General features: G+C 41.4%; 3 protein-coding genes and 1 long non-coding RNA gene across 4 annotated transcripts; 1 reads left to right on the forward strand and 3 right to left on the reverse strand.

Moving 5' to 3' along the window:
• Positions 1-224: 224 nt before the first annotated feature.
• On the reverse strand, positions 225-34636 carry Fam151b (family with sequence similarity 151, member B). Its single transcript, NM_001163627.1, has 6 exons — positions 34533-34636; positions 28433-28558; positions 24568-24733; positions 18550-18767; positions 17582-17717; positions 225-857 (listed from the first exon to the last, which is right to left on the reverse strand). Exons 1-6 carry the CDS (start codon positions 34555-34557, stop codon positions 689-691), a joined length of 840 nt encoding a protein of 279 aa, NP_001157099.1. The 5' UTR covers positions 34558-34636; the 3' UTR covers positions 225-688.
• Positions 34637-34677: 41 nt separating this feature from the next.
• Positions 34678-45151, forward strand: Gm52060. Its single transcript, XR_003950692.1, has 3 exons — positions 34678-34741; positions 35550-35624; positions 45088-45151. It is a non-coding gene; the product is annotated as a predicted gene, 52060 (long non-coding RNA).
• On the reverse strand, positions 38354-81415 carry Zfyve16 (zinc finger, FYVE domain containing 16). Its single transcript, NM_173392.4, has 18 exons — positions 81304-81415; positions 74835-74943; positions 71721-73936; positions 70072-70168; positions 67136-67297; positions 64392-64534; positions 62083-62461; positions 60606-60728; positions 59496-59651; positions 58727-58951; positions 56265-56347; positions 55081-55185; positions 54544-54691; positions 50818-50898; positions 45540-45702; positions 44463-44568; positions 43108-43275; positions 38354-39228 (listed from the first exon to the last, which is right to left on the reverse strand). The coding sequence occupies exons 2-18, from the start codon at positions 74902-74904 to the stop codon at positions 39067-39069; spliced, it is 4587 nt and encodes a 1528-aa protein (NP_775568.1). The 5' UTR covers positions 74905-74943; positions 81304-81415; the 3' UTR covers positions 38354-39066.
• Positions 81416-125235: 43820 nt separating this feature from the next.
• Positions 125236-126837, reverse strand: Spz1 (spermatogenic leucine zipper 1). The gene has a single exon (NM_030237.3). The coding sequence runs from the start codon at positions 126569-126571 to the stop codon at positions 125435-125437; it is 1137 nt and encodes a 378-aa protein (NP_084513.3). The 5' UTR covers positions 126572-126837; the 3' UTR covers positions 125236-125434.
• Positions 126838-144179: the final 17342 nt, after the last annotated feature.

Raw genomic sequence — 144179 nt, forward strand, 5'->3', positions numbered from 1 at the left:
CAGAAAGCTAGCTCAGCAGGAAAGCTGCTTGCTGCTGCCGAGCTCAGGATGCACATGGCAGAAGGAGAGAACCACTTCTCCACGTTGTCCTCTGACCTCCACACACTCACCACAACATATATACACATAGACATAACAAACAAATGCAGAAACACTTCTCAACAAAGGTGCTAAGGGTTAGATAGAGAGAACCTCATTTTGGACAAATATACTGTACATCTAACTTCATCAAAAAGTAGTTCATTTATTAATTCAAACCTTTTTACAAAATTAATGTGTGAGGATTATAGAGACGTTATAAAACATTTGCTTTTGAGACAGGGCATCACAATATAGCCCAGGCTAGTCTTGAATTCTTGATCTTCCTGTTTTAGTCCCAGAAGTCCTGGGGTTTTATAAGCACATGCTACCATACCCAGCTTGAACACTGTTACTATAATTTTTAAACAATTTTATTACAGTTGGCAAAGTACAGATATGTTCTGCCATGAGACATTATAAAATCAGAGGAAACACACAATAAACATTTCTGATTAGATACATTTAGCATAAGTCAATAATTACAATTAATACAGCCATTGATTGAGACCAAAGCAGCAAAAAGCAAAGGAAACCAAAGAGAACATGATTTAGAAGAAATTATATATATATATATATATATATATATATATATATATAAAATTAAGAACTATATTCTTAGAGAATGGCCTCGAATTCCAATGGCTTGTTTAAATTCATGGTTTTGTGGTTCTGAAATATCATAGAAAACTTGGGTTTTATTAAAGTAGTCTCGAATGTAAAGTAAATCCTCAGTGGAATAAATGTCATCTTTTCCAGTCCAAACAGTTAAGCTGTACCTGCATAAAAACAGAAGTGAACAGGTAAAATGGAGAGATAAGAAACGGATGGAGAATCCCCCAAAGCCCACAGTCTAACCACACTGCCCTGCTCCCGTCCCGTCCTTCAGCAACATCAAAGCGATCAGCAATGAAACAGATCCCCACTGCCACCGTATAAATTATGTAATTTCTATATTTCAATTGTGAGATGCTCGGTGGCTTAGGGACCCACGCTGTAGCACTGGAAATGACTCAGGGTTTGTAAAAGGAGCTGATGAAAACTTTTGCTGCTGATCAAAGACTCAGTCCTCCACATAAAATTACAACTATAAACCAGAGTTTTCTCAATAGCCTGGTCAGACTGAAACAAAATGCATGATGGGAAGAGACTGTGAAGTGATCAAGAGTCACTGTCATTCCCAAGATGCAGCCACTAGTGACAGTGCCACTATGCCTTTGAGGTTTTCTCATGAAGTGACTGAATGCCAAGAGATATCATTGACAAGCGCGAGAGGGTTGGTGAGCAGACTTGTCAGTTAAAGCACCAATGCCAAGCCTGGTGACCTGAGCTCACTCCTGGGGACCCACTGCTGAATCCTGGGGACCCACTGCTGAATCCTGGGGACCCACTGCTGAATCCTGGGGACCCACTGGTGGGGAGAGATAGAGAACCAGCTCCCGTAAGTTGTCCTCAACCTCTGCATGCACACTGTGAGGCACATGCGACCCTCACCACACAGAAAATGCAAAAAGAAGATGAAAACAAGGAAGAAGACAATTTTTAAAATAAGAGTACCTGTTAAGTTTCACATGCGTACAAACATACCCCAGTCTGGGCAGTATCTGCTTTGCTTTCCTTTTTCCTGTGGAGCCCGGCCTGGAAATGGCACTCTCCAGGAGTCATTACCCTAGTTTCCCATAAACCTGTGAGAATCCAGGGGACAGCCCTAGGCATTTCTGCTACTAATGGTGACACAGGGTGAGTCGGGGGCATGACTTTGCTAAGCTCCTGTCCTGAGGAGATTTGAGCAGAAAGAAATACAACAGAGGGAAATGTTTCAGACTTTGTTCCCAGAAGTGACACGTGACACACTGAGAAGAATTTTAAACTATGGTACAGGTCATAGAAAAGAAAGGAGTGAACATTCGCTTTTAAGTCTATGTATTTTTTTCTCAGATAGAATCTATTAATTTATCTGGGTTCCATGGTAACGAACCTTATAACAAGACACAGATATGATCATTTAGGTTAAGAAAAGAATTTTCCAGGTCATTTCTGCCTCATTAAATAGCTCTCCATTTTATTAAAACTGAAATAAGATAAATAAAATTGCTAAAGGATATCTTAAACTGGATTCATTTAAATCAATTCTCAGGATATATTTTTAAAATTTTTTTATATTGTGAAAAAATCACAGATGGTATTTAAATCAGAAGTGTAGATTTTTTTAAACCAATTATTATAAAGTGAATGTTAAGGTAACCAAAACACAAAGCAAGAAACTGTGGGTGGCCAGAACTCTGGGGCATCTGTGTGTCCCTGCTTCATCACATCCTACCCTTGGATCCTCTCCTCTCACCTGTTCTACATGTGCATAACACTGCAGAACGGGCCCCAGCCTCATCACAGGAGATGGAGAAGCATGCTACATGTTCATAAAGGAACAACCCACAGAGAAGGCAGAAAGCAAGGAGAAGTATTTATACACTGAATTTTAGGACTCTCAGCTTTAGACAACAAACATTAAAGGGCATGCAAGGTCAGATAGGTCTTGACTGCAATAGTGGGGGACCTCAGTACCCTACTCTGTTCCCTGGGGGGTGTCTTCCAGACCCTCCCCCAAATATCAAAAAAGCATTAGCTCTAACTTGTGCCACAGAGCAAGAGAGAGCTGTGGGATGCCTCTCCCGACTGACAGGGAATAAGGACTTTGTGGTGGCAGATGAAATCTTCTCTAAAATCAATTAAATTATAGGCCACAAAGCCAGCCTTAATGACATTGGAATACTTCCTAATATGTATGCTCAACTAGAACTATAAAGCAGTAGCCAGGGACACCACAGACCTAAGCCGACACTCAGACTGGATGATGCACTTCTGTCACTTATTTACTTCTGAGGATCAAATCCATGACTTCTGTATCCTAGGCAAGCACTCCACCAACATCCACAACCCCTAAAACACACACTTTTGAATGCACAGGGAGACACTAAATAAGGCAGAGGGGGGATTTTAAAAGCTTCTGGTCACGAGTGAAAACAACAGCACAATTCACTAGAACTCTGGATGACAGCTAAGATAGTTCTGACGGAAAGCTGCCTCTGAAACTGGCAGAGGAAAACATAGGGAAGAAGGTAGAGGCAAGGACCTTCTGAAATGAGCTCTCAATGTACAGGAAACAACTCCAAGAATTGACAAGAGAATTGCATCCAATTAGAAAGTTTCTGCACAGCAGAAGAAACCACCAACAGGGTGAGCACACAGCCTACCGAAGAGAAGGAAGCCTGTGCCCGCAGCGCTCATAGCTAACATTTAGAAAACAGAAAGAACTGAGAAAATTAAACATCCAAGCCCCAAATCTTATAATCAATAATGAGCTAATGAATCGAATAGAAATTTCTCAAAAGGACACAAACAGCCAATAATATTTTTTAAACTCTCCATTTATTAGCCACCAAAGAAAAGAAAACAAAAGTTTTGAGGTTCTATATTAGCACTAAAAAACAATAAGTTCTGGAGAGAGTGCAAGAAAAGAGAAACCACTGGACATCAGATGGCAGGGATAGTGAGGACAGTGGTGGAATACTAGACTGCATAGTGAGGATACTGGTGGACATCAGACTGCAGGACAGTGAGGAGATTTCTGTAGAGGTTGCTCAAAATACTGAAGATAAAACTATCAAAAGACCTAGGTAAGGCACTCCCAGACATACATGCAAAGCATCCCACATCCTATCAGATGCTTGCACATTCATGTCTACTGTCCACTATTCACAACAGTAAGGAATGAGATCATCCTAAACTTCCATCAACAGATGACTAAAGAACATGTGGTACATATATATACAGTGGGTTTTTATTCAGCCATAAACAAAAATGATATCACATTTGTTGGAAAATATAGCTGAAAATAATTTTAAATAAAGTATCTCAAGCTCAGAAAGACAATTTTCTCTGAATTAAGATTCCATCCTCAAGACAACTCCTTAAGACCTAGGAAGTACTAAGGAAGATGACTTAACATTCAGGAAGTAAACAACTCACAAGTCTCAGGAAGTTCCTAAAATTTACCAGACTCAGAAGACCACCACCACCAATTCCTCCTCCTCCCCTTCTTCCTCCCCCTCCTTGCCCTCCCCCTCCTATTCCTCCTCCTTCCCCTCCCCCCCTCCTATTCCTCCTCCACCTTCTCCTCCTTCTCTAAGCAGTAAGGCCTGCTGAGGAGAGGAGACTTTGATCTGTAAAGTTGCTGGCCAGTTAAGTAGATAGTTCTGGGACTCTATAATCATCATTTCGTAATCATCATTGTGTTGGGGTGAACGTTTTGTGATGCAGACGCCTCTGAGTCATTCATGCTACTGTAAGTAAACTTTTACCTACAATCTTGGAAATAACCCAAATAAACTCAAGGGTTTACCAAGTTAGACTTTGGTGATATCAATACTTCGGTTTGTCATCAATTCTCTATCTGGGGTAAGCAGATATTTGTGCATGTCTTCCAGAGATAATCCTGTGCAACAGACAAATACCATATATTTTTTTCCCGTTTGAGGACCATAGATTTTAGTTACTATATGTGAAGGGAGCAGAGTCAATAAAAGTAAAAAGGTGACCTTTAAGGAGAGTAAGAAGTTTAGAAGGAAGGGGTAAGATGGTAAATGAATACATGTGATATAAAGGCAGAATAAGGGCCACTTGGGGCAGAAAAGGACTGGAAGGAGCTAGTGAGAGGTGAAGGGCGGTAGGAGAAGGAGCCAACAAAAAGAATGCACAAAACAGCATAATGGAATCTATAATAATATGTGCTAATTCAAACAAACAAAGCTGTCAAAGCAATACATTTAATAAATGTGGTGGTTTAAATAAGAATAGACCCCAGAGGCTCAGATATTTGAATGCTTGGTTCCCAGTCGGCTTAGGAAAGATTAGGTGTGGCCTTATTGGGAGAGTGGGCTTTGAGGTTCCAAAAACCCATGCTGGGTCCAATTTCTCTCTCAAAGATCTCAGCTACTTCCATGGGTGTTTTGTTCCCAAATCTAAGGAGGGGCATAGTGTCCACACTTCAGTCTTCATTCTTCTTGAGTTTCATGTGTTTAGCAAATTATATCTTATATCTTGGGTATCCTAGGTTTGGGGCTAATATCCACTTATCAGTGAGTACATATTGTGTGAGTTTCTTTGTGAATGTGTTACCTCACTCAGGATGATGCCCTCCAGGTCCATCCATTTGGCTAGGAATTTCATAAATTCATTCTTTTTAATAGCTGAGTAGTACTCCATTGTGTAGATGTACCACATTTTCTGTATCCATTCCTCTGTTGAGGGGCATCTAGGTTCTTTCCAGCTTCTGGCTATTATAAATAAGGCTGCTATGAACATAGTGGAGCATGTGTCCTTCTTACCAGTTGGGGCATCTTCTGGATATATGCCCAGGAGAGGTATTGCTGGATCCTCCGGTAGTACTATGTCCAATTTTCTGAGGAACCAGACTGAACACCCATGGAAGGAGTTACAGAGACAAAGTTTGGAGCTGAGATGAAAGGATGGACCATGTAGAGACTGCCATATCCAGGGATCCACCCCATAATCAGCATCCAAACCCTGACACCATTGCATACACTAGCAAGATTTTATCGAAAGGACCCAGATGTAGCTGTCTCTTGTGAGACTATGCCGGGGCCTAGCAAACACAGAAGTGGATGCTCACAGTCAGCTAATGGATGGATCATAGGGCTCCCAATGGAGGAGCTAGAGAAAGTAGCCAAGGAGCTAAAGGGATCTGCAACCCTATAGGTGGAACAACATTATGAAATAACCAGTACCCCGGAGCTCTTGACTCTAGCTGCATATATATCAAAAGATGGCCTAGATGGCAGGCCCATTGGACTTGCAAACTTTATATGCCCCAGTACAGGGGAACACCAGGGCCAAAAAGGGGGAGTGGGTGGGCAGGGGAGTGGGGGTGGGTGGATATGGGGGACTTTTGGTATAGCATTGGAAATGTAAATGAGCTAAATACCTAATAAAAATGGAAAAAAAAAAAAAGAAAACACATAGTAGGGCCTTTTCAGAAAAAAAAAAAAAAAAGATCTCAGCTACTGCTACAGTACCATGCTTGCTTGTCTTCTTCCTGTCGTGATGGTCATGGACTCACCCTCTAAAACTGCATAAGCAAGCTCCCAATTAAATGCTTTCTTTTATATGTTGCCTTGGTCATGGTGTCTCTTCAAGCAATCGAATACTAAGATGGTAAAGGTGCATAATGAAATAACATGAAAATCTGTGCATTTCTGTATACTAACAATAAATAAGAAAAAAGAAAATATGAAAACAATTCCAATTCAAGAGCATCACAGAGAATTAAATCAAAATAAATTTAACACATGCAGTGTGATATCTGTAGATTGAAGATGATGAGTATAAATTAACACTGTTTATCCATCCATCCTATTTAAAGCAAACAATGAGGTTTAATTAAAGTACCTGTAATAGTTACTGTTCTGTTGTTGGGATACAACACCATGACCAAAAGTGGTGAGCTTTGGCTTATGGTCCAGAAGGACAAGAGCCCATCATGGTGGGGAGGGATGGCAGCAGGCAGCAGGCATGTCAGTGGGACCAGGAAGTTAAGAGCTCACATTTCAATCACAAGCACAGAGCATAAATTGAAAGCAAGGCGAGGATTCATAATCTCAAAGCCCTCCCCAAGTGACGGATGAACTACCTCTAGCAACTGTGTACCACCAAACCTCCCCTAAAGGCAGCACTAACAGGGGGCCAAGTGTTCAAATGCCTGAAACTACCAGGGACATTTCTCATTCAAACCGCTACATCCCACTCCCCAACCTCCACAGGCTCATGGGCATATATCATCTAGTCCACCTTCAAAAGCTCCCATTGTCTTTAACGTTTTTAACACTAATAAAATTCCAAAGTCTCTTCTGAAATTCGAGGCAATCTGTTGACTGTAACCCTCTATTTTAAAAAAAATCACATATTCCAACATACAATGGAGCAGTATATGGATTACAACTGTTAAGGAGAGGAATGAGAGCACAGTGAAGAAATACCAGGCCTAAGAAAGTTCAAAGTCTATCAGGGTCACAACACCAGGCCTGTAGCTCTGTGTCTGACATTTGGGCTTAAGGAGCTTAGATGCCTCTTTCCCTGCAACATGCACCTATCTTTTGGGCTAGTCCCACTCCCAGTGTGTAGCTCTTCTTGGTAGCTGTCTCAGGGGTCTAGCATTGCTAACACCTTTTAGTTTCTTCCTGCAGATCAGGCCCCACTTTCACAGCTTCGAGTCCTCTCATAGCCTCTTGGCCTCTGTGGGCCTTCATGCACGGACTCCAACACACATGCGGCCTGACCTCAGCAGCAATTAGAAACCTCGGAGGAAGAATCCATGAATCCCTTGTTGTCTTGCCTCTAAAGGCAGCACCATGGGGATGAGTCTGACAAATCAGGCTTTCAGTTTGAGATGGACTCTGGTCCCTTGAATCACACCAGCAGCATCTCTTATACTCAGTTGCTTTCTAGGAGCAGAAAATGCCTTAGGCTTTCTTACATAAGTTGGAGCTTGCAGGGTCTTTCCTCGAGGTTTGTTCCAGGGCAGAGCAGGACATCTCTCCATAACAGTTACAGTCTGTCTTTGGGATACACCTGGGCTAGAACACTAAATTTGCATTTTTTCTTTTCTGGTGGTACATTTGTGTTCCTTTTGCCCCAGCTTGCTCTTTTCACTGTAAACTTGCAGAAGTGTCATCAACAACAACCATACCACAGAAGCAACATGCAGTCTTGAAATGTCTTCCACTAAAGAAATTCTCCTTTACTTTTTAATTTAGCCTCAAGCAAGTTCTTATAGCAAAGACAGAAAGCAGCCAGAACCACTGCTGAGCATCACAGGAACGGCCTGCAGCCTGGCTGCTGTAAAGTCCTCGCTTTCCTCTGGAGTCTTGAGCCAGGCCTTCCTCAGAGTCTGCACTGCTCTCTACACAGCTCTTTTCCAGGCTCTACTTGCTGCTGTTAGCTCTGTTTACTGCACTCAGCCACTTTTCTGCCCAAAGTTCCAAAACGATCAGGTTCCTCACAGCAACAGTCCACTCTTAGCACCAACTTATGAATGAGTCGCTTCTCTGTTGCCATGATAAAACAGCATGGCCAGAAGCAATTCATGGAAAGTCAGTTTTTGTTGGCTTACAGTAGCAGAGGAACAAGAGTCCTTGGTGGGGACACATGGCAGTGAACGGCAGGCATGGTGATAGGAACAGGAAGCTAAGAGATCATATCGTAACCATAAGCGCGAAACAGAAAACAAATGGGCAGAGCTCTATGATCTCAATGCCCATCTCCAGGGACACACGCTGGCAAGGCTGCACCACCCAGACTTCTCCCCAAGCAATACCACCAACTGGAGACCCAGTGTTCAACTACCTGAGCCTGTGAGGGATACTTCTCATTCAAACCACTAGAGTACCTATGACATTTTTATAGAAATAAGTCAACCTAAAGCTTATATGGAACCATAGAAGACTTGAACATCCAAAGACTCTTGAGCAAGAAGAAAAATATTAGAAGTATCACATTCTTGATTTAAAGCCACATTACAAAACCACAGTAATCAAAACCACATGCTAATGGCATAAAAGACACATAGAACCATGAAACAGAGCAAGCCACTTAGAAATAGGTCAACAGATTCACCACCAAATATTCTTCTTTAAAAAAAGTAGGAATACAGACATTATCTCCTTACATGACAGTAAAGGCAGAAAGTATTTTAAAAAAGTGAGACTGATAGAAGTTATCATTTAGATGGCTAAAATTTTTCTTTCAAATAATGTTTGAGACTAAAAGAGAAAGAGCCACGGCTGCAGCATAGTTCAAATCAGCAATGCTGGAAGCTCCAGAAGACCGAGAGGATACAGCTCAAGCACGGGGCAGAGGAAGACAGCGGTTGTCTACATCCATCTTAACATAAGTAATTCAGAGCGTTATCCTAACAAATGTAAAGATGACAACCAACAGTGTGAGCCTCCAACAGGAAGTGAAAAGAACTATGTTTCAAGGAAGAAAAGGAAGGAATTACTAAGTCATAAGCCAGAAAAATAAATCCAACCAAAGATCCCACTTAAAGAATTAGTCTAGGAACGAGGAGGTAAGATAGCCCAGTGGGTAAAACTTGTTCGTTTGTTTGTTTGAGAAAGGGTTTCTCTAGGCAGTCCTGGCTGTCCCAGAAGTAGGACCTGAGTGGGGATGGCCAGCACGCACGTAGAGGAAGGGTGTGGTGGTTGGAGCACAGATCTGCAACCTCAGCATGGGGGTGGGGGGACAAACTCCTACAGCAGGGTGGCTAGCCAGCCTCACCCATCCTCACCAGGTTCAGTGAGAAACACTGTCTCAGAAAATATGGTGGAAAATGCCTGAGGAATACATGACACCACTCTCTGGCCTGTGAGTGTGTCTGTACGCACACGGGCACACGTATGAAGATGTACACATGCATATACCATACATGCAAACTATCCAGCCTAAACAAGAAACTAGTGGGAAAGTTCAGCTACATTAAGGAATTAAAGACTTGTAAGAAACTAAGAGAGTAGCAGATTATTTCAGTCAGCTGTAGCTGAATAATTTTAAAAACATTGACAAAATGAACAATTTTCTACAAGAATATGATTTATGAAACTTATCTTCTAAAACAGAAACAAATCATTTTCTAATCAGTAAATAGAAAGCTATTCAAGTCCAGCATTCCCCAAAGCCTCGGGTGTAGAACATTTCACACATAGGCCATTTTAATGTTATTTTGGATATCTCTGAATATGTAAGAAAGTACAGGACATTTTATGACATGCACAGGATCCTCATATCTAAAACTGGGGAAGAAAATCATGCAGGTGAACACAGAATTGGCACTGAAACACACACACACAGGACTGGTATGCCATACACACACGGGGAAGTGATGGGATGGCAAAACACTGCAAAATAGCACAAAACATATTCTATTAGTAAGCACAGATAGAGAAGAAGATATTCTGTGGAGGGAGGTAGCCTCGATAGAGCTTGCTATACAGACTGGCCTGGCCTCAACCACAGTGATCCACCTGCCTCTGTTGGCTGCTGGGATTAAAGTTGTGTGCCACCCCACCTGGCCATGACTGCTTTCATAGGAACTGAAAAGGCATTTGGGAAGACTGAACACCCACTGGAATTTTGATGCTTGTTTAGACTGGCATCTTTGCAGGATTTGGAAAGCATCTGCATGCCCACGATCACTAATAATTGGACTCTTTTCTCAAATTCTCCATATGGGCATTATGTCATCATGTGAGACACTTTTCCTCCTGGGGGTGTCCAGTGCAGTACAGAACACAGTCAAGACTTGTGTCACAAGATGAATCCTAGAATCCCTGCCACACACAGAAGGTTGGGGAACCAAGCTGTCCTCAGGCATTATCTGCTGCAGAGCTACCTTTCCCCTAGCTGTGAACCCTTGTTCTGGAAACACTAAGCAGCATGCCTTTAAAAGGGAAAAGAAATGATAGCTAAAAAGGAAGAGAAAATATTGTTTAAAGAGATTATACTTTTTTTTTTTGCTTTGAAAACTTGAAAATCAACTGAAAGGCATTTAAAATGATAAAAGTATTGGAAGATTTGTATATAAGCATGTAGAAAAAGACCTTCCTTCCTATACACAGTAAATGAACATTACATATATGTTATATATATGCAGGGCATGAGGGCAGCAAAAGACTAATACAAAACAGTAACTCTAGCGACTGAAGGATTGCTCAGGGGTTAGGAGCATGGATTGCTCTGGCAGAGGACCCAGGTCCACATGGGGGTTGCTCACAGCCACTTATAAATCCAGCTCTAAGGGATCCCAACACCTTTGTCTGCACTCTGCAGCTACCAGTGTTCATGTGGGCATGTTCCCATGTTCTCTTGTGTGGACACACACAGACACACACACACAGTTTTTAAAAAGATCTTTTAAAACACCAATTCATTAGTAATACAGACCATAGACAAAATGCAATAGAGGGTTTGTTATTGTTTGTTTGGAGGTGTGAGGTGTGCTAAGGGCCTCACCTATGCAAGGCACACTAGCCACCGACGAGGGTGGTCCCAGCACCTAACCTTCAGTCTTTTAGGTAGAATTACAATCAGATTTTGTGGTTTTTATCAACTTAGATAAACATCTCAAAGCTTTTGCTTTAACTTAAAATAAACAATAAATTTGCTACTTCTTCTCATCTCGAGCTGTATAAGGCCATCAGAGCTGTAGCAATGACAAGATTTTATAACCTCTACAATTAGAAGTTCTGGGATGAAAACTGCTCACTGAGCCGGTACAATGACAGTCACTGCATGCTATCCAAAGCAGCGGCTCTCAAGCTGTGGGTCGAGTCCCCTTGGGAGTCAAATGATCCTTTCACTGGGGTCAAATGTAAGATATCCTGCATATCTGATAGTCACATCATAACTCATAACAGGGGCAAAATTACAGTTATAAGGTAGCAACAAAATAATCTTATGGCTGCATGTTATCACAACACGAGGAACTGTATTAAAGGGCTGCAGCATTAGGAAGGTTGAGAAACACTGGTGTATAGTTTAATTTTACTTATTTTGTATCTAGAACAGTGATACTTATGGCATACCTTTAAAGAGTAATTGTACTTATTTTGTGTTAGACTTTTTTATGGCTATTGAAGAAAATATGCCCTTCCATAAGCTATACACTTTTCATAAGAGAAAAATCTAAGGTCTGAGAATGTAGTTCATTGGAGAAGTGCTTTGCCTGGCAGGAATGAAATACCCAGCACCCTCCCCCATACACACACACACACACACACACACACACACAGAGCGTGTGAAGTATATTTTAATGCCGACTGAAGATAGGTAAAATATTAAAATAAAAACATATTTGTCTTTATTCACTAATAAAATGAGGCCGAAAGAAATTCTAAATTGTCTTTTCATTGGTAATGATTAGTGTTCTTTTAGTTACTTGTTTTCAACTACTTCCTGAGACAAATACTTAGGGGATAAATTGAAGGAGAAAATTATATCATATCACTAAAAAAAGGCTTAGCTTCCACAGTCTTCTAAGCCTCAGGCAACTTTTTACACCATACTTGCATTAGGGTAAAGGTTTTCCATACACATGTGTGCATCACATACACATACATGCATCACACACATAAATACACACATGTGCATCACACATACATATACATGTATGTATCTGCATACATACATACATACACACTCATGCATCACACATACATACATGAGTGCGTATCACACGCACATACACACATGCAAAGGCTAAAAGAACTTGATAAAAATGACACGCTGAAAACAGCATGTAGTCCATTAAGGAGAACAGATAATGAAATACAATGCAATGTAGCACCCAGGAGACTTGGTGTCAAAACGACTGATATTTCCAATGACAACCTAAGGTTTACCATTGTCCTGACTTTTCCTGATCATTTTTAAAAGACTGTTTATGGGATGGATCCCAATCCCATAATCAGCCTCCAAACGCTGACACCATTGCATACACTAGCAAGATTTTGCTGAAAGGACCCTGATATAGCTGTCTCTTGTGAGACTATGCCAGGGCCTAGCAAACACAGAAGTGGATGATCACAGTCAGCTATTGGATGGGTCACACGGCCCCCAATGGAGGAGCTAGAGAAAGTACCCAAGGAGCTAAAGGGATCTGCAACCCTATAGGTGGAACAACAGTATGAACTAACCAGTACCCCGGAGCTCTTGACTCTAGCTGCATATGTATCAAAAGATGGCCTAGTCGGCCATCACTGGAAAGAGAGGCCCATTGGACTTGCAAACTTTATATGCCCCAGTACAGGGGAATGCCAGGGCCAAGAAGTGGGAGTGGGTGTGTAGAGGAGTGGGGGGGAGGGTTTGGGGGACTTTTGGGGTAGCATTGGAAATGTAAATGAAGAAGTACCTAATTAAAAAAATGAAAAAAAAAGACTGTTTAAATACAAACAACTACTTGAGAACAACATTTTAAATGTTGGTAATTTATGCTGTTTATGTAACTAGAAGTCATTACTTTACAAACTATTTATCAAACATTATCTTTATTGTGAGAAGACGGGTCATGGGTTAACTAACTATTGATGTTCTCTAATGCTTTATATAGCTTCAGAATGAAGGATGAAAATAATCACTCACTGTTCTTAAAAATATTATCTCTATATATTTTTGTGAGACAATTTACTATGGAAAAAAGACCCAAGCTTTATAAATTACTGTTAACTTACTGTATACGGTTGTCTAGGTCATTGAAATGGCTTTTGGTAATGACCAACTGCCATGTTTAAAACCACAGGGGAAAAAAGGTTTATATATAATCCACCACTTTCAGTTTGAAAGCCTTAATGCTAGATATTTAAGAAATCTGCAGTTTCTGCTTAAGAGAAAACAAAAAACATTCTAAAAGTTCTTAGACTCCAGAACACTGAGAGCCCAGCCATGTCTGTTGGTGCTTGCTCGTCTGCACTTCAAGGCCCACCAGGACTGTTTGGAAGGCTTATTTCTGATTGTTGGCTCTCAGATTAGCAGGTGCCTCTGTGAATTGCAAATTTTTCAGGAGATCAGTCATGGCCTTTCATAACCCTCATGACAAATCAGTGGGAATACTGAAAACTGCACAGGAACGAAGCGCAGCCTTGGCCAGGCTTCCCCACAGCTGTGGCTCCAACCTCACGGCGCCCCTGTACGATTGCTAGGTCCGCCGTATCCACATAAAGAACCTGTTTATGTGTAAATGCTTCTCAAGTGGGGGCCTAAGAAGATATTCTCAAAAGCTAGAGTTCTGTATAAGAATCCAATTTTTACAATTTAATTTAGAGCCATAATTTAAATAATAATCTTTCAAAATTAATATACTATGCTAATTGACTTCAGAGTAATTCTTCAACACTAATTAAAACAAACAAAACTAGAAGCAGTGTTAGTGATAATAATGAGTTAATAATGATGACATGCCTGCCCAAGACAATGTCTAAAGCATTGCACACTATAAAAATAACCATCTCCTTTCCGGCCTGCACCTTCTGCTGAGGCAGATCACCAGCTTATCTGCTCCTCTGAAGAGCCCACAGTTTGAAGGCCTCCCAGGAGTTCAGCTGCATGCAGGGCAAAAGACAGGAGCCTAGCATGGCTGCCCACTGAGAGGTCCAACAAGCAGCTAAAAGAGTCAGATGTAGATACTTACACCCAACCAATGGACAGAAGCCGGGAACCACTGTGGTTAAATTAGGGAAAAGCTGGAAAAAGCTGAGAAGAAGGGTGACCCCATAGGAAGACCAGCAGTTTCAACTAACCTGGACCCCCAAGATCTCTCAGACTCTGAGCCACCAACCAGGCAGCATACAGCAGCTGATATGAGGCCCCCAACACATATACAGCAGAGGACTGCCTTGACTGGCCTCACTGTGAGAAGATGCACCAAACTCTGGAGAGACTGGAGGCCCCAGGGAGTGGGGAGGTCTAGGGGGGTGGCAGTGGGGGAATAGGGACATCCTCTTGGAGATGGGGGTTGGGGGAGGAGGTATGAGATCTGGAACAGTCAGAGGGCAGACTGGGATGGGGATAAGGACTGGACTGTAAAAAAAAGATTAAAAAATATTTTAAAAAATAATAAAATAATCTGAGGGCTGGAGAGATTGTTCAGTGGTTAAGAGCCATGTTCAATTCCCCAGCACCCAGAAAGCAGCTCACACGTGTCTCTAACTCCAGTTCCAGAGGATTTAACACCCTCACCAAGACATACATGCGCAGGCACAACACCAGTGCACATAAAATTAAAAAAAGAAAGACCTCCTTATTAGCTCAATACATCTCCTTTCTGCTTGTTGGCCAGGTTTGGTTTCAGTTGTTGGCAGTGGAGACCCTGACTCACTATGGTCTGAGACTGGCCAATGCCTCTCTTTTGCCATGATGCCAGCTACAGCTGCTCAAACAACCTGATGTTTAATTCATCTATAAATATTTTATGATTCAGTTTTCTCATGCAAGTAGAATCATAGTTACTACAAGATCATTGTGAACTTTAATGTTTTTCACTTAACAGAATTATTTTAGTGGTCTGTCCTTATTAAAGCGCCAAGCCTACAGCATGACCTATAACAAGTACTTAATCTTCCATTATGAGAGTATACCGTATATACTCAGCCAGTTTCTGAATGGAGGAGACTTGGAATGCTTTGAAACTCTGCTAGTCCTTCTCTGTGCTTACATGAACTTCTCCTAGGTAGATAAACCCTTATTGATAAAAATCTATGAACACGCCCACTGTTTCCTTAAGGAAAGAAATCAGTTTACATCTATGATGTACACAACACGCCTGCTTCCTCTACTCTCTCCAACCTGGTTAATTATTAAGCTGGGCCTTTTGCCAGATGATTGTAAAAAATATATTTTTTTGATACAGGGTTTCTCTGTGTAGCCCTGGCTGGTCCAGAACTCAGAAATACACCAGCCTCTGCCTCCCAATTCCTGGGATTAAAGGCGTGCACCACCACTGCACAGCTGTAAAAAATGTTTTATGTGTTAGAATTCTTAATCTCTCTCTGACATGTATCATAATATTATTTTACCAGAATTTCTGATTCTTATATATTCAAATATAGCAAACTTTTCTTTCATAGCTTCTGGATGTGTTACCTTTAACACCAAGAAAAAAATTTCTACTCTAAAACTACATTAAAAAGCTAGCCTCAGGGGTAGAGACACTGCTCAGTGGTTAAGAACACTTGTGGCTCTTGCAGAGGCACTGTACACACAGGTAAAGAACACCTGTACACATAAAATAAATCCTTTTTAAAACCCACCCTAGTCTGTTCTTCCTGCATTAGCAACTTAATATTCAAGTATTAAAGCAATGGAAATATATTTGCCAAAAAGAATAAGAAAAGCCGTACACATAGCTTTTTCTAGACAGTTAAATACTTCTTAAGTAGCTTTTAACCCTTTGCTTTGATAGCTGCAGTGCCAGCTTATCCCCACTCTATGCTCTGTGACATCTGGGCTTCCTACTGGCCCCAGAAAGTGCTACCCAAACTGTTTAAATATGTGTACCTTTAGAGCATACTTCAACATTTAATATATGGTACAGCTAAGTTAAATTTATTTATTTTAAGATCTTATTTTTAAGTATGTAGATGTATGTATGAGTATGTGTAGGCATGTGCAGTTGAGTACACATGCCATCAGCGGTGTGATCCCCAGAGCTGGGGCGACAGGCAGCTGAGAGTCACCTGACATGGGTGCTGGGAACTGAACTCAGGTCCTCTGCAAGAGCGATGCATGCTCTTAACTACTGGGCCATCTCTCCAGTCCTCAAAATGTATTCTTATAGTATTAGTATGAGTGTATGTATGTGTCTGTATGTGTGTGTAGTGTGTGGTGTGCGTTCATGCACACGCTCGCACACACGTGTGCATGCCATGGCTCACATATGGAGGACAGCACTGCCGGGTCAGTTCCTCTCTCCACATTTACATGGGTTGCAGGAATGATAAGGTCTTCAGCTTTCATGGCAAACACGTGTACTTGCCAAGCTACCTTCCCAACCCCAGTTAATTTCTTGTTGTATAATAAATGATTAAAAATTTGGGTGAAAAAGATTTCTGTAATGGTAGTGTTCAAAGACAAACAACCTTTTGTCTGGAACTGGAAGATGACAACATTTACTCAGAATTGCCACGTGCACAAACTGTGGAGGGCGGGGTTAACGCCATGCTCTTAAGGGCTGCTGGGAAGGGAATCTGTGCTGACCTCATCAGTCTTCATTCCTCCTTTCACCCACTGCCCTTCGATAGTTAGTATATCATGGCTTTTTTCCCCCTGTTTATGACAGAGTCTCATATAGCCCAGGCTAGACTCCAAGTCTCTGTAGCTGAGGTTGACCTTGAATTGCTAATCCTTCTGCTTCTGCTCCCCACGTGCTTAGATTGCAGGCACACACACACCAGTACACTCTGTGCAACTTTCATGCTCTCTCTACACCTTACACTGGTACGGTGATAACTGTTAGGGGTTGGCTTGGTGCTGCTATGCATTTAATGCTGAACACTGGCCCCCAAGTCAAGGAGAGCCTCATGCACACCATGCGATGGTGTGTAAACCCAGAGCCACACTTTAAAGTTAGTTGGTTAATGAATGGCTGGAGACTGTGACTGGGAAGTAGGGAGAAGAAGGCAGGACTTGAGAATGAGTGAATGGTTTGAGAAGAGACCAGAGGAAGGGGAGAGGAGGAAGAGAGGAGACCAAGAGAGGAGGGGGCTGCCATGAAAGGAGATGGACCACAAGAACATGACCAGAAGATATGGCAAGAAACAAGGGACATATGGAAGGGATATAAGTTAGAATAGCTCACAACCTGCCCAATAAAATACCAGGATTGTGTGTCTTTTATATGGGCTAGCTAGAAGAAGTACTTCTTATTACAGATAATTCATACCTGTTTGATTTTGTCAATAGCCAGAGCAACTGAGGACACGACTGCCTCACTAAAGCTGCCCTGACAGGGAACGTGACCGGCTGGGTTAGCTCGCTGCATATGTAGTCCATCTCTTTCACCATCGACCAACTGTAGCCTGAAGTGGGAAGAAAGGAATGTGCATTTGTGACTAGAGTCTTGAAAGTCAATAACTAAAACACCAAATTACCCTGGAAAAGACAACTCCATCAGTAACTTACAGATGAATTCTTAGTCTACAGAATTTCCATTGAGTTCAGAGTGAATTAAAACATGACAAGGAAAAAATTAATTGTATTTATGTATTTAATTGTTCTGCGTGGAACCCATGGTCTTGGGCACGTTAAGCATGTAGAAAAATCATTAAGCCACCTGTGGTTTGGCCCCCATAGACTCAAGTGTTTGAATGCTTGGTCCATAGGGAGTTGCACTATTAGGAGGTGTGGCTGTGGTGGAATAGGTGTGGCCTTGGTGGAGGAAGTGTGTCACTGTGGAGGCAGACTTCAAAGTCTCATATGCTCCAGCTAGGCCTAGTGTGGCAGTCCCCTGCTGCTGCCTACAGATAAAGTTGTAGAACTCTCAGCTCCTTCTCCGGCACCATGTCTGCCTGTCGGCAATGTTTCCTGCCATGACAATAATGGACTAAACCCCTGAATTGTAAGCCAGCCCCAATTAAATGTTTTCCTTTGTAAGAGTTGCTGTGGTCAGGCTGTTTCTTCACAGCAATCAAACCCTAAGACACCGCTGAGCAACAATGAAATGTCCAGGGACAGAGGTGCGCTCTACAGCCACAGTTACGCAGCTACCTCCTGCCTGAAAAGCTTCTTATGTGCTTGAGCTATCATCTGAGTTTGCTCTGTACCCGACCGAAGAAACGAGTCCAGAATATTTTACACATTCGCAAAGAGCAACTTGGTATTTGCTCAAAGCAAATTGATTGGAATTATCACCTTCATTGACTTTCTCAGGATGCCATCCTGTTGTCCAACCCAAGGAAAAGGTCACGTCCGGGAAGAAGGATGTCACGGTGTCTAGAAAGGCTTTGGCATCCACTACTTTGCTGCTCCCATTTGGCCCGGGAAGAATATCGGCATTAATCCACACGGGGCGCTGCAGGTGCTGCTTCATGTTGTCCAGGAACAGCATGGACGCTCTGACTGCTGCCAGACTGAAAAGGAGTGTGACCAGTGAGCCTCCCACACTGAGTGACCAGTGAGCCTCCCACACTGAGTGACCAGTGAGCCTCCCACACTGAGGTCTTCCTGTTCTCAAATTCAGAGTCAAATAAAAGAACTCACGTGGGACCAGAGGGAAAGACTAACATGTACCCTACCTCAAAGTACTTATACTTCATTTTCATGAAAGAAACATATAGATGATACAGGGATATGAATAATGCCAGTCCGTACCAAGCAGGGGCTTCAGACCGCCACATTTGGGTCACTAAGTGTGTGTGATGTAAGAAAAGATATAAATGTTTGCTTGCCAGCCACACCCAGGAAGCAGTAGTTGCAGGTGGCCAAGTTCTGAGAGTGGCTCCTGCCACTTCAGCCTTTGTTAAGATTGGCTCTCACAATCCTGCAGGAGAAAAAGGATTGCCTCTTTGCCTTCACGCATGATTGGGTGAATTTGGAGACATAAACACATTTCTTAAAATGTCCAGAAAGCCTAAAACAACGTATTCTTGGGGCTGGAGAGACAGCTCAGTGGTTAAGAGCACTAGCTGTTCTTCCAGGGGAACCATGTTCAATTCCCAGCACCTACACAGCAGCTCACAGGACCTGTAATTCCAGTTCCAGGGCTTCTCATACCCTCAAAAGACATCTATGCAGGTAAAATGCCAACGAACATAAAATAAAAAACAAATTTAAAAATTGTATTTCCTAAAGCTAATACAAACTCAGCTTCTTTCTGTATTGTGAACACTTCTGTGGAAATGAGAAGATATTTTAGCTCCACTTGAAAAGTGGGCTGTCTTCTCTGCCCTACAACTGTTACAGCCACAGAATTCAAAACAGTAAAGGCTTTCATTGCTGTTTTTATTTGTTTATCTGTTGGTTCTTGAGACAGGGTCTCACTGTGTACCTCTGGCTGGCCTGAAACTTGCTATGGAGTACAGGCTAGCCTCAAATTCAGAAATTATCCTGCCTTTGCCTGTCTTAAGCCTGGGAATAAAGGATGTGTCAGCATGCCCAGCTTACAAGGCAGTAAGTTTAGTATATCATTTTTACTTTGTGTGTGCATGTATGTCTTACTGTTCTCAAATATAAGCGCGTGCGTACACATACACACATGCACACACGCAAACTTAACTGGAGAACCTCGCTGCTTCAACCTTAAGGTGAATGTGCCTGACCCTTTAGGAAGGTTCACGCAGGATAACAGCTCCCTTGCTACTGTGATAGAGGCTGAGAAGCCTGGGTATGGGAAAGCCATCAGCTCTTCGGGAGGATGAGCCTGTTCATCCGTGTTTCTCTCCTGCTCTCCTACTTTAAGAGAGACATTTTATTAATTTGTGTGCTGAAACCAGAGGAATGTGACCCTTGGCCTCCATTCTCTTTACCTTGCATACTCTTCCCATTCTGTCCCTGAAATGGATGTCCTAGATTTTAGTGGATTAATAAGTAAGCCTCAGGCAGGACTTTGAATTTAGATGTTTTTATTTCTCTGTAATGCATCTGACTCCTGGTACATTGATGCCTGTTAAAACCTCAACTCTAAAATCCACAGGGAACCACAAAAGACCCTAAGTCAGTAGAACATCCAAGGAAAATAGAGCAAAGTACTCAGGATGCAGAGGCAAGTAGATGTCTGAATTCCAGGCCAGCCTGGTCTACAAAGTGAGTTCCAGGACAGCCAGGTCTACATGGAGAAGCTCTATCCCGAAAAACAAAAATAAAAACAAAACAAACAAACAAACAAAAAACAAAACAAAGAGAAAACTAGATGCACCACAATACCTGACTTCAAAGCATACAATCGGAGAGAGAGGTGGCACACGCCTGTAATCCCAATACTAGGAGCGCTGGTGGGGGTTGGGGTACTGCAATGAGGTCAAGGACTTGACTCAAAAAACAATACTACACAAACAAATGCACAACAACAACAACAAAATACTGCAAAGTTGTAGTAAATGCAACAGCATCATGCTTAAGGTCAGATTCTGAACTGTTTGAGAGACTCATTCTGAGCACGCAGGTCCCAGCCTGTGTCACTGCTTTGGAGACTAGAGAGGCTGCAAGAACTAGTTTACAGGGCAGGCCCTTGAGGGCTCCCCCTGCACTTGGTTGTAGGCTCCTCCCTTGTCAGCCGCTTGTGAACAGATTCATCTCACCAAAGCACTGCCCAGACAGCAACCACCCTCTCCAGCAAGCTGGACTGAAACTCTGAGCCAAGGTTTGATAGATAGTCTGCCAAATAGTTTGGTCATAGCAATGCAAAAGTAAACTAATACAGAACTAGTGAAGTAAGGCACCAACTAATCCTACCTTCTCCTGCATCCTTAGGAATTTCCCTTAAAATTATAAGTAACTTTAAATTGCATTTTAAGGGAAAATCATCTTTGCTAAAACCCCACAGTCAGCTAAAACTCTAGATAAAATTTAAACATCACTATGTATTAGAAAATAATGACTGTAATGCCATATAATACTCACGTATTATCATTTGTAGACCATGTGAAAGAACTAAGAAGCACAAAACAAGATCTACTAAAATTTGACTAAAATACCATTCAGCTCCACTCACAGCGGTAGTACAGTGGTTGGTTAAGAACTTAGAGTAGCTAAGGGATTCTCCTGAAGAGGACTGCTGAGCCAGTTTAGATCCCAGGACTCAGGGCCAGGGCAGCCTTCTCTGCCCATGAAATACTAATCTGCAGCACTTTAAACTTTTGGACCCCCTCCTTTTCCATATGTATAGTGTTTTGAGTGATTGCTGTGGTTTGTGATATCATGTTTCACGCCTCACAGATTAGCCTGTGCAATTGCTAATTTGGCTAGATGGTTCATCTGGTAAAGGTGCTTGCTGCTAAGTTTGATGATCTGATTGGATATCTAGGATCTGCATAGTGGAAGGAGAAAACTGACTCCAAATTGTCCTCTGACCTCCACAAGGCCTGCTGCAGTATCTGCATGCATGCACGTAAACACACACACATGCACATGCACACACACGCACATGCACACTTACTCAAAAAAAGAATGTTTACACTTTTGGTCTGAGAATGTAGCTCAGTGACAGAGCACTTACTCAGTGTGTACAAGGTCCTGTGTTTGTTCCAAGCACCACAGACAGAAAAAAGAGGTAGGGGTGAAATCTCCCTGTTCAGCGTGGTGGACAGTTCCCATCTGACCACAAGCAGGCTGTTTGTCTCCCTGGCCTCCATTTCTTCACAGTGACGGTGTGGTGGGATTGTTATGGGGGTCATATGTAAAGCACATATAAAGCTTTTAGAATTGTGTCTCTCCCCCTCTACAGAACAACACTCTCTCTTTGTCCCTGCCCTTTTCTTGACTCTGAGAATTCCCCTATGTATGTATATGCACCCATGCATACATACACATACACACTTATACATACACACCTAATTGAAAATAAAATAAAACTTAAAAGACAAGCTATGAAATAAATTTTTTTAGTGGCCTGGCTCTTCTGTGGGACACTAACATAGCCTGAATCACTAAATTAGCAGCTAGAACTTGCAATTGCACAGGCTAATCTGTGAGGCGTGAGACATGGTATCACAAACCACAGCAAACACTCAAAACACTATACACGTGGAAGAAGAGAGGGTCCAAAAGTTTAAAGTGCCACGGATTAGTATTTCGTGGGCAGAGAAGGCTGCCCTGGCCCCGAGTCCTGGGATCTGAAGCTGGCTCCTCTTAGGTGAACCCCTTAGCTACTCTGGGATTAAGGCTCTGTTAATAAAACAGATGAGCCACTCACTGTAAAAGCACCTTCTGTTCACCTGCTGTCACTGCCATCTTGGAGGCTTACTGCCTCCATCCACTCACTGCTGAATAAGCTCACCCTTCCTAACTCTCTCAACTCTGACGGGCTGGTCAGCTCAGCTGTTCTGGCTCAAACACCTTTCCACACAGAAAGGCTCAAACTGGCTTCTTTTACCTTCTAACTGAGTTGCTTTGTTCTGCCTCATACTAACTTTGGCAATATGTTCTAATCTTCTGGCATGTTCTGTCTTCCCCTGTGTCTAGCGTGTTCTCTCCTCAACCTGTCTCTGTACAACTGTTGTAGTAAACTACCCTCTCTCCTCTTCTCTCTCTGCACTGCTCTCCTAAGTAGCCTGTTTTCTCTCGGTTCTCATGAGAGGTGGGCATATCCTATTCTGTCAAATCTTTCTCTGATTTGTCATTTTGTCTGTCTCTCAATTAGATGTCACTTTCAAACATGGTGCTTCCTTCTACAAAGTGACTTTATCTTTCATTGTTTGGGCTTAATGGTTTATACTAAGGGTATGCCTTATTTCTGCCAGAGGGATTAAAGCTGCGCACTAAAGGGATGTCTGTATTTCTCAGCCAGAGAAGCCACATTGCTGGATTAAAATCCTTCTAGAACCCACCACCCACCAAACTCTCTGGTCTTCTGATGATTCTGTAACTCAGACCTTGTCAGGCTGGACATCTAGGTTCTACACAGCCACTCATCAAGGCCAAGTGACAAGGTTTGCTGGGCATTCATTCACCCACGAATGGTTAGGGTCATCTCAATAATCCTATAAGCTTTTCAAATCCTACTCACTAAAGGTTTTTATTTATGTATGGGTGCCATGTGGGTACAGGTATCCGCAGAGGCCATCAGAGGGTGCTGGGTAACTGGAGCCAGAGTTATGGACTGCTTTGAGCTACCTGACATGGCTGCTGGGAGCCAAACACGGGTCCTCTGATAACCGCTGAGCTCCTTCAGCCCTGAGATAACTTCACACTGAGGTAGGATTCAGAGATGGGGTGAAGTTGCCACCAAATCTAGGTTTGAATGGCAGTGGCCACTGGAGCTTGTGGTAATCAATTCTGCATCCAATCAATTCAAGCCATTATAGCTTCTTCATGGCCAAATGCCATAAAAAGCACATCTCCTGTGACAGACATGGGAGGGAATGACACTCACTCCTACTCACATAGTCAGTTCCTGCAAAGTAGCATTTCAAAGGATGCTTTGATTTCTGATGACTTTCAGACCAGCCTCTTTACTAATGTAAGTATAATGACATTGAACGCGCAGGTACCGCTCTGTTACGTCCTCTCCTGTCAGAGCACTGGTGGAGACAAGCACTTCCAGTTTGCCATTCTGTGTGGTCTGATAGTTACACGTGAAGCATTCCTTTATAAAAGCTGACTTTAATCTTAAAAGTCCTCAAGGAGCAATCTTAGCCATTAGCATGCTGTTGTTTTAAGTCTATTCTAGAAACACACAGAGGTCTAAATTTTCATTTCAGCTTAGAAAAGGTATAATAAGTAGTTGTGGTTGAAATAGGTACGCTCATTCCCTACAGACTCGTGTGTGAATGCTTGGCCCATGGGGAGTGGCACCATTAGGAGGTATGGCCTTGTTAGTGTGACTGTGGCCTTGTTGGAGGAAGTATGTCACCATAGGGATGGGTTTTGAGACCTCCTATGTTCAAGGGTCTTTGAAATCTCCTATGCTTAAGCTATGCTCAGTGTGGCACAGTCTCCTTTTGCTGCCTGTGGATCAAGATGTTGAACTCTCAGCTCCTCCAGCACCATTTCTGCCCGCACGCCACCATGCTTCTTGCCATGATGGTAATAGACTAAACCTCTGAAACTATAAGCCAGCTCCAACTAAATGTTTTCCTTGATAAGAGTTGGTGTGGTCATGCTGACGCTTTACAACAATAAAACCCTAACTACGACAGTCGTCACAGACAGAGACACATGTTTTAATGTTCTCCCCGAATTCTGCAGCAACACGAAGCACGTTTGTAAAAGTACCTCTTGAAATCCAACTTGATGCCCTTGTTGCTCTTCACAACCTCAGCCAGCCACTCCTGCAAAGTGTTATCACTGCTTGTCTCAGGAGGATGGGCCATGATTGGCTGGCCATGCTCTGATCCGTCACTAGGAAGAAGGACATCAGCCTCTATCATGTGGGCAGCACCTACCCAAGTAAGAGAGCTTACGTTACTGTGAACAAGGACGAAAATCGAGGAGAAGCGCCTCGGTGCCCATGTGAGAAAGAAGAGACACCGAGCAACTCTAGAATGTCAGGCACTGTACGAGGCCCGCATGCTATCCATAGATCCCAAAGCTCCTCAGCCATTATCCTGCCTACAAATCTTTTCTAGCATCTAGCAAAGTGAACACAGAAAGGAAGGGAAGTCTATTAAGCATTTGTTGGTAATAAAAATAGTATATTTGGACACAGAGTGTCCCTCAAAGGTGCTACTTGCCTAGTAAGTACTATGAGCTGACACAGGTGGTTTCGAGGAGATGCTCAAAGCGTCAATTGTGATAAGGATTGTTCGAGGAAAGGTGAACAATTCGCTGTTGGGACTTTTTAATAGCATACTAAGGAAATGTTTCCAATTTAGACCCCCAAACCTCCCTAGAGACCTCACCTTCGAGTTTGGAGAAGACAAACTTTCAAATAAAAGTACAATAAAATATAATTTCCGTGCCAACAGGGCAACTGCAAGACTCTTTATGAAAAACCTCAGAGAGATGGCTGCTCCCACATAACTATGTGAAGAGAATTTAGACTACTAAGTGTAGGTTCACAGTAACCAAACCTGTAGACCATCCAGCCCAGAGTGAAGACCATCACAAAGTAATCTAGGTTTCTGGCTTTTGGCTAAAGGAGTAGTTTATAATTTGGTAGGTAATAAACCCACAAGCTGGGGCTAGAGAGATGGCTCAGTGGTTACCTGCCCTCTTTGTTAACCACTAGCTGGATAATCTTGCAGAGGATCCAGATTCGGTTCCCAGCACCCATATGGCAGCTCACAATATAATATATATATGTGTGTGTGTGTGTGTGTGTGTGTGTGTGTGTATGTGTGTGTGTGTTTGTATGTGTGTGTGCATTTTTTCTGCCTGCATATATGCCTGCATGCCAGAAGAAGGTACCAGATCTCGTTATAAGCCACCATGCTGTTGCTGGAAACTGAACTCAGGACCTCTGGAAGAGCAGCCAGTCCTCTTAAGCCCTCTCTCCAGCCAAAGCCCACATGTTTATGGGAGATCAAACATGTACTTGGATCAAAATGAACAGAGACAGAGCTGGAGAGATGGCTCACTAGTTAAGAGCACTGACTGTTCTTCCAGAGGTCCTGAGTTCAATTCCCAGCAACCACACAGTGGCTCACAACTATCTGTAATGGTATTTGATGTCCTCTTCTGGTGTGTCTGAAGACAGCGACAGTGTACTCACATACATTAAAAAACAAAAAGAAACAAACAAAAAACAGATAGTTCAAAATAGATATCAAAACAAAAGAAGGTTGTGGATTCCCAAATTTCACAATCTGGTAATGGCCTGAGAAGGACAGTCAGGTGTCGATGTGGACACACCACCAGAGGCTCACAGGGATTTGTCTTTTAAAGAAGTTACTACAAATCTTATTTGTTTACAAGGTCACATGTATTCCATAGTGCATTGTGCAGGGCAGAGAACCCTGTATAGGAGCTGCTTTCTCCTTCCTCCAGCATGTGTGTTCCTGGGATCTCACAGTTGTCAGGCTTGGTAGCAATCACCTACACCCTTTGAGCCATTTTGCCATCCCATCAAGGGCATTTAACCTTTTAGAAAACAAATATAAATCACAATGATATGTACCAATTTGCACATACTAGGTGCTGGCTGAAGATGTAAGGAAAACCTCACTATCAATTGTAATACACAGGAGTACAATAACTTTGCAAATGCTAACATTTCCATAATATGTTCTTTAAACAGTAAAATCTGACTTGTCGTTCCTTTGCTTGCCATATAAGGGAGCTAAAAGCATGCCCCTAAAACCCTGCATATGAATGTTGATGTGCAAAGACAACAGCTCTCCAGAAAAGCTAGGTCCCCACTCTGACCATCAGGCCATGAACACTTGTAGACCAATGCCTAGTAACAGAGACATCTGGTCCTTCCACAAATGGTCAGCCTTAGAAAAACAACTTACAAAGTAAAGTTTACCCCTTAACAGCATGAGCTACAAGTACTCACGGCCTGATTGATGGTCAGAGTGCCTAAGGCATCCATCCCACAGTAAAACTGCTCACCCCACATCCTCCCTTGATTCTTGCAAAGAGGACTTTACGCCCTGCCTCTCAGGGGTGCCATTCTATCTCTGAGAATTCACCCACTGCTCTTCTTCATTTATTTCAATAAAATCTCTCCCTATCTGCTGACTTCTTTTTACCACATGCACTGCTGACCTCCTATATGCCAGTTCACAGGGCAGACAGTAAAGTAGTAGCCAAAACTGGCAACAACTCAAAGGTTTATTAGCTGATGAGTGGATAAAATGAGCTGCTTTGTGTACAAAAAGGATGCAGCAGAGATCCGTGCCACAATACAGCAACCTCAGGACCACACTCACTAAAGGAATAGCAGAAGTGAGGCAAGGAAATGCACTAGGGGTGCGGAGCAGTGTTTGATTCTGGGGTCAGGAACAGGCATTTGTCTTTAAGAAATGGCAATTTGACTGATGCCAAAGGCTTTGTGGTAGGTTACCCAGGCCTGGCATGGGATACAGCTCTGTAATTCCCACTGCATGGGAGGCTGAGGCAAAAGACAGGGTTCAATCAGCCTAAAGAGACAGTTTAATGAAAAATAAAAAGATGAGCTGGCGAGAGGGTTCAACCAAGAGCTCTGGATTCTTACAAAGAGCTAGAGTTTAATTCTAAGCACTCACATGGCAGCTCACAATTGTCCGTAATTCCAGTCCCAAAGAAGTCAATACTCTGTTCTGGCCTCTGGGCACCAGGTGCACTCATAGTGCACAGATATGCATGCAAACAAAACACTCATACACATAAAATAAAGATTAAAACTGAAAAGGGCAAAACAAGATAGACAAGTAAAAGGAACGCTGAGACGCAGCTTAGAGGTGGTGCTTGCCTGGGATGCTCCAGGCCTGCAGTCAATATCAGCACCACCAAACACATGTTCCTGGAAAGAAAGCAGCCAGTGTGAGGACAGCAGGTACCCAGCCATGCCAGAAACCGGAAAGCTGCAAAGACAGACTAGCAGAACCAGGCCAGGTGAATATCAAGACATAAGCTAGCTTGTACAGGGTTTTCTGATCACTAAGATGGCTTGAAGACTCCAAAAAAATAGCACCCATCCCTCACATGGACGCTAAGAAATAAAGCAGAGGGTTAACAGATGAGTGTCAGACTATTACTTGTGTTACCCTGATGCTAGGACAAATGGCTCAGCTTAGTAGAGAGTGAAATGAGCCTGATAATTTCTAACTGCAGCAATCATCCCTGGTCCAAATTTTGAACGAGAGTCTGTTTCCAGAGCCAAGCACCAGCAAGAACATCCACACAGCTGCTGCCCACCCTCTGGGGGAACCACACACTCACTCACGTAATCTACTGACTCTGGCAGACTGGCTCCCAATCCAGCCAAATCACAGCTCAAGACATTCTGCTTGGATTTCAAAAAATGTACTCAATTAATACCTTACCCAAGGAAAACTGAAGAAGTCAGGCATGGTAGTTCGTGTCTAGAATCCCAGCACTTGGAAGGCTGAGGCAGGAGGATCACAAGTTTGAGGCTAGCCTGGATTACATAGTGTTTTAAAAATAAAATAAAATGAAATAAAATAAGAAGACAATTTTTGTAGCAGCCACTTACTCTTCAGCGCCTCGTTCATCTGAGACTTGTGGTTGGCTGCGTGGGACCAGAGGATCTCAGCGCCGTCTTCTGCCGTGATCTGGTTGTTCCTCAGAAAATATTTCAGTATATTTTCACTCCAGGATCCTAAAACAACAATGTTTACGTTGCTTTTGATGGGAGATGTTTTTAAGGTAGATAACATGATCCTGTGAGATACAATGGCAAGACATAGTTTCTATCCTGAGGTAAATAAGCATACCCATCATCTCGTAGATAACCATTTTAAGTGTGTGTGTGTGTGTGTGTTTATGTGTGTGTGTATGTGTGTGTGCGCGCGTGTGTGTGTGTGTACATCTGCATGAAGAGCAGCTAAAATCTCATTAGCATAAGTTTTATAAACATTTTCATTACCCATCATCTTCATGGTGCACATTCCATCTCTAGATTCACTCATCCCACATATCTGCTCTGTATCCTTTGACCAACACTTCCTTGTCTCTTCGATGAATAGCCAATGCTGCTATGTCTACTTCTATATAGTCAAAAATGTTCAAGTTTTACAGGTAATGAGATAATGCAATATTTTTTTCCTGTGGCTGGCTTATTTCACTAAGCACAATAATATTAATTTAGGTTCTTATATGTAGCTACCAGCAACGGCTTTGTTAGAGTGCAATGTTATTCTACTGACAACACATAACATATCTTCTTTATCCATTAGTCTGTCATTGTAGTCTTGGGTGGCTTCCATGTCTTGGCTATTATGAATGTTTACAGACACTCATTTACAAGGTAGTGGTTTTCTTCCCATGGGTTTGTGCCCAGAAAGGGAAATGCAGGATTATAGGGTTAAAAATGTTTTTTTTATATAAAGGGGCAAAAGATATAATGAGGGAGGAAAAAAAAACCCAAGCAATTGAGCTAGAAAACATAGACTTGTGAAAGAGAACAGGTAGTATGATGTGTACGTACAACCATGCATCATGCTATAATTAGTAGCCATACAGTGTGGTCTGGAGATCAGAGAAGAAAGAGGATGAAGGAGAGTACAGAATTGCTAAAAATTAGACACTCAAGAGCAGAAATTCTAGACTGTGAACTCCAAGAACCGAGGTCCTCTGCATAGAGCCACAGTGGTATGAAAACCCTGAGGGCAGTTCCCTCTCCTCCACATTGTGTCTACCTGTGGGGAGCCGCCCTCACATTCGCCGTTACAAGATGGCGCTGACATCCTGTGTTCTAAGTGGTAAACAAATAATCTGCACATGTGCCAAGGGTAGTTCTCCACCCCATGTGCTCTGCCTTCCCCGTGATGACAACTCGGCCGATGGGCTGCAGCCAATCAGGGAGTGACACGTCCTAGGCAGAGGATAATTCTCCTTAAAAGGGACGGGTTTCGCCACTCTTGCTCTCTTGCACTCTTGCTCTTGCTCTCTTGCTCCTGAAGATGTAAGCAATAGAGCTCTTGCTCTCTTGCTCTCTGGCTCCTAAAGATGTAAGCAATAAAGCGCTTGCACTCTTGCTCTCTTGCGCTCTTGCGCTCTGGCTCCTAAAGATGTAAGCAATAGAGCTCTTGCTCTCTTGCTCTCTGGCTCCTGAAGATGTAAGCAATAAAGCTTTGCCGCAGAAGATTCCGGTTTGTTGCGTTCTTCCTGGCCGGTCGCGAACGCGTGTAAGATCTACCCTCACACCGTGACGCTCTGGGCAGCATTCACAGGCTCAGCTGGCACATACAAATACAAGCAATGCATACATCCGCCAGTGGCTTATGCCTTACCAGGTTTCTCTAGGTCTTGTTATTCAGCGCTAACCTCCTTGTGTGCCAAATATTCTGCCAACTGTTAGCTTATATCTGCCTAGCAACAGTTAAAAGCCTAAAAAAAAAATGCTATCACACATTGCCAATAAAATATTAGGAAAAGGAGGGAGTTTGAGAGATGGCTCTGTGGTTAACAGCACTGACTGCTCTTTCCGAGGACCCAGGTTTGATTCCCAGCACCATCATGGATGCTCACAACCTTCTGTGAGGTCCAGTTCCAGGGAATCAACTCCCTCTTCTAGCCTCCACAGGCACTGCATGCCTGTGACGTACAGACTGACATGAAAACAAACACTCACATGTATAAAAGTATATAAATTTTTAAATATATATTTATATATTGCAATAATTAATCTTTGGTCAGAAAATAGCACTTCTTTCATTTTGAACTACCTCAGTTCATTTTGATTCAAGTTTTATAAACATGGCATTATTTTCTGTGTCTGGGTGCTTTGTCCACCATGTCTGTGCCTATTGCCTGCAGATACCAGAATACAGCACTGGATTCTGGAACTGGAGTCACGGACAGCTGTGAGCTACTAAATGGGTGCTGGGAACTAAATTCAGGTCTTCTGCAAGTGGTTGTAAAACCACTGAGCAATCTTTCAAGTCCCAGCATGTTGGTAGTTTACATACCAAATTATAAACCATTCCTTTAGTCAGGAAATAGTGGGTCAATAAAGACAATGTCTGACATCTTTAGCAAGCACTCTCCATAAAGGAAAGAGAGATGGCTGAACACTGCCCCCAGCAGTGCCTGCTCCAGCATGAGGCCCTGTTCATGTATGCAAAAATATGCATGGCCATATTTAAATATTCAATTCAGTCATTCTAGAAGGCACATTAATTCTCAGTAGTGACAAGTACCAAGTAAGAAAACAATCAAATCATAGTATACATTCATGATTTTTTTTTTAAAATCATAATGGTTGTGGCTTTGGACACTAAAATCACACATCTCAGCGGCTCAGGATAGGTTATAAGTTCAAAACCAGCCTAGACTACACAACAGGATGTAAGTAAGATCCTACCTAAAATAAGGTTAGGAGGGACAGATAGACAGAGACCAAATGACCTAGAAAATTGGTCCTTCTTTCCTGGCACATAGGTTGTTGGAACAAACCTAGGCATTCATAAACAGTGCACGTTAGGTTTTGCCGTGGCGCCTTTCAGCTGTCTTTACACTGCATTCAGAGTGTAAAGAGTGTAAAGAGACCTTACACAAATAGTAATACACAATAATGCAGGATTTTTATGCATGCCAAATACATTTTTCTTAGGTAAACTGCTCTTCTGTACTTAGTGAATTATAATGGAGTTATGTCCAGGTAAGCTAATTGTTGGGTTAAAATAGCCTAACTCAAAATACATTCAACATACCTACAAAGCATCACAGCTCAGCTTAGTGTACTTTAAAATGTTTGGAACATATAAAGTAGGTAATTTATGGCTCATTGCAATGACCAAGGCAACTTATAAAAGGAAGCATTTAACTGGGGGCTTGCTTACAGTTTCAGAGAGTGAATTCATGGTTGTCATAGCAGGGAGAAGGTAGGCAGGCATGGGGCTAGAGACTTAGCTAAGGACTTAGATCTTATTTAAAGTTTAAGCCAAGGCAGGGGTTCGGGCCTGTCATGGGGTTTTTGAAACTTCAACGCTTGCTCCCAATGGCACACCTCCTCAAATAAGGCCAGGCCTCTCAATCCTTCCCAAAATAGTTCTACCAACTACAGACCAAGCACTCACTGGAACTTAGAAGCCCATGGGGGGCCATTCCTATTCAAACCACCACAAAGAACATCTGCCCTTTGATTGAGAAATTCTAGTTCTATGGATTTATTCCATAGACAAACTCATTTGGGAGAATATATTCCATTCAAGAAACATAATGGGGCTGGTGAGATGGCTCAGTGTGTAAGAGCACCCGACTGCTCTTCCGAAGGTCCAGAGTTCAAATCCCAGCAACCACATGGTGGCTCACAACCATCCGTAACGAGATCTGACTCCCTCTTCTGGAGTGTCTGAAGACAGCTACAGTGTACTTACATATAATAAATAAATCTTAAAAAAAAAAAAAGAGAATGTTTAAAAAAAAAAAAAAAAGAAACATAATGCATTGCCTGTAATAGCAGGAGTAAAACTTCAAATGCTTGTTAACACTACATAGGGTCCATTCTATGGCCCTTAAAATGAACAAGACAGCTCTCTAGGTACAGTAGAATTTCAGAGACAGAAGTGAAGAAAGCATTAGAGCAATGGAGCCCCTACAGAAGGAGGGGTAATGGGGACCTGTCCATGTATTACACAGGAAGGAAGAAACTAAGGCTGCTAGTCAGACGCCTTCAGCATCTTTGTGAACTTGCGTCTTTTTTTTTTTTTAAATTTCAAGAAAGCGAGGGCACAAGATATTTTACGGAACTTAAGGTTGCTAATCAGAAATAAAAGGACATTTATATGAGTGTATACATTTTAATAACAAGGTCCTTATAAGTCTACAGGGAGAAAGGCCAGTAAAAGTTGAGGTGATATAGTGAGAAGAACTCAATCAATTATTTCTGACTTGAAAGGTGCAGGAAGAGACCCTGTGAGCCAAGGGGCCAGAAAGGCAAGAACACTGTCATCCACACCTCCTGGAGAAGAGCATCCCTGTTAGCACAGTGCTCTTAGGCCTTTGAGATTTGATTCAGACGAGGGAATTGAAAACAGCTGCAGGGTGGGGCGGTGTCTCCTGTCAGAATGCCCCCTTGCGTGTTAGATGTCCTTAAGCCACAGTTATGTTGTTTCCTTTGCATAAGAAACATCTAAAGCACCAGCGCTTTTCTCTACACTTGTTCACTAAGGAAGGGCGCGCATCTTCCAAAGAGCCAGTGCCATTGTATTACAGTGTGGTATGGCTGTGTGAGCATGTGCATGAGGAGACCAGAGGACAGTCACAGATGTCATTCTTGTGTTTTGAGAGAGGGAGGCTTGCTAACCTGGAGCTTACCAAGAAGACAACTCTGAGTGGTGTGCTATCTCCTTCCATGGATCCATCTGTTCCCATCCCCCCCAGTGCCCTCCTGTACCAGGGTCCCTGGTTTTCACACAGGCTGTGTGGATGGAACTCTTGTCCTCATGCCTGCAAGGCAAGAAGCTTTGCAAATGAGCTCTTTCTCCAGCCCTGCCAATGTGATTTTGACACCTACCTCTCCCTCTTTTGTGGGCCTCGTGGGAAGAAATACCTAAGAAATTGATATTGAATTGATCTACTATGGGTTGGGAGGGGAAAAGTCTCACCTTACCCAATAAATATGCACCATAAACATTTACAGAAACTTTCTTAAAATTCACAGTACAAAACCAGAGGGAGGCCCCCAACCTTGAGAGAGTCCACTCTATTCCTTCTTTGACGTTTGATAAATATAAGAACAAATAAAAAGAGTGTGAAGTTGAAGAGAGGTTTGGTAAGATCTGGGGGAGAGGGAAAGATAAATTGATCAAAATACATTGTTTAAAATCTTCAAAGGTTTTATGCAAAATAAAGAAATATTTAATGTTTATGTGTGTGTTAAAAAGCAGAGACGGAGAGATGGCTCAGAGGTTAAGAGCACCAACTGCTCTTCAAATTTGAAGGTCCTGAGTTCAAATCCCAGCAACCACATGGTGGCTCACAACCATTCGTAATGAAATCTGATGCTCTCTTCTGGGGTGTCTGAAGACAGCTACAGTGTACTTACATTTAATAAATGAAAAATCTTAAAAAAAAATAAAATAAAGAAGGTAGAGGGCTGAAGAGATGGCCTAGCAGTTAAGGGCACTGACTGCTCTTCCAGGGGTCCTGAGGTCACTTCCCCAGCAACCACATGGTGGCTCTCAACCATCTGTAATGGAATCCGATGCCCTCTTGTGGCGTGTCTCAAGACAGCTGCAGTGTACTCATACAAATAAAACAAAACAAACAAACAAAAAGTGAAAGGTTAAAAAAAAAAGATAATGTGGTATGTATGTAAGACCTTTTTGGAAGGATCCACCCACGAATGTGTAGCAGAAATTTGAGGGGGAAATGGGCTAATGATTGGGAAGGACTAGAGACCTTACTGAACCATTTTGAACTTTTAATATCAAAAATGAATTTTCCTTTTGTATCTAAACAATCGATTTACCCTAAATTGTTTCTACCTTTGTCACACGGAGATACTCTTCGGCCTCAGTTAAATCAGCCACCACTTGAACACCCCGCAGACACTGGCATTTACAACTCAATAACAAAACAGGAAAAAGAGTAGGCGGTACCCTGCCCGCTGAACCCTCCACACTTACCCGGGCCCCCTGCACATGCTGCCATGGTGACAGACAGACGCAGCGATCTGCGCAGGTGCACAAGGTTGGCAGTCTCCTGGTTGTCTTCCTGGCGGAAGCCAGATGACCTGACCGGAACCTCTGCGCCAGTGATGTAAAAGGTGCGCATGCGCACTGGAACTGCTAGGCTTGGGGCAGGGAGAGAAGCGGGGATAGTGGGAAGAGAGGAGGTGGGTCGCGGGGAGAGGATTGCGGGGCACATTTCCCATAGTGCAGTGGTCCAGTTCTGGTGTGGAGCTACTCATTCTAGGGTACAGCGGGCTGCAAAGCTAGAATACATTACCTGACAGCACAAACGGAAGTGGTTCTCGCCCAACCCTTCAGAGAGTAAAATTTTTAAGTCACTCTGACTTGAGTGGCAATTTTGGCCTCAACCGGGTCTCCAAAGTCTCTGGATTTCCTCCAGCTCAGCCAGAAAATATAGCCCCATTGCTTTATGGTCTTTGGTTTTCTACCTGTATCTTCACATTTAAACTTACTTCTTTACAAACAGCATAAACCACACACCTCTCACCTCAAGAGTTTATTCCTGAACCAAGTATGAGTGATAATCGTTCTAGAACACGAAACCAGTTGCCCCAGACATATTGCATAGTTTAGTAGTGTTTTTCGCTGTTTAAGAAAGTTATATATCCTGGAAAATTTCAAATACTTTTGTGGAAACATCAGGCATGCAGTTTACAGCAAACTGAGTGCACGTTTCCGTTCCTATCCGACGGTTCTTGGGTTTCAGGCTGGTACTGTGTTAACACATTCCAAAAGTTTCACCTAGTCACAAGGACATGAGGTCAAGTAAGCAATGCAATTAAGGGAGCTAAACACAGCACAAGAAGATGCTGCTAGAGCTTCAACATTCCAACACCCTCACCCTGGAAGTTCTAACCACCAGCCTTGTTAGTAATGAAATTGCTATTATCAAAGTACTCCTACGAATACAGGCAAGATTTCTAATGGATTTTTGTTCCTTTCTGCAATTAGGATGCTTTTTACCAATCGCGGAGTAAAAAACGTTCAGACAGAAGCAATGGAACCTACTTACACTCCATAACCCAGGTAATTAATATAGTATGACTACACAATGCTACACTGTAAGTAAGAAATGTCACTATGAACACGGTGTGGATGACCCTGGAAAAGTTAAAAACTATGAGTCGTTGCGTATGTAAAGGAAATCACTGTCAGGTAGGCAGCTGTGCCCTGTGCTCACTGCAATGTTAACTCCTAAAAGCAAGACACAAAACCAACCTAAGATCCACCAGTAGATGAATAGATAAAATGTAGCAAGGCCCATCATGAAGTTCAGGGTTCATATAGGAGACCCTGTTATTTGCAACAAGGATGAACTGTCAGATGTTGGGTGAAGGAGGACAGGCCCAGGAAGACCAAGGCTGCATGATTTCACTTCTATCACTGACCTAAGAATGCTGACCTGGACAAAAACTGATGATGGTGGTTGCTGGTGCTGAAGGGCAGAGTTGGCAGAGGAAAGGGAGATAGTGGGGCGATGTAAGATGTCAGGACACATTTCAGGTGGGAGAAACAGATTCAAGTGTTCTCTCACACAGCACAATAATTACAGCAATTCCAATGTCTTGTGCACTTTAAGAAACAGAGAGGAATAAGATCACTGCTGCTACTACCTCCAATTCATGGGATGGCACACACGATAAAGATGACTACCTGTTGAAGATATGTGGTGGAAGAACAGGGTAGATCCGTGCAGGTGGGATCTGCACAGCATTTAGGATTATAAAGGTCCTACTGCTTCTGTCTGGACATTTTTTACTCAGCCATTGGTAAAAAGCATCTTAATTGCAGAAAGGAACAAAAAATTAACACGCTAAATTTTCATGTTTCTTTTTGCTGAACTGTACACACAAGTCAAACATTTCAAAGCCACTCAACAAAATATCAAACCTAGAATAAGTAAGCAGTTTCTGTTTTATTTCAAGAAAGTCTTTTATCACTTGAATCATATCAAAATTATTCTATTAAACTTCTAGGGGCTGGAGAGATGGCTCAGTGGTTAAGAGCACTGGCTGCTTGTTCTTCCAGAGGTCCTGAGTTCAATTCCCAGCAACCACATAGCGGCTCACAACCATGTAATGGGATCAGATGGCCTCTTCTGGTGTGTCTGAAGATGGCTACTGTGTATTCATATAAATGAAATAAATCTTTAAAAAAAAGAAAGAAAGAAACTTCCATGAAACAACACAGAAACCTAGGTTGTCAGGAACCTACACAACTGTCAAAGTAAGACTTTTATTATTCAATCATAAGCGTTCTTGGTGTTTCAGACTTGAGGCCAAATGCCCACTGTGCTACAAGCTCCTCCTGAGGCAGACACGGGCATCCTCCAGTCAGTAACCCATACTCACTCAAGAGTCATTTCTCCACTGCAGCAGTTAAAATGTCCCTGTATGTTAACTCTCTGTTCCACACATCCAAAATGAAGGAACTTACAATTCAACTGATGAAACCTGATAATGGTCCTTTTTTATATGTAGCAAACACAGGCACATGGCTTGTTCAATAGATGCATAAAGCAAGATTACAGTTCACCTCATATTTCAAAATGCAGAGAAACTGAGTTGCATTGTCTTAAGGGCTGGAGAGATGGCTCAGAGGTTAAGAGCACTGACTGTTCTTCTGAAGGTCCTGAGTTCAAATCCCAGCAACCACATAGTGGCTCACAACCACCTGTAATGAGATCTGGTGCCCTCTTCTGGTGTGTTCAAAGACAGCTACAGTGTACTTACGTGTGATATTAAATAAATCTTTAAAAAAAAAAAGTCGTCTTAAGACCATAAACAGATCATTGTAGATTGACTACAAAGAGCCAACCAATTTCTTTACTAAAATTTCAAATTAAGTCCAATGTGAAGAAAAACTATGATAAAGCAAGTGTCTGCATTCAAAAAAACCCATCTCCAAAGAATGCTGTAAAATGTGCCTCTAACATCTTAGACTAGGATTCCAATTTTTACTGTTTGTAGACACTATGAAAACAAATTCAAAGTTATTTTACCACAGAAGACCCTTCCACTATTTGGTAAGTTCAATATTCATAAACTGTACAGTTATACTTCACAGTATACAATATACTGAAAAAGAAACAAATTATGTAAACAAAATGAGCCTGATATGTAATCATCTTTATATTACATCATTTCGACGTTGCCGTTTTATTTACTACCTGTAACATTTCACATTACTTGTGGACATTCTCCTCAAATATGTGTCTGGCTGGTCCAAGTGTGATTTGGAGGAGAATCACGTGCCTGGATCTATAAGGTGCAATGCTTTATAAATAATCCTTCTTACACAGAGTTATTTAGTGTGACTTCCTGATAGATACAATGAGTGTTTTTAATACAAAAATATATTTCACATAATAAAAAGGCATCAAAACAATGATTACATTTTATATAAGTTAAATGACAGTTTTTTCTTTTCTGTTGTCTGAATTAAACTAGAAAGCTCTATCACAACCTTTAACTTTTTGTTAAGTTAAATATTCCATTATAAAAAATAACTAGCATAGAAAGAATTTAAAATATGCAAAAGTAGTAAGTTTGTTGAAATTTACACTTCATACATTGATATCAATCAAGAAATTACTAAGGACTAACATGAAAGTAAAAGAAACCTGCTTTAGGCTTCAGTTATTGCTACCTGATGACTATTTCATAGGCCATCTGGCCTGTCGTCATCTCAAGAGTGTTAAATACAGTGGTGTACTTTGTAAGGAAGGAGAAAAAGAATGCACTGTGATACAAAAATATTATCTATTTATATATTAGCAAAGATTTATAAAACACATTCCAAATCATATGTTGCTATGGAAACAACAGACTTAAATAGAGAAGCATAAAGTCCTAAAGCACCCGCAATTATTTTAATCAGAAAAAATGATATATTTATATGTGTGTATATATATATATAGATACATGAAATTTGAGAAGAAATAAAGGCAAAATTCTAAATTTAATCAAACAGTTTGTATGTAATCATGGAGGTAGGTCTTCATTCCATTTATACAAATAAGTTATCAGCTTTATTCAAAGAATTATAAGTCTAGAATCTTGAAACTGGTCTTCCTTACTGAGATACATTTTTAAACAGACTTCAAAACCAGTGTTCTCACTAGCATCCACACAACGCAGGTCTCTCCTTCATTCTCGTCATCTATGAGGAGTAGGGCTAAGCGCAGATGCTTTGGCTTAACAGTTAAGGTACACAGTAAATACTGTAAATTGTAAGTTAGAAATATTTCCTCTTAGTTCTTATAATAAGCATAAAGCTATAAAAATGATGATTCCTTAAATTTTTAGGAACTTAAATACTGTGCTAATGATTTTTAAAAATCATTCCTACCTAAAAAGCAAAATTATATATTTCAATTATCAAACATTTAGTGTTGGTGGCATTTCCGTTTTAGTGCTGGGATTCGTTTTAACCGATCAGTTTGCAAGATACAGCACAGTACACGGTTTCACTCAGAAAGGTTTTCTAGAATGAAAAATGCTAACTCTATTTCTAGTGGCAGACTAGAGTTGGAGGTCCCGCCGTGGATCACAGGGATCAGGGCACTATCCAGATCATTCAGGTAATGCTGAGGCAGAAGCTGGCCTTCACAGCCTGCCTGGAACTCAACCTGGAAAAAAAAGAAATCTTGATAAAGGTAACCCTAGAAAATTAGCCCTCTTGTGTTGCTTGGCAGCCGAATATGTAGCATTTTTTGAATATTCAGCTTAAAGCTATGAGTAAAATAAAGTTATTTTCAAAAATTTATTTTCCCATTTCTTTTATCTCTTTACTACATAAATTATAACATTATAAATATTGTCACTACTTTATATTTTAGATTTCCTTCCAACTAAACACATATGTAAATGATATCTGAAGCTTTAATATAATTAACAATGCAACTTAATTTGAATTAAAAATGAATTGAAAAATCAACATACCGTGTTTCAAATTGTTGCAGTACTATGTTCTGTGTGAGATGTATATGCAGTGTGTGTATATGTGCATGTGTGTATGCAGTTGTGTGTATATGTGCATGTGTGTATGCAGTGTGTGTATATGTGCATGTGTGTATGCAGTGTGTGTATATGTGCATGTGTGTATGCAGTGTGTGTATATGTGCATGTGTGTATGCAGTACTATATGTTCTGTGTGAGATGTATATGCAGTGTGTGTATATGTGCATGTGTGTATGCAGTGTGTGTATATGTGCATGTGTGTATGCAGTTGTGTGTATATGTGCATGTGTGTATGCAGTACTATATGTTCTGTGTGAGATGTATATGCAGTGTGTGTATATGTGCATGTGTGTATGCAGTGTGTGTATATGTGCATGTGTGTATGCAGTGTGTGTATATGTGCATGTGTGTATGCAGTGTGTGTATATGTGCATGTGTGTATGCAGTACTATATGTTCTGTGTGAGATGTATATGCAGTGTGTGTATATGTGCATGTGTGTATGCAGTGTGTGTATATGTGCATGTGTGTATGCAGTTGTGTGTATATGTGCATGTGTGTATGCAGTACTATATGTTCTGTGTGAGATGTATATGCAGTGTGTGTATATGTGCATGTGTGTATGCAGTGTGTGTATATGTGCATGTGTGTATGCAGTTGTGTGTATATGTGCATGTGTGTATGCAGTACTATATGTTCTGTGTGAGATGTATATGCAGTGTGTGTATATGTGCATGTGTGTATGCAGTGTGTGTATATGTGCATGTGTGTATGCAGTGTGTGTATATGTGCATGTGTGTATGCAGTGTGTGTATATGTGCATGTGTGTATGCAGTGTGTGTATATGTGCATGTGTGTATGCAGTACTATATGTTCTGTGTGAGATGTATATGCAGTGTGTGTATATGTGCATGTGTGTATGCAGTGTGTGTATATGTGCATGTGTGTATGCAGTACTATGTTCTGTGTGAGATGTATATGTGCATGTGTGTATGCAGTGTGTATATGTGCATGTGTGTATGCAGTGTGTGTATATGTGCATGTGTGTATGCAGTGTGTGTATATGTGCATGTGTGTATGCAGTTGTGTGTATATGTGCATGTGTGTATGCAGTGTGTGTATATGTGCATGTGTGTATGCAGTTGTGTGTATATGTGCATGTGTGTATGCAGTTGTGTATATGTGCATGTGTGTATGCAGTGTGTGTATATGTGCATGTGTGTATGCAGTGTGTGTATATGTGCATGTGTGTATGCAGTGTGTGTATATGTGCATGTGTGTATGCAGTTGTGTGCACAAGCTGAGTCCAGAGATTTGACTTTGGGTGTCACTAAGGTTTTCACTAAGGCTCCACTTTATTTATACAGTGTCCCTTTCACTGAAAACAGCAAGCCCCAGGGTCTTGTTTCTGTCCCCACAGCAGTAGGGTTACGGGCATACACTGCTACTCCCACACTTTGACACGGGTGCTGGGGATCCAAGCTCAGATCCTCACACTTGTTGTGCAGCACACACTTAGCCTACTAAGCCACCTCACAAGCCCTGCAATACTATTTAACATGAAGATTTAATATTACGGCGAAGTTGATATTTTTATACATTTAATGATAAAACAGTGCTCACTCAACCAATACTCATAACAAGTTTTCTGAGTTTCCTTGAAAGGGTCTTCCAATGAAGTAATGAAAACAAAACTCCTCTTATAAATAGGAAGCATGCGAAGAACACAACTTGCTGGAGGAGTAAACCAGTATATGAACTCCTGTTTAGAAAACCAATTTGAATGAAGGATCTGCCTTGAAAATCTATATCTGTTGTCAAATGTTACAAAATGTACCCAGCAAATATTCACTAGACATTCTGGGGAAGATAGCTTTTCCATGTAAGACGGTCACTGTTAATTAGATAAACACTGTTAAGTAGAGAAGCACTGAGCACCCTATTGTGCCAAGTCCTGCTTGGCCTGGTAAGGGATGTAATGACGTGGTTCCTGCCCCTGGAACAGAGCCAGCAGGGCATGGGCCTCCATGAATGTTGATGGCTGCTACAGGCTGAGGGCTAGCTGGATAATTATGCTGTATAATATAATTATATTTTCCAGCTTCTCCCTAGAGGAATGTCCTCTGCCAAGGTTAAGACTCCGGGAATCAGAAACAGCACAAGGCTGGGAGGCAAGGGTGTGTCTATGTCTAGGCAAAATGCTAAGTGCTGGGATTTTTAAGACAGCCCTTAAGGCTGTGGGAAAGTGCTGAAACACGATTAAAAATATATAATTTCTCAACTATGCAAAATAGAAGGATGCAATATGAATCGTATAAGGAGTTTCACAGATCTAAAAGGAACAGTGGCAGCTGCCCTATGAGCCAGATTGTCAGAAAGAGTCTAAGGAAGGAGATAAAGAGAGTTAGGGAGTGATGATCTCAAAGCAAGATTCCGCCCAGCTAAGTTTTTTGTTTATGCTTACAAAGGCAGGCAGATTCCTAAATTCAAGGTCAGCCTAGAACAGAAGGAGTTTAGATTGAGACTCAGGCATGGTAGGAATAGTAATTTCAGGGTATATTTAAAAAGTATGGCAAATAAAACATTTTGAAGATATGACACAAGTTTCATTACATATATACATTTGTTTGTACATGCATAAAAATCACAAGAAATATATAGTATCAACTATGTATTGATCATGGGGCAATATTTAAGAAGAGTCTGGAGATGAAGTTCTATTTGGGAATTAAGGGTAGCTCTTCTGGAAGCATTTCCACTGTGGTCTAGCGTCAGCATCTCCATGACCCACCAACTCCATCCTATACAGTATGACTGCTGCTTCCTGGAATGTTTAATGAAGTGGTGTGTGTGCACACACACGCGCATTTGTGTATACTTTTAGATTTTTAGTCATGTAAATCTAATTAGAATAAATTTCAAAGCCTGTCTAGCACACAGGACAGCAATGGATCAGCAAGCCATGGTCTACAGGCCACCCTGCTTTCTAGAACAGGTTCACTGGATCATAGCCACTGGATTCATGCAGTTACCCCTGTAACAGCTTCCCACGATAAAAGGCAAATTGTAGAGAAACCCCTGCAGCTTACATTGCAAAAATATTCACTCTGTGACCTTTTACAGAAAAGCCTGGCTTCAGTTAGAGATTAACAGAGGTAATAAATGTGTGCAGCAAGTTCTGGCTTGGGGATGGAAGTGCAGCTCAGTGGTTGAGTGCTTGTCTAGCACTAAGGCCTTGGGTTCCATTGTCAGCACCACAAAAACAAAAGAAAAAACAGCAGGAGGTTCCCTTTTCTCAAAGGGTTAGATAAAAATCTTGATTCCAGGAGAAGCAAGATGGCTCAGTGGAAAAGCTGGACAGATTCCTAAGCTGAGCTGAGTCCCTAGAACTCAATGACAGGAGGAGAAAACTGACTCTTGTGAGTTTTTTTGTTTTGTTTTGTTTTTTGTTTTTTTACTTCACATATGCACCATGGCACACACACCCTACATACAAATATATTTATAGCAATATAAATCTCAAAAATATATCACAAAGCTATGTCTTACCATATCAGTGTCAATGGACACTCTGAGTCCAATTTTGTTCATTCTGTTACTCTTTAGAGTTCTCAGGTGAGGGCACAGGGCAGCACTACAAGCCACAGCAATCTCCTTTGCAAACTGGTAACTACTTGATAAAATAGATATATCTTGGTCCTTTAGGAAGTAGAACACCTGAAAATCAGTCAAATTTGGAAAGAAATCATGATTGTGATTAGAAGCCACAAATAAACTGAATTAAAACAAATAAAAAAGGCACTACTGCTTTGAATTCAACTTTAATAAAATTCCAACATTAGATCTTTGAAACCATCAATTGAGAGCATTCTGTACCTACAGCCTGAATATGTATGATAAAAAATTTTAAATCAGAGATTACAAGATTATAGGAGTGGTCCAACTATTTTTGCCCAAAGTTGACTTGTGTCAATGAAATCCTGTTAATTCATTTCAGAGCCAACAATGTAAGAATGTCTGTATGGAATCCGATCAGACCTAGGAAACAATGCTCTGTAGTTGCTATGTCATTCTACACATATGAAACCAAAGGATGATGGAAGCTCTGGCCATCTGACTGCAGAGAGGACACAGGACTCCAGGCTGGGAGGCTATGCTCAGTACCTTCACAGTGTCTTATTTCAAAACGAGAATGTGCCAAAATGGTTTCCCACATGAACACTGATTATAAGCTGGTGTCAATAAAGTCTTTTATAGTAAAATAACAATATAAAAATGCCAATTTGGGGGCTGGAGAGATGGCTCAGAGGTTAAGAGCATTGACTGCTCTTCCAGAGGTCCAATTCCCAGCAACCACATGGTGGCTCACAACCATCTGTAATGGGATCTGATGCGCTCTTCTGGTGTGTCTGAAGACAGCTACAGTGTACTCTTAAACATAAAAATAAATAAATAAATCTTTTTAAAAAAATGTCAATTTGGCCAAGTGTGGTGGTGCACATCTTTGATCCCAGTACTTGAAAGACAGAAGCAGGTGGATCTCTGTGAGTCTAAGGCCAGCCTGGTCTACAAAGAGAGTTCCTGGACTACAAAGAAAAAAACTGTCTCAACAAACCAAAAAAAAGTCAGTAACTATTAGCTGTCAGGAAGTCCTATCATGTTGAGAGCTTGAAATATATATATATGCAAATACAAATCTGGGATGTGAGGGATTCTGGGTGGGCATCTGTTTCAAAATAGAAAGTGAAAGGTATAATAAGCTACACCTGAAGAGTCATAGGCTGAATATGCACTATTTGCAAGTATACACATCACACACACACACACACACACACACACACACACACACACACACACACACACTACCCACACAGCACATGAAGCTAAGAGACCTTTTTCTATACCTCAGTGCATTTCACAGTCTTCTCCTCAGTTTCAAAATCTGTTTCCAGTTTTATTTTTTCACTTGGAAATCCTTCCACTGACATTCCATCTACTGAACTGATAACACTGTGTAATAAAGCAGAATACAATACAGTTAGGATCATGCTGTTTTCTATGAAATTGATTACTGAATTTGGGAAATGAGATAATAAAGTCAAAGTTTTATATTTAAAGTAGCAACAAATATCTCAAATGTATATAACCATGTATCATGATTCCTTGATTGTGTTATAATCTTTTTATCAAGTAAATTATATCTCCTTTTTAATATGTCCAATTCAGGCCTAGCTTTAATATACTTCAGTTTCTTAGCAGAAAAGTATCTCACAATTTAAAAAACTATTTTCTGGGGTGGCACATGCCACTGATTTGACAGGGTGTAGCCTAGTTTGCAGATGGCTTTGAGTTTGATCCCCAGCACCACATAACCTGGGCATGGTTGGCACAGGCCTTTAACACTAGCACTCAGGAGGATTTCAAGTTTAAGGCCATCCTGGGCCACACTGAGTTCATGTCCAGCCTAAGCTACATGGCAAGATCTCACATGAAAAATTTATTTTGGAATTGTCTCCTTCTTTCTTGTAGAGCCTTAATCCATCTCCAACACTGAAAGATTATGGGCAACTGAACAGAAGGAGCAACAGTGATATTGGTAAGGCCTCTACTGATTACATCATTAAGTCTCACTTACATTATAAGGAATTAACAGAATTCAATAATCAAAAGGAAACCATTATTTATTTGACAAAAATGTGTGCCATATATCACAAAAGGTGTTTTGCCTTTCCTTAGCCCTGAACAAAACTATCTGATTCATGTTTTAAAATCAGACCCTCCCCAAGTTGATGGTTCATTATAGCTTCCTGCTCAAGAAAACTTAGGAGTCTGATTAGTTACATGCTTGAAAAAAACATATTGTATTAATTGGAACAGAAACATTAAAGTTAGTGTCATAATTCTACATGCATTCATAACATATATCATTGCATTAAAGGGATGTTTTTCTCACCCCCATCCATCACATGAGAAATTCTTACCCTTTGTTCTTCCTCTCTTCTGAATCCACCCAACAGATGTCCACATACTCTCTCAGGTCTACCGCATCAACTTTTCCACACTGGATTCTAAAGTCCTTTTGCTCTCGTAAAGCCAGCCGCAAGCCCTCCATGGTCTCTGGAGTTATTTGTACCATTAAGCCATCTAGAAATGAGAGTTATGCTTCACACGGAGTTTGCCAAACTTCAGAATATGTGCCAAGTGCTGGCGTGGTGGCGCACGCCTTTAATCCCAGCACTCGGGAGGCAGAGGCAGGCGGATTTCCGAGTTCGAAGCCAAGCCTGGTCTACAGAGTGAGTTCCAGGACAGCCAGGGCTATACAGAGAAACCCTGTCTCGAAAAACAAAAAACAAATAAACAAACAAACAAAAAAAGAAAGAATATGTGCCAAGTAACAGAATTTATTATTAAACTATTTTTGTTTCAAGATACAAGTTTTAAATATCCTTTGTTAATCATTTAAATGACTTTTTTTCTCACTAGGAAAATAAAACTATTTCATAAAGTTAAGAATGATTTTAGGGTACACAAATAAAGACAGTAAGGTAAGCTTTTTAGTCACAGTACAACAGTAATATCATACCCCATGATTAAGTAGGATTTACCCTTGGGATGCAAACATGATTAGACATATGCAAATCAATAAACAGCACACCAACTGATGGACAAAAAACATGGATTAATCATCTTTCAGAAGAAAATACTGGGTAAAATTCAACATCCATTTATGAAAAAAATCTCAATAAATTAAGTTTGGAAGGTTTAGAAGGTACATGCCTTAAAATAAAAAGGCAGTATGGGACAAACCCACAGCAAATACCACAAAGAAAGGGGAAAGCCGAGACCCGTCCTTTTTCACTACTCTTAGAACACTAGCGTAGTTAGCAGACACTAAGCCTGGTGTCCAAACAGGCCGAGAGGGAAGTCAGGCTGTTCCTATTTACAAACTGTATGAATCTGGCACAGATGTGTTAAAACTGAACACAAAATCAAGAAAAAAATAGGGAGCACGTTTATATACACAACAAGCTTGCTGACAAGGAAATTAAGACAACAATTCCTCTCACAGCAATAACAAAAAGGAATAAACTTAGTGAAGAAACCAGATGATTTCTACAGTAAAAATGACAAAATAAGTACGAAAGACTTGAAGACACAAGCAAGTATAGACATGACCATGTTGATGAATTAAAAGGATTGAAATGGTCAAAACATTGATACTATCCAGAACAGTTACAGACTCAAAATACTCTCCATCTAATGTCACCAATGTCATTTTCACAAGGACAGGGGACAAACAATTGCCCACCCCTAAAACTCTCAGGAGAGCATAAAAGACCTGGGGTAGCTAAAATGATCTAAAGAGAAGGAGAGAGGCTGAGGTGTCTTAATACCTCATCACCCCACACACACTGCAAAGCTATAAAATCCCTGATAGCATTAAATACACACTCACACACACACACACACACACACACACACACACACACACACACTCACACACACTCTCACACACACACTCACACACACTCAGACACACACACTCACACACATTCACACTCACACACACTCACACACTCTCTCTCACACTCACACACACACTCACACACACACTCACACACACACACACACTCACACACACATACACACACACACACACACACTCACACACACTCACACTCACACACACCCCAGAGCAGAACATAAAACCCTAGGATAAATCACCCACTTAAGCCTCCTGATTATTAACAAAGGTGCCAAAACATTCACTGTAGAAAACAAAGTCTCAATAAACGGTGCTATCAAATGATTACCCATTCACACTAGGTCCCCTCTCTTGTCATGCACAAAATCTCCTCAAAATAAACCAAAGCCCCAAAAGTAAGACCTGAAGATGTGAACCTGCTAGAAGAAACACACAGGGAAATTATTTAAAAGTTACGCATGAGTAGGACTTTCTCTCTGTGTATCTTGTAAGAACTGAAAGCCCTGTTGGGTGTGGCTCCTGCCTTGAATCCCAGTACTCAAAGGACCAAGAAAGAATATACATGTAAAAAGACAGCCCAGAGCTTAGCTAACAAATGTACAACAAATTAAGCCTTTCCTGAATAACAGAGGAAAGAAGACTAAAACATGCATGTCAAGAGAGACCATTTCTAGCACTGGGGGTATCGCCACCAGCATTCTGGAGGCAGATGTTGGGGTAACAAGTTTGAGTCTAGCAGGGACTACAAACCGAAACTTCGTTGCACAAAATCAAAAGCTGGTTAAAAAAATTCACAAATGATCTGATGACACTTTTCTAAAGAAGTTCTAGAAATGTGTAAGAAATATTTAGCATCACTACAATGAAATGCAAATAAAACCATCATCATAGTTCTTCATCCAGGTCAGAATGGCTATGATAATGATAATAATAAAATCCCACAAAAAATAAACCAAATGCTGGGAACTGGCCAGGGCTTCAGCGCATGCCCAGCTAGTGCTCGAGCACCGAGCTCCATTTCCAAGCAGAGAAAGAGACTGTTATACACTGTTGACAGTAATGCCATCATGGAAAAATAGCACATGAGTTGCTCAATATGCTAAAGTTAGAAATAACTTATGATCCAACTAGTCACCTACTGGATGTACCTCAAATGAAATTAAATAATTAATCAGAGTTAAGCTGGACATGATGGCAGAGGTCTATGACCTCAACACTCAAAAAGTGCAGGCAGGAAAGCTGAGGATTTGAGCTTGACCAGAGCTACATAGTTAGCCCATGCAAGACCCTGTCTGAATGCCCTCGGATGTTCTCCTCCAAAGAAACAACAAAAATATAGAAAAAAAGAGAGTGAGAGATACTTCCACATCCTCTGATTTAGCGCTATTCGGAATAGCCACAATGTTAAATCAATGGAGGTGTTTAAACAGATGAATAAAAAACATGGTATAGAGAAATAATGGAATATTATTCAGCCAGGAAAAAACAAACAAACAAAAAACAAACCGAAATCCTGTCATCTACAGCAACGTGGATAGAACTAGAGGTCAGACATTAGATTAAGTGCACAATCACAGAAGGAAAAGCATCCCATGTCGATGTTCAGTCACATGTGGATACTATAATAAAAGAGTTACTTTAGCACAAGAAAATAAAATAGTGGCTCCTACAAGTTAGGGAAGATAGAAAGCAGGACAGAAAAGAAATTAGATGATAGTTACCATAACACAAGCACATACCAAGAATGCTGTGCATTCAGAAAGGCAACTAAAATTCACAATTTATATGTCATAAAGAGCTTGCAGAAGAATCTCAAGTTAGTTAACACAAAGAAATAACAAGGGTTTAAGTAGATGAGAATGGTAGCTACCCTGACTTGACCACTATACATTCTATAGATGTTCCAAATTATCAAAATACCCTCTACACAAATATCAACAAATACTATCTGTTACTTTAAATATGAAGAGGAATCTACAATATGTAACATAAACTACAAAGCAGTTAGAATAAAAGACAATCAATAGAAAATAGGCAAAAGTTGTGAATGAGTATCTCACAAACAAGATAACACATTCTATAAATATGAAATAAGATGTTGTAGTGGCTATTCCTGGTTGTCAACTTGACTATATTTGGAATGAACTACAATCCAGAATTGGAAGGCTCACCAGTGACCCTTATCTGGAGGCTTGGAGATCCTTATCTGGATCTTGGTATGGAGATCTTGAGCCATAGTGGCTATGGATTCCAGAAGATTGAATCTCGGAGTTTAAGGAACACACCTTTAATCTGGGCTACACCTTTCATCTGGGATTAAAGGTGTGGTGGAACACACCTTTAATCTGGGCTACACCTTCTGCTCGAGACAATATAAGGACATTGGAAGAAGGGAGTCTAGCTCTTGCTCTTGCTCCTTTGCCTGCTTGCTGCGTGAGACTGAGTAACTGCTAGATCCTTGGACTTCCATTCACAGCTGCGACTGAATCATTGTTGGGAATTGGGCTGCCGACTGTAAGTCATCAATAAATTCCTTTACTATCTAGAGACTATCCATAAGTTCTGTGACTCTAGAGAACCCTGACTAATACAGATGTTCTACTTGCTAATGAGTAGGAAATATGCTAATAATGACCATACTAAGAAATATCTAGGGCTGGAGAGATGGCTCAGTGGTTAAGAGCACCGACTGCTCTTCCGAAGGTCCTGAGTTCAAATCCCAGCAACCACATGGTGGCTAACAACCATCTGTAATGAGATCTGACGCCCTCTTCTGGTGCATCTGAAGACAGCTACAGTGTACTTATATATAATAATAAATAAATCTTAAAACAAAACAAAACAAGAAATAGCTAAGAAACTGACAAAATTAAGTAGACTGGTAATACCATGTCTTGGAGACTATGTAGACTAGTGAAGAATTTAACAGCCTAAGAGTAACAAGGATTGGTACAATCACTTTGCAAAATCAACATTTACCAATCTAATTGGCTCAGGAATTCCAATCATAGATATATATTAGCACTACTGCTTGCCATAAACAACAATCTAGAAGTTCATGGTCAGATGAACAAATTATCACATAGTCACAAAATATTTAAAGGCACTGAAATTGAACAAGCTAAGGTTACAAAATATGCATAAACTAGAAAGATAAAGTGAATTTTAAATAAATTATCTTAATAAGCATAATAACAGCACATTTTGTAAATATGCTATAATGTTAGAAAATAATACACACAGTAGTCAGTCTAGTAGCTAACTCTTAAGTAGAGGAGAAAGAAGGCGAAGTAATCCAGTACTGTCATGCTCCAGGCTAAGAGATCATTTCACATAAGTTTGTGTTACTGTTTTTAACAACTTAAATTGTCCTTTTGTAAGCATCAAATATATTCTTTGTTTTGTTTTGAGATAAGGTCTCACTATATAGACCAGACTAGCCTCAAACTCATAGAAATCCACTTCTGCTTCCAGGTACTACCATACCTGACAGATCTATTTTTTTCTTTTTTTTCCCCTTTTTTTAAAAATTAATGTATGAGTACTTTATCTGCACATACCCCTGCATACCAGAAAAGGATATCAGATCCTGTTACAGATGGTTGTGAGCCACCATGTGGGAATTGACCTCAGGACATCTGGAAGGCAACCAGTGCTTCTTAACTGCTGAGCTATCTCACTAGCCCCACAAATATATTTATTAAAGGTAAAGAAAAAATAACTTTATATTAAAAATAACTTTATATTACAACAATCAAATATGAAATTCATACCTTCGACTATGCTGGATTTGGCAAGAAATCCTGAAGATGTTTTCAGAGCACCATTAAACACCACAAAACTTGCACCTGTCACTGATAACAAATAATAAGTTATATTTTAATCTGCTCATCCTCTACTGTATTTATTACTCACAATGTGGAGTTTCTGCATTTCAAATATTTGATAAATGTTATTCTCATAACATGTTAAAAATACAATAAAAATTAAAACAAAATTACAATATTGGATATAATAGTGTTTCAAATGATGGATGTTTTAATATCATCAAGATAAACTTTTTGTTTGATTCTCTGGAATCTAGTTCTCAGGGGATCTCCCTCTATCAAATCTGATCCATATAACTCTGGAAAGGGTAAATACTTGAATCACCTTTTCCAAAAACACAAAGACAAAACCCTTTCCCCAAATCAGCATAGCCTTCAGCTGGTAACCAGGAAAACCTGTAGCTTGCCCTCTGTCCCAGAGGAACAATAAATCAACCACAATACTCAAAATCACACACATTTTAGCCTATTTAGGTCTTTCTAATTTGTCATGTCAGGATTTAAACCCAAAATTCCTGTGGAGTCCACATTAGACAGAATATGAGTCTCCTGCAGACTTTATTATACCATCTTTAAAACAATTGATTCACATTTCTATTTTCCTTTCCTTTTCTTTCCTCTTTCCTTTCCTCTCTTTTTTTATTAGTACATAAAAAAAGGTTTATGCTTTTGTTAATGAGGGTGTCATGAATCAAATTCACTGCAGGTAAACATAAATTGAATAAATCTCTATGAGAAGAGTTTAAAGTACTTTTCTATGTAAGCATCAAGATCAGAGTTAAGATCCCCAGAACCCGTGTAAATCCTGGGTGGGTGTGATGGCCTGCCTGAATTCTAGCCTTTGAAGGCAAATATAGATTCCTGGGACCAAGACAACTAGCAAGACTAGCCATATCAACAGGCTCTGAGTTTTACTGAGAGACCCTGTGTGGTGGTTTGAATAGAAATGACCTTCCAAACTCATGTGTGAGAATGCTTGGCCTATAGGGAGTGGTACTATTAGGAGGTGTGGTGTTATTGGAGTAAATATGACTTTATTGAAAAAAAAATTCACTAGGGGGCTGGGCTTTGAGGTCTTCAATGTTCAAGCTAGGCCTAGTGCGGCAGTCACTTTCTGCTGGCTACATGTAGATCATGTAGAACTCTCAGCTCCTTCTCTAGCATCATGTCTGCCTGCATGCCACCATGTTTCCTGCAATAATGATAATGATAATGGACGAAACCTCTGAAGCTGTAAGCCAGCTCCAATAATTATTTTCCTTTGTAAGAGTTGTAGGGGTTGAGAGCTGGAGAGATAGCTCAGCAGTTAAGAGCACTGACTGCTTTTCCAGAAGTCCTGAGTTCAATTCTAAGCAACCACATGGTGGCTCACAACTATCTGTAATGGGATCCAATGCCCTCTTCTGGCATGTCTAAGAGAGTGACAGTGTACTCATATACATAAAATAAATAAATCCTAGAGAAGGAGGGAGGGAGGGAGGGAGGGAGGGAGGGAGGGAGGGAGGGAGGGAGGGAGGAGGGGAGAGAGAGAAAGAATGAATGAATGAATTGTAGAGGTCATGGTATCTCTTCACAGCAATAAATCCTAACTGCAACATCCTGCTGCCCAAGAGGTCTCCACATGTACACCTGTAGAAAGAATATCTTGGGCATTGTATGAATCTATCACCTGTCAATTAAAAAGCAATGGCTTAGGCAGGAAATGGGAGGTGGAACATCTGGGAAGCAGAAAGAATTCTGGGATAGAGCCAGGTACAGGAGATTCTCCTGGGAAGACATGAGAAGACTCTTGAGCACAGGTAACCAGCCACGTGGTAGAATGTAGTTTAAAATAAATGGGATATTTTAAATTATATCTAGTCAGAAAAGAACCCAGCTACATGGCCAAGGCATTTGAGTCTGAGTCTTATTTCTGGACCCATGGGCTGGGAGAAAGAACCATACATACAACTACACACATGTGTACCTACAGACATGCAAAGACATGCTTGCATACACAAATAAACACCACACACAAATGAAAAATAGAAAAAGGAAAACGCAAATGTAACTTTTGACCAAAATTTCCCCCCTAGAAACATAATATGCATGTATACAAGGTTAATCTAACAACATTTTTGTAAGTAGCTGAGGAATGGTAACCAACTATGACAATGTGAGAGTTAAAGGATAAGTAGTTGCCAAGTGGAAAGTTACAGAGTTAAAGTTCTTCACTGACATAGAATAACCTCTAAGAGGTGTTAAAACAACAAAGCAAGGTGCATAATGGAACAAGTATTACAAGTTATCTGTAAGATGCACCTTGAGTATGTGCGTGCCCTTGCCTGATGTGTATATCATACAGAGTCTCTGGAGAGACGCACAGACAGTGAGCTGGCTGTCACCCTTTAACGGGGCCCGCAGTGGTTAAGGGGATACTTTTTTTCACCACAGCATAAATACAAATAGTCTTACCACAATGAAAATATATCCTACTAAAAAAACAATAAATACTGAAAACTCTATAAATTTACAGGCTGTGAAGATGGCTTGGTCAGTAAAGTGCCTGCTGTACAGGAATGAAGATAAAAGTTCAGAATCCCAGCACTCATGTAAAAGATTAAATGTGGTGGTCACGGTTACAATCCCAGCAGAGGCAGAAGCAGGGGGGTCCTGGGGACTCACTAGTTAATAAGCCTAGGGAACTGGTAGGCTCAGGCTCAGTAAGAACCTAGCTAAAAACCCAAGCTGGCAAAAGAGCTGAAAACATCCTATGTAACTCTGATCTCCACATGTGCAAATGTGCACATGCAGAAACACACACAGAGAACTTTTAAATTTTAATCACAAAAATGTCAGTTAATGGTAAGAGACAAAATATAAAAGTATAAAATCAAGACTAAAACTATCTATGCAACCTACATATTAATAAACAAGAAAATACATGAAAATATCAACAGTGGCCTTATTTTGCAAAGATGTGTGTGTGTGTTTGTTTTGCAGATAGCCTCTGAGTCCAGAAGAGAGCAACCAAAGTCAGGCTCTGCAAGAGCAAAACAAAACAACTCTTAAGTTCTGAGCCATCGCTCCAGCACCCACTTCTTTTCACTGCTTGCAAAATGTATTACAGATGGAATGCAGCATCACCTTTACAACTGGAGACAAAATGGTTCCCGGGGGGAACATCAGGCTGCTCTAATGCTGTCTTGTAATGATGTGTTAATGTTATGAACTGCCTAGCTTTCACTCAGCTTCCAATTTCTCAGGCCGTTCGTTCCCCACAATCTGGGAATGGCAGCGGCCAGAACTGAGGCTAATGAAAAGAGGCTGCTCGCTCCACAATCTTCATCATTTCTCCACCCCCAGTTTCTTCTCCCTTGTCCACCCTGTGGCCTCCCAAGCAAAAGAAGCTGAGCCGAACGGAATAAATGTGAAAACATCTCACTCCAGAGAGAAACTACTGAAAAGAAGACTCTCACACAATGGGATACACTTTAGGTGCCAAAAAGAACTGACTTCTAAATCTTTACATCTAGTGTTGTCAGAAATAAAAAACACCAAATAGAGGTAATTCTTGATCTATTATTTATACAAGCTGAAATGTTAAGCATACCATCCCTCATTAATTCAGCAAATAGATAATGGGTGTCTGTTTCTCTTTGGAGGGCCTCTTGTGAGGGCATCACGATTTACCTTTCCTTGGCTGACCAGTGGCACTGTTGGCCTGAGTCTGATAAACTCCATCACTCTGTACACAGACCAGATGAGAATCTGCTTCTGTACTAAAACTAGCTCCAATACTGATGACGTGCTCGTTAGAGGAATGTATTACCTTCATTACCTGAGGGGGGGAAATACCACATTTGTTAAGAAACATTTATGTCTAGTCTAGAAGTATTACTATTGATTAACTTCATAATTATCAAGCTTTAGTCTAAACAACTCCTTGGGAATTTAACCAAGATGGACAGACAGACAGAAAGGCAGGCAGGTAGGCTGGCAGGAGGTAAAAATCTCCTCAATTAATAGATAAAGCAATTTTTAAAAGGATGAAAAACTGAGTCAAATAAATTCTCTACTAATAAATTTTAAATATATAAAAACATGTTGTTATGAATTAGATGTCCTGACTCAAAACAAACAAACAAACAAACAAACAAACAAACAACTCCCAGTCTCAGGAACTTCTCTGTTCCTGTCTTTAGATCTGGATAGCTCAAGTACACTTACATCACTGTACTTTTTTCGAGGTATTTTTATACAGCTTTTTCCCATTTCCATATGAATCAATAGCTGATCGATGTTATGCAATGTATACTGGTAATTTCGAAGATCCTACATAAAATGATCAAAGTTCCATCAACATTTAGTCATCCACTAAACACTTCCAGTAGCTTCTACAGTTTAAGTCTTCTGACAGTCCTATCAAAGTGCTAAACAGAAAGACAGTCCCAGCTTGAAAAACAAAACATCTCCCCCCCAAGAAAACCCCACAAACTAATTCTTCCAACAACTTCTCAAAAGTAGTGAAGACTATTCTAAGAAAGAAGTTTACAGTGTGTGGAGACTGCTCTCCTGTCCTGTTACAGCTCTGTTAAAATAGAAGTCATTTCTGTTTAAGTGTCCCGCAAAAGCTCGTATGTTAAAGTTGTATTCACTTCTAGTGCTCTGTGGGACGAGGTGGAATGCCTCGGAGGTATGGCCTCGGTAGCTGAGGCACATCCTTGGAGGGACTATAAGGATTCCACACCCTTTCAGTTTCCTTTTGCTTCCAAGCACTATGAGGTAAGTGGTTTCCTCCACCAAGCACTCCCGCCAAATGCTGCCACTGACCCTGACCCGAATCTTCTGAAACACGCAGCAGAACACTATTCGCTTACAAGATTACCTCCCATGTTTTGAAAAAGTAACAGAAAACTGAGAGGCTTCAAGCTGGCTGTCGATGGAATCTGAAAGTAGGTCTACTAAAACGTTCATATAGTAACAAGCAAATCCTGATGATAACGGTATGGGAGGAAGAGAATCTCAGAGACCACCTTATCCATGCTTTCCTACAAATGAGGACTCCAAGATCAGAATTTGTTCAAAATCACAGTGCTGATTTACTTTTTAACAACACTTTTACCCAGCTTCGTCAATTCCAGAGGTTTGTGAGGAAGTCTCCAATTACTTCAATATGCAAGAACAAAACATTACAGGGAATCAAAAGGCAATCAGAATTAGAGACACATAAATTAGGAGACGCTGTATTCTAAAAAGCAGAGCTCATTTATATTAAGTGGTTTAGGACTTATAAATGTGCCTTCAAATACCAAGTACCCCAAATTAAAATGGACAAATAAAATAGGTAAAATATACTAAATAAATGCTTGAAGAAACTATATTTCAAACAACACAATAGTTCAGGTACTTACAACAAGTAAGTTCATAATAGTATGTCCTATTTCTCCAAAAAGAGGTTTCCTGCCTCTGACACTTGTTAGAGGAGCAGGGTATGCTGCACATGAAAAAGAATAATTGGTTACTATCAACAATAACACAAAGTCCAAAGTTTATTAATTTTATTTTCTTTTTTAAAACAAAAAGTATATAAATATCACTCAGTCAGTTATCAGAGAAAAGTAAAAGATTCCTATGCAGCTGCTAGATACACTAACTGAAAAGCTTACATAAACTGTCTTACTTAAATCTTATAACAAGCAAGGGTGTTTATACCTACTTACAGACAAAAAAAAAATCAAAACAAAGATAAAGTTGCTCATTTAACTGTTAAAAAGATTTGAAGCTGGGCTTTTCTGACTCCAAAGCATTTAATTTTGTTTAACCTTGCTTCTATGAAATCCAAAATGGGAAAGAAGAATTACAATAATTGATTCAATCCCTATAAAGTTTTTCTAAATTAAAGAGAAATACAAAAAAATGAAAACTTAGCATTTTGGTCTTTTCTTTGTGGTGCTGGAGTTGAACTGGAGATCTTGTACATGAGCAGTAAGCAATATACACATGAACTACAACCCTAGTCCCCAAATTCAAGACTCAAAGACTTTACACTTAATATTAACTTGTGGTAATTAAAAACAGTAATTAAAAAATTAAATTCAACTTTGATGACAGGGGTTCCTTACTATTTAAGACAAATATTTCATTCAATTAGGAAAAAAATTAACTTTAATCTCATATTTTATGTATAATCCTGTTAATTTTACTCTGAGCCAGTGTTTTCTTTATCCAGCCCAGTGTTTTGTTGCTGATAATAAAATCTGAATGCTGTTTTTATTGATGATTAGGACAATATACCAGTTAGCCATCAATCATTGTGAGGTGTATAATCCGTACGTGTGCTTCAACAGAAGCACCTAAAAATATTAAGACTGGTTTTCTTACAGTGACGCTTAGAAGATCAGGGAGTGAGGAGGATCTTTCAGAAGAGGGCAGGGCTGATACTGCAAAGCTGTGTACCAGTGACGGGACGAGTCATCAGTGAAGATTAAGGAGCCACAACAAGGCTGGTCTGCATTTGTTACAGTCTGCTAGACCTTCAACAGACTGACACTGAAGTCAGTGGTGCTCATGCTGTTCAAATATGACCTGGATTTTTTATGGACATTATGGGGCATTTAATAACAAAAGTTAAAGTCCCAAGATTCTGGGTGAAAATAGCTTTGTCAGATCAGCAACCACCTGTTTATATATCATTAGTCATTAGTCATAAGACTGTAATACGGACAGCTCTAAGCCACAGCCTGTTCAGTGTCCTAAATAAAATGATCTCTAACCATTTTCAAGGGATGGTGATCACTCATAAAAAGATGAGGTTAGAAACTCAGCATTTACATTAATCATGTCCTTTGTAGTTTTCTTGATTTTTAACACTAATTGTGTTTTTACCAGTCTAGACATCTTTCACAAGAGCACATTCTGAAACAGAAGTAACTTCTATTTTTTCCAACACTAAATTGTAACTAATATAATACATACTAAATTATTTAAATCAAGTTCCTCATAGTTAAATACAATTTGCTGCAGGTACAAAAAAAAAAAAAAAACTTAAAAAAAAAAGCCAGCAATAAAGGTACAGAGTAAAACAATTTTGAAATGACAAAAGTAACCATATATAAAAGTCTGACCATTATAATAGTGCTAGAATCTTAATCTGTGTCTAAAGTAGGCATGTAGACACACATACACACATTTGTTTGTAGGTGCTGTATTTTATAGTACTTCTGAGTAATTAGGTAAACATTAGGAACATAAAAGTTAAAGTGAGGAATGTAAAACTAAGGAAATGGCAACCAGCATCTCTAACCCACTTCTCTAAAACTCTTCAACCCTTGACTTCATCAGCAAGTGTTACAACAGTGCCACACCTAAGAATCACTTGTTTGTGTACAAGCGGGGATGGGGGTGGGGCCGACAACACTAACTCGTCTACTATGTAGTTAAAAGACAACTACCAATAATACATGATTTTAAGAAGACTAACAAAAGTAATGATGGCAAGAATGTTTTGCTTTGAAAGAATCAAGCATGGTGGTGCAAGCCTGCATCTCCACATGTGAAGGAGGAGGACCAGGAGTCCAAGGTCATTTGATCAGCTTCATGGGAAGTTTAAGGGCTGAGAGTGGCTTCTGTTATGAGACCCTGTCTCAAAAAAATTAAATTTTAAGGTAAGTCATATAATTTATGAGCATCCTAACAGCTCATGAAACACCATCTTTGTCAGATTAACTTGGTATAAGAGGTTGTCTTGGAAACTTAAAAATACACCAAATCAAAAATAGTTCTATAAATCTAGTAAAAATTACTTGAATGATTTCCCTGAATCCACTGCCTTATCTTCAGTGTATTTGAAAATACGACATATTTTTAAACTTACCTTTGTATTCTGCTCCCAATCGCAACATTAGCCGCATAGGAAAAACCTTTGCCCAGGGAATCTCCAGCTTCTGGATAAGAATGCCGCAGAGAAAAGGACTCCTTGGCACGGGGAGACCATCAAGGTTCTGGAAGGTAGGTGTAATAAACAGGAACCCTCCATGATCCTTGCTGTTGAGAAAACTCTCAGTAAAGGTCAGATTGTCCAAATTTTCTATGTATTTTCCTGGAAATAATATTATTAATAAGAACATTTTAAGTTGTAATATTATTATTTTGATGAAACATTCTGAGTGTGAATGCCCCAATACACATTTTCATAAGTAAAAGCAATGCAAAGATCTCTGTTGTTCTTGTCATATTTCTACTCTTAAAGAAGCCACTTATAAAATTAAAAAAAAAAAAAAAAAAAAAACTACGGCCGGGCGGTGGTGGTGCATGCCTTTAATCCCAGCATTTGGGAGGCAGAGGCACTGGGATTTCTGAGTTCAAGGCCAGCTTGGTCTACAAAGTGAGTTCCAGGACAGCCAGGGCTATACAGAGAAACCCTGTCTCAAAAGAAAAAAACAAAAAACCTACATACAGACATTTATCACAGAAAGCCTAGATTTAAGGAAATCAATGGTGATTAAGCTCTTTGTAGAAACCATTGATTTCTTCACAAAATGAATCTTCAGTACAACTAGCATAGCTGAAATATAAATGCCTTTAACTAGTTTTCCACCCCTAGTCTCAGCAGTCCAAAATAAAATAGTAATGAAGTAATATACCTTTTAAAGCATCCTTATATATGGTGATGAACAGTCTGAAGATGTCCTTAGGAACCGTATCCTCATTTGGCAAACATTGCAACAGGACAATAATTTCTGCCTGTCCCAAGCCATGCAATCCATTGGTTGAGAAGTACCAATACTTCTCTGAGGAATCTTGAGGAATAATGGCATACAATTATAAATGTCAATTTTTATTAATTTGAAAGCTAAACATTGCTTTTGCATAAAGCACAATTTACCCAATTTTTAAATTTTATTGATTAAAAACCTTGACGCACGCAGGCATTTCGGATTCATGTATCCCAGGAGACCAGCAGTACAGTAAACACCTGGAGTAAAGTGCACTGACGTGCCGGGAGGCAGTGCCAGCAGAGAGGGAAACCGATTAAATGCGCTACTGATAGTAAAGATTATTTATGATTGAGGATGATTTATTTCCTTAATTTACTTTAATTAGGTCACATCACTGACCCGGCATTTGAAGCAGAGTAGGGAAGGCTGCCTGCCACAGGTTTGAGGACTGCCTGATCTACATAGTGAGTTTCGGGCCAGCCAGGGATATGCATTGAGTCCTTGTGTCAAAAAGAAAGAAAAGAAAAAGAAAGAGGAAAAAGTCTTTATTGCTACCAAACCATGATTTCACTTACCATAGTTCAATTATCTGAAAGGTATGACAGATAACAGTCAGTTACACACTCAGCATCAAACTGTGCTTCAGGAGAAGCTGGGCCGAGAAGGCAACCTAGCAGCAGAATGCTTAGCTCTCATACATGAACTCCTGCGTTGAATCCCCAAGGGAGAGAGGAGGAGGGTGGGTATGGAGAGGGGGGAGAAGCAGGGAGACAGAGAAGGAAAATGAACAATACCAAACCACCACAGCTAAGGTGAGCATGCTGTGATCCCAGCACTCCACAGTGGAGGCAGGAAAACCTCACCTCTGAGGCCAATTGCTGTTCTGTCTAGAATCATGTAGTCACTTTTGGCCAAAAAGGGAATTTAGGACTGTCTATTTTTCACTATTTGCCAATCAAAATGTATCATGAAGATATAGTCACTTTATATACCTTTACTGCAAAATAGCTAGAAAAAAAATGAATCTCTACTTACAAAGCACCAACTTGACATTCACAAGGAGGTTTGCATTTAGAACAAATGTAGCAGGAGGAAATCCTTCCCCTTCAAGAAGTAAAATGATCTGCTCATGAGAGGGACGTTCTTGCACAACAGGCACTAAACAGCAGAAATATATCAATCAGAACAAACAGCCTCCCAAATACACTTGCAATGAAAAAAATGTATACATCTATCAAAATAATTGAAAACAAAACCAAACATGTTTCTTGAAACCAATTCCTACTGTGTTCAATAATTACATATTCAGTTTTACCTTTCTATCCACTAAATGTCTAATGAATAGATATGACTCTGATACACACACACAATTACCATTTATATATTAAAGTTTTGTACTTCTCAAGTTTTAAAACAAACACTTTTATCAAAAGTGGATTCTAGGGCCTGCAAAATGGCTCAGTGGGTTAAATCACTTGTTATGCAAGTTTCCTTCCCTACAACCTACTGTAGAATGGAACAGCCCAGTCCCCCAGAGCTGTCCTCAGACCACCACCACACATACGTGGTGACATTCACCCACCCTCCCACACATCATATGTACACTAAAGTGCATTCCAATTTCTGAAGAGAATCTACATTCAAGTTTCCTATGCTTCTTGCTGCCATATACATATTAGTGACAGTAGCCACAGCAAAACAAAACGACAACCAATTGGAAAATATGCGTGATATTCTAAGACAAGAGCTTACAAACACTTTTGTCTCTAGAGGTAAGCTCACAAAATGTCCCCTACAGGCAATGAGGAATAAATAGTAAGCTTCTTTTCTCCACGATGACACACACACCACCACCCTGTAGTTTCAGGATGTCATATAATGCTTGAGACAACAGGCAACTCTGAGGTGGAGTCAGTCACAGTAGCCCAAACTCACATGCTTTCTCTTTTTACAAAGAAGCGGAGGCTCAATGAGATCAACTAACATGTTTAGAGTCATACATGAAGTAAGTAGCAGATGATGACCTAAAATCCCAGGCTTTATCATAGAAATTAATGCTATTTCTATGGGAATCATTCTTCTTTAAAAAAAAATATACAAAACCTAGAGTTAAAACTCAAAATAGAAACATTTCTGATGAGTTTCCTCATTGTGTTAGTCTTCAATTTATCCTAAATCAGAGACCCACATACAATAAATGACTCAAAAATTCAAATCACTTTGGATTTGTTTTATACAAATTAAGACTTTTTATAAGTTAAATTTATCACCCCTTATATATAGCATAACAAAAATGTTTAAGTTTTAATATGCATTTTACATACTAGAGACAAAATTCATATGTTCTCTTTAAAAAGTTATTTTTCCTTAAAGCAGCTATGGTAGCTCACATCTGTTCTCTCACAGCCTGGTCTACACAGCAAGCTTCATGCTAGGACACAGCTGCATAGACCTTGTCCTGAAAATTCCAAACTAAGAATTCTTTTTCAATTTTAAGTAGGCACTATCCTACCTGATCCATCTTCTCCAGATGTGGCCAGAAGGGGAGGCAAACCAATGTCATCGTCTGGTAGAAGACTAATGTTGTTGCAGACACATTTGGCAACACTACACAATAACCTGTAGTCTGAAATGCTAGCAACAGGCAAACCACTATTAGCAGGGACAACAGTAGGAGTAGACGGCTCCTCGCTGTCCACAAAAACATCATCTTCTAGTGTGAAAGGGCCAGGCATGGGCAAGCCTTCCGTGCCTGTGTTCCCCGGCAGTCTTTCCACAGGTGCAGTATGACAAGTTGGACTCTGGCTTATCTCACTTCTTATAATGTCTCCTAAACCATTGTTTGGTTTTTCCACTGTAGGAGAATGGGTACGATCCACTTTATTTATCATCTGTAAAATATAGAATAAAAAATTAAATCAGTCCATATTCTCTGTTCAAGAGTGAAATGTTGACCTCCATAACCAAAAATATTTTAACAAAAATGAAAGAAACCAAATTAGGCTTCTAAAGATGAATTTCCAAGAAATGAAGGCCAATTTGCTTCTTTAAGTTCAGGGTATACTACACTAAGGAACACAAAGTTAATGACTTTAACTAATTTAGTTAGCTAATGACTGTACCTACTACATTGCACAGTGACCAACTTAAGCTCAACTCAAGGCTTTCGCCTTCTTAAAACTTGACAGCCTGGAGGAATCGGGGAGAAGAAAGAGGAGGGCAGCAAAGGAGTGGCTGGGAAGCAGAGTCACAGTAGCAATGGCCTGGAAAAAGCCAGCACCCAGGCGTCTTCACCCACGCCTCTTTCAGACTGTCCAAGACAAACCTTGAGGGGAGGAATGCATGACAACAAATGTATTTACTGCTCTGCTTTGTTGGAACAGTGACTGAGAAGAGCTGTGAGCTGAGGACTATGCCACCTTTCCTAACTCCGCCTAGCCACAAAATCTACTCAACAGCTTTCACTTGCAGGTGGTAGAGATCACATGACTTCTCCTTACACCTAGTACAGCTGTGTAAATGCAAGCATAAATATCACCAACAAATACTTCCCTGAATGTACAAAAACCATTAAGTTAATATCAATCTAAATTAAATTATTATTCTCAAGTTGCAGTCTAGGGAATGCAACATCCTTTCAGAGGGACAATGAGGTCCTAGATTTTCTTCATAAAATCAATAGAATATATCACAACATACTACAAAGTGGAAGCAAAACAATGCCACTCTCTACTGGTTTTTAAAATATCATTGATTGGCTTATATATTATATAATTTACAAAATAGTTTTACTTTTAAACTTTTATTTATTTATTTATTTATTTATTTATTTATTTATCTATTATGCTCTGCTGCATGTACACCCGAATGCCAAAAGAGGACATCAGATGCCCTTAGAGACGATTGTGAGCCACCATGTGGTTGCTGGCAATTGAACTCAGGACCTCTGGAAGAGCAGCCAGTGCTCTTAAGAGATGAGCCATCTCTCCAGCCCCTATTACATTTAATTAATAAATACTTTAAAGTTTTTTCTATCTTAATTTTATAAACAGTAATTATAAATACATGTAACCCACACAACTTGTACTTTGGGGCTCTCTATAACATTTAAAGCTTATGAAGCAGTTCTGAGGTTTTTGTTTAAAACTTGAGAATCACTGCCTAAAACTAACATGTAGAGGTGTAAAAACCAGGGATAGAAAGATGGCCTGTAACTACGAGTGCTTACTGCTCTTACAAAGGACCAGAGTTTGATACCAACACCCATACCAGGCTCCAGCTCCAGGGAGTCCAATGCCCTCTTCTGGCCTCTGTGAGTACCTACACATATATGTATACACCCACAGAGACAGACAGACATACACATAAATTAAAACTAAAATAAGTTTTTTATTTAAAAAAATAAAATCTATTAACAATGTCAATCCAAGCATATCTCAGATCTAGGGGATCCAGGCTCCATAGTACAGCAAATATGCGTACACAAAAGCTATGTTTACATTGTAGCATAGCTTATGCAGTGGGCAATAGCACTATAGCTAACGAAAAGTTCATAATTTATTAAAAGCACTTTACTACTAAAAAATGCTAATGGCCATTTAGAGCTGTTGGAAAAATGAGGCCGACAGACCTGCTGCATCAGCACTTCCTACAATCTTCAACTCAGAAATAATGTTGTTTGCAAAGTGCTATAAGGGAAGCAAAATAAAGCAAAATATGCATATATATTTTTTCAAGGCAAATTCAAGGCATCCAAAGGATAAGCACACTAGTAATCACGTGAAGAATTATGATTTAACTAATGTTATTTAGATTCCTTACTGTGGGCACATCAGGTAAGACAGGACTAAAGTCATCAGAACATCTTTTACTTCCAGATGATAATTTCGTAGTATCTGCAACTTCACCATTCGGCAGTATGCCATCTGCAAACCATACTCTCTTCTGTTCTTTGGAACATGGTCCTAAGATGAGTTGGAAAAGTGAGTTGGGTTATTTGGCAATATGGCAGGATTATAACACCAAGTAGGTCGGTTAATGTTTTCAGAATCCTTCTGCTATTCACCTGCAAGTCCTATATTCTCAGAGAAGCCTAGGAAAATAGCTTCTCTAATTCATACATCCTGAGAAGAGTCCATGCCTAGGGAGCCACATGCTCTGAACAGAAAGGAGAATTTAAAACCTTATCGACAGCAGGGAAGATACAGGGCCTCTATTACTGAGGCGAAGTATCCATGGAGCAGCAATGTTAAGCCAGCTTTCCATCGCTAAAACAAACCACCGAGGAAATGACTCAAGGGTTCTGAGGTTTCAGTCCAAGGTGGCTTAGCTCCATTTCCATGGCTTATTACAAGGTAGTGCCCCATGGTGAGGAAGATGCAGAGCTGCTCGCCTCAGGGTGCCCAGGAAGCAGACAAAGACAATAAGGAAAAATGACAAAATAGATACTTTCCAGGGCACACCCCAGTGACCTACTTCCTCCAGCTAAACCCCACCATCTAGTTTCCACCCCTCCCAAAAGGTCATGGGATTATGAAGCCATCAATAGATTAACTCACTGATTAGCCTCAAACCTTAGAAATCCAGTCACTTCCCTAAGGCCTTGAGCACTGGACTGGGGACCAAGCCTTTCACCCATGAGCCTTTGGGGGACACATCAGAGTCAAACCATAACAAGCAGTTAGTGAGTACACCTTAAGGGTTGAGTAAGGTGCAGGGATGAAGAACAGACCAGGGCCTAGACGTAAGTGAAGAAAATCACACAGAAAGAGGTAAGTCTGAAAAAAAGTGTGAAACTGGATCACTTATGTATTGCAGAGGTCTTTTTGTTTTCTCATTTAATATGCAAACAGCAACACTGCAGGTCTTATAATATGGGTCATAAACCTTACATAAAGTATTACCATTTCCTCTCAAATATGGAGGAAATAATTGTTTAAAAGTAGGAAGACTTATTTTGTTGCTATTGTTGTTAGAAAGCATCTAGACAAAAGTTTCAAGAATCAAAATGAGATGATTTTAGAACATAAAAACACAAGAAGTTTCATGTCTACTTTTTAGATGGAATTAAGCACATGTATTTGTAACATGGGTGGATGTATTAAACAAGGCACCTTTCTTACATTTACAATAATCTGATAATAATTTAGATTATCTATTTAAGAACATACAAATCACTTTAGACACAAAATCGTTATCTTTAGAGTTAAAATACACAATTTCATTCCTGTATCTCCATTCAGATATTATAAATAGAAAAGCCACTGAGCGATGATCTAAGTCCTCCCCTTGACCCCAACTCAACTGTCAGAAGAATCAAATTTATCTTTAACTGATATTTACATCTATTTTCTAAAATATCACGGCCTTTGCTTCCAAATAATGTCTGCAAATATATACTGGCCTTGTATGAGATTGACAATGGCCACAAACTAGAACAAACTAGCAGAAAATTCAAAGGTTTAAAAAAGATGTTATGGTAGTGCATGTCTGTAAATCAATGATTCATAGTAGGTTAACTTGAGTTCAAAAGCTTGGACTAGCTTGAGTCTTAAAAGAGAAAGACAAATAAATAATAGTGTGTTATTGTTGTAAAATATATAATTAAAGAGAAGTTTTTAAGGAAAGTTATTTACTGGTTATCACTAGAACCCAAGCCCCCATTCTACACTGAGCTTTTTGCATGCTAGGCTGGAAGTCTAGAAAGTACAAATCCTAACCTTGTCTTCTTGCTAACTGGCTGTGGTCAGAATATGCCAGGGTAGGGGCTGGTGGGAAAGGGAGGCCAAAATGTAGAAAGGGATGGGATTCTTTGTGCCCTAATTCCTGCTAGGATTCCTACACCAGCAGCACCAGCACCAGCACCAGCAGCAGCAGCACTAGTAGCACCAGCAACAGCAGCACCAGCATCAACACCAGCAGTAGCACCAGTAGTACCAGCACCAGTAGTACCAGCAGCACTAGCAGCAGCAGCAGCAGCACCAGCAGCAGCAGCAGCAGCACCAGCAGTCCCAGTAGTACTAGCAGCAACAGCAACCGCATCAACACCAGCAGTAGTACCAGTAGTACCAGCAGCAACAGCACCAGCAGTACCAGTAGCACCAGCAGTTATGTTGCAAGTCCCATGACTGTCAGCACTCCTAATATCAAATCTAGAACTCTCCCTCAGTCACCTGAGCACCAGCTGTAAGCCTCCTTGATGCTTCCAATATTTGCCATATGGTACTTTCCCAGAGGTCACACAGCTTTAGTCATATGGTGCTTTAGCCCCAACACCCAGGTCTGAGAGCTAAGCACCACCAGGTACCCCTCTCTGATGCCAGTACTGTCTTTTCCCTCCTTCCACCCCCCTGATCCTAGTGGTGGTGGCTGCTTCCTGCAGTTATGTGAGTCTGAGACTCCTAAGCATATTTCCAGTCTCCATCATCCATGTATAACCAATTCCTTGCCGAAATCCCCCCTGACACGTAATTGGTTTCTCTTTTCTGTTTGGATCCTGACTACTAGAGTATTTCTACTTAAATAACTTATTCTTGGTGTAAGCCACAGCAGTGTACTCTGGTTACCTTCAACATTTGGTTGTTTCAGTGCTGAGATGGGCAAAGTTGTAGGTGAAGGTGTACTGGATGTTTGGGTCTCCTGAAGTGGCTGATCAGTGGCACATTCATTAGAATGATTAGACTTAAGACAAGAACCACCTGGACTCATCATCCTTTCAAATGCCTGAGCTATAAAGGGGAAAGAAGAGTATTAACAACTCATATTTTTGAACTTCCTAGTAAGCTATAATAAATATTTGATTTTTCAAGTTACAAGGAGAAAGAAATAAATGGCCAATCAAGAGAAAGTGGCACTTGGCAAAGATGTCCAAGTGACTAATATTTATTTGACAGCACTCTACTTTGATAAGCTATAAATGAGTTATTTCAATATTTTTAGTTGTTGTATGCTTGATATCCACTATAGAAAATCATCTTTATTGAATACAAGTGTCTGTTTTTCCTTTTACTCCTATTATCTACTAGCGACATACTCCAGAGTAAATCTTTAAGACCTAAATGATTATTTCCTTAATCTTCATTTTAAAGCCACTTAAAAATGGCTTTGTTTTGAAGGGTTGTTTATTTTAAGACAAGATCTGAGTAGTCCTGGCTGTCCTGGAACTCACTCTGTAGACCAAACTGGCCTTAAACTTAGAGATCTGCCTACCTCTGCCTCCCAAGTGCTGCAATTAAAGGCTTTTATATGTTTTATGGCTTTCTAACTAGACTAGGCTCCATACCTAGTCTCATCTCTCAGCACAACCCCCTGACTCACAGGAGCATTAAATTGAGCCTTTGTTTTTCAAGCTAAGCAAATACAGCTTATGTAGTCTGCTCTTTTCTCTGCCTAGAATGCTCTCTCCACAGGTTCTCACACAGACCCAGTCTATTTCTTTCAAGTCCCAAGTCACATATCATGTCATAAAGCATTATTATGGCCACTGACCTGTTTCTATCTTTGTACATTTTAACTTTAAATTTAGGGTATTATTACCATCTGAGGACCTTTCTGTTTACTATTTATCTCCACATTCAAAAACCCTACTGTCAACAGAACATCTATTTTGTTGTCAGCTGGAGCTCCAGAATACAGAATAGTTCCTAAATATCATTGAATAATACTTCAATAAGAAAAAGGAATAGTACTGGCAACAGTATCTTTAGCACTTCTCCAAACTGAATGACCATAAGTGCTGTCACTGCTACAATCTTCTTTAATATCCCGGAATGACAGCGCTCTCAGAAATCACTCCACTAGCTAGTAAAATCCACATACAGTTTTACACTCTGGATCCAAATTTACCTGACAGCATTCACATGTTGCTAAAGCTCACGTAATCCCAGCAGCTTTCTTAACACCCACAATCTCTACTCAATCTTTTCTTCCATCCCTTTACTGGATGCACCTCACAACCTTTGAGTCAAATTTTTCATGTCTGATAACACTCTTTACATGATCACTTCAGTCAGTTTCTAGCCTATAGTTGGCATTTTCTTGTAATAATCACTGATAGCTCCCTAAAAGAAACTATGTAAGATAATGAAATACAATAAAGCAGGTTATCTAATAAATTCACTCCACAACACATTGGTGTGTGTGTGTGTGTGTGTGTGTGTGTGTGTGTGTGTGTGTGTTGATGGGAATTAAACTCATGGTCTTGTACATGCTGGCAAGCACTCTACTACTGAGGAGCATTTCCAGTCCTCTACATTGTGTCTGTGAGAGACCAAACGTTTATCTTGGTATTCTACGAAGTCCCTTTAATGAACATATCCTCCTCTCTCTCCGACTCTACAGTCAGAATGTCTCTTCCCAAAATTTGACCTGTCAACTCCAATAATAATAGCTTTTTAAGTAGGAACTTTTAGGTGAAAACTTGCTGTAAAATTTGAACTCTAGCAAACTGCTTGGGCTAATAGCTACAGAAACAGTGCAAAAAGAAAAACAATTATATGCATGTAGCTTCTTCATAAACAATGGCGATAATATAAAAATATTTTTAAAATTATGTTCTATTATCTTCCATAGTATAGGTCAACAGCAGGGGGTAGAACAGCTTACCTCAGGCTAACAGACTCACATCAGAGCTTTTTGGAGAATTGCTGAAAAAATTTATCTTCATTCAAAAGAGAAAAACAAATTATTATCAGGTATTTATTCTCCTAGCTAATAGGAGCTAGTTCACAGGCCTGATCAAAAAAAGGGTCAAGTAATTTTCGTTGGGAATTAAATGGTCAACAAATCTTTGAAAATGCAAAAACTACTCAAAAGAACAGACATGTATCTAGAGGTGAAAGCAGTATCTCACACACACAAGCAAACACACACACACACACACACACACACACACACACACACACACACACACTCCCTATGGGAGCTCAAGACCATCAAGACCACTGCTGAAAATGGAAACTAGCTAGAGAGCCAAGAAACAATGGGAAGCACACACAAGTGACATTCTAAAACTAAGAAAAAAAGAGGAGGCCAAAATATGCACACAGCATGGTGTCCTATGAGTTTATAGAATTATATATAAGTCCTTATCATTTCAGGCAATTGTCTGACAGGTAAGAACTATGACCTGCCTTCTAGCATTAATATGCAATCCTGAGCACCAATATGGCGGCTACTTTTATGACTGTCTCCATTAAGATGATGAGGGTGACAGTGATGATGAACTAGTAGGCAGATGAAATGCAGCACTCAGGGGCTTGGTACCTGATAAGGGCAATGAACTGCCACTCCAGAACCTGAGTGCTTCCTTTCCAGATTGGTAGTGTTAATTGTGAGAGTAGAACAAAAAGAGAAACCAAGTCTTGGGATGTCCCACCTAAGTCAGATAAGTCAACACTAGGTCCTTGCCTTAAGAAAATAAACAAGTTTATCTTTGTCATAATCCAGTTATTCTTAATATATATTCATTTAATGGAAGAAAACATGTCAGGTTAATACTCACCTTTATTTATAGTCTCATAGCAGATTACACATACTCTTGCTTCCTTCTCTAGATACTGAAGCTTACATTTCCTGTTACAACAGACACCACAAAATACCTATAAAGAATAAAATACTACATTTTGTCTCAAGCATATTTAAACCTAGTGGAGGCAAGGGGACAGAAGCTCAAAACCTAATTAGCTGAAAATTACTTTCTTACTTTATTATATGATCCATTTTTTCTAGTTACCACAACCATAAATATAATTATTTACTGATCTTTAAGTATGATAGTTAATCTTGATTGTCAAGGTTAAGTGGGATGAGAGATGACTAGGAGTTCTAGGTGTGTCTATGAGGGTGTTTCAAGACTAGATTGACAACCAGAAAGACAACTATGGGGGAAAGACATACCCTGGATTTGAGCAGCACTACCCAATAAACTGGGGGCCTGGCAAGCATAAAAGTGGAAGAGAAAGGCAGCCAATGAGGACAAGCTGCGTTCTTCTTGAGCAAGCATGTCTACTGCTGCTGCTATCACTAGGGAACAACAAATTCCAGCTTCTTCAGCCGTATCAATGACTCTCCAGGGAGATTCCAGGACTTCAGCCTCAGACAGGACTTCACCAGCACACTACTTTGATCAAAGGCTTCCAGCTTCCTAAGCTAAGCAGCTACAGCACTATATGCCTCTATAACATGTGGATAACAACCACTGTTGGAATAATCAGCCTCCTATCATCAAATCTAATGAATCCCTTTATAGTTATATACATGTATTTATACATAAATACATATAGTAATTGTGTTTCTAAAGAACTCTAATACAATTTAAATATTTTTATTTATATGATATCTCTGATAAGAAAACATTTTGAGTCAACTATGTTAACTGGAAGGCAATAAAAACTTTCTTCAATAAATGTTTATCATTTAAAAAGCTTTCTGTATCATTTAAAAAGTATCTTGTAAGCCGGGCGTGGTGGCGCACGCCTTTGATCCCAGTACTTGGGAGGCAGAGGCAGGCGGATTCCTGAGTTCAAGGCCAGCCTGGTCTACAGAGTGAGTTCCAGGACAGCCAGGACTACACAGAGAAACCCTGTCTCGAAAAAAAAGAAAAAGAAAAAGAAAAAGAAAAAGAAAAAAAGAAAAAGAAAAAAAGAAAAAGAAAAAAAAAAAAAAAAACAAAAAAACCCCAAAAAGTATCTTGTAGCAGCCCAGTGATAAGCTTACCTACAATTTACAAGAACCTGGTTTTCGTAAGTAGGACACTATTTTGCTAAGATAGGGTAGTTTGTTCTGAAACCAACATGAAAAATACTAAATTAAAAAGCATGCCAGTCTTTAAAGACAATTTCCTCAGAATTTACGGACAGCATCTTTACCATCAACTACAATAAGGACACAAACAAAGTGTGGCATGGCATTCTTTATAAGCTACTGGCTTTCTAGTGTTTTCCTAGCAATGATCAGGAAAGTGGTCTTACAATTAAATATTCAAGGACAAAGGAGGATCCACTCAGCTTGGAATATCTAATTTAGCAATACTTGAGAGCATAGATACTTAAGAGTATAGACAAGTAACTCAGAGTTTTCCTGGTGTGTGAGGACCTGTTTTTAATCCCCAGGACCATGGAAGAACAAATGGCTAAGGTTTCTATAACTTACCTTCCCACATGCTCGGCAGTGGTGTCGCCGTTTTGTAAAGGTGAATTTGACTTGGCAGTTCATACAGTTTGGAGCTTCTGAATCAGGAACCCATGTAGGTTGTTTCTGGCCCAAAACCAAGCTTTCTTTGCGCTTATTTTCAGGCAGAGAATCCTTGTTTGCAGTTACAAAACTGGATCCATCTTCAAAATTACTTTCTATGTCAATGTAATTGGAGTTGAAGCTAACCTGAGAATCAGGTATATGATCTGCAGAGCAAGTGGATACAGCAGTAGCATTTGCTGTGCATGGCTCACTTTCTGGCACATCCACAACATCTGGCTTATTCAGTTCCTTTGAACTCCTTGTTCCTGGTGGAAGACTCAGCAGCTGCTTAGGTCGAGCCCCTCCAACAGCTTGGGTTTTAATACTGGGGACTGGCAATTCATCCCTTATGTCAGGCTGACAGGCAGATAACTCTCTTTCAGTTGGAATTGCGCCTTTTTCTCCTATGGAAAGACCATTATTTTCTGTGTTTTCTTTATCACTTGTTTCACAGTTGCCAACACCTCCATTTTCTCCAGCAGCTCCTGCTTCAGCATTGAAGTATATATCCCCAGCATTTTCATCATGTAGTCCTTTCATAGTGATCTGATTCATCTGCAACTGGGAATCATTTACATTTTCTCCAGCAGACATTGTGTTAGAGTTCGAAAGACACTGTTCCTTCAGAAAAGCATCGAGTTCAGCATCGCTAATTAGTATGCCACTTCTCATGCTTTCATCAATATTAAAGTAATCTAACTCTTGCCCATCCATATCACTGCTGGGAAAAGTGAGACCTTCACATGGACCAGGAGCCTCTGGGACACTTGCAGCAGAAAGTGCCACCGGAGACCCAGCTGCTGCAGCAGAGCTGGCGTCCTCAGGGGACTCCAAAGACTCACCACTGATTACCATCTCCTCAACCTCAACCTTTCCCTCCCCTTTCTTTTCATTTACTGGCTGAAGAAATATGCTCCTACACGTTTCCTTCTTTGAAAGATCTGTCTCCCCATCTAAAACATCACTCTTCTGTATCTCTTCATGTATAGTCACTGCATCATTGTTCTGGCCTTCAGACTCATTAGGAGGTAAAATATCACTGTGTTCATTATTGTGAATTAACGATCCACACAAAGACCCAGACAATGAAAGACAGGACAGTGAAGGGGGCACATCATCACCTGAAACATGGACTATATCATTATTATCTTTAAGGTCTAAATTTCTTGAGTCTTCTTTTACAGTCTGTTTCATGAACACAGAAGTTCTATTTTCCTGGAGGGGAAAGTCAGGTAACTTGAAATTTTCATCTTTTGAAGCTGGGTCACTTGGGGATATCCCTTCATTTTCTGGAAGCTTGCAAGGCATAGCAATTGTGTTACTTCCTCCTCCTTCTTCTAAACACTCTGTATTATTGACTGCCACAGCTACTTTCTCTTCTGCCAAACAGCCATCATCTTTTAACAATTCACATGGCAGCCTCTTGTATTGTGGGTTATCTTTGGTATTAGACATTTCAGAACTTTGTTCCATCAAAACAGATGGCATGTCAAAATCAACTGTTTCTAACTCATTAGAAATAATTTTATCCTTTAAATTTTCTGTTCTATTATATTTACAAGAATCAAAAAGTGCCATGTCTACTTTTACACCCAATTCTTTGATACTAATATCTCTGTTTTTTATACCAGCGTTGATGTTATTCTGCTCTTCTCTGACAGCATTACTACCACAGTCTACTGAAGAGACAGTGAGAGCCTCTGAAACTGAAGACGAGTCCAATGTGATCAAAGTATCTGCAGAAGACTTAGGGTCATCTGGCAATAACTGCTTAATGTCTTCCTCACTATTGGTGGCATGCACTAAGTTACCCATGTCACTTATCAGGTCACAGACAGGCTTACTACACCGTCTCATACAGGAAGGCTGGATCTCATCTGAAGTACTCGCATCCACAGAAGAAAGAAGATCAAGTCCCGCTACGTTTTTTTCATTCGGTCTAGAGGTTAAGCCCTCGTGTATCTTTCCTTCAAGAAAAGTCTCATTTGCATCTTCACAGCATGCTTCTGATGAGGCACAAGTACTGATGCATCTTTGGTCCTTTGACAGTAAAGCTAGCTGTGGAGAGGCCGACTCTGAGGAAACTGAGCACTGGTTAAAAGCATATGCATCTGGGAGATAATCTTGCTTATCTAGGAAAAAACAGAAACACAAAGTTATTCAGATGACGCAAATCAAAAAAAGGTTACGAAGATATGCTTTTAGAACTTCACACTGACCTTTTATTTGCTGTGAACTTTCTAGTTTTACCTAATGCAGCTGTCACAGGTGACAGAAACACTGTCAGTAATTACTCAGCTGCACTGCAAGCCACACCAGAAAAGGTGGATGAGCAATCTTATCTTCAGCTGCTTCCGTTCTGTCTTTGTCCTGATTACTTCTGTACACTTGACACAAGCTAGAGTCGTCTGGGAGGGGACCTCAGTTAAGACATCTCCACCCTATGCTCTGTACAGCAGTCTGTGGAGCATTACTTTGTTTGACTAATGGTTGATGTGAGAGGGTCCAACTCACTGTAGGTGCTGCTGCTTCTAGCCAGGGAGTTCTGGGTTGTATAAAACAGCAAGGAACCAGCCATGAGGAGTAAGCCAGGAAGCACTACTCCTCCATGTTCTTTGCTTCAGTTTCTGTCTGAATTTTGTTCAAGATGGACTATATACTATATTCTGTGAGGTGAAACAAACACTTTCTTCTCCAAGTCACTTTGGTCATGGTGTTTTAGAAATAGAAATCTAGCTAGAAGAGCCCCCACATTTCCTAACTTCATTCTGAGGAAATACTATCTCTTACAGAAATGACTTTTCATTTTATAGCGCTCTATCAATTTGTTTTTAGCTTCTTCATAAAGTTCTTCTAAGCTTGTATCTACAAAGTAACTTTTATTTCTGACTATTGATCTTACTGGTGTAAAAATAAGTTAATATGTTATAATGAAACAGGCACATTTTTGAGAGAACATAACGACGGGACCAAGATTGAAATCAAATTTTGTTAAGGGGACATTTTAGCAAAGTAGAAAAACCAACAAACCTGGATTCTGCTCAAAATCATCAAGAAGTTTGTCCAAGCCACTGACAGCTGCTTTAAAGTAACTGTCCATCCTCCCTGTGGGCTTACTCAGAACTCAATTCTTCTATGTCTAGAAAATTAAAAGTATAATATTATATTTACTTTTCTACCATACAAATATTATACCATCCATCCTGTACCATATAACTATCAAAGTAGAAACAAAAATAAAATTAAACAGTGTTTCTTTTTCATAACTTAGATAGAAAAATGGTCTCTACATGAAAATGACATAAAAGTCAACTTTTACAACACAACATCTGTACACAAGCTATTGTATGGGGGTAGGGGTTGATGTATGCACTTAAGTATGCAAGTGGAGACCAGAGGAGGACAATGCGTATCTTCCTCTATCACTTCTTACTGAATTACGACAGGGTCTCTTACTAAACTGAAAGCCCACCACTTCAGCCAAGTGGGCTGGCCAGCAAGCTCCAAGGATCTACCTGTCCCAAAAGTCAGGGTTACAGGAACACACTGCCATGCCTAGCTTTATCATGTGCTATGACAAGATCTGTGAAGTAGCCGAGGCAAAAACTCTACCAGGTAAGCTTGAGACACTGCAAGAATCTACCAGTAACCAACATCAGAAGGAAAAAATTCAAGTTAGGGGGCTCTTTCTCACTTAAAGGGACAAGTGACCATAAAAATAATGAAGAACACACAGAACTGAAAATAATTCAAATAAAATTAAAAAACCCAAAAATCTTAACAACATTAAATTCAAAAACCAAAGCATTCCATCTCCTGGAGGGTTGCTAGGGTTGCTAGGGTTGCTAGGGTACTGTTACTCTGAGAATTAAGGAATTAAGGAAAATGAGGAGAGAATTAATCCTCCACTTATTTACAGAACACACTTCCAGATAATACAATAGTTGCTAAGAAAATGTTCTTTAGGTAAGAATTCCAATAAATAAATGTTAGGGTTGGGTCAATTCACTGCAATCCAGTGATCAGTTTCACCATTGGTAATATGGAAGAATCTAGTCAAACCTGAAAACTAACTGAATGTTTGCAGAAAACTCAGTCATCTAAAGACAGCTAAAAGAGATTTAAAACAAACAAACAACAACAAAAACCAAAGCAAGCAACTTATAAATTAATATAGGAAGACAATATTCTTCTAGCAGTCTATGGTGAATGACTAGTGGAGGGAGAGAGGGAGGAGGGAGAGAAGGAGAGAGGGAGGGAGGGAGGAAAGAAGGGAGGGAGGGAGGGAGGAAGGGCTGAGAGACCTGGAATACAGTAGTAAGGCTGAGAGGCATGACCCAAGGTCTCAGGTGAGACAGAAGTGGAGAGCACAAAGAAAGAGCACAGAGAAAGAGGATTGATATAAAACAGAAATGTAGAGGTCCAATCCGAGACCGAGAATAGTGCTCCTTCCAAAAGGGGAAACAAGCCTGAGAAAACTTCATTTGAAGGCAACGTTAAGAATTTTTTCCAGAATTCATGAAAAACTCAATGAGTAAAAATACATCATATCACAATAAAAAATAAACAGAAATTCACATTTTAGGCACATTCTAGGGAAACAACTAAACTCCAAAGATAGAGCAGCCAGAGAGAAAGGGTCATTTCCAAAGTTACAACAATTATGCTTATAATTATAACTGGATTAAACCAAGATACATTTCAGAAGTATTTTTCAGTAACAATATATGACATCCTGATTCAATAAAGTCTGTTAACTCTTGTTTCCATTGTCAAATATTCCTACCATTATACCATATACACAAAAATGTACACAAATACACATATTAAGGCAATAAAGGGAGTATGAAAGAGGAGGCAATGCAGGAAATAAGAAAACACCATAGCACGTTCTGAGAGAAAGAAGCATCTATGCAACTATGAAACAGGAACACAAAACCGCAGGGAAGGAACATATGGGGAACAGCAGCTGATCATAATGTCAGCAGGAGAAATCTTAAAAATTCAAGAGGCTTGAGGGACACAGTAAAAAGTCTGTTCATAAGACACACTAACAAGATTAAATGTATTTATTACAAAGAAGTAAAACTTGAAATCAACAGTTTAGACTTCTAATTGGGAAAGTATACTGAACAAACAATTCAATTTAGAATTTCTAATCCCAAATTAGAAATAGAAGTAAACTGAAAACTAAAGAATACTGAGGTTGTGGCTACGATCCACCTTATGAGGCATTTATTTATGCATTGTATTATATCTTTTTTTAAAGTTGTTATTTGCTTGGATTTTGACTGAGTCTCACTGAGCCCAGAATGTTCTTAACTCAATATATACCCAAAGATAACCTTGAACTCCTGACCGTCTTGCCTCTACTTCCTAGTACTCCTGTTACAGGCACAGATCACATCTACTTCTAGTAACAAATTCACTTCACTCCTAGACATTTAAAGTATTATTTCTATCATCTATGGAAGAATTTAGAAAGAGTTGCTGAATCATTTTCTGTGTTCTACGATTCAAACAGAAAGCCTAGACTTAAGATGAGAAGTCTACTCATAAGAGTCTGGGTAAGAAGAGCAAGAAAGGGTAACTGAGTTATTCATTATAAATCTCCAGTATCATTTAATCTTTATGTATGATATGGTTACCCCACCCCCTTTTTGCAAAAAGAGCTCACTATATAGCCCTGGTAGGCCTGGAACTTGCTATCGGGCTAGATTTGACTTGTGGAGATCTGCTTGCCTCTGCCTTTTGAATACTAGGGTTAAAGGTATATGCATCAGGCTAGTTATCCCTTTGACAAAAATAAAAAATAAAATTAAATATAATGGTAAAAAATAAACCAGGAGTGATGGCATATGCTTGTAATCCCAGCACTCAGGAAACAGACAGGAAGATCATAAATTCAAGACCAACCAGTCTGACCTACATAGCAAATTCTAGGCTAGCCAGCACTATATAGTGAGACACTGTCTCACAAAACCAGTAAATGAATAAGTACATACATATTTAAAAGAGTAAAGGGCTGGAGAGATGGCTCAGCGGTTAAGAGCACTGACTGTTTTCCAGAGGTCCTGAGTTCAAGTCCCAGCAACCACACGGTGGCTCACAACCATCCGTATGAGATCTGATGCCCTCTTCTGGGGTGTCTGAAGACAGCTACAGTGTACTTACATAAAATAAATAAATTAATTAAAAAAAAGAGTAAAGAACTTTGAATATAGAATGCATAAAAGATCTATCATCAGGTAGTGGTAGCATGTACCTTTAATCCTAGCACTTGGGAGGCAGAGGCAGATGGATCTCTGAGTTTGAAGCCAACCTGGTCTACAAAACAAGTTCCAGGACAGCCAGGTCTACACAGAAAAACCCTGTCTTGAAAAATAAAAAACAAAAACAAAAACAAAACAAAAAACCCAACAAAAGTTCTGTACTGGCTAGTAGTGTGTCAACTTGACACAGGCTGGAGTTATCACAGAGAAAGAAGCTTCAGTTGGGGAAGTGCCTCCATGAGATCCAACTGTAAGGCATTTTCTCAATTAGTGATCAAGGGGGAAAGGTCCCCTTGTGGGTGGTGCCATCTCTGGGCTGGTAGTCTTGGTTCTATAAGAGAGCAGGCTGAGCAAGCCAGGGGAAGCAAGCCAGTAAGGAACATCCCTCCATGGCCTCTGCATCAGCTACTGCTTCCTGACCTGCTTGAGTTCCAGTCCTGACATCCTTTGGTGATGAGCAGCAGTATGGAAGTGTAAGCTGAATAAACGCTTTCCTCCCCAACTTGCTTCTTGGTCATGATGTTTGTCCAAGAATAGAAACCCTGACTAAGACAAGTTCTCAAAACAGTTTTCACTAGCGAAAGTCAGAGGATTTTAAAAACAAATCAAAGATTCCATTAAAGAACATCTATTTGCAGAGTGTCTCAACATAACAACACACCAGTAAGCATATCATTTGAAGTGCCCAAAATACAGGAAACACCACAATTCAGCAATCTGTAAAAAGTAGGACAATGCAAATACTTTCCATTGAAACTCTTTAACATGAACTACTACTAAGCTGTGGATTTTCTCATTTAAACTAAACAGACTGTACTTTGTGGCCAGTAATCTATTATACATTGAAGAAACAAACACAATGTATGACGCAGTCTCTATTTAATGTTTGTGTGGATAAGTGTTGATAAGATTTGTTTTTAATCTCATGTATATCAGAGTGAGCTTTATTCAGTGACTTCTATGTATTTACTTGTGTGGATATGGCTGCCAGAAGAGGCCTTCCAGAAGCTAATTCTGTCCTCCATCATGCATGGAAGGGGTCTAACTCTTCAGGCTGTCAGGCTTTGGCTGCAAGGCTCCTTTACCCATTAAGCCCTCATGCCAGCCCGACAATGATTTGAGATATTTTTACTAATTTAACCATTTAAATACTCTCAGATTTCCAAACAAATTTTTGTAATATTTACTTTTAAAATGGTTTTAAAAGTCTCTTCATGGTTTTAAAAAGTTGGTAACAACAGGGACAATTAATAAGAAAATAAAACAATAAAACAAAAATACAACTTCTAGAATTGCTAAGGTGAGAGACAATGAGGACATAAACAGAGACCAAGGTGAAGATGAAACAGATAAGTAGCTCTTATCTGTACAGTAGTAGTCTCTTGGAGACGGAAACAAAGGGGAAGGCTGGCATTACCAACAGATCCCCACGCTGGGTGACTGGGGAAACCAATAGCAATGCATTGACCATCACAGGCAACTCAAGAGGAGCAGGAAGAAGGAAAACACCTTCTGGACTACTGCCTGAAGTACCTTGAGAACATCCCGGGGAAGATGTCCAAGACACTGTTGAATGTAAGAACCTGGAATACAGAGAGGATTCTGAGATAAAGATTTGTAAATCAGTAATGCACCACTGTGAATGGAAGCGACCTAGGAAAAGATACAGAAGAATATAGAAGCCTGACATGAAACAACTAATGATCCCTAAACCTGTGTGCATAAAGCTATGACCTGGGTTACACATACTTCTGTAGAACTATCCAATACACAACGCTGAAAGAAAGAAAATCACAAAACTCTGTACAACATAAATCCATTTTCCACAAAAATTGTTAAAATAGTATTAGCAAGGGGGAAAATACGGAGGAACAAGTACTAAACTAAATCTAGTGTAGGGATTATGTAAGCCTTTCAAAGCTAAATTATGTCTCTCTACATTTTACTTAAAAAGAGAAAAGGAGATAATTTTATTATTTTCCTTAAAAATGATATAAAATATTCTAACAATATAAAAATAATAAAAATATATTAGAAGGCAGTTGGACACTAGACTGTAAGGGGTATAAAATTGTGAAAGACAGTAATATGATCATGAAGAAAATGTTCAATGTACATTAGAATTAGAATTTAAAAACAACCAAGATTTTTTAATATAATAAAGTATTTGCTTCATTGTATGACTATTTTTAAGTGAATATGTGAAGAAAAAAAAGAATTTCCAGAGTTTTAATTTTCAAAATGGTAAATATTCTGCATTAACAATTACATTTTCTTGAATATTTTTCAATTGTCATTATCTTCAACCATATAGGATACTATGTGTAATTGGCATTATGACTGGGGACAAAAAAATTAGTTTTATTTGTAAGGTAGCTACTTCAAAAGATTGTTTTTGCTCATATTATTATGTGTATAGTAAAAAAATGTAATGGGTATATGTGTACAGCTTTTAAAAACATGGGAAAGGTGAGCAACACTCTTATCATTTTAAGTTTAAAATGCAACAGGGGCCAAAAAAAAAAAAAAAAAAAAAAAAAAAGGACAAAGAAAAATGTCAAAATGGTAAGCGGCTGGTTACTTTTGCACGGTGGAATGGTGACTAGCTCATTCCTAATTCCCTCCTCTAATTTTTAAATAGCTTGCCACTAAATGTGTAGTTTAATATCAAAGAGAAGGGGGAAAAAAGAAGTTATGTGAAAAATCGGACAGACACGATCAAACCACTAAACTTTTGCCAACTCGAGAAATGCCAAACTCAGCCGAGTAAGTGACGGAACCGGATGACATCACCAACTTATTCTTTGAATTAAAAGATGAAGTTAATATTTAAATTTACGGGCTGGTTTTCTGACATGGCTAACCAAGAACATGAGTCTGGAATGTAACAAATTGCAATCACGGTCGCACAAACAGGTTAACTGTTAAAAGTTAAGGTCATCTCTTCAGAGGCACCAAAGACAGCGAGCGAACACTGAGGCATCAGTGAAACGGAGGAGGCGGCGACAACAGGCGCCGCGGGGACTCGCGGGATCCAGTGCGGCCCGACCCGGCCCAGCCCAGCCCGCGATGGGGTCGGGTATCTCGGCCGCACAGAGCCCAGGGTGGCAGGCGGGTCCCGGAGGAAGGCGAGGCCGGGCCGTCGCAGCCTAGCGAGTCCGAGGCCGCCCCGCCCCTCCGCCCGCAGTACGCTGAGGAGAGGCCGGTGGCGGCTCCGAGGCTCTTACCTCCCCACACCCCGCCGAGCTCTCGGGGACTCGACGCGACGCCGCAGTGAGGCGTGAAGAGTAACCCGGCCACGACACCCAGGACAGCGCGACGCCAGCCTAGAGCTCGTCCCCAGCCGACCTAGCAGAGAAGGGCGCAGGCGCAGAGAATGCTTCCCGCTGCCACGCCCCCTCCGGGAGGCTTGATCTATGCGCATGCGCGCTGCTCGGGTCCGAGCCAGTCCACGCGGGCGCGCCGGAAGTGGCCAGGCGACTCCGTTGGGATCCTGCGCTCGGACGCTGTTCCAAGGACGCTCTTCTGCTGGCCTCAGGAGGTGACTAGTGCCACAGCTCAGCTGACCCGGCACTCCGGTTTGCACCAGCCAAATCCAGCGGCCGACACTGTATCTCACCTCCGGGCAGCTCCTAAATGCCGGTCCTTGGGTGAGCGGATTGGCCGACGCCGCCCTGCACTTCTGGCTGTACTTCTGCATTTCCAACCCTCTGTAGCCTCCAGAGCGGCTGCTGTCTAAAACCAGAAGCCAGCTACCCTCTCGGAAGGAGATGCCCGATGCCTCGCGCGCGCTCTCTGCTTCGGCCTTCGCATTTTCACCACGAGTTTTCTAAAATTCAAAGAGAGCGAAGAGAAAATTAGTATCCGGACCAGCTTGGGGACTGCTGGCTCGCCTAGGCTTTCGAGAGATTACAAGCGTTATCGCTGCTGTGATTTGTACTCAAGAGACTTCACAGTCAGAGCTCAGGTCCTCAATTCAGTAATTGGCAACTGTAGTTTATCTTTCAGAGATTCTGCATCTCTACTTCTGGTTCCCCTTCTAAACTCTGATTTTTGCCAAGAGCAAAACTTTTGGTTGTGTAAGGTGACTGGCCTGTTCTTTGACAGACAATGCAAAAGAGATGCTTCGCTTACATTAGCTAATTAATCTTAAGAATAATTCCACAAGGGCTGGAGAGATGGCTCAGCCGTTAAAGGCTAGTCTCACAACCAAAAATATAAGAATAATTCTACAAAGTACAGTGTGTATTTTCACTTTTATACGTTGGACACTGTCACAGATAAAATGGGGCCGTCGTCTTTTTGGAACCTCAATTCAGAAGCAGTGGCTTGTGCATACAAATTAGGGGCAAAAGTATATAGTACAATGTAAGGACAAATAAGAGTTATTTTAAATGAACAAAACAACATTTTAAAGTATATGCAAATCAGTTCACAAAATAGCATGTCTACCACATTTTATTGATGTTCAAACTTAATATAGCAGAAACAGTGTATTCTCCATAAATCTGTTTTACCAATTTGCTTAATTTATAGATGAATTCATTGGTGAGAATAGTGTGGATACTCTCATATCCTGGTGTGGATATAAGTTAACACAAATTCACATATAAAGTAGGACTTTTGAAAGAACCTGCTTAGTAGCCAGGTACAGTAGCCCAAATTCCCTCCCCAGGAACACCTGTAAGGAGAAGCAAGGTAAAGACAGAACTTCCAGAAGGAAAGACAGAAACCAATGGGGACCTGAGAGGGAGAGCAGTCTGTCTGTCTTTCTTGCCTCACTCCTATTCTTGAAGTATGTTCTTGATATTGAAACTATGAATCCAGTCCCCTATTTCCTCCTTCTTTTTTCACTACCTGAATTTGAATTCTAGTTCTGCCACTCATTAGCTTTGTTACTGAAAGCTAGACACTCTCTTAGTAAGAGTATGATACGAATAATGTGTAACCTGAGATATCCACATAGCACAATTGAATCACTGATGATCCTATTGGCTCAGTCCTTTTCATGAATTGTTGGATTCTATTCATGTTGGTATGTTTTATGGTTTGTGTATGCTCAGCTCAGGGAGTGGCACGATTAGAAAGTTTGGCCCTATTGGAGTAGGTGTGGCCTTGCTGGAGTAGGTGTGTCAATGTGAGTGTGGGCATTTAACATCCTCAATCTAGCTGCCTAGAAGTCAGTCTTCCACTAGCAGCCTTCAGATGAAGATGTAGAACTCTCAGCTCCGCCTGCATCACTTCTGCCTAGATGCTGCCATGTCCCTGCCTTAATGTTAATGGACTGAATCTCTGAACCTGTAAGCCAGCCCCAATTAAATGTTGTCTCTATAAGAGTTGCCGTGGTCATGGTGTCTTTCACAGCAACAAAGCCATAACTAAGACAGTATACCAGTGCTCTATGACTGTGGCATATCAATAGCCTTCAGGCATATTTTAAAATGGACTTTCTGGGGCTGGAGAGGTGGCTCATCACGTAGTAGCTCTTTCAGAGGATCCAGGTTCAAGGCTCAGAACTTACAAGGCAGCACATAACAAATAGTGAGGGGATCCAACACCATGGGCACACAAGCTGCAGAGACATACAGCAGGCAAAACACTCATAAAAGAAAAACTCTTTTAAAAGCTGATTTTGTTAACATAGAACAACTCTTGACAGCTTTTCTATGTGGCTGGTGCCTTAGAAAGACCTAGATGTCTTAGTTCTGGTTCTTTTTGTTGTTTGTTTCTCCAGACCTGATCTAAAATAGCAATAGTGCCAAGGTTAATTTAACTAGCAAGTGGTTTAAAACCAATGCTTTCAATTCCAGGTCCCTCTTTCTTTCTTTCTTTCTTCCTTTCTTTCTTTCTTTTTTTTTTTTTTTTTTTTTTTGGTTTGCTGTGTGAGTGTGTGTGTGTGTGTGTGTGTGTGTGTGTGATATTGATATTGTTCTTTTGTTTTTTTGCTATTCTTTTGTTTTTTGAGATGGTGTGTGTGTGTGTGTGTGTGTGTGTGTGTGTGTGTGTGTAACCTTGGCAGCTGTCCTGGAACTCACTGTGTAGACCAGGTTGCCAATGAACTGAGAGATCTGCCTGCCTCTGCCTTCTGATTGCTGAGGTTAAAGCCCTGCTCCACCACTGCCCAACCTGGCTTACTCCCTTTTCCTCTGGTGACAACAAGCACAAATCTGAGTTCAGAGAATCTCTTCACCAGTGCAAATTAAACTTTGTACCAAGCAGCAATACACAAGCAATTAAGGAGAGAGATGTCTACAATGGCTGTTTACAGAGCATACAGAGAACAGTGTTTCACACCTATGTGTGTGCGCAAGAGCCCGAGCATGCACATACACACACACACACACACACACACACACACACACACACACACACACACACAGTTGCTTACTATCAAGAATGCTTTACAAATAGGTGTCATTTATTTACCACCTACTGCATTTTAGCTCTGATCTATTAACTGATACAAGCATTTCCTAAGATAAACAGTCTTGCTCAACTGTGAACAAGCCTAGAGTTCTGGAACCCTCCCTGGTGTTGAGAGTGCCTGCCAAAGCTCAACAGCACATATTTGCAGAGGGCTTTCTCTGAACAATGCATTGAAGGGCACACTTCCTGCAAACAACCCGTTTCTCTTTACACAAGTGCTAGGATTTAGCATCAGCTGTTGAGAAAACTGCTTTTCTTCAGTTCTTGCAGGACAGTTGTGACACTTAAAGACAGTTCAAACGCCCAAAATTTCTTTGAGTGCATTTTGAAATCAATGACAAATGAGTAAGAATCACATGAGGATTTGTTGATAAATCTTATTTTTTTAAAAAAAAAAATCTATGCTTTGGACATCAATACTTGCTTGTATACCATAATCACACTATATTTCCTATCGAAGTCAGACTCATTGCAAAATCCTACAATGCTCTTATCTATTTATGGTTGATTTGTTTGTTTTGACAAGGTTGTACCCTATTGTCTAGACTAACTTCATACTTCTGCCTCAGCCTCCAAAGTGCTAAGATTACTGGTTGCATATTACTTTGTTAACAATAAATTAAAAGAAAAACCTATAGCAATGTTACTTTGTGACATCAATTGTTTTGTAATATGCGGATATGTTTGCCCAGTCAATCTGTTCTATAGCATATTAAGTTTAAGACTGACAGCTTTGTTTACTTGTGTCCTCCAGAACAATAAGGAAAACACACATGCTACTGAGAATTTAAAGGCCTTTCCTATACAAGTGCAATTGTACTTTGTATCACTCTTATTTGCTCTCAGTATTTTCTCTATGCACAGCACATTGTTATAGAAGTCACAGAGATTACCAACATGACTGATGGATGGCTTTAACACTAAAGGAAGTTTACAACCCACTCTGCCATTGTTTTATGGACTAGCATAATCATTTGAGAGACAACGGAAAAGGATACAAAATAATACACAGACTTTTAGTCAGTTAAACCTTCTGCAACTTTCTTTACTGGTTAAGAGAAGACAAGTGATGGTGAACTACAGTAAAAATGAAATGTTATAAAAGCAGGGGTGGGGTGCTGGAGAGGTGGCTCTGCAGTTAAGGGTCCTTGTTACTCTCCGAGAGGACCTGGGTTCAGTTCCCATCACCCACATGGTGGCTCAGAACCACTGTAACTCCAGTTCCAAGTTATCCGGTGCTGCCTTCTGCCCTCTCTCCACCAGTCATGCATGTGGTACACATACACACATGCAAGCAAACACCCACACACATGAAATGAAATAAAGAAATCTAAGAAAAAATTTACTGAAATTTCTTAGCAAAATTTGGGTTTTGATAATTGCTTTGAAAAATTACTTGTATCAACTTTGATCCTTAGATAGCTCAGTTTACAACTAAATGCTTTCAACACTTCTGGAAATTCATCTCGATTGTAATATTTTTGGAAAATGTATTCCTTAGATTAGCCAGTCATTCCTTGAATCAACAGCAGTTTTTAATCTTTTTGGAAAAACACCCAGAATCTTAATGATTTTAATCTTATGGGCTCAGTGGTAGAATTCTTGCCTAGCATGGATGAAACACTGCAGACTATTTAAGCACAGTAATGGGATAGAGCTGGGAGAGCTAAATTTATTTTAATATTACTCCCAAAGCCATTCCTTTTAATATATTCTTTTTGTTTGGTTGTTTGGTTGTTTGGTTGTTTGGTTGTTTGGTTGTTTGGTTGTTTGGTTGGTTGGTTGGTTGGTTGGTTGGTTGGTTTGGTTTGGTTTGGTTTGGTTTTGGAACAGGGTGTCTCTGTAGCCTTGTCTGTCCTGGAACTATCTATGTAGACCAGCCTGGCCTCAAACTCGGAGATCTGCTTGCCTCTACCTCCCAAAAAGTATGCACCACCACTGCCCAGCATACATATTTTTTTAAAAATGAGTCTTAGGAACTTACTACTTTGTTAGTTGGGAATGACCTATGAACTGTTCCTATTTTTTGTAATATTAATTTGTCTTTATTCTTGAGAATTTCATATACATACACAACGAAACATGGTCATGTCCATCCCCAAATTTCTCTATCCAACTCTTCTAAGCCCCACCTCCTGCATGGCCCCTCCTAACTCCATATTCTCTTTTAGAAAATATTAACGCTTTAAGTTCAATCAGTGTTTCCTGAATGTGTATGGGTGAATGGTCACCCAATGGGATATGGGAACTCTACCTTTGGCCACACTTTCAAGAAAACATGAGCCCCTGCCCCCCCCCGCCCCCAACCACCAATAGCTGTTCAGTAAGAGATGGGGCAGGGCAGCACCTCCCAGCCCATGCAGGTTTGGTTGGCTTGATCTTGTGTGAGATCATAAGTGCAACCGGCACGCCTTGCGCAGATTGCAGTCCTCCTTGCAATGATTTAGCTCTTAAATTCTTCTCACCGCTTCTTGTTCCATGTTCCTGGAACCTTGGTGATGGCGGTAGAGGAGGAGGAAAATGTCTCATTTAGGGGCTGGGCACTCGGTCCCTTCTTCTCAGCACTTGGGCCACGCACACATTGCAACATTGCCTGTTGCCTATTGCAAAAAGAAACTTCTGTGGCCAAAGTCGAGAGCAGCCCAGGTCTATGGGTAGAAACATAAATATGTAGAATGCAATTCGACAGTGTGACCATTTGGCAAAATATCACTAGCAGGTCCTATCCTAGGGCCTATGACATCCTAAACCATGCACTTTCCAGTGGGATTATAGTAGCAGGCATGACATCCCCTCCACTGAAGCAGGTCTAAATTCAATCAGAAAGCAGTTAATTGCCCTGTAACAGTCATGCCTCTATTGTCAACATCCCATTAATTTCTGATAGCTTACAGTAACTATATGACATCTTTATGCATGTGTATAATTCATTTGCATGATATTTATCCCCCAACTGCCCTCTCTTTTCTGCCTTCTCACCTTTTCCCCTGGCTCCCTTCCTCATACCAAATAGTCCTTTCTATTTTCATGTATTTTTTTTTAGCCTAGACAATGGAAACAAGAGAAAATATGTAATATTTCTCCTTCTGAATCTGGCTTTCTTCAGCTTAATATGTTAATCTTTAGTTCCATCAATTTTTCTGAAAATGATATAATTTTGTTATTTTTATGGCTAATTAAAATTCCCATCTTATCAATATATCATATTTCCTATATATCTGTTGTCCATTAAAATTTTTATTACATTTATTTATTTTGCATATTTTTGTGTATGTGTAAACAGGTGCATGGCATAGCATGCATGTGTGGGGACAGCTTGTGGAGTCAGCTCTCTCTGTCTACCATATAGTTACCATGGATTTAACTTCAAACTATCAGGCTTGGTGGCAGATGATTTTACTCATTTACTCATTTTACACATGACTAACAGGATGTATGAGCCCTCATATCTATCTTAGGGGTAGCAGCAAGGCACAGTCATCACCAAGGCTTAAGACACAGTGTCAACACCAAGACACAGGCGTTCCTAGTAAGGAGATCTGATGCCCTCTGACCTCTGGGGGTACCTGCACAGAACCTTGTTGTGGATCTTGGGGTTGCGTGTATTTTTATGCTAATCCTGCTCTCCTGGGAGGGGAATGAATCACATACTCAGGTGACTTCTTGTGAACCATCACCTAAAGAATAAAGGAACCAATCACTGTGTAAGTAAGTGGGACTTCCAAGTTGGACTGAGGAAGAGAGGAAGCAGAAGAGAGTTAGGTCCTTTTGGACAGGGAGAGCATGAGGACAAGATGTGGTTATAAGTGTCTCCTGGTTTCAATGGTGGATCCATCAGGATTCGCCACTGGAGGATTTAGATTTACTAAAGCCTACAAGATTAGGATTTTAGTTGTTGCGCCCAGCGATTGAGCTACCATTGTTTCTGAACTAAGTTTGTGTTGTGTTTTCCTTTATGTGGCAGCTCGACTGGGGGCAAGAGAGAAAGGTACGATGGCAGAGTGTGGGTTTGCCTGAGGTATACCACAAAAGTTGTGGGGGTTTATGAAGCATGGAGCTGGTGTGGTAGTGACCTGCCAGTAGGAACTTAGCAAGCTGGGTGGAAAGATTTTGGAGCTCTGAGTCAGAGAATTTCCACAAGATAATAACAGGCCAGCTATTGCCCTTTAGTGCATGGCAGGCCAGGCTGCCAGGGCAGAGTTCCAGTTCTTTTTTAAAAGAAGGACAGAGGCGTGGTGTAGAGAAAGATGCACTTACATATAAGCTGTCCCTTAAGGAAGGGTCTGAAGCTGGTTAAGGACGCTCCTTGTTTAAACTTGCTGGCCTGGATGAATTCTTAGGGCCATATGTATATGCAAGGAAAATTAGGCATATTAGCTACTTTTCCCTTCCCTGTGACAAGAGAGAAGACAAAAGCAACGTAAGGAAGGAAACATTTATTCGGGCTCATGCATTGAGGGTGTGGTCATTTAAAGCAGAGAAGGGGCGTGGTAAATGGTGGGAGGAGCATGGGGCATGTGGTCTCTATGCTGGTCAGCAGGCAGAGAGAGATGAAGGCTGGTGTTCAAGATCACGCCCTCCTTTTTATTTAGTAGAGAATCCCAGCCTATGGGGTGGTGCAATCCACATTTAGGGTGGGTCTTCCCTCCTCGTTAAACCAATCTAGAAACACTCTCACAGATGCCATGTCTCCAAGGTGATCCTAAATCTTGTCAAATTGACAGAATTAACCATCATACTTCTGCATTGTATTTATTTTAGGAGAGCCCGAGTCCAGCTGAAAAATTCAGATGGGGGAAAAACGGTTATCAGGAGGAAATAAAGGCTTCTCACATATTCTTTTTTGAACCATGGTGCCATAGGGAGCTTTTGCAGAAAATCAGGAATATTCTACCACAAAGCTTGAGCCTGTGTGTGATGGATACAAATCCCAAAGAAGGCTGTCTTCTCAATCTCACAGAATACACCATCAAGGGTTGCATGGCCAGTGTCTACTCATCTATGAAGTCCAATGAAAACACCCTTACACCACCCACGATGTCTCCCCTCCACATCCATTTTCATGAAAAATGTCTCCTCTCCGCATCCCCGTTTGCTCACCTATCCAGCTCCAGCCCTCTGCCAAGTGGATTCCCATCACTGCTCCTCTCCTGCTAAGGCCAGCAGTGACCCCAAGAAGACAAACGGTCTTGTGTCATCATCTATGGCTTCTCAGCACCTGGTAGAAAGAGAACTTCAGATGCTTTGTCCCTTGGGGTCTCACTATGCCAAGTGCACTTCCTGAATCTCCTTGGGAGCCTTTGGGAGCCGCTCCTCCAATGGAACACCTAAGGACAGATCCCTTCACAGGTCTTTTTCTCTTCCGTAGGATCCCCACAGAGATGATTTCATTCACTGACGCCTTCCATTAGTATCACCATGTGCTAATGATTCCCAGATCCCTCTTCTGAGCCCAGTCCATCTAATTAATCTTTTTCCCTGAAGTCTCACAACAGCATGCAGTAGTTAGCACAGTATGTGCTGCAAAACTGAAACTCAGCAACTAAAACTAACGGATTAACATGCTTACAAATCCTACTGAAAACATAAATGTACAGAGTTTCCTTTCCTTTAGAAACTTAGTAATTTTGCTCATAGTACGGAATCTAATAACATTGTTCCCTGTGGGAGAAACCAAGCATTAGCAAAACCCCATCTCAAAAGCTCAGTGTTGTTTTGGATCCAGTCTAGTTCTGCTTCCAGCACTCACTGTACCAGGAGACTGGATCATTTGCTCAAGGTGGGCACTATGCTGCCTTTTCCTCAACTGTGACCCTTCCACTGCACGTATTGAGACTATGAAACTTAATTGACCTTGTCCCTAGTTAACCTCAGACCCTCGACCCCCAGCTCTCACACTGTAACTTCTTCCTAGGTGTTATATAATCTGCTTCTTTAGCCTTGCTCTTCAGAGTGCGACACCTCGCTCATCTCTAGATAAGTTCACCTCGATCCAGGAGGCTCCCTGCCCTGCAGGAGCTCACTCTTGCTACAGAGTCAGGTTTTCTTTGCTGTGACCTCTGCATCACCTGTGCTACTCCACCTTTTCCACTTCCTCCAGATGTTTTGTCCTCAAATCCCATTCTCCATGAACTTACCCATCCCACCTAATATAAATGTGTATTACCTTGTCTGCCAACCCTAGAACTTAAATAAGTTATTCCAGCTTTATATATGTTTTCTTAAGGCCTACAAATGACCCTCCATATCTGGGACTCCTATACCTATAGATTCATCATACAGCAGATTGAAAATATAGAGGAAAATTTTCTTTAAATAAAATGTCTGACATAATAATAAAATAATAATAGAAGCATCAAACCAGAAAGTTTAGTTGCCATGACAACCACATTCCCAATTTGATGCTAAGGCTGGCAAAAACTGAAACTAGAAAAGAAAAAAATAAAATGTCATGGATTTATGGCATAAGTGATAAAAAATTATGCATTCTGGAATCCAACAGTTTGTTTTGATTCTAACTGTGGTTCGTAACCTTCAAAGTTAACTCCTCAATTCTGCTCTCTTCCTATCTCCATTCCCAAAGCAAGATACATAGAAATAATATTTAACCAAGACCAAGCACTGGGCTGGAGAGATGGCTCAGCAGTTAAGAGCACTGACTGCAGGCCGGGCGGTGGTAGCGCACGCCTTTAATCCCAGCACTTGGGAGGCAGAGGCAGGTGGATTTCTGAGTTCGAAGCCAGCCTGGTTTACAGAGTGAGTTCCAGGACAGCCAGGACTGCACAGAGAAACAAAAAGAGCACTGACTGCTCTTCCAGAGGTCCTGAGTTCAATTCCCAGCAACCACAAGGTGGCTCACAACCATCTACAGTAGGATCCAATGCCCTCCTCTGGTGTGTTTGAAAAAAGCAACAGTGTATTTTATGTGTATGCATAAAATAAATAAACCATATATATATAAAAGGAACAAATTCCAAAAACAAATTAGAAGTTGCCATCACTATACCAAAGTAGTTTGAGGGCAACTCAACAGGAAAGGAGCCTTGCAGGGGTCTGGACTTACATCTACCTAAGGAAAGTACAGATATGCATGTGTCCTTCTCACAGATGCAGACCATAATGTGCCTCTGTGAATTGGGCTTTCCCTGGTGGTCGAACTTGACCCTTGAACACCACCACAGCTACAACTCACAGCTAAGCTTAGGTATTAACCAGCCTGGATCTCACTCTGCAAGAAGAGCCAGACACTGACAGGTGCTAGATATGGGGGATCTGTGCAGGCTTGAGTTCCTTATTTGGGTGAGATAAGCCAGACGGGAACTGTTGGCAGGACTTGGTCCTAGACAATTTTCGTCTTCCCCTTTGCTCAGGGAGCCGCTAGCCTTTCATGGTTAGCTGCAGAAACATGGCGCCCATCCATCTCCTAAAGGGATACCCAGAATCCTCACCCCTGAAATGGTAAGACCTCTCTTACACAGCATCCCCGAGACTGAACTCCTGATGTCCTCCTTCCTCCTGTCCAGCCTACTGTCGAGTCACTCCTTGCTGTTTCTGCTACTGTCCCGGACTTACGCTAACCTTCCTTTCCTCTGCTGTGGCCTCTCAACTGACCTCCAGCTTCTGTTCCCATCTCTCTCAAACTCATTCTCCACCCAGAAGCCAGAGTCATTAGTAATACAAAGAGGGCCATCGGACTCCTGTCTGCAACCTGACAAGGGCCTGGCATAAACATCCAAGCATCTTGGATTTCCCAGAGTCCATCACTCATCCTACTGTCAATTATTAAAGAGTCCTTCCCCTGGCCTTGAACGGCAATGACAGACACATTTATTATGCATGTTAGTATGCACTTATAGGATATCTATTTTAGTCTTGATTTACCATGCTATAGGAACTTCATGCAACTTCTGATTTTTATATTAAGATCTATTTGAGCTTATTTTCATTAACTCAATAGAGAATTTTCATGCAGATTTTCACTTGATAAGTTTTCAGGAGTATTTTTTACAAGATTTATTATTTTTTTATTAGGTATTTTCCTCGTTTACATTTCCAATGCTATCCCAAAAGTCCCCCATACCCACCCCCCCCAATCCCCTACCCACCCACTCCCCCTTTTTGGCCCTGGCATTCCCCTGTACTGGGGCATATAAAGTTTGCAAGTCCAAAGGGCCTCTCTTTCCAGTGATGGCTGACTAGGCCATCTTTTGATACATACGCAGCTAGAGACAAGAGCTCCGGGGTACTGGTTAGTTCATATTGTTGTTCCACATATAGGGTTGCAGTTCCCTTTAGCTCCTTGGGTACTTTTTCTAGCTCCTCCACTGGGGGCCGTGTGACCCATCCAATAGCTGACTGATGTGTGCGTGTGTGTGTGCATGTGTGTGTGTGTGTGTGTGTGCAAGTGCTCAAGGAGGCCAGAATAGGGAGTCAGCTCCTCTGGAGTTGGAGGTACAGGAAGCTGTAAACTGACTAACACTGGTGTTTGGACCCAAACTTGAGACCTTTAGAAGAGCAGTAAGTACTTCTAACTGCTGTACCATCCCTCTGGCCCCAGCAAATATATTTCTACTGTATTTCTAAGTTCAATGTTCAGGGTTTCAGAATGTTGACTGATAAACACTTTATGTAATTTTTAAGTACAATTTGCAATCAAAAGATTTTGATAAGCACATCAATATATTTTATAGAATGTTATTCTATAAGATCTGAATATTCCTTAGAATATTCCTGAAACTTAGAAATACTCCAAATCAGGGAGCTTCTTGGGCTATCACATCAACTACACTTTTTAAGAGGGCTCTAAATATAGGCTCAAGATATGTTGTTATTAATAAATATTCCTGCATATTTAACATAAGCAATGATGCTGGATTGAGGTAATGCAGCCTGGGTTAACAATGAGGTCATGTGGGATAGTTCAGTGGTAGAACACTTGCCTGGTATAGGAAGATTCTCGGTTTGAACACTACAAAAGGATGGGGGTTGCATATGCAGGGTTATGTATAAAACAGCACTTTCAGATACTCGGACAGTATTTTTGGAGGATTTTTTTTCTTCCTACTGTTTGTTTTTTAATGCAGTCTCTTCGACTTTCAGTGTCTAAGCAAGTGGCTAATTTGTCTTTCATTAGCCAAAAACATTTCTTTGTTATGTATTAAAATGGGTGTAAATTTTTAAATGTATAAGTCTCTCAGTAAACTACAGACTGTATAACCACATTAAGATAAAATAATATAGACAGAGTGGTGATGCCACGAAACTTTAATCCCAGCACTTGAGAGGCAGAGGCAGAGGGATCTCAGAGCGCAAGCCCAGCCTAATCCACAGAGTGAATTCCTGGACAGCCAGGTCTACATGGAGAAAGACAGTCTCACAAAACAAAACAAAACAAAACAAAACAAAACAAAACAAAACAAAACAAAACAAAACAACAGTTAGATGTAATGTTATAGCTTGGTTATAGTTTCCAGTCTTTAAATTGTTAAATATGTAAAAACATCTCATAAGTGATGGCTGAGGATATAAAGCTAATTGTTTTTCTATTCTTATTTCTGTCATGGATTTTTTTCCCTTCTGGGTTTGGTGGTAGATAAGTACACAAAATATATTTGACACTGAAAGTGAAATATTTACTGTGAAGCTTTATAGCTTCTATTCGTGATGCCAATTCTAACTGTATATGAATGTATTGACTTCTTTAATTATAGAATTAAATTATAATTTAATTAAAAATTACCTTAATTATAAGGTGATTATAATTATAAGAATGCCCTAATTATAAAAACTAATTGAAGTACAACTTATTATAGTAGTAGATACCTTAACTACTTTTAAAATATTTTATTTTTATTTATCTGTATGTGTCTGTGTGAGTGTATGCCAAGTGTGCACAGAAAAATGAGTAGCAGTCGCTGGAGCTGCAGTTTTAGGCAGCTGTGAGTCACATGATTTGGTGCTGAGACCTAAACTCTAGTCCTTTGGAAGAGCAGCAAGTGCTCTTAATCAATGAGCCTTCGCTCTAATCCCTAGATAAGTTAACTTAGAACTAAGAGGAAAGCCTGTAAGATGGCTTAGTGGGTATTGTATGTAGCTGCTTATTTTCTAATACTAATTATGTTCCCCCAAAAAACGTACTTACTTGAGTGTCTGCTTCTGGGAATCTGCCCCCCAAGTTGGTTCTCATTGGTAAATAAAAATGCCAACAGCCAATAGCTGGCAAGGACAGACAGAAGCAGGTTTTTGGAATTTCCCAGAGCTAGGGACCAGGAGAGAGGGGAAGGAAAATCCACCATGCTGGGAGAGTGTGGAAGAGAGGAGAAACACCATACCTGAGAAGAGTGCAGGACAGAAAGACATGGCTGACTTGTGAAGGAGCCAGGAGAGTGTTGCTCAGTTGGGCAGCCCTCCGGGTTTAGTAAGTAATAGCTCAGGGTTAGTGACAGGAGATGGATTAACCACAAGGAGGTTAGACAGGCATATCAAAATATAAAGACTTTGTGTGTGTGCCTCATTTGGAAATGTAAACCATTGGGGTGGGTAGTGAACCTGCTGCCAGAATTTATTCCTTAAAATAATTATTTTAGCACTGGTGGTTTGAATATGCTTGGCCTATCAGATATGGCACTGTTAGGAGGTGTGGCCTTGTTGAAGGAAGTGTGTCACTGTGGGGAAGTCTTCGAGACCCTCTCCTAACTGCCTGGAAGCCAGTCTTCTCCTGTCTGCCTTCAGAACAAGATGTAGAACTCTTAACGCCTACAGTGCCATGCCTACCTGCACACTGCCATAATGGACTGAACCTCTGAATCTGTAAGCCAGCCCAATTAAATGTTGTTCTTTATAAGAGTTGTCTTGGTCATGGTGTCTTTTCACAGCAGTTAAATCCTAACTAAGACAGTGGGTACAGGTGCTTTGCTCCCAGGCCTCAGGACTGGAGTTGAAACTCTGGTCTCCATGTTGTAAAAGGAAAAAAACCAACTCCTGGAAGCTGTCCAGTGACATCCACACTTGTACCATGACACACATGTACCCCATATATACACATACATGAAAATAAGTAAAGAAATGTAATAAAATAAAAACATAAACAAGCCTAAAAGGAGAGTGTGGTGGTTCACTGTTAATTCCAATACTCAGGAGGCTGAGGCAGAAGGATTGCTGTGAGTTCAGGACCAGTCTGGGCTATGTAATATTTTCAGGCCACTCTGGACTACAATGTAGGATTCTGTGTTTAAAATCATCATTTTCAGGACTGGAGAGATGGCTCAGGGGTTAAGAGCACTGACTGCTCTTCCAAAGGTCCTGAGTTCAAATCCCAGCAACCACATGGTGGCTCACAACCATCCGTAATGAGATCTGATGCCCTCTTTTGAGGTGTCTGAAGACTGCTACAGTGTATTTACATATAATAAATAAATCTTTGGGCTGTAGTGACCAGAGCCAGAGAAAGAAGGAAAACAAAGTATCTGAAGACAGCTACAGTGTACTTACATATAATAAATAAATCTTTAAAAAAATAAAATCATCATTGTCATCATCATCAACAATAACTACAGAAATTCCAAGAGTATTTGTTTCTTTGAACTAGCTGTATAAATGTTCTCCCTTCAGCAAGCCAAATCTGGAAATAATACAGTGCTTTATACTATCTGCTTAGCTGAGTGTGGTGGTGATAGAACCTAGTGGGGAACCCCCCACTCAATTCCTGATTCGGCGTGCACCCAAAAAATCACGAAGAACCACGAAGAACCATCTTGATGTAATTACACAAGGCAGTTTAATTACAGAGGTCCGGACTGACATGCATCCCACACAGGAGATAACGGATGTTGGCCACGAGGCTCGAAAGCTAGGGGTTTTTATGGGGTAAGGGGCTTAGGGGTGTGGAATTCAGCATAGTGACACACTATTGGCTTATTCAAACATCAGCAGAAAAATTACATGTACATGCAGGGTGTCAGAGTTCTGTGAGTTGTTGACTCAGTTCAGATAGCCCTGTTATGTCCTCACATTCCTCTTTATCTTATGGTCAAGATGTTCCCAGGAATGTTTTAACTACAGGGTATACTCAGGCTTGTTTTTCTTTTTTCTCAGCCCCAGGCAGCCTCTAGGCTCACAAACAACCAGCAATTTCTGAGTACTTTATATGACTTACAGGTCTTGAAATTTCATCTTTCTTTCAGTGGCTCATGCTTTTAAACCCAGAACTCAGGAAGCAGAGGTAGATGAATCTCTGTGAGTTCAAGGCCAGCTTAGTCTACATGCTTGAGTTTCAGGATGGGAAAGGTTACATTGTAGTGAGACCCTGTCTAAAAAAATAAAACAAAAAACAAAAAAGAAAAAGAAAAGAAAAAGAAAAGACTATATGCTTACTTCATTTCTACATGAGAAAATATTGTTTAAAAAAATCAGAGAACCTGATCTTCAAATCAATAGTCAATGGTCCTTTATACATCAACTTCCTATATAAATAAATAAAATACTTGGGGACCATAATGGCCCAAGGTTACAGCAGAAGTGTGGAGGGAGCTTCAATCCTAGATACTCCAAACACAATGGTGGCAGGAGTTGGCTACTTTCATCCTCCCAACCTGGCACTATAAAGCCTGCTTCCCCACCATCAACCCTAGTAAGAATTTATTACCCTGACAGTTATTAAGCCTCACTCCTTGTTTGAATGCTCCACTATGCTGTTACCAATTTGTCTTAGTCAGGGTTTCTATCCCTGCACAAAACATCATGACCAAGAAGCAAGTTGTGGAGAAAAGAGTTTATTCAGCTTACACTTTCACATTGCTGTTCTTCACCAAAGGAAGTCAGGACTGGAACTCACACAGGGTAGGAATCTGGAGGCAGGAACTGATGCAGAGGCCATGGAGGAGTTCTGCTTACTGGATTTCTTCCCCTGGCCTGCTCAGCTTGCTTTATTATAGAACCCAGGACCACCAGCCCAGGGATGGCACCACCCAAAATGTTCCCTACACCGCTTGATCACTAATTGAGAAAATGCCTTACAACTAGATTTCACGGAGGCATTTCCTCAAGGGAGGCCTCTTTCTCTGTGATAACTCCAGCTTCTGTCAAGTTGACACACAAAAATGGCCTTGTAAGGTTTCTTCTGACCCTCAGACCCTTCAACCCCTGAGTATGTAGATGAAGCATCTTCCAACACCCGTCAGTGGTGCACAGCCACACAAACCTTGCCCCAAAGACACTGGCAACCTCCCCAGGGGCATAAATATCCCTTTTGCTCTTCTAATAAAGGAATCAATTTTCCAAAGCTGTTCCCAGGTGTGTTTATTGCCTGCAAACTCATTGCCAACTGAGATTTTGCACTGTACTCACCCAGACCGAGCTAAGCTTTCCTCCCTCCAGCCCAGCTGTTGCACAATGGGCCTGGCTACCTGAGGGAAAAGCCGTACCTATTTATATCATCAAGAAGGAAATACTTATATGTTTTCAAGTGTGTATGTGCGGAAGAGGAGGGTTTGGGGGCGGGGGGAGTGGGGCCCTGCAAAGGCCAACAGTAAATGGTATCAGATTTTCCTGAAGCTGGAGTTACAGAGAGTTGTAATCCTCCTGATGTGGATGCTGGGTTTCTGTCCTAGCTAATTTTATGTCAACATGATGCAAGCTAGAGTCATTTCAGAGGAGGAAACCTCAGTTAAAAAATGCTTCCATGAGATCTGGCTATAGGCAAGCCTATAGGGCATTTTTTTTTTTTAATTAGCAATGATGTGGAGAAGCCACCGTAGGTGATCCTGAGTTCTATAACAAAGTAGGCTGAGCAAGCCACAGGAGCAAACCAGTAAGCAGCAGTCCTCCATGGCCTCTGCACCAGCTCCTACCTCCAAGTTCCTGCCCAGTTTGAATTCTTGCCTTGGCTTTCTTCAACAGATATTGTAGCTTGTAGTCTTTTCCTACCCCGCTTTAATGCTTCAAGGGGGCCTTGTTACCAGCCACCAGCCTGGGTACTCTTGGATCTACAGATGAAAGACACATACACATTAGCTCATTTTTAACCTGCCTTACTGGCTCAATGGCTAGGATTTTCCAAGCCTCCCATGGCTAGCACACCCTTACCTTTTCTCCTACCTAGCTCAACACCTCTAAATCTTCCCCAACTTAGTTGCCTGGTTACCTTCTGTGAAGCCCATTGGTTTCGCTGCCCAAGATGCTGTCAAGCTGCCCTTCCATGGGCTGCTCTCCCTTTCTGCCTATATTTTGGAAAATCTCCCCTGCAGCTGTGAGTCTGTTCCACCTTTCTCCTCCAAGTATCTCAATCTCCCCATCCTGCCCTCTCCTCTCCTCTCCCCTAGCCTTTGGGAACCTGGAAGTCTCACCTCTTTTTTTCCACCCAGCCATTAGCTGCTGGCATCTTTATTGCTCGATCAAGAACCAATTGGGGCTAAGGACCTTAGTGTATGGACATGCAGATTCCCAATCAAAGCATCAGAACCACTCCTCTATAAGATATAATTCAGGATATATAAACCAAATAAACCTTTCCTCCCCAAGTTGCTTTTGGTCATGGGTTTTATTACAGTAAAGAAGTAACTAAGACAGACTTGAGTTCAGGTTTTCTGCAACATCAGTGAATGCTCTTAACTGCTGAGTCATCTCTTAGGAATCATTTTTTAAAAGATTTATTTATTTTATGTATATGAGTACACTGTAGTTGTGAACCTTCATGTGGTTGTTGGGAATTGAATTTAGGACCTCTGCTCACTCTGGTCGGCCTTGCTCGTTTATTATTGTAAATGAGTACTCTGTAGGTGTCTTCAGACACACCAGAAGAGGGCGTCAGATCTCATTATTGGTGGTTGTGAGCCACCATGTGGTTACTGGGATTTGAACTCTGGACCTTCAGAAGAGTAGTCAGTGCTCTTATCTGCTGAGCCATCTTGCCAGCCCAGGAATCATTTTTAATAATATACTTTGCAGCATTTATCTGAACTTCATTACCAAAAATCTCATCCCTAAGAAATGTGCTAAAGGGTAAAATCTATTTGAATCAGGAAGAGCTTTTGCTTTGATATTACTCCACTATCACAGCTATGATCCTCTGTAAGGACCCACTGAAAGCTTAGTAAGCTTGTAATAAAAAGCATCTGTGTCTTGCTCATGCATCTTTGGGTCCATTCATGGTGCTCTAGACTAGACATACTTGGCCTTGGCTCCAAGCTGTAGGCATGGTTCAGGTGTGTGCCTTGGTTTTCTTATCTGCCTTGAACCCACAAAATGTTCTCTTGGCAAAAAGTGGAAGATCAGAGACCAAGCCTGATTACTCATTTCAAGCCTTTACTTTTAAGCTCCCTTATTTTCATCTACCAAAGGTAGCCATATGAAGAAGTACAGGTGTCTTAGTCAGGGTTTCTATTCCTGCACAAACATCATGACCAAGAAGCAAGTTGGGGAGGAAAGGGTTTATTCAGCTTACACTTCCATACTGCTGTTCATCAGGGACTGGAACTCAAGCAGGTCAGGAAGCAGGAGCTGATGCAGAGGCCATGGAGAGATGTTCCTTACTGGCTTGCTTCCCCTGGCTTGCTCAGCTTGCTTTCTTATAGAACCCAAGACTACCAGCCCAGGGATGGCACTACCCACAAGGGGCCTTTCCCCCTAGATCACTAATTGAGAAAATGCCTTACAGCTGGATCTCATGGAGGCATTTCATCAACTGAAGCTCCTTTCTCTATGATAACTCCAGCTTGTGTCAAGTTGACACAAAACCAGCCAGTACAACAAGTTAAGAGATAGAAAAGTACACTCCCAATTCAAGATCATGCAAACATTTAAATATAATAACTGGAGAATATGTTAATTATCTTTCTTGTTGCTGTGACATAAAGCATCTTAAGGAAGAAAGGGCTTATTTGACTTACAGTTCTAGGATATACAGTCCATCATGGTGGGGTAAGCATGGCAGCAGAGATAGCACTGGGAAGTACTCTTCACACTACTGGAGGAGAAAGGTAGTCATCAAGGTCACTCAGCTTTGTAGCCTTGCAACCTGTAAGGCATACTAGTGTATTAGTGGTAACAATGTTATGGGGATAGCCAATCACTTTCTGGCTAGATTTAAAGCCTACTCCATGATAGGGAACACAGAACTGACCTAGTTAAAATGGCCAAGAGCTTTCAACTACGTAGGTCACAGGCCTACAGGAAAACCTACTGTTGCTGTTCTGCTAAAATAAACATAGCAACAAAATAACTCCTGAAGGCAGACTGCCATACCCACAGATCAGTGCCTTGTTCATCCCTTGTAGAATCCAAAATAAATTCAAGACCACCCAGCCTCTTCCCCTTTGAAGGGACTTTCCAAACTGTATAGTTTTAGCAGTCAGAATGACCAGACCAAGTCTACAGCTGCCAAAACAATGTTAGCTATTCTCAAGAAAAATAACCATAACAAAAATAACAGTTCTCAGAAAAAATCCCCCACCCTGCCCCGCACTGAATTCCAAGAAAACACACAAACTACCCTGACCTTGCTGCCAGAATTCTCCATGACCACTAAGTTTAAAAATATACTGCTGCTTTGCTGACCAATTATAATGTGGCTGGTCAACCCACCACAAAAAGAATATAAAACAGCTGTGCTTTTTGAATTCAGGGTTGACTTTCCCTGCGTGCGAGGCTGAGTAACCCCATACAAGTTGGAATAATAAACCTCTTGCCATGGCAGTGATCTATCGTCAAGTTGTGTTTTGGGGTGTTGCACACTCAATACTAAGGTCTTAGGGTCTTACATTGGAGGCCCCAGCGAGATCGCTCTTTCCCAGACCCACAATTGGTGAAAAGATTGGAGGTATGCTCCAGCAGGTCTGTGTTACGTTCTGTTTCTTGTTGTCTGCATCCATTGTCTGTATTTGTTGTTTGCAAGGCAGTTTTGGTTCCGGGAGGGGACCGATCAGTCTCAGGTTCTGAGGGTCTTCTCGTGAGAGAGACCCATCTGGGTGGTCATTGTGATGTACAGATGTGCCGAGGCATCACAGGCCATGGGAAACTGGAGAACACTCCAGATTCATGCTGGGAGGTTGGATCATAGGTGGTCCTTCTCAACCCAGTGGTAGCTAGGAGGCAGCTACTGCCTGGTATGGATAGTATCAGGCTTCTGTGGGAATTGTATCTAGGACTCTCTGTGTTGGTTTTGTTTGTCTTGTTTGTTGTCTGTGGTGTTATTGTGATGCATTATCTTTACGAGATGATGGGACATCATCAATCTTTTCACCAATTGTGGGTCTGGGGAAGAGCGATCTCGCTGGGGCCTCCAATGTAAGACCCTAAGGCCTTAGTATTGAGTGTGCAACCCCCCAAAACACAACTTCTACCCCCTTAACTATTACCCTGGACCACTGGATGGACATAAAAGCTAGGGCACACAATTTGTCTGTTGAAGTTAAAAAAGGAAAGCAGCAGACTCTGTGTGCTTTGGAGTGGCCTTCCTTTCAAACTGGATGGCTGCCTGAGGGCTCCTTCCTTTTAGAAAAGATAGAAGAGGTTAACTGGGACCAGGAGTGTTAGAGAGCATACTATGAGAAAGTGAGCTTTTCACAGTCTCCCACCCTGACAAGCCAAATAGCCTTGTGCTAAGGAGCGGGTTGTCACTCCCTTCTCCCTGTTCCCTTCCTGGCACCAGAGGCTGTAAAAGCTGAATTATAGTCCCCTCTTCCTTATCTCTTCCTGACTCCCATGACTTCCAAGGAAATGAGTTATGTGCTGAGCCCGGCCTGACACCCAAGGCTGTTAAGGAGGATTTATGTTCCGGAGATAAGACACAGAGTGCTCGCTGCCTGGAGCCTGACTTCGGCCCTCATGTCCCCTGATGCCCACTTCTTTGTTCTTTGTTAATTCCTCCTCAACCCCTCTCTATTTCCCTCTATGTATGCTTTAAAACCTGGCGTTTCTGCCTAATAAATGGAGACCTTGATAGGAATGTTCTACTTGGTCTCCACTCCTCTTTTCTCTCCCATCCCATTTTCTCCCAGGTTTGCGGTCCCCCTCGCACCCACGAATAACTGAGTCCAGCTGGACGGGACACGGGAGGACACCCTAACCAGGTTCTTTATATTGTTGTCTGGGAGGACTTGGTCCTTTCACATCCATCATGGGTTTGCCCTTTTGTTTCACTTTCAGATCCAGGCCTGTTGAGAGTATGTGCTGTGAAAGCTGAGACATAAAAGAAGACTGTTCTGCCCTCCAGAGATACAGACCTACTTCTTTTAGATCCCCCTCCTCCTTATCCTCCCACTCAGCCCTCAGTGCTGTCTCTGCAGGGTGGGGCACCTGCCCCAGAGCCCATGGCCCCTTTGGCTCTGCTGGCACAGGCTCCCCAGGGGTTGGAGACAGGAGCAACTGGGAACCAGGGCCTGGCAGCTGGAATACAGAGTAGGAAGGCAGGGACCCCCTGATGCCCCCATTTTACCCCCTCTGGGCCTAAGGCATCCCAGATGACCAAGGCAACCAACCTCTCCAGTATTGGCCATTTTCCTCGACCAATCTCTATAATTGGAAAACTCATATCCACCCCCTTCTCTGAAAACCCCCAGGCTTTTACTAATCTTGTGGATTCTGGTCTCTTCTCCCACCAACCAACTTGGGATGACTGCGGCATCCCAAGGAAGGAAGTAGGAAGAATGTACCTGGACCAGGTGGGAGACCTTCCCTTCTGCCCAGTGAGATAGATGCTGGGTTTCCCTTATTAGGCCTTCATGGAACTACAACTCTCCTAAAGGTAGGGAGCACCTGAAGGTTTACTACCAGACTCTAATGGTGGGTCTCCGAGGTGCAGTACAATGCCCCACCAATTTGGCCAAGGTAAGGGAAATGGTCCAGGGCTCAACAGAATCTCCCTCAGTGTTCCTTGAGCGCCTGATGGAGGTGTTCCATCAGTTTACACCCTATGACCCTACAGCAGAAAAACATAAGGCTACTGTTACTGTAGCATTTATAGATCAGTCCACCAAAGGTATTAAGAGGAAGTTGCAGAAGTTAGAAGGGTTACAAGATAAGTCATTGAGGGAACTTGTGCAAGTAGCTGAGAAAGTGTTCTATAATAGAGAGACAGAGGAGGAGAAAGGAGAGAGAAGGCAGAAAGAACAGGAAACTAGGGAGCTGAAGCGAGACAAGAGACAGGAAAGAAATTTTCATAGAATCCTGGCCACCATAGTGAAAGAAGCTAGAGAGCCTCAAGAATCTAGTAAGATCGAACCTGGCAACAGAAGAGAACCCCTGGCCAAAGACCAGTGTGCTTACTACAGAGAGAAGGGACATTGGGCAAAAGAATGGCCCAATAGGCCAAAGAAAAAGAGAGCCCCACACCCCAAGGTGTTGGTGGTGCAGGAAGAAGACAGTGATTAGTGGGGACAGGATTTGAACCCCCTCCCTGAACCTAGGGTAACTCTCAGAGTGGAGGGGAAACTCACCTGTTTCTTGGTGGATACAGGAGCACAACACTCGGTCTTACTACAAACTGATGGACCCCCATCTCCCAAAAGATCATGGGTCCAAGGGGCTACTGGGAGTAAACAATATCCATGGACTACCCAAAGAAAGTGGATCTGGGTGTCGGCCGGGTATCCCACTCATTCCTTGTTGTACCAGAATGTCCCTACTCACTGTCAGGACAAGATCTTCTCACCAAATTAGGGGCCCAAATCCACTTTCTCCCAAAGGGCCTGTGGTTAAAGGTCAGAAACAAGAGCCCATACAAGTCCTGACTGTTAAACTAGAAGATGAGTCTAAACTCTATGAGCACATTTAAACCCCAAAATAGAGAAATGAAAAAGTGGCTCTGCGAGTTCCCGGAAGCCTGGGCAGAGACAGCAGGCATAGGGAGGGCCAAGTATCGCCCCCCCCATCCATGTAAAACTTAAAGCCCAGGCCTCCCCCTTAATGATCTGACAGTACCCTATGCCTAAAGAGGCTCAAAACAGGATAACACATCATATCCAGCGCCCCCTCCAGTTGGGCATTCTGAGAAGGTGTCAATCTGCTTGGAATGTCTCTCTCCTTCCCGTGCGAAAACCAGGATCCAATGACTACCATCCGGTTCAGGATCTGAGAGAGGTAAATAAATGGTTAGCTGACTTGCACCCAACAGTACCCAGCCCCTACAACCTCTTGAGCATGCTGTCACAAGAACAGGTTTGGTACATGGTATTAGATCTTAAAGATGCCTTCTTCTGCCTGACTCTGACTCCCTCAAGCCAAAAGTACTTTGCTTTTGAGTGGAAAGATCCTGAGTTGGAAACAACTGGACAGTTGACTTGGACTCGTCTGCCTCAAGGATTTAAAAACTCTCCTACCATCTTTGATGAAGCCTTACATCAGGATCTGGCTGCATTCAGAGCCTCCTACCTTCAGGTAACTCTCTTGCAGTATGTGGATGACCTTCTGCTGGCTGCATCCAGCAGAGAACTTTGCCTACAAGGAACCTGATGCCTGCTCTCAGGGCTTGGGAAATTGGGGTATCGAGTATCGGCCAAGAAAGCCCAGATCTGCTAGCATCAGGTCAATTACTTGGGCTACGTAATAAAAGAGGGGCAACTGTGGCTCTCTGAAGCTAGAAAAGGGACTGTGTTTCATATTCCTCCACCAACCAGTTCAAGACAAGTTAGAGAGTTCCTGGGCACTATGGGCTTTTGTAGACTGTGGATTCCAGGCTTTGCTGAATTAGCAGCCCCACTTTACCCTCTCAGAAGAGATAAACAGCCCTTCTTATGGGGAAATAAAGAACAACAGGCCTTCGACGCCATTAAGACTGCCCTAATGTTGGCTCCAGCTTTGGGCCTCCTGGATGTGACTAAGCCCTTCCAACTATTTGTGGCTGAGAACAAAGGTATTACCAAAGGGGTTCTTACTCAGAGATTGAGGCCCTGGAAAAGACCTGTGGCATACCTATTTAAAAAATTAGACCCTGTGGCTGCAGGATAGCCTGCTTGCCTGCGTATAGTGGCTGCTATGGCATTATTGATCAGGGACACAGATAAATTGACTCTGGGACAGAACTTGGTGATCTCAGCACTGCTTGCCCTAGAAAGTGTGGTTCGTCAGCCCCCTGATATTTGGTTGACTAATGCTCACATGACACATTATCAGACTCTGTTGCTCAACACTGATAGAATAACATTCACCCAACCTGCCAGCCTGAACCCTGCCACGCTGCTACCAGATCCAGACCTAGAGCCTCCCATCCATGACTGTAAGCAGGTACTAGCCAAGACCCATGGCTGACATAAAGACCTGTTGGACCTGCCTCTCCCAGATGCTGAAACCACATGGTTTACAGATGGGAGCAGTTTTATAGAGGGAGGACTGCGAAAAGCAGGAGCAGCAGTGGTTGATGGGCATGACATGATATGGGCACAGGCTTTGCCTGAAGGGACGTCCACCCAGAAGGCTGAACTTGCTGCACTCACAGAAGCATTAGAATTGGCCAAGGACAACTTCAGGGGGCAAAGAAATTAAAAATAAACCTGAAATCTCAGTGCTACTTGAGGCTGAGCCACCCCATACTGTCAGAACAATAAACCTCTTGCCATTACAGTGATCTATCACGTTGTATTTTTAGGGGTCGTGCACTCAATACTAAAGCCTTAGGGTCTTACACCCTCGGTCAGAGAAGCTTCTTCTCACCGTAGCCAGGAACTAATGCAGACCCAACTGAACAAAGCAGAGACTTGGTCATGTTCAGGCCTAAATGCGATTTTCATCAAACTCCTCCCCTCAAGGCTCAGAAAACTTGTAGAAGAGGAGGCAGAAAGATTATAAGACCAGAGGTGATGTCTGACTCCAAGGAAACAGTTCTTCCAGACACAACCTAACTGGTGCACATATAAACTCACAAAGGCTGTGCACAAGACCTGCACAGGTTCAGGCCAGATGGGGTTCCAAGGCTGAGAGGACATGGGTTCCCACTCATGTCCAAGAACCTATCTGCAATTGATACCAGCTGGCAACGTTTTCTCCAATGGACTCTCACTGGGTGTATCAACCACACTTCAGGGAAGGCCCCATTCATAGGAGTAGTTTGGCCAATACAAAATGAGATCGATGGTATTTTGCTTTCTTTGGGCTTTTTTCTGTCTTAGTCTTTAGTTTGTTTTGATTTTTTTCAGAGTTTTTTTTTTCTGGTTTGTGTAGGTGTGTGTATGTGTGCATGTGTGTTTTTGTGTTGTTTCGGTTTCTTTTTTTCTTTTCCTCCTTTCTTTCTTTCTTTCTTTCTTCCTTCCTTCCTTCCTTCCTTCCTTTCTTTCTTTCTTTCTTTCTTTCTTTCTTTCTTTCTTTCTTTTTTTCTTTCTTTTGTGAGAAATAGGACAGGAGGTGGGAAAGATCTGGAAGGAATTGTGAGAGAACTTAGCCAAAGTATATTATATGAAAAAATGTAAACTAAAAAACTCTATAGACATGCCCTCTGGTCATTCCGATGGAAGCAAGTCCTCCACTGAGGGATCTTCTTCCTAGGTGACACTATTTTGTCACATTGATTAAAACTAACCAGCACAGAGATATTAAGTAATTTTTAACATCAATGTACTTGTTTTAAAGCACATTTAGGTTTAGAAAAAAATTAAAGAGCACACAATTCCCATACACTTCTCTTCCTGACCACAGGCCTATTTCATTTCAATAGAACCTTTTTGCTAAAATGTTGGAGCCAAGCCTATTTCCTTCCCCCTCAAATATTCTCACTAGAATCCTCCCTCCCTTTCTTTCCTTTCCGTGTCTTTCTTTCCCCAGTGCACGCATGCACACACACACACACACACACACACACACACACACAGTGTTGACTAAGAAACTTAAGAAGAAAACTTCAACTTGGAACCCATCAACATGATTAATACTACTGCTCTCTGAGATTTCCTTTAATAATCTACAAATTTTGTCATTTGTTTTCCCATCCAGGAAATGTGGTACTGTTTACGTGGGACCGCAGGGCAGAAAGAATCGATTCAGCTCTTAAGTAGAAAAGATTATCTCATTATGCCAACAAGCCATCTGCAGCTATGACCTCCAGTGACCTCCTTTGTTATTTCTTGAATGTCAAGTGATTTAGTAGGTCTCAGCTAAGAGAGAGATTGTAGACTCTAGCGCTTGAATTGAGTACATCCAGATGTACGTGTACTTATATTTCATGACAAAAGGTTTAAAAATTTGGTTTACTCCTTATTCGAGTAAGTTCACTATTACACTAGGACTTTGGCATCCTCCTTTTGACTCCCTCTTGTTTGTTCTGATTTTTTTTCTCTGTTTCATTTATTTGTGTCAACTTTAGTACTGATTCTTTTTCTTCATAACTTGTTACTTAAAGGCCACTGGAGCCGGTTTTCAATGATGTAAATAAACTGTTAACTCTTCTTCAGAAGGCCCAGTTGTTTCTGAAAGACTGTTCCATACATTCTCATTTAGCATGTGTGTGTGTGTGTGTGTGTGTGTGTGTCTGTGTGTGTATGTGTCTGTGTGTGAATAGGCACGTGTGTCCCATAGCACATGCATGGAGATCAGAAGGCAACTTGCAGGAGTCAGTGTTCTCCACCCACTGTGTAGGATAAGGGATCTAACTCTGATTATCAGGCTTGGCAGCATTTGCCAGAACCTGCTGAGCCATTTCACAAACCCCATCCCCACCCCTCCCAATGGGGGGGGGGGTCAGCAGCAATTCTCAGTGGTGTGTGATCTCCTTGCTTGTATTTCTGGGGCAAAGCATTGATCTTAGCTAAGTCTGTTTGTTTTTACATCTATACATTCTCTCCATGCATATGTAGTTGGTGGGACTACCACTTTGATGAGAATGTGCTTGTAGATTTGTGAGGAAGTGTTTTCCAATGCTTGTAGACTCACATCTCTGTGGCCAATCCCCAGCTACTGCTATCTGCAGGAATTACCTCTTGGGTTATTTAGTTTCTTCAAAAAGTACCATATCAGTGTCTTGTGTCTGGGGCGAAGATTGTGGGCAAATCCTAGCTGCTGCCTTTCTCAGAGCTGAAGGACAACAGACAGAGGGATTTCTGTTAGCTGTGTCAATCAGTGCTGTGGCTCCTGTCTGGTGTTACAAATAAACAAAAGGGGCAGCTTTGAAAAGGACTTTAAAAACAAAAATATTTAAATTAGGCATATCAAAATCCAAAGCCCTGCTCCTGAAATCCCCTTTTCCCCAGTTTCCTGCACATTCTGATGAGTGACTGTATCCTTCCAGTTGCTCAGAATAAACTGGGCACAGCCCTATTCCTCTCTCCTTCCCCTCATAGTTTCTCAGAGCCATTGACAAATCTTGGCTCTGCCTACCTAAATGTATCTTCTTTCTATCTGGTGCAAACTATGTCACTTTTTTCTGTTGCAAATGGTTCCACTATAGTTGCTTTTTGACTCTGTTGCCCATGAAACAAATGTAGTTTATCTGCTTACAGTGGTAAGCCATTACTTACATTTGTGTCTTGCTGTCACAACTTTGTTCTGGACTGATCATTACTCTTGTGACATGGAATACCCATTATTAGAAGTCAGCACTGCCCTAGCCTACCTCCAGTATCTGAGCATCAGCAGCTATGGCATCACCAGTTGCTAACCATGTAGGTTTCCTGCCATCACAGACTGCTCTCTTCCTCTCTGTTTGTCTGTCTGTCTGTCTGTCTGTCTGTCTGTCTGTCTGTCTGTCTTTCTGTCTATATGTCTATCTCTGTTGGTGTCTCTGTTTCTGTGTCTCTCTGTGTCTCTGTCTCTGTCTCTCCCATGTCCCCACTCTGAGCAGGTCTTTTGCTCCCACCCCCAATAAATCACTTGTGTTACATCTGATGCATGGTGTGATCTCTGCAGCATACCTTGGCCTTGGCCCACCAAAGTACTCCACTGTACTGGCTAGTTTTGTGTCAACTTGGCACAGTTGGAGTTATCACAGAGAAAGGAGCTTCAGTTGAGGAAATGCCTCCATGAGATACAACTGTAAGGCATTTTCTCAATTAGTGATCAAGGGGGAAAGGCCCCTTGTGGGTGGTAGTCTTGGGTTCTATAAGAGAGCAGGCTGAGCAAGCCAGGGGAAGCAAGCCAGTAAGGAACATCCCTCCATGGCCTTGCATCAGCTCCTGCTTTCTGACCTGCTTGAGTTCTAGTCCTGACTTCCTAGGTGATGAACAGCAGTATGGAAGTGTAAGCTGAATAAACCCTTTCCTCCCCAACTTGCTTCTTGGTCATGATGTTTGTACAGGAATAGAGACCCTGACTAAGACATCCACCAAAAAAATTCTAACACCCACAAACTTTCTTCCTGTTTAATTATAACTTGGATATTTTTGTTAAGGTAATAGGAAGCTGACCCACACCCTCTACACTGCCTTCCACAGGTGTTATGACAACTGGTTTCTAAGTAAGATGTCAACCCCCTAGAAGAACAATATTTGGAGGTGCACAGGATTTCTTTTCCCTTCTGTCTCCCTGTGTGTGGCCTATCAGGCAGAGCTCTGGCCTTATGTACAGGCTCACTGCTCTCTGGTTCTCTTGGATGGCTCTCCCTCCTCCCTCCCATGTCCTCTGTCACGGACAGAGCAGTAGCTCATTCCTGCCCTTTGTCAGTTTTCCTTTGCCTCACCGAGGTCTGGTTGTACTTTCAGCTCTCTATGCAATTTTTGGAAGTTCCTCCCCATTGAATTTCTTCTATCAAAAACCTCAGTTCCATTTTCCTGGCTAGATGGTGACGGATATGGCTGTCTTTCAGTCCCTGCCATATGTTGCTGTTGACTGCTCTGGCTTCTGCTGCACTGCCTTTCCTCCAGCACATGGCTGGTGTTCGCTTGCTTACATATCTTCCCTGAGGGCTTAAAATCAATCTCTACCTTCCACGAAAGTAGGATCATTTTAGAATCCCACTCTAAGTATTTTGTTTTCAAAACCAGAAACATTTGTTTCTGGTTTTGAAAAAGCTCTCTAGCAAACATTGCCTCTCTGCCCCTACCGGATGGATGAGATGTTTCTGAAATATTTTCTCAGTACATCACTGCAACCTCATTATGACTGTCTTTTTCAGAGGAGAAAAGGAAGGCCCCATGAAATTAAGTAACAAAATCATATAGTTGGTGAGTAGTAAAGTTTGGCTGTATGATTTAAGGGTTTTCCATGACCTCAGTTTGGTCTACGTATAGATTTGTGAATCACTTTCAAGCACCATGTCCAAAGAAACTAGAAAGGCGCTATGGTGGTTTGGCCTGATGCTGTTTTTATTCTGATGTTAATACTGCTTCCTCAAGAGGAGTTCCCCTCCAATCATGAACTCATCTAACATCACGTGAACCCTCTCCCCATTCTAGCTGGTCAATAAAAGGCTAAAGCCTGTTGGGGGTGGAGTGGGGTACAAAACTGCTTGCTCCAAAGAAAATCTGAAGGTAAGATACTAAATGACCCCGCCCCCAGTTAACTGTGATTGGTGAATAAAAATGCCAACAGCCAATAGCTGGATAGAAGAGAAATAGGTGGAATTGGTCCCCCATCCTCACCCCACCCCAGTGGGCTTGGAAAAGAGGAGAGGAGAAAATGAAGCACCATCAGGAGAGGGAGAAGCCAGCCCCGAAGGAAAGGGGAAAGGAGAGCTGCCATGGGCTAGGGGGCAAGAGAACGCAGGCATAGGGCTGCCTGATTGGAGTTGAGGACGCCCTACATGGAACACAGTACAGGGTTAGTGACGGGAGGGTAGATAACAGCCTGGAGCCTAGGCAGCTGCCCAGCTGTTGTGCGGCCTAAGGCATACTTAACAATATAAAGGCTGTGTGTGCTTTTTATCTGGGACTCAATGGTCTAGGGCAGGTAGAAACCTTGCTCTGGGATTATGTAATATTTTTTACTACAGGAGCTTGAGAACCCATGTAGGGCTGAGGCCAGCATAACAAATGAAAATTAAAAGCAGAAAAGAAGGACAGATGTTCACTAGTTATTTTTCCAAGTAGACCCAAGTTCATATCCTGGCACCCACATCAAGAAACTCAAAATCGGGCTGGAGAGATGTCTCAAAGGTTAAGAGCTGGGAATTGAACTCAGGACTCCGAAAGAGGGACCCTGAGTTCAATTCCCACAAACCACATGGTGTGACTCACAACCACCTATAATCAGATATGGTATCCTCTTCTGGCCTGCTGTATACAGAAAGAAAGAAAGAAAGAAAGAAAGAAAGAAAGAAAGAAAGAAAGAAAGAAAGAAAGAAAGAAAGAAAGGAAGGAAGGAAGGAAGGAAGGAAGGAAGGAAGGAAGGAAGGAAGAGGAAGAAAGAGAGAAAGACAGAGAGAGAAAGACAGAGAGAGAAAGAAAGAAACTCAAAATTACCTGACTCCTCGGTGATTGTTAAGGTAATAGGAAGTTGTCCCACACCTTCTAGCTCCAAGGGCAACCTCTTCTGGCCCCCAGGGGCGGCTGCATATGTGTTGCATATATACATACACATAAATAAATAATAAATATTTTTCAAGATCTGGAGAGAGAATAATCAATTTTATGTGAAGTAACCTATACAGCATAGCCACACCTGCTTCCTTTAGATGGCTAAGTCTCCAGAGCTGGCATTTATCATCAAGTCTCAAATTCTCAGAAGGGTGGTAGTCTTGTCTCCCAGACAACACTTGATGTATACACATGCAGGTTTGACTCTGGACCTGTCTCTGCAGACAAATTAGCATTTCCTCCTGCTTTCTCCCTGTTGCCTGGCATCCCTAGTACCAAATCCTTCCATATTGATTGGCTGCTGCTTTGGTGATTCTATTAAGTATTGGCTACTGAGCCAAACAGTTAAAAAATGTTTTTTAAAATGCATTTTAAGGAACAACAAGCTATATCGTTGAATTCAAACACACACACACTGTGTAAATAACACCCTACCATCCTATTCCACCCCCACCCACCAAAAACATCATTTCCTACTGCATAATCTTAGTCCTTGTTTTTATGACAAGGAGGAGAGATTTCTTGGGTGAGCCATTGCTCTAAAGCCACCTTGCACTTAATTCTTATATTAACCAAGTTGGCCAGATGTTACTCATATATCACTGTTTATCCTGCTACAATGTTACTGTTTATCCTGCAACAAAGGAAAGTTGTCATGAAACAAGTTCTGACTTAACAAAAATGTGATAAAAAAATAAGGATTCCTTCACTCAATACTCGTGAACAGATAATCATAAATGTCTAGTTTTTAAAGAAATTCTGATTCTTGTCATTTAATAAGGACATTCTATTTATCATGGTAAGCTATGCCTTCTAATGTTTTACACATTTTCACGTGGAACACCTTAAAATTATTTACTAGACTGCCATTGGCTATAAAATGTATCAATTATAAAATGAACAGGTTTGTTTCATATCACTTCATTTTTAGATATTTCTAGGAAAAAACCTGCTATAACTTCCTATAATTAGACTGCAGAATCTAAGAAAATTAGCAAATCCTTACTTATTTATCTGAGTGAGGATTCTTTAATGTAACTACATAATTATAATGATATATTTTTATTATATGTTTTATATATGTATTATGTATGTATAACTATTTATAAGGTATATAATTAGTATAACTACGTAATTATAATTAGTTTTCACGCCCAGAGTGTGTGATGCACAGGTCACAGCTTTCTCCTGGGCTCCCAGTACTTCTTGTCTAATTTGGTTTGGGGGAAGGCTTCATCCAGATCCTCCGTGGACATCTGATGAAACGGAATCACGCTTTTTATTTTCTGGGGCTGTTTTCACATCTTTGCTCCCGATTTTCACGAGAATCATGAACTCAGCACAATCACCTCCCTTTTCCTCAGTGTCTACCTGTTAGGCCACAAAGCACCAGAAAAATGGCAGCGCTGCTGGCAATGAACTAAGATGCAGGCTGGGGACCAACCCAGGCTGGATTTTCTTTTTTAAGGCATTTTATTTTAGTAGATATTTTCTTCATTTACATTTCAAATGTTATCCCCAAGGCCCCTATACCCTCACCCTGCCCTGCTCCCCAACCCACCCACTCCTACTTCCTGGTCCTGGGCATATGATATTCGAAATACCAAGGGCCTCTCCTCCCATTGATGGCCAACTAGGCCATCCTCTACTACATATGCAACTAGAGACACAGCTCTGGGGGTACTGGTTAGTTCACACCATTGTTCCTCCTATAAGGTTGCAGACCCCTTCAGCTCCTTGGGTACTTTCTCCAGCTCCTTCATTAGGGGCCCCATGCTCCATCCAATAGATGACTGTGAGCATCCACTTCTGTACTTGCCAGGCAAGTGCATAGCCTCACAAGAGAGAGCTATGTCAGGGTCCAGGCTGGATTCTTACTGGACAAACAGAATGAGTCTTATCTGATAAACAGAAATCCAAAAGCCAATAACCTCCCTTCTCTGTCCACAGTGGTGGACCACCCCTGCCAAAGCCCATCTAGCTCCCGATTAACCAGAACAGCCCACTCAAATACTCCCAGCCTGCTATCATATAAAACCTGCTTGCTCTTTCAATGGGCTGCTGCCCTCGAAGAAGACAACCTGGCAGTTTATCCTCCAATAAAGGTTTTTCTGCCCATGGAGTGCTCTAGCTTGGTGGTTTCACTGTAGTTGTTTACATTACCTGGACAGTGTATTCATCCTCTATCTTAGGACTGGTTTTATGTGGCAGCTTGATACAAGTTGGAGTCATCAGTGAGGAAAACAACCTTAGTTGATGAAATGCTTCCATGAGATCCAGCTGTAAGGCATTTTCTCAATTAGTGATCAGTGAGGGAGGGCCCAACCCATAGTAGGTGGTGGCATCCCTGGGCTGGTGGTCCTGGGTACTATAAGAAAGCAGGCTGAGCAAGCCATGGAAGCAGGCCAGTCAGCAGCACCCCTCCACAGCCTGTTCAGTGATGAACTGCAATCTGGAAGTATTAGAATAAACCCTTTCCTCTCCAACTTGCTTTTTGTTCATGGTGTTTCATTGCAGCAATAGAAACTCTAACTAAGACAGTATTAAATTTCTTTTCTAAGTCAGCTACAACTTTGCCTTGGCCCCATTGGCTTTGCCGCAACACTGGTCAATCGCCTCAGGTTTCCAAGGATCTTTTTATGCTGTCTGTTGTGACTGATGCTGCATGAACTTGGGAGTGCAGATATTTCTGCCAGGCACTAATTTTCATTCTTCAGGATATGCGCCCAGTTGTGGAACCAGCCGCTTATGGAGTGTTTGGAGGCTCGTTGTCCCCGAGGTGATATAACACACACGTGTATTCATCTCAGAAAGGGAGCCCACACAGAATAAGCTAACAGTGCACCAGAATCAGTACAGGTGAGTCAGTGAGCCATGAATGGGATTACTGTGTGTAAATGGGTGGGAGTTCCTCTCAGTTAGAACTACAAGCTGAATAAACCTGTTCCTCTCCAGCGTGCTCTCTGCTCATAGTGTCTCTCGTTGCGGCAATAGAACCCTAAGAAAGGTGAGCCTGGTCTACAAAGTGAGTTCCAGGACAGCCAGGGCTATACAGAGAAACCCTGTCTCGAAAAACCAAAATCCAAACCAAAACAAAGAAAGGTGAAGACTTAAAACTAGAAGCAGCTAGCTGATGGGGAAGCCCACCCAGTATGGTGCTCTTTGTAAAGCCGCTGGCAGTAAGATGTCCCCTCTTTACAGTTCTGCTGCTCACCATCTGCCTCATCAGGTGTCTATTCCTTTCTCTAATGCTGGGGGGGGGGGGTGGGGGTGAGGGAGTGCTGCTGTTCTCCCAGATGTGTGACCTTTGCTTTACTCCTAAGACTCGTGAGTCCCCATCCACTCCCCTAGAGGAAATGTTTTAATATAGAGGAAAATGCCATGTAACACACGACACTTGTGTCTTTAGCTTTTAGGGTTCATTTTCATTCGTTCGTTCTTTCTTTCTTTCTAGAAATATTGTTTTTCTTAATTCTTTTTTATAGTTGCATGGTATAGTATTCTACTGTCATTTATAATCCATGATTTATTTAACCTGTCATATGCTATTTGATAACTGGATCGATCAGCTCCAGTACTCTCCTCCTTTAAGAAATGTTGCCCAGGGTGGGGAGATATTCAGGGGGGACTTCTATACTCTCAGAGGAAAGGGGGATGGGGGAGGAGCTATGTGAGAGGGATCGAGAGGAGAGAGGGCCTCCATAGGGATGTGACATGAATAAGTAGAAAGAAAGAGAGAAAGAAAGAAAGAGAGAGAGAGAGAGAGAGAGAAAGGAAGGAAGAAAGGAAGGAAGGAAGGAAGGAAGGAAGAAAGAAAGAAAGAAAGAAAGAAAGAAAGAAAGATAGATTGCATGCTACCAGAAGAGAATCATAAACACCAAGCCAGCTACAAACACTTTCTCTACAATGGCGTCCTGCCTGAAACATTGCTAGAGCAACAGTCACACAAAGCTTGAGTGTCTGATTTGACTTAAGGCCACCTCACAAGATGAAACCCATACCATTCACTACTTGAGTGACCAGAGACCAGAGAGTCTAGGGTGAAACCAAATTAAAAAAAGAAAAAAAAAACCAATAAACAAACAAATAAACAAGAACAAAAAAATTTAACGATAAAATGACTGGTAATGATATTCTGCTGTACTTGTATACTTGGCCATCATCAGTGAATCTTCCCCCTTGTAGCAGATGAGAGCAAATACAGAGACTCACAACCAGAAATTTCGCAGAGAGGGAGAGATGTTTGGAACACCCAGCCCTAAGGAGGATGTGTCTATCAAATTCCTCTCCTCGGAGCTCAGGGAAACTCACAGAAGATGAGGCAGGAAGAGTGTAAGACACAGAGGGGATGGAGAATACCAAGACAAGAGAGTCTTTGATCATGATCGAAGTTCATATAAACCAGCAGAGACTGGAGCAGTGTGCACTGGCCTGTGTCTATATTACGACTTCCAGTTTGGTGTTTTAAGGGATTTCTATATGGGAACAAGTGGGTCTCTGATTCTTGTGCCTTCTCTTGGGCTCCTGTTCTTCTGCTGGTCTGTCTTATCCAACCTTGATATGATAGGTTTTTTATTATCTTATATTTTATTTTGTTACATTCTATTATTCTTTCTCAGAAGCTTGTTCTTTTCTAAAGAGATATAGAAAGGGAGTGTGTCCAGATGGGAGGGGAGAGGGGAGAAGGAGAAGAAAGGATGAGGGGAGGGAGAAAGGAGGGGAAGAACTGAGAGGAGTCAAGGGAAATGGTTATCAGGATTAGTATATGAGAAAATAATCTATTTTTAGTAGAAGGAAATATGCAATGGGTGTTGGGGAGATGGCTCTCTTGGTAAAGTGCTTGTCACACAAGCACGAGGACCTGAGCTTGTATCCCCAGCACCCAGATTAGAAACAGGCACAATAGTGTGCCCTTGTAATCTTAGCACTGGAGAGGCAGAGACACAAAGATCCCTAGGACTTGCTGGGCCATCCGTCTAGCCAAACTGGTGAGTCCCAAGTTAAGCAAAAGACCTTGTCTCCAAAAACAAGGTGGAGACTGACAATAGAACTATAACTATCACACACATACTCACATGCTCACCCCCTGGCACATCAACATATGCACATATGAGTATATTCACACACATATGTGTGTGGACACATACAAATCTGCAGTGGTAAGCTCCATCTTGCTTTGCTCCTCTGTGTATAGCTATATCTGTGGTATAATTCTTAGAAGGAGAAATACTGCGTTACAAAAGGAGATGAATTGATCATTTTTCCTTCTATAAGTATACATTGATTTTGCATGCCTGCCAATAATACAAAGACAGCTTCTTTCCCCACAGAATTACAGAGTATATTCACTGTACATGGCAGCTCCAAAAAAATCACCAAAAGAATATTTTAATTCTACCACTACAGTGCAAAATATAATTACCTAAACTCCAAAGAATTCTTGGGAAGAACAGGATAGTAAGTTTTAAAGCTGGATTGTTTATATTCCCAAGGCTGAGGCGATGGCTCAGTGGGAACTGTTTGGTTCAAAAATATGAAGATGTGTGTTTATATTTCTAACATCACTTAAGCTGGGCCTGATGGTGTTCATGTGTAATCCCAGAGCTGAGGGAGTGGAGACAGGCTTCCTGGCCAACCAGCGTAAGCAAAATGGCGAACTTAAAGTTAAGTGGAAAGACACTGTTCCCAAAGCTAAGATAGACAGTCTATAAAGATTCTCAAAGTCAACTTCTGGCCCCTACAGAGGCACACTCAGCACACACACACACCCCACCCCCACTCTATACAAAAAGATAGTTTATACCTCCATAAAAGGACTCACTTATGGGCATGTGCACATGAATATGTACATAGGTGTATGAGTACGTGAGTATGTTGTACATGTGTATGGAGGTCAGGGGTCAATCATGGCACTCCCTTTCAGGAGCGATTCACCTTGTTGTTGGGACAGAGTCTCTGATGTTCTGCTCAGGGGACACTGTCAGAAGCCATTATAGGAGAAGCTAATAACTAACAGGTGATCTTTCTGAGATGAGTCCACCTTGGATTAAAATCCATGACAGATTTTCTCCAAAAGCGAAGACCCGGGAGAAATTCATTTTAGGAAAGGATCCTGTTGTTAATATGCTTTTCCTGTTATTATTAAATATAAAACAATCACTAGGTATTAGCCTATCCTTTTGAGCAGATCTCTGTAGAACAGCAAAGATACACTATCTTGTAGTGATGCTATATAGAAAAATAGATAGTAATGCTATAGAATTCCTGATTTCACTCAAATACTTTTAGGAAGAACGTTTTTAGAGATGGTCTTAGTTGCTAGGAAGATGTAATTAAAGTTAGAATCAAGAATAGAATGTGCCCACTCCTCAGAATAGTAAGTAAAGGCTGCATAATAAGACATACAATGAGCTTTCATAAGTACATTAAAAAGAGAAATAGGCTTGGGATAATTTTGTGCTCAAGGGAAAACATTTAAGTCCAAGGATAAAATCACAGGTGTGCACTAGCATAAGGCAAGGCCATGTAAAACTATTACTTTGGATTTTTAATGAGCTTATACAATGAAACACTGCTTTGAACTTAATATCGACATCCTTCTGTAACTCCCATTCTGTGTAAAATTTTATCTCTGGGGTAATTTTCTAAAGAACTTTTTATCTAAAAAGGTATAAAAGACTCAGGGAGCTTTGCCTCATCCATCCACCCATCCATCGAAATGTATATGTCTGTCTGTATGTTTGTGTGTAAATATATGTGTATGCTTGTAAGCATGCATGGATACTTGTGGAGTTGATTGTGACGGGCTGAGTCAGAGTGTGGGTGTATAAATGTTTGAATGTATATGTGTCTGTGCATATTTGCCTGTCTAAAGCATCTTAATTCTTTTCCTTTCCTTTCTTTCTGGTTCACAAAGAGTTAACCAGCTTAGCCAGAGAGGTTTCTGGCTGATTCACCAGAGAAAGCAGTGCCAACAGTAAATCTTTTCACTTAACCCCTGCTGCTTTAGGATGAGGTGCTAAACAGTTTCTTGCCTCAGAGGAACTCAAAAAGACAGGTTAACTACAGCAGCTAAGTGAGACTTAAGTTAGGAAAGCAATTTATTATACAGCAACCCTAAATACCTCACAAAACCAAGTCTTACCCCACAGGTGCTCTTCCCCTCTCAAGAACCAAGATCACCACCCACACCCGCCTGCCAGGAGGCGAAACACTGGAGTACTAAGCTGGGTTTCTTTCTCACTGGGTGCTGCTCAGGGAAGGCAAAATGCAGTCTAGGACAGGGGTCCTGGTCCTAGTGAAAACACAGGGAGGGGTGAGTGTGGGGAGGGCCCAGACAGGTCCTGATGAGCCTGGGACTGGGGTGGAATCTGACTTAGCTCTGAGTGAGTGACAGGATTACACAGGGGCATCTACAGGAGATGTAGAAGTGGCTCTGTCCCCAACCCCACCCCACCCAGCAGTCCTTGTAAGAAGGAGACAGACAGTCCTTGCTTTGTCCAATCTGTTTTATTCATGGTGGATGAGGATGCGTATGCCTTACTCAGGGTGAACCAGGGATTCAAACCCTTTTGCAGGAAGGGATATCCAGGAAGGGACATCCATTGGCTAGACCCTGGAGGCTATCTAGTTACCTCATTAGCATGGAGAACTCTAGGTTCAATACTATGTAACCAGTTATCATGGTCCTCTTAGTGGGGTGTCATGGTCACGGGAACTAATTTGAACTCCTGATGTTCTCAGTCATGAGATTTGCCAGGATTCTGAACTTGCTGCTACCTACCAGGTCTTCTGTCTGATGGCTAGTCCACTGCCTCACAGGTCTCTCACTTCATCTTGGGGTTTGCTGACTAGGCTAGGCTGGCTCACCAGCAAACTCCAGAAACTGACTGTCTCTGCTTCCTCAGGGCTGAGATTACAGCTGTATCTCTTCAACTCAGGGATTGAACTCAAGCCCTCGTGATTAAACTGAGCACTTTATCAGTTATCCTCTTTCCTTCCTTCCTTCCTTCCTTCCTTCCTTCCTTCCTTCCTTCCTTCCTTCCTCCCTTCCTCCCTTCCTCCCTTCCTCCCTTCCTCCCTTCCTCCCTCCCTCCCTCCCTCCCTCCCTCCCTCCCTTCCTCCCTTCCTCCCTTCCTTCCTTCCTGTCTGTCTGTCTTTCTGTCAGTCTTTCTGTCTTTCTACCTGATAAAGGATGTCAGAAATAATTAAACATTGTATTGTACATTCTCTTCCTAGGACTTTTACTTCAGTTTAGTAACAGATATTCATGAGTTTAGGCTCAAAAAAAAATGTATACAAAGCCATATTAAAATGATCTGTACAATTAGGAACTTTTTCAATGAACAAATCACAAATAACTAAATTTCTCGAATTGTCTATATCAATGGCTCAAAAATATGTTCAAATGAGAAGAGAAGAAAGAGCATGGGTTATCATACGGATAAAACAAATTAATGATTAACTCCGAGTCACCAATAGCGCATCAGTGTCCCATTAAGGATAAATAAATAAATAAAAGCATCTCTCCTGTCATCTGGAGCGAGTCGAGATTTGAACTGTGTACTGCAGAGTCCCCGCATCTTCCATTCTCCATCTGTTGTGTAGGTCTGAATCTGTGCCTGGAGGCTGGACTGTGATGTATGTGTCTGTCCCCTAACAAATGCTTTGCTTTGTCTTTATTGAACAGCATAGAGAGCATCACAGAAGGAAGGAATGGAATACTTTCAAGAAATCTTTAACGGAGTTTTACAAGGAATAAAGTCACTGACTCCGACTGATCCTAGCAGACCCAGATAACAACCAGTACCACAAACATGGCTGTTTATCAACCAAACCCCATAAACACTGCATTCATCACATCTGGTAGATTTTAGCAAATGATACACACGCATTACTCATGGGTCAGGGGCCTTGAGAGTGATAACGTAGGTTTAAAACACTGAGGCTTGGAGAGGTGTCATTTACTCAAGTTCATACAACCAGGAAGGGTTTATCCAAATTTAATTTAGCCAGAATTTAATCCAAACTTTTGATGCTGATGTGGATGGTCCTCTATCCCTCCCTTAAACAACTTCACCTCCTGCAGTGCCCTGTAGGTTCTCCCTCACGTGTGTTCTGTAAATCCTCCTTCTTCAGACTCTCCCCTGCTTATGGTTCCTTTTCTAAGTTCCATTACCTACTCACACCTATCTCCAAGATTTATATCTGGACAATATAAATTTCAACCTAGTATTTATTTAAATACATTGACCTTTTGTTTTGTTTTGTTTTGTCTTGTCTTGTTTTGTCTTTTAGGATGGCCTTATTCTGTAGGCTAGGCTATATTAGAAGTCATCCTGAAGCCTGGACTGGCCCCCAACTCACTACAATCCTCCTGCCCCAGCCTCCCAAGGAATGCCAGAGTAAATTAAAAACCTTTATTGGGGCATCAAGAGAAATATCTCTAGTGTAATAGAATAATATGTATTAGCAAGGATAACTTTGGTTTTTTGCTTCATGTGATTTTCACAGTAGTTAATTTTTCTGAGCTAGTCACAGGTATTAGTTTGACTTATTAATAACTGTCTCCCATAAGGCTACAGTTTAACCATCCTGAAGACAGTAATAAATCTGAACATAGGTTCAAAAGCTGGAGAATTGTACCATGTGTGACAGGGTTCCATGTTAATATTTAACATATTTACATCTATGTCTGTCTTAGTTGGGGCTTCTAGTCTTGCACAAAACATCATGACCAAGAAGCAAGTAGGGGAGGAAAGGGTTTATTCAGCTTACACTTCCACATTGTTGCTTATCACCAAAAAAAGTCAGGACAGGAATTCACACAGGGCAAGAACCTGGAGGCCATGAAGGGATGTTTACTGGATTGTTCCCCCTGGCTTGTTCAGCTTGCCTTATTATAGAACCCAGGACCACCAGCCCAGGGATGGCATCACTCACAATGGGCTCTTTCCCCTTGACCACTAATTGAGAAAATGCCTTACAGCGGGATCTCATGGAGGCATTTCCACAGTGGAGGCTCCTATCTTTGTGATAACTACAGCTTGTGTCAAGTGGACACACAAAGCCAACCAGTACAGCGTCTGTATGTATTTGGACCAGACTGCATCATCTCACTGTCACCACTACTGAGGTCTAATTTGGGGGCCTCAGTGATGGAGTGCCTGCTTAGTAGCACAAGGCTGTGTGTTGAGTCCCCATTTCAAAAATTTTCCATCTTACTGACTCATAGTTCTGTTAGTGCTCATTTTCATGATTTTTTTTCACTTACCATTTTTTTCCCTTATTTTCCCACTACCCTAAACATTCCTACATTTTGTCTAGAAGAAACATTTCTCACTCTATCTATCTATCTATCTATCTGTCATTTGGGGGGGGGGGCTCAGGGGCTCATTGCGTAGCCCGGAAGCTCTTGTTAGCCTTCAGCTGGCTATATAGTACAGGGTGGCTTCACACATTCAATCTTCCTGCCTCCACCTCCCCAATGCATGTGTACTACCACATACTGCTATCAAACATTGCTTTTTCTGAGACAGACTCGTATGCTATGATAATTTATACTGTGCATTTAATTTATAATGTTAAATAATATTAATAGGTATTTTTGACAAATCAATCAGCTGGGGTTAAAAAGTTGTTTTTTGTCAGAGCAAACTCAGTGACTGTAGACAGATAACCTTAGCATACATCTCACATCTGGGTTTATCCTGACTGTAAACTATGGAGAGCATCTTGATTTATCCATAGGTTTTAATAATCTATTTACCTTTATTTTTATATAAGTTCTTGTTTTGCTCATATGTATGTCTAGGTGAGGATGCCAGGACCCCTGGAAATGGAGTTATAAACAGTTGTGAGCTGCCATATAGGTGCAGGGAGTTGGTCCTCTGGAAGAGCAGCCAGTGCTCCCCCCCCCCAGACCAGCCAGTGCTCTTAACCACTGAGCCATCTCATCAGTTGTAATGGCTATTCCTGGTTGTCAACCTGACTGTATCTGGAATGAACTACAATCCAGAATTGGAGGGCATACCTGCGATCCAGATCTTGAGGCTTGAAGACCCAAGTTTCTGATCTGCATCTTAGCATGGAGATCTTGAACATAATGGCTATGAAACACTTAGGCCCAGGCAAGGTAGTACACACCTTTAATCCCAGGAGACTAAGGCAAAGAGATCTCTGAGTTCAAGGTCAGCCTGGTACAAAAGAAGTCCCAGATCCAGGTGTAGTGGTACACACCTTTAATCTGGGCCATACCTTCTGCTGGAGACCTACATAAGGATGTTGGAAGAAGGAAGACTTGCTCTTCTTTGCCACTTGCACTTACTTGCCAGCACATCTGTTGCAACTTATGTCTACAGAAGAGCAGCTGAAACAACTAGCCTTGTAGGACTGAGCATAGATAGATAGATGGATAGATGGATAGATAGATAGATAGGTAGATAGATAGATAGATAGATGTTGGGAGCCGCCCCCACATTCGCCGTCACAAGATGGCGCTGACATCCTGTGTTCTAAGTGGTAAACAAATAATTGCGCATGTGCCAAGAGTAATTTTCCACTACATGTACTCTGCCTTTACTCGGCCATGGGCTGCAGCCAATCAGGGAGTGATGCGTCCTAGGCAAAGAATAATTCTCCTTAAAAGGGGACGGGGTTTCCGCCATTCGCTCTCTTACTTGCGCTTTCTTGCTTGCGCTTTTGCGCTCTGGCGCTGGCGCTCTGGCGCGCTGGCGCTCTGGCTCCTAAAGATGTAAGCGGGGGGCTTTCGTTTTTGGGCTTGGGGGCTTGCGCTCCTGCTCCTGAAGATGTAAGCAATAAAGTTTTGCCGCAGAAGATTCTGGTTTGTTGTGTTCTTCCTGGCCGGTCGTGAGAACGCGTTTAAGAGATAGATAGATAGATAGATAGATAGATAGATAGATAGACAGATAGATGTGTATACATATGTATATATTATATAGTATGTGCATGCATATAATATATAAAAATATATAGTTATATATAATATATGCATATATAAGTATGAGTATGTATGTGTGTGATATGTGTTTGTAAATATACATATATGTATGTATATATATGAAATTCTCAAATAATAATAAAAATAAACAGAAAAGAATGGTAACCAATCTCCCCAACAGGCCAATTTCAAACAAGATAATATCATCTGTCTGCTTTCATCCTTACCGAAGAAAGCAATCTGAAGCTAACCAATAAATTACTTTTCTATTGTGTCTGTTTCAGAGATTTACAAGGAAAGTGAGCAGGAAATAGTCTGCTTTTCTTTTCTTTTTCTATTTTATTTACCCTTTCTCTACATAAAAAAACCGTTCTAGAACATAGACAAATTTCTCCAGCAGCCAGATAAACCAAGTGTCTCCAGCTTAAAATGCCAGATCTGTTACCAAAGTCCCAGGTTTAACCCAGGATGGGGAATAAACACACAGCCCTGTGGCTATGGCATACTTACCTTCCGGAGCTCCTTTGCCCTACAAGATTTCTCGAGTTTTACAAAATCTACCTGATTGTGCTCACTGTCATGGGGGCAAAGCTGCAGCCTAGGCCTCCCACTCAATCTGTGTTGATGTCATGGGGGAGCAGAGACAGGGTGTTTTCCACGCGATTTATCTGTATCTGGATAGGTTTTGTCAGCCATTTCTACTGTGCCACACTCTCCAGGAGCATGCTTTCTAAGGGCTTTTTGTGTTGTGATTCTCTTTCTGCTTGGTGACTGACATCAGTTTAGAATATACAAGAGCCCAGGAACTGGGACCTTGCCAGTATTCTGTTTGCCCTGCACGTGATGCCAGGTGGCTTTTGCTCTGGGAGAAGCGAGAAAAGGCGCCTGCGCTGTGTGTTCTGGCAGGTAAGTCCAGCTCCTTAGAGTACTCGTTTCCACCCCCGCCACCCCCACACCCTCCAACAGAAAGCCTACTCACCCCCTCCATTTGGAAGAATGAGGGGAATCTTTGCACCCAAAATGAAGAATCTAGAAGCACCTCCTTCCCCAGGGGCTTCGTCTCCCCAGTGTACCTTCATGTTCGAGCTGAGGACCAGAAGAACAACACAGGGAGAACAACCAGAGCTAGTCAGGAGAGAAGAAAGCTGTCTAGGGTGCTTTAGCGCTGTACTTTGCCTTTTCTTAGTTATTTTTCTCCCTTAACTCCAACATATTCTGTACAAACAGAATAGGAAAGCTAAATACTAATTTGAAACCAAGCTTTAAAGTATTAGTTAGATCATTGTAAGTACTTCCCCTTCTATCCCCCAGAAATGGTTAAATTAGAAGAAAACAATCAAACAACGCGCTTTCCTTTTATATTCTTGTTTTTATTCAAATTTTCACTTGGTTAACGGTCATACAATGGTTGTTAAGGCCCAAACTTCTCTAACTACTGAGATAATATAGGTTCCTCTTATCCTAGGCCTCCTCCTTGGTGGAATCAGAAGCTCTCTACCCTGGGTTGATGACAGTTTTGTCTCAAGTTGTATCTGCTTCTGGCGACTTCTACCGAAAGCTGCTAACGGTTCTCCTTTTCCCCACCAGAGATTTCTTTGCAACACGGGCGTTGAAGCGGTTATTCCGAGCCTTCTTAGTAAAGCAAACATCCGGGCTCCTGAGGATCTTCGGTTTCCTAATCGTGCCTTCCGTTGCCCTCGTGGTATGCTTGAAAGCGTCCGTCTTGTCTGCTTCCGCTAACTTCGGACATTTCTTGTCCTGCTCACAGGACATCTGCAAAGGCTTCTCGTGCCCCAGTCCCGCTTCGTGGAGATGGAAATCCTTGAGGATGTCTACCCTCTGTTGTAGGACCTGACATTCATTCTCTAGCAGGGCTGCGATCAAATGCAGCGCGTGGGTGTCATGGCTTAGCTTCTTCACCTGCTCCTCCAGCTTCTGCTTGGTGGATAGCCCATTGTTGGGTTGGTTTTGCAAACAGGCTCGATCCTTGTCAGTAGTTTCTTGGGTTTCGTTCTGGCATTCCTGATATGACCTCATTAGTTCGCTGAGTTCGTTATGCTGTTTACTCCAGTGATCTGCTTCCTGCAGTAACTGCTCCATGTTGTTCCTGAGTTTTCTGTACTCTCCGCGAAGGTGAAGGGATCCATTCCGCGGTCTTTTCACGCTCAGCAGCATGCCGTCGAAGCCTCTCGTTTCTTCTGCATTGCACAGGTCCCTTGCAAACTTTGGTACCATGTTCTTAGCACTCTGGTTTTTCAATAACATCTGCTTCATTGTGTTCTGTTCTCTCTCTGGGTCGAAATGAATGAATAGATCATCTTTAAATCGTATTTTATTTTTCTTCTCAACACCTCTGACGTTAAGTTCTGACAGGTCTTCAGGAATATAGGCATCATCAAAAGGCTCCCCAACTGTAGACTTCTCTTCAACGCCTGCTATGTTTTTGAGAACATCCTTAACGTCTTTTAAGAGATTGCTAAATTTCTGTACCCTCCCTCTTTTCTCTACTGGACAGATGCTATTCTTTGGTGGTGGGAAGGAGTGGTAGCAGACAGTGGGGAGTGATCCGATTTCAAGGAGGGAAATGGTGATCCCAGAGTTCGGTGGTTCTTGCTTAGCACCAGGAGCAGGGTTAGGAGATGGACACCGGGCGGGCATCTCCGCTGAGTTGTCTGTGTCCGACATTGGGACCTGAGGACCCAGAGAGTCCAGGGAGAGCAGATGGCAGTCTCCTGGGAGTCGGTGGAGGAGATGGAACCAGGCAGGAGTTATGGGCCAGAGTTAATGACTGACCCCAGGGAGGTGGTATTCAGGTAGAAGGTTACATCTCAGACAGCCCAGGGGGAGGAGGTGGGAAGGGGGACCTGGAGCTGGAGCTCCATCTCCCTTCTGCTAGGCTTCTGGTATTTTCTCTGAGGCCCCAGCTACTAGGTCTTTATTCTGTCATTGCCCCTCTGGGGCAACACATTCTGTTTCTTTTACATCACAATGGGAGTCCCTTAGATTCCTGTCCCACAACTCAGACACCACAGCCAACCTTACTCCTCCCACATGCCTGCCCCTCTCTTCTCTCCTAGGCTCTTCATTCTAAGAGCATTACAGCAATTTCCTACCTCACCCTCCCACCCCCCTGCCTTACCACACCACACCACACCACACCACACCACACCACACCACACCACACCACACCACACCACACCACATCGAGCCAACCACAACCACGGTGTTCCACCTGAGGGTAAATATAGTTGAGAGAAAGCACAGCAGGCTGAATAAGAATTCTTTCATAGAAGGAGGAAGTGTTGCTCCAGCTGTAGGAGAGATGTTGTGGAAGAGTTAGGAATGTGTGGTGATGTCAGTGAGAATGGCCTCCATAGACTCGTAGATCTGAATACTTGGTCACCAGGGAACGGAACTATTTGTAAGGATTAGGAAGTATGATCTTGTTGGAGGAAGTGTATCACCTACGGGGTGGGCTTTGAGGGTTCAGAAAGTCTATTGCAAGCCCAGAGTATACGTCTCTTCCTGCTGCCTGCAGATCCAGATGTAGAACTCTCAGTTCCTTCTCCTGCACCTTGTCTGCCTGCATGTCACCGTGCTTCCCGTTGTGATAACAATGGACTAAACCTCTGAATTTGTAAGCCAGCCCCAATGAAATGCCTTCCTTTTGTAAGAGTTTCCATGGTTACGTTGTCTCTTCATAGTCATAGAACATTGACTAAGACAGGATAGAAAGCAGAACTTCTCAAAGTGCTCCATCTTTAGTGATTTTTGGACACTAATGTGAGAAATCTTTTCATTCAAAAATATTCTACTGAATGGTAAGAGGCTATTGGCATGAGTCAACAGCACAGTTATAAATTCTCTCTCGGTCCCTCTCCCTCTGTGTCTGTCTCTCTCTGTGTGTCTCTGTCTGTCTGTCTCTCTGTCTCTCTCCTTAGGGGGAGGGTCAGGGGGAGGACAGGGCAGGGAAGAACCCAGGGCTTTCTAGATAGTACATGAGTGTTCTGCCTCCAAACTGTATCCTCAGTCCTCCACTTGGGAATCTTTTTAAAATGTGGCACTTTTAAGATAGGCTTTCTGAATGTATTTATGACTCTTCCAGTCAGTGATAAAAAGCTTGGCCACTTCTCATAGTACCTGATTAAAATGACAATGTGTCTAAAGCATTTGAAACAACTCAGTTCAATCATTATATATATATATATATATGTATTATATATATATACATGTATATATATATAATTTTTTAAAGGAATAATCTGAGACATGGGGATAACTCCATGGGTCAGAGCAGCTTCTTGGAAGCTTAAGGACTTGAGTTCAAGTCCTGGTTCTGATGTACTCCTGGCACAGTTGTATGTGCCTATGGAACTGTTGTGGTTCAGTGGCTACCTTCAAGATTAGTGAGAGACCCTGTCTCAAATAAATAAGGTAGAATGGAGATAATTGGATACAGCATGTCCTTCTCTGACCTTGCACACTTAATGGACATATGCACATATACCCACACATGTTCACACACACACACACACACACACACACACACACACACACACACATTCACATTCATACATCTTTAAGAAAAGAAATAATTTGAAGCCTATTGTATTCTTGTCTTTGAATTTTAGCATCAGGACCTTGAGAATACTAAATACAGGTTGGAGAAATAGCTCAGCAGTTAAGAGCACTGGCTGTTCTTCCAGCGGTCCTAAGTTCAATACCCAGCAGCCACATGGTGGCTCACAACTATCTGTAATAGGACCCGATGCCCTCTTCTGGTGTGTCCAAGGAGAACCACAATGGACTCACATACATAAAATAAATATATCTTTAAGAAAAATATTAAGTTCAGAGCAATTTTTTATAACACTCCTGTTATGGAGAACTCTACTAAATAGCTTTCATGCTGATTTCAAGCGAAAATCCACACTTATTTGTCCCCCGTGGAGAAGAGAAATATTTTTCCTTCCATAGCTATCAGCATTGGCCTTAGTTTCTTTGAGCTTCCCACTCTGGACAACTAGGCTCAACGTCATGGCTCAATGTCATGGTTCAGCAGAACCTGGCTTGCATTCTGTTTAAGGGTTGTTTTTTTTTTTTTTCTAACTTATACAGTGCCCAGAAGCCAGAGGTCAGGGGTCACTCTCATACTCTTTCTGGGTTTCCTTTTGACTGTATTTCCGCTTTACTCAAAAGTACCACTGAGACAGGTTTTGTTGGTTTGGTTTGGGGAATTTTTGTTGTTTTGTTGTTTGGTCATTTCCAGTTTTTCTGCGTTGTAATCAGAAACCATCTCTTATCTGGCATCTATAGCATCCTAAGGTTGAATGGAGAGATAGATTACATTGCTGAAACAGGAAGCTCTCAGTCAAGAAGCAGCCAGCAAGCATCTTATGTCACCACAATACAGTTATAGAAGCCAAAGTCGGCACAGCATTATCATGTAAACGAAAGATTCCCCTGAGTTATCCTGTCTCCCCACTAAAATTCTTTGTCTGTACCTGAATCACGCCGCATTTACATGTCGTGTCTAGTTTCTTCTAGGACTTTCCTGCTGATGACCAAATAGGCATTTTGTGTTTATCTAATTTCTAATCACTTTCTTGAGGTTATGTGCTTTAGGTAGGAATGCCACAGAAGTAGCATGCCCACATACCCTCAGCTGATCTGCCCTAAATCTAGTGACTCCATTTCCTTAGGGCTGGTAACTCATGTTACTCAAAGTTACCATCTTTGCATTTGTCATGAACAAATATTAAATGAATTACCTTGAAGATATGTAAAGGCCCTGTTCTCCTCATACTTTTGTGCTGATTTTAGTTCCACAGGAGAATCTAGCCTGTGTTATTACAATGTTGATCTACTAGTGTCATTGCCCCAAATCCTTTTGTTTCTATTAATAGGAAGCATTTAGTAAAGAATTCAATTAATAATTCAATCATGTATCTACACAAGCATAAGTATAGATACTTAATAAAATTATCTGGGTTTAAACACGATACTATCAGGCTGGTGTGATATCTCAGTGTATAAATAAACTTTTTGTAAAAGTAAGAGGATCTGAGTTCAAATCTCTTACACCCAAGGAAAAAGTCAGAGAGCCATGCATGCGTGCAACCTGCACATTTGGGGGTAGACACAGGTGGATCCTGAGGGCTCCCTGGCCAGCCAGTCTAGCTGTAATGGCAAGCTTCAAGTTTGGTGTAAGATCCTATCTCAAAAAATGAAGGTGGAAACCAATAGAGGAAGACCCCCAAGGTTCTCCACTAGTCTCTACAAATTCATACACACATATATTCTGTATAGAAGTTCACACACACAACTATTATTTATGTTCTTGTTCACATACCTAGGGGTAATTTGAATATGGTAGAGAAAGTTGATAAAATAAAACATCATTGTTTTAGGTAGTTTTTTTATAGTTTATTTATTTTATGTGTGTATATTCTTGTGCATATGTATGTATCTTGTGCATCATGTGCGTGCCTGGTACCCTTAGATCCTGAAGAGGTCATCAGACCTCCTGGAATTGGAGCCATCATATGGGTGCAGAGTACCAAACCAGAGTCCTCTACAAGAGCAGCAAGTGCTCCTAGGCCACGAGGCCAACTCTCCAGCCTTCTTGATAGTTTAAGAAAAAAAAATCCCAGTAGTATTTTATTGATGACTGTTATGATTAGAATCCTAGGTTCAAAAGTGATGCTGTACAAAGTGTTGGGGGGTTTTGTTTTGTTTTGTGTTTGTTTGTTTTTAAGGGGTTTGCTGTACATGAAGACTTGAAGAGGGCATTGGATCTCCTAGAGCTGGAATTATATAGATGGTGTACAGATGGAATTATACATTGCCACGTGGGTAGAATGTCTAACTGGGAACCAAACTTGGGTCCTCTGCAAAAGCAGCAAGTGTGCTTAACTACTGAGTTGTCTGGAAAGCCCCTGCAAGACATCACTTTAACATTTTGACTTCTAGTGTAACCTCAAATGTAATCACATATTTGAATGTAGCCATTTTATAGGGGGATTTTTCTGAAATTGAAATTTTTATTTAAAAAAAATTAATAGATGTAGCTGGACGCATGGCGAAACCGTTTCTTCAACAGGTGTTTTTACCACCAGGTGGTGCTACAGACCCGAGACATTGTAACTGTGACTGAAGGAGGCAGAGACTGACTCCTGTGGAATCTGGGAAGTGTTGACTCACAGTTTTGGGGGCCCAGAAATGTCAGTTCTAAAGGACTTGACAGAGCTACACTCAGAGTTGTGATGGACGTCTGGGGAGGCAGGTTCTGTGTGCAGGAGGCTGCAGGAGCATTTTACCCACCAGTGTTCTACAGGGACAGCAGGTTTCAGCATTGCTGGGACTGGCTCCCCTTACATGCCTGTTCGCAAACAACCCTGCAAAATGCAGCCAATTCTGCAGGGGAACTCCAGAGTAGAGACTGCTGAGAAACTTCCCCAGAGTAGAGATGACCCCCAGCAACTGCCTCTGGGAGCAACTGTCGTATTTGCAGAGACAACAAAGCCAAAAATAAAAGCAAAACCCTCACACTTTATCAACAGACTTTGAGCTCTTGGAGTCTGGCCCAGAGACTTGTGATGTCTTAATCAAATATTCAAAGCCAAATTCTTTATAGTCCATGCACCCTCCCCACTCCTCGCCCGAAACGGCTAGTCTCAAGGACAGCTAACCATTGCTATAAACCAGCCCCTGGGTGGGTGTGATGACCCAGTGCATACAGGCTCATATTGCCAGGCTGGAACTCACATGGTGGGTGGCCGAACTGACTCTGGATAGTTGTCTTCTGACTTCCACATGCTACAAACAGACACACACACACACACTCAGAAAAATGTAATACAAATTTTAATGAACTATGTAATAGAGATGCCCACTTCCCTTTTCAGAAATGGACCAGCACACAAGTGGGACATGAGATACAAGCAAGAACTTCCCCCAACTGTTGTAAGAGTTCCCATCTCTCTGTGATGGTGATAATCTATCATGTGTCTCGCTATGTCTGTCTGTCTGTCTATCATCTCTATCTGAGAATAAGCCCACAGTCTCTCTTGAAGCATATATATTTTTAAGTCTTTTTATAGCAGTCCTTGTCTGGTAAGTAGGGAAGGAGGGGCTTTTTCTCATTCTCAGCACGGCAATATTCACTAGTTAAATAAGACTTGAGTTTCAGGTTTGGGAGAGATGGAAGAAGGCAGGGAGTGATTGAGGATAGCTGATTGGCCTCCTCTGCGCCCCTGTGTGCATCCACATACAGTCTAATGGAGGTGAATGAAAGGCTCCTACTGTAAAAATAAACTAAATGAAGAGCAATAGGAAAAAAGGCAAACAAGATTGTTCAATTCCCAAACTACTTCCTACAAACTACTTAATTTGTATCATTAGTCATTCCATATCACACTTAAAATTAGTAACGTTTTCCCCAAAGCACCAACCATCACATTAAACATGTCAAAGTGAAGCAAACAAGCAGACAATGAGACATTTTCACATTACTACCTTATTAATAGATAATACTTCAGTCTTAGAATTTAACAAGATCACACTCCTGCTGTGCTGCCTACAGCACTGGAGCCTTGGGGATAATGATTTATCCATCCTATAACTCATTAGTAAACAGAAATACCATTAGTCAGCTGGGCGTGGTGGCGCATGCCTTTAATCCCAGCACTCGGGAGGCAGAGGCAGGCGGATTTCTGAGTTCGAAGCCAGCCTGGTCTACAAAGTGAGCTCCAGGACAGCCAGGGCTATACAGAGAAACCCTGACTAGAAAAAAACAACAACAAAAAAAACAAAAACATAAAAAACAACAACAACAAAAAAAACAAACAAAAAAAGAAATACCATTAGTCTTTAGTTCACAGAATATATAGGACCAAGTGAGAAAATTCAGTGTGTGAGGCTGGGTGGTGGTGGTGGAGGTGGAGGAGGAGCAGTATTCCTTTAATTCCGGCACACAGGAAGCAGAGGCAACCAGATCTCTGTAAGTTCGAGGCCAGGTGGTTTACAGAGTGAGTTCCAGGACAGCCAGGGCTACACAGACAAACCCTGTCTCTAAAAACAAAACAAAACAAAAACAAAAGAAACAAAAAATAAAAGAAGAAGAAAAAAGAAAGAAAGAGAATTCCCTTACACACATGAGAATATAGCTTATGTGTATTAGTCAGGGTTCTCTAGAGTCACAGAACTTATAGATAGTCTCTAGATAGTAAAGGAATTTATTGATTACTTACAGTCGGCAGCCCAATTCCCAACAATTGTTCAGTCGCAGCTGTGAATGGAAGTCCAAGGATCTAGCAGTTACTCAGTCTCACGCAGCAAGCAGGCGAAGGAGCAAGAGCAAGAGCTAGACTCCCTTCTTCCAATGTCCTTATATTGTCTCCAGCAGAAGGTGGAGCCCAGATTAAAGGTGTGTTCCACCACACCTTTAATCCCAGATGAAAGGCGTAGCCCAGATTAAGGGTGTGTTCCTTAAACTCGGAGATTCAATCTTCTGGAATCCATAGCCACTATGGCTCAAGATCTTCAAACCAAGATCCAGATAAGGATCTCCAAGCCTCCAGATAAGGGTCACTGGTGAGCCTTCCAATTCCGGATTGTAGTTCATTCCAAATATTGTCAAGTTGACAACCAGGAATAGCCACTACATTATGTTTTCTTACTTGCTTTCTCCAACACTTACCCTATGTAGAATTATAGTTACTGTCAATTTCTTTTCTTTTACCATGATTATCAGAAACAGGGTCTTACTATGAATTCATGATTCTTCTGCCTCAGCCCTTTGTGTATGGGATTACAGTCATGCATAGCTCTGGTGAGTTTATTACATTGTTTCCTCTGTTAGAATGGAAAGTGCATAAAGGCAACATTGTGTCTTGTTTCCTAATGTTTCCCTAAAACGTATTAAACCCATGACTCATAAAATGCATCTATGATACCCTTAATGGTATAGATAAATAAATGTTGGTGAGTTATACAAGCAAATATTATTGATGAATTATCCTCAGATAAGAAATAGATAGTATACTAGGCATGGTGGTTCACACCTTTAATCCTAGTAGTCAGGAGGCTGACCTCAAAAGATTATCAAGAGTTCAGGGCCAACCTGGACTATAGTGTGAGATTCTGTCTCAAACCAGAGAAGGAAAAGGAGGAAGAGGAAAGAGGAAAAGGAGAAAGAAAGGTGGAAGAGAAAATGGTGTGTTTTGGGTACTTTAAATGGCCACACCAAGGAATAAAGATAGGACTGTCCAAGGACTGGCTCACTTCCACTCATCTATTCAATAAGCAAGAATAAGACACCTCAGGTAAAGACCATGTCAGTAACAGCAGAGACTTCCACTAGTGTCAAAGGACAGGTCAACCAGAACCTTGGGGTCATAAGCCTCTCTCAGAAGTGGTCATTGTGGTCTTCCTGACGTTTGTGTGATATCCCCTGTGATTTTAAAAAAAGGTACTGGCCTTTGGAGCAAATGACCATCTCAGCTCAGCAGCTTCCATCTTCCCACTGATGGGAAGCCAGTTTTCAGCCTGTTCCATCCAGCCTGCTGCCATGATGACCTGGCTCAACAGGAACAGAAATCTGAGATGTTTTCTGTGCTTCACCCTCCACTTAGAATTCTCTTCTTGAAGGATTTTCTCCAGCTGGATTTTTTGATGATTCTTCTTTGGGTTTTTTTGGTTTTATTTTATTTATTTATTTATTTATTTATTTATTTTTAATTCTTCCTGAAAGAGCTTTATTGGGAGAGTTCTTTCTGGCTTTCTACTGAGGAGTTTATGAAGGATATCAGCTTTCCAGGGTTTTGTGTTCGTTTTCCAACAAAGTTTTGGCTTAACACAGTGAGCGGGAATACGTTCCACTGCTGTTTCCAGTCTGTGCGGAGCTATCAAGCCGACTTTTCTTCAGTCTGGAGTGGAAATGGCCTTTCCTCCTTCTTCAGCTATTGTCAACAAAGCTGCCTTTTGTGAGACATTCATCATCCGCCTTTAACTTCTAAGTCTGGTCACCTGCCAGCAACTTCAGCTGCACAACCCTGTTGCTCAGAACTTGAATTCCATTTTCTTTGTGAGAGAACTCACTGTGTTTTAGAAATTTCTGACAATGGTAATCTGGCATTCACTTCAGTCTCCTGCTTGTTATAAATATTTGAGTCTCTCTTTAAACATGTGTGTGTGTGTGTGTGTGCGCACACACACACACACACACACACACACACACTGCCGAGGCTGAAACACTGTTATAGAACTTTGCCTAGCACACATAAGGGCTGGGTTCCAGCAGCAGCAGCAAAAATCATATTGCTTTTGTTTTGTTTTGGGGACAGGGTCTCTTGTAGCCTGAGATTCAATGTATAGCTGAAGATGGCCTTGTACTCTGGTCTTCCTGCCTCCACTTCCAGAGCTGGAATTACAAATGGGCTCCACTATGGCTAGTGTATGTGCTGTTGGGGTTTCCTGCATGAGAGGCAAGCACTCTACCGATCGTACAAACTGAATTATATTCCCAGTGCAGCACAACACTTAATGCATATTTAACTTGCCTATAAAGATTGTGTAGTGAGATGGATCAACAGGAAAAGGAGTTTCCCACCAAACCTGATAACCTGGGTTCAATTCCTGGAACCTGCATGGTGGAAGAAGAGAAGTATATCCTACCCATCTGCCACCCAACTTCTCCCAAGTTGTCCTCTGACCTTCATATGTGCTATGACATACATGCATATGCACATAACTTAAATTGTGTATACAACTTGATCTGATATATGTATATATTTTTATAATTACTCAAACAAATAAATTAACAACACACCCAATAGAGCCATTGTAGTAAACTAAGTTCCCAAAATTTATATGATTTGGGATTTTTTTTTTTTTTTTTTTTTTTTTTGGAGTCAGGATATTAGCTAGCCTAGGTTGGCCTCAAACTCATTATGTAGCCAAAGATGGCTTTGAACTCCTGACCTCCTGCCTCCACCTCCCAAATGTTGGGATTATAGGTGTATACCACCATGCCTGGTTTTGTTCCTATCTTTCATCACAGTTTGTACAGTTCGAATGACAGAATTTGTGTTTGGGGAACCAGCTTGCTTCACTTACCTTAATGTCCCATATTTGCATTCATATTGTTACATCACATGATTTGCTCCTTTTGGTGCTGGGATAAAACACCATGACCAAAGCAATTTGGAGAGGAAAGGGTTTATTTGGCTTACACTTCCACATCAGTGTTAACCATTTGAAGGATGTCAGGACGGGAACTCAAACAGAGCAGGAACCTGGAGGCAGGAGCTGATACAGAAGTCATGGAGAGGTGCTGCTTACTGGTTTGCTCTTCTTGGTTTGTTGAGCCTGCTTTCTTATAGAACTTAAGAGCACCAACCCAGGGCTCCTCCCCCATGAAATACCAACTAAGAAAATGCCCTACAGATTTGCTTACAGATCAATCTTTCTGAGGATTTTTTTTTAAATTGAGATTCCCTCATCTCAGATAACCCTAGCATCTGTCAAGTTGACATAAAACTTGACAGCACAATTGGTCCCTGTAGATGTAGGCAGCCGGCACCTAAAACGCTGGTCTCCGGTACCGTCGCCCTAAACAACACCACTGAGCAGGTGCTAGCCCGAATCTGGCGCCAACCCCTCCTGAGCAGGTGCATGCAAATTAAGGTGCCCGCAGACTGACCAATCCCAGGAGGACACAAAGCCCTCCCCAGTGCTGGGGTGTATATAAGGAGTCCTCCCTGGGTTCCCGCGTAGAATCGAGGTATTCCTGCAATAAAGCTGTTGAGAAGAATCCGACCGTGTTGCGTTTTCCTTGCCGGTGGAGGTAGGCGCAACATGTAGGTACTTGTATTCTAACACTAATTTGGGTCCCCCAAAACTGTTTGCATGAGAGGGTCTCACATATCTTCTGGGAACCTTTCCCCAATTAAATAAGGATGCCGCCGGCAGCCAAAGCTGGGGAGAAGAGAGACAGGAGGAGGTTAGGCTTCTCGGGCTTGGGACCACAAGGAGGAGGAAGGGAGAAACAAAATCCCCATGGAAGGATAAGAACATGCAGGAGAGGAGGAGAGCCACCATGTATAAGGTAGAAGGATGCTCACATGCAGGAGAGGAGGAGAGCCGCCATGTAAAAGGTTGAAGGATGCTCACATGCAGGAGAGGAGGAGAGCCACCATGTAAAAGGTAGAAGGATGCTCAACTGGGTGAAGAGCAGCCAAGATGGAACATAGAAATTAGTAAGCAGTAACTCAGAGTTATGGGTAGGAAAGTGGATTCTAACAGCATGAAGGTTAGGCAGTTGCCCAGCTATTGTGTGGCTAAAGGCATATTAAAATATAAGGACTGTATGTGTCTTTCATTTGGAAACATAAACCATTGAGGTGGGCAGTAACAATGTGCTAGGATTTATTAAAATATTTCTACTACAAATCCCTTGTCAACTTTACATACAAATACATCCCTGTAAAGTTACAGTGTGATCCCAGCGTCACACATTAATATAGATACCATAATACAAAACATTTTTAAAAGTTGTCTCTTTAAAAATATACCATCTTGTTTAAAATCTAAAGTCCCTTTAAAACTCTAAAATTTTTTTTTAATTTAAATTTCCTCATTCAGGCATGGTGGCACATGCCTTTAGTCCTAACTAGTACTCAAAGAGGCAGAGGCAGAGGCAGAGGCAGAGGCAGGCCTGTGAGTTCAAGGGAAGCCAGGGCTACATAGTGAGACCCTGTCTCAGAAAAAAAGTAGTTTCTCAACTGTGAGTTCCTATATAATTAAAAATAAATACTTTCTTACCTCAAGAGGGAAGAACTGGGAGATAGTCACAATCTGAACACAGCAAAACCAAAATCAACAATATAATGAATCAATGAGCAATATCTGTGATTCACTGATCATTTTCTGGGCTTCTCCAAGGCTTGGGACACAGCTCTGGTTCCACCCTCTGCAGCACACACAGCTTATCTTCTAGGCTTTCTCTGACTCCACTCTATGGCTGCTGCTGTTCTTAGTGGTCATCCTTGGTTATCTCCAACATGCTGGGGTCTTCTGCTGCAACTGTGCTGTACTCTCACTAATCGCCTTTCTTGGGCTCTCTTCAAGGACTCCTAGCCTCAGTTTCTCTGCATAACCCCTTCAATCCTGGGCCTTCAACTTCTATTGAGGCTGCACCTTCACCAGTGGGCTCTTCTGGCCTCTCACAGTGCCGAGCCTCACTTCCTCTCCATGATCCCCTCATGCCTTCAAAACAGTACCACCTGGGTGACCTATGCCACCTATGCTACCAAGTTCTGCTGCCAGCTTGAGGTCCCGTCTCCTCTGGAGCACAGCCGAGCTTAAGGAAACACTTCCCAGAACACTTCATCCCAGTGATGCTGCACAAGGACTCTTCAGCCCTAGCTGATTAGCATTCACTGTCTGAGCAAAGCAAAGGTTTCCCTTTAGGGGGTTTGTGCTCTCCTTAATCACAGCTGCCTCTTCAGACCCAGCTGACCGGAACCACAGATCCTTAACTCAAAATACGCAGTGGCCCCCAGTAGTCTTCAACCTTCCCTCTGGAACTTCTCAAGCGAGGCCTCCATCTTCTGTACTTTCAACTTCTTCCCTTCTCTACCCTCTCTCCCTAAATGTCCCTCCCCTCCATGGGGTGTGTTTTCCAGTTTCCTGGCTTCACACACACACACACACACACACACACACACACACACACACACACACACACAAATTTGAAGCTAGCATCCACATATGGATACACAAGTGCATGTGGCACTTGTATTTTTGTGCCTGGACAACCTCACTTATGTCTGGTTGTTGTTGTTAAGGCTTTCCCCACGCCCATTCATAGTCCATTCTATGCCCTTATTAAGATAGTAGATCCTAACTAAGTCCTAAAGAACTGGGATCTTGCTTTTGCTGGCTGAGTCCATCACAGGTAGGAAGGGGAGTAAGTCCATTGCAGGGTCCGCTGGAGTCCCTACAAAGATGGTCTGTAAGCAGATGACCCAGCCTGTGGTGAGATCCAGAAGTAAATGCAGAGAGAACAATAAGGACACTGGCTCTGCTGGCCTTCATGCTGAGCATAAGCAGGGGAAATACCAGTTTGTATTTGGGCACAAAGTGACTGGAGTACATAGGTGGTCTCAGCGACTACATGTTCCTGACCACCGGAACGCAAGTCGTCGTACCGTATCACAGTTCATTCTGGACGTTTCCATGTGTGAACATACATTCTCCTCTTCTTCCTCCTGTTGCTCCTTCTGAGACAAGGATTCATGTAGTTCAGGCTGGTGTCAGGCTCACTATCTAGTCAAGAATGAAATCTGATCCTTCTGTTTCTAGCTCGTGGGTAAGATTCTGTTAATAAATTACAGTCTCTCGTGTTCTTCTCTGGCTTGAGAGACGAGAGAAAAAGGTATGGGGGCGGCTCTCCTGTGGTAGTATAAGCAGAGAATGAAGCATCAAAAGAGCATCATAAAAACTCCTTATCACATGAAGGAGTCTTTAAGGAAAGTCCCAACCCATTGTAAATACTGAGGGAATGAAGAGGACAAAGTGTGAATTGTTTGTCTTCACTCCAAAGGAATCTAGAGCGTTCTTTGCATGTGTGGGGGAAGCTGAGTTGATTCCTCAGAAAGGAATGTGTGAGAGTGTGTGTGAGAGAGATCTGTGAATGTGTGTGTGTGTGTGCACATGAGTGTGAGTGTACATGTGTGTATGAATATGTATGAGTGTATGACTGTGTGCATGTCTATATGTATATGTATATGTGTGTAAGTGTATATGTGTATGCATGTATGTTAGTGTGTGTAAATGTATGTGTGTGTGAATATTTTAATGTGTATATATTTATGAACATGGGTGTGAGTGTATGAGTGTGTGTGTATGCATATGTGTATGTATGTATGTGTGGTGTGTGCACTACTTAGATGTGCTTTGCTTAGCATAATATATTCAGAGGGGGTGTGGAAATAAGATAAAAATACTAAACTGAACTTAAAAAGTGGAGTTTTGCCAACTGCAGGAACAAAAGGCCCCAAATAAAAGGGTCAAGGGCTGTACATGCCTGGAGCCTGACCCAGTGACTTGAGCTGGCACACAGTTAGAACCTAGTTCCCAATGGCTGCTGGTTTTCAGCCCAGATGGCTTGGCTCAGGAAGACAACTGACTGGGTTATACAATTTACTGTCTCAAGCTGTATTTGACCTGTATTTGAAAAAACACTTACTAATGGCCCAGAAGATAAGGCTAGGGCTTCTCTTGACTGTGTAAAAGGACCTGCTTTCCTTGGGGGCTGGGAGAGGGGAGGGAGGGAGGCAGCCATTCCAAGAATTTTCCCATGGTGCTTCAGTTTGCAGTGTCTATTTTTTATTAAAACTTTTATATCAGTTCTGGCACGATAAATACTATCACCTTATACCTAGGTCTCATTGTTTCCAGAACAACACTAACATATTTTAATAAATTAATCTTTTGTTAGGGAAGGTATGAGGGGGTAACTTAAACAAAGTACATTGTATATATGTATAAAATTCTTAAAAAATTAATAGAAATATTCTATAGAATACTTGTTATCTCCTGCTATTTCTTAAAAGAATGGAACTAGAGATATACTCATTTGTCTACAATACCTACTATAGAACATAATTAGCAAAGCTGGGCTTCCCTAAGCAATTGTCTGAGCAAGCTTCACTTCTGCCAGAAAAAAAAAAAGTGTTATGTGAATAATTGTGCTAGATATTCCACAGAATACTGTAAAACTCAGAGAAATAAACTACAAAGCTTATTTGAAAAAGTAGCACACTAAATCTAGTCAGGTTAGCATCATTATAAATATGCTAATACTTAATCTATTTTTATAGACATCCTAAGAACCAGAATAAGTCCATGAGCTTTTTTTCATTATTTAATTTATAATGTATTATTTGCATTATTATAAATAAAATTATTATTTATTTAAAGATGGGATGTTTAAAAAGGCCCAATATTCAGTTATTATGAATGTGGGCATTAGATTGTTATGCTAAGTTTAAGAAGTAATTAAGTAAAAATGTGAAATTTTCAGACACAACATCATTAATTGCATTAATTGCACTGACTGCTAGCATCAAAATTGCCCTGTGTATTTAAGGAAAAAGTGACAATGGTGAGTGTGTGTGTGTGTGTGTGTGTGCACTCATGTTCACATGTGTGTGCATGCGCATATCTGTACCAGTGCCCCTGTGTACAGAGGACCAGTGTTGACATCAGCTGTCTTTATTGCTTGCTCCTTTATTTACTGAGTCAGGATCTCTCAACTGATCCCAGAGCTCAGTCATAACCTCCTCTGGCTCCCATCTTGTCCTGGGTTGAATCACCTCTCTGTCTCTGCCTCTCGCAGGCTGGGTTTACACATGGCCCCCATGCCTTGGCTGGATTTTATGTGAGTTCTGTGGAATCCAATTCTAGTCCTCACTGTTTAACCACTGAGCCATCCGCCCAGCCCAGCCTTTCACTGTGAACAGGAACACAGGTTGCAAGGGCAGAGTGGCCCAGTGGTTAGAGCACATTAGTCTTGCAGAGGACATGGGTGTTAATTCCTACCGCTCACATGGTGGCTCATATAACCCTAGTTCTCAGGGACCTAACAGGCATGCATGTGATGCACATACACATATGCATGTACATATTTCATACATGTAAAGTAAAATAAATATTTCTTTAAAAAAGAAACTCATGTATCTGGGGACAAAGGAAGCCTCGGGCATTTTTATATGTATGGATTAATCATGAAGGGAGAATTTGCTGGCACGTTTAAACTCAGCAGGGCACCGAAAAACGAAGAACAGCAGAATGGCTGAGGCTCCGGACTGTCTTATATAAGACATAAGAGGCACTGCTGCAGACACTGAATCTAAAACCCCCTAATTGTAGGGTTCGTTATTTTATAGGCTCATGAGGAAGAAACATTACCAATTAAGCTGCAACAATCTTTCTTACCACCCAGAAATGTTACACCATTCAAAGAGCTTTAAATGCTTAGAAAGGAATGGGACAAAGTATTTTACATTGTCTTCCTCAGTCCCTGTGGCTCACACAGATGGCAGCTCATTCAGTCATTTCTCTCTAGTACAGTGGGGTCATACACATGGTCTCCACTACCAGACTGAAACTAAGTTGCTGTCTGAGCTGCCAAGACAGTCACGATTACAGAGAGCATCAATGAACCGGTTCTAAAGAAGACAAGGCTGGGGGGGGGAGGGGGGGGAGAGGGGGTAGACCAGGTTTTTGTTTTAACCATTTTCTCTCTCTTTTAGACAAAGTCTGTGGTATCCCCGTTTTGATTCAGTCTTTACTTGAATTTGCTAAGTAGCTGAACATGACTTTGAACTCATTATCTTCTTGTCTCCACCTTCCTCCTGGTGGGATTCCAGACACATGTACCACCATACCAGGTTTTGTTCGATGCTGGGAACTGAACCTAGGACATCTTGCATATAAGCATGCACTCTATGAAGTAAATCACACCCCCTAGCCAAATCATCTGTTTCTTTAGCAATTTAAAATAAGTACTCTGGGTTAGGCATGGTATTGGATGTATAGGCTAGGGGTTCAAAGTCGTCCTTTGCTATATAAGCATCAAGCTACACGAGACCCTGTCTATAAACAAACAAAATCTCCAGCTGAATCTATTTTAAAAGCATTTCTAAAAAATGGACCTAAGCCAGTAGTGGTGGCACATACCCTTAGAGCAGCACTCAGGAGGCAGAGGCAGGAGGATCTTGAGTTTAAGGCCAGCCTGGTCTACAGAGTGAGTTCCAGGATGGCTAGGGCTACATGGGGAAACCTTATCTCAAAAAAAAAAAAAAAAAACAAAAAAACAAAAAACAAAAAAACAAAAAACAAAAAACCAAGAAGAAGAAGAAGAAGAAGAAGAAGAAGAAGAAGAAGAAGAAGAAGAAGATATGAAGAAATGGACCTAAACTGTTCTTAAGTAACTGAAACCTGACTACGAATAAACAGACAGAATTCATGGAACTGCCTTCCTTCCAGGAAGGAAATTCTGCCTTTTGTCTCTCACAAAGACATCCTCAAAAGAAAGCCTTCTATTGATTTCATGAAGGCAGCTAACTGGCTGTGGTTCGGATCCAGCCAATCACTTCCAAAGACCTCATACTTCAAAGATGCTGTGAATATAATGACTCAAAGAGACACCAGGGGGCCTTTGTTGAAATGTAATCTGAAAAGATAGGCCAAGGTAAAAAAAAAAAAAAAAAAAAAGAAAAAGAAAAAAAAAAGAAAAAAGAAAAAAAAAGCCCATTATTAAAGAAATAGACCCAGACCTCTAGTACTGCTTTTAGGAAATTAAAGTACATTAGTGAGGAACGTTGAGGTTGGGAGAGAGGGAGTGTAAGAAACATAATTTAAAGACCATTTTGAATGACTCAAACGTCATTTTGTGTACTTGGAATAATGTAACGCATATAAGATATAAGTTTGTCACTGGGCAGCTCTGATAAGAGTTAGGCCCCAAAAGCAAGCCCCTGGCAGACCACCCAGCAGCTCAGACCTGAGCTCAGCCCAGGTCTGGCCCTGATATGCTAATGAGATAACCCCAACAGGCTGTTGATGAGCTGGTGAACAGGCTCCGCCAGGCTGTGAGCCCTAAGAGTGGCAAGGCTACCAAAGAAATGATACAAAAATTGGAACGATGGGAATATTCTGTAGGACCTCACTGTCACGATCCTTAGACACCTCGCCTCTGGCTCGTGTTCATAAGCATCACCAAGAGGACTTGAGACTGGGCGTGGCCCTGGCTTCAGTGACCTCTCTTGCTGAGGCCACACAGGGCTGTCTGTCAGCGATAGTTATTGGCCTGTGCTCTTTAGGACCTCCCAGACCACCATCCGCGCTATCTTCCTGCCAGCAACAGCTGAAGAACCTCACAGAGGATGTGGGCCGAGCCTGCAAGCTTCCATAGATAGCATCCTCCCCCGGATTCCCCAGTGGACCCTGCAGCAGCATTTCTGCCCAAACAACCATTCATCTCCTGCTTGTTTAACTTTTATGTTAGCAGCTCCTATAAGGAATGTTGTTGTGAATAAACCGAGCATGTTTGATAGACAAATCTTGTGTGGACATCCTAACTGCTGAGAGTCTTACAGCCCACAGGCTGTGCTCTTGGCAGGAGGGAGGTATAAATTGCCTTTGTCTCCCTTACTCTGACAACCTCAACTATAAGCTGTGTTTACTTGAAATCAGGAGAGTGAATATTTTGTGGATTGAATTT

Source organism: Mus musculus, chromosome 13 (assembly GCF_000001635.26).
Source record: "Mus musculus strain C57BL/6J chromosome 13, GRCm38.p6 C57BL/6J".
Classification (NCBI taxonomy): domain Eukaryota; kingdom Metazoa; phylum Chordata; class Mammalia; order Rodentia; family Muridae; genus Mus; species Mus musculus.

Excerpts from the sequence above, each read along its gene's own strand:
- Fam151b (NM_001163627.1), bottom strand. The coding sequence starts at position 34,557 with ATGGCAGCATGTGCAGGGGGCCCGG. Across the intron at positions 28,559-34,532 it reads AGCATGTGCAGGGGGCCCGG|GATCCTGGAGTGAAAATATA; the intron begins GTAAGTGTGGAG and ends TTGTTGTTTTAG. Across the intron at positions 24,734-28,432 it reads GATGAACGAGGCGCTGAAGA|GTGCTGCCCACATGATAGAG; the intron begins GTAAGTGGCTGC and ends TTACTTGGGTAG.
- Spz1 (NM_030237.3), bottom strand. The coding sequence starts at position 126,571 with ATGTCGGACACAGACAACTCAGCGGAGATGCCCGCCCGGTGTCCATCT.
- Zfyve16 (NM_173392.4), bottom strand. The coding sequence starts at position 74,904 with ATGGACAGTTACTTTAAAGCAGCTGTCAGTGGCTTGGACAAACTTCTT. Across the intron at positions 58,952-59,495 it reads ATATAAGGATGCTTTAAAAG|GAAAATACATAGAAAATTTG; the intron begins GTATATTACTTC and ends TATTATTTCCAG. Across the intron at positions 50,899-54,543 it reads CACTGGTCAGCCAAGGAAAG|TGACAGGTGCAAGTTTTGTG; the intron begins GTAAATCGTGAT and ends ATTTGTTATCAG.